Genomic DNA, 144,179 nt, shown 5'->3' with positions numbered 1-144,179 from the left:
ACCCTCCTGGAATTCACAGAGGCAGCAAAGGACACCCCAATGATGGTGCCTACGGGTGTCATATGTTTGGCTAGGCCAGGAGTTTTGAGAAAAAAGTGTTTGAATATTTGCTAATTTTCCTCATATTTTCCACTGAAATCGTCTTTGCTCGAACTATTGAAAAGTTCAATCTTTGGAAAAACACCCTCCTGGAATTCACAGAGGCAACAAAGGACACCCCAATGATGGTGCCTACGGGTGTCATATGTTTGGCTAGGCCAGGAGTTTTGAGAAAAAAGTGTTTGAATATTTGCTAATTTTCCTCATATTTTCCACTGAAATCGTCTTTGCTCGAACTATTGAAAAGTTCAATTTTTGGAAAAACACCCTCCTAGAATTCACAGAGGCAGCAAAGGACACCCCAATGATGGTGCCTACGGGTGTCATATGTTTGGCTAGGCCAGGAGTTTTGAGAAAAAAGTGTTTGAATATTTGCTAATTTTCCTCATATTTTCCATCGAAATCGTCTTTGCTCGAACTATTGAAAAGTTCAATTTTTGGAAAAACACCCTCCTGGAATTCACAGAGGCAGCAAAGGACACCCCAATGATGGTGCCTACGGGTGTCATATGTTTGGCTAGGCCAGGAGTTTTGAGAAAAAAGTGTTTGAATATTTGCTAATTTTCCTCATATTTTCCATCGAAATCGTCTTTGCTCGAACTATTGAAAAGTTCAATTTTTAAAAAAACACCCTCCTGGAATTCACAGAGGCAGCAAAGGACACCCCAATGATGGTGCCTACGGGTGTCATATGTTTGGCTAGGCCAGGAGTTTTGAGAAAAAAGTGTTTGAATATTTGCTAATTTTCCTCATATTTTCCACTGAAATCGTCTTTGCTCGAACTATTGAAAAGTTCAATTTTTGGAAAAACACCCTCCTAGAATTCACAGAGGCAGCAAAGGACACCCCAATGATGGTGCCTACGGGTGTCATATGTTTGGCTAGGCCAGGAGTTTTGAGAAAGAAGTGTTTGAATATTTGCTAATTTTCCTCATATTTTCCACTGAAATCGTCTTTGCTCGAACTATTGAAAAGTTCAATTTTTGGAAAAACACCCTCCTGGAATTCACAGAGGCAACAAAGGACACCCCAATGATGGTGCCTACGGGTGTCATATGTTTGGCTAGGCCAGGAGTTTTGAGAAAAAAGTGTTTGAATATTTGCTAATTTTCCTCATATTTTCCACTGAAATCGTCTTTGCTCGAACTATTGAAAAGTTCAATTTTTGGAAAAACACCCTCCTAGAATTCACAGAGGCAACAAAGGACACCCCAATGATGGTGCCTACGGGTGTCATATGTTTGGCTAGGCCAGGAGTTTTGAGAAAAAAGTGTTTGAATATTTGCTAATTTTCCTCATATTTTCCACTGAAATCGTCTTTGCTCGAACTATTGAAAAGTTCAATTTTTGGAAAAACACCCTCCTGGAATTCACAGAGGCAACAAAGGACACCCCAATGATGGTGCCTACGGGTGTCATATGTTTGGCTAGGCCAGGGGTTTTGAGAAAAAAGTGTTTGAATATTTGCTAATTTTCCTCATATTTTCCACTGAAATCGTCTTTGCTCGAACTATTGAAAAGTTCAATTTTTGGAAAACACCCTGCTAGAATTCACAGAGGCAGCAAAGGACACCCCAATGATGGTGCCTACGGGTGTCATATGTTTGGCTAGGCCAGGAGTTTTGAGAAAAAAGTGTTTGAATATTTGCTAATTTTCCTCATATTTTCCACTGAAATCGTCTTTGCTCGAACTATTGAAAAGTTCAATTTTTGGAAAAACACCCTCCTGGAATTCACAGAGGCAACAAAGGACACCCCAATGATGGTGCCTACGGGTGTCATATGTTTGGCTAGGCCAGGAGTTTTGAGAAAAAAGTGTTTGAATATTTGCTAATTTTCCTCATATTTTCCACTGAAATCGTCTTTGCTCGAACTATTGAAAAGTTCAATTTTTGGAAAAACACCCTCCTGGAATTCACAGAGGCAGCAAAGGACACCCCAATGATGGTGCCTACGGGTGTCATATGTTTGGCTAGGCCAGGAGTTTTGAGAAAAAAGTGTTTGAATATTTGCTAATTTTCCTCATATTTTCCACTGAAATCGTCTTTGCCCGAACCATTGAACTGTCCAACTTTTGGAAAAACACCCTCCTGGAATTCACAGAGGCAACAAAGGACACCCCAATGATGGTGCCTACGGGTGTCATATGTTTGGCTAGGCCAGGAGTTTTGAGAAAAAGTGTTTGAATATTTGCTAATTTTCCTCATATTTTCCACTGAAATCGTCTTTGCTCGAACTATTGAAAAGTTCAATTTTGGAAAAACACCCTCCTGGAATTTACAGAGGCAGCAAAGGACACCCCAATGATGGTGCCTACGGGTGTCATATGTTTGGCTAGGCCAAGAGTTTTGAGGAAAAAGTGTTAGAATTTTTGCTGATTTTCCTCATATTTTCGACGGAAATCGTCTTTGCGCGAACTGTTGGAGAGTTCAATTTTTGGGAGTGCTCTCCCCTGGAATTCACAGAGGCAGCAAAGGACACTCCAATGATGGTGCCTACGGGTGTCATATGTTTGGCTAGGCCAGGGGTTTTGAGAAAAAAGTGTTTGAATATTTGCTAATTTTCCTCATATTTTCCACTGAAATCGTCTTTGCTCGAACTATTGAAAAGTTCAATTTTTGGAAAAACACCCTCCTGGAATTCACAGAGGCAGCAAAGGACACTCCAATGATGGTGCCTACGGGTGTCATATGTTTGGCTAGGCCAGGGGTTTTGAGAAAAAAGTGTTTGAATATTTGCTAATTTTCCTCATATTTTCCACTGAAATCGTCTTTGCTCGAACTATTGAAAAGTTCAATTTTTGGAAAAACACCCTCCTAGAATTCACAGAGGCAGCAAAGGATACCCCAATGATGGTGCCTACGGGTGTCATATGTTTGGCTAGGCCAGGAGTTTTGAGAAAAAAGTGTTTGAATATTTGCTAATTTTCCTCATATTTTCCACTGAAATCGTCTTTGCTCGAACTATTGAAAAGTTCAATTTTTGGAAAAACACCCTCCTAGAATTCACAGAGGCAGCAAAGGATACCCCAATGATGGTGCCTACGGGTGTCATATGTTTGGCTAGGCCAGGAGTTTTGAGAAAAAAGTGTTTGAATATTTGCTAATTTTCCTCATATTTTCCATCGAAATCGTCTTTGCTCGAACTATTGAAAAGTTCAATTTTTGGAAAAACACCCTCCTGGAATTCACAGAGGCAGCAAAGGACACCCCAATGATGGTGCCTACGGGTGTCATATGTTTGGCCAGGCCAGGAGTTTTGAGAAAAAAGTGTTTGAATATTTGCTAATTTTCCTCATATTTTCCACTGAAATCGTCTTCGCTCGAACTATTGAAAAGTTCAATTTTTGGAAAAAACACCCTCCTGGAATTCACAGAGGCAGCAGAGGACACTCCAATGATGGTGTCTACGGGTGTCATATGTTTGGCTAGGCCAGGAGTTTTGAGAAAAAAGTGTTTAAATTTTTGCTAATTTTCCTCATATTTTCCACTGAAATCGTCTTTGCTCGAACTATTGAAAAGTTCAATTTTTGGAAAAACACCCTCCTAGAATTCACAGAGGCAGCAAAGGATACCCCAATGATGGTGCCTACGGGTGTCATATGTTTGGCTAGGCCAGGAGTTTTGAGAAAAAAGTGTTTGAATATTTGCTAATTTTCCTCATATTTTCCATCGAAATCGTCTTTGCTCGAACTATTGAAAAGTTCAATTTTTGGAAAAACACCCTCCTGGAATTCACAGAGGCAGCAAAGGACACCCCAATGATGGTGCCTACGGGTGTCATATGTTTGGCTAGGCCAGGAGTTTTGAGAAAAAAGTGTTTGAATATTTGCTAATTTTCCTCATATTTTCCACTGAAATCGTCTTTGGTCGAACTATTGAAAAGTTCAATTTTTGGAAAAACACCCTCCTGGAATTCACAGAGGCAGCAAAGGACACTCCAATGATGGTGCCTACGGGTGTCATATGTTTGGCTAGGCCAGGGTTTTGAGAAAAAGTGTTTGAATTTTTGCTAATTTTCCTCATCTTTTCCACTGACATCGTCTTTGCTCGGAGTATTGAACAGTCCAATTTATGGAAAAACACCCTCCTGGAATTCACAGAGGCAGCAAAGGACACCCCAATGATGGTGCCTACGGGTGTCATATGTTTGGCTAGGCCAGGAGTTTTGAGAAAAAAGTGTTTGAATATTTGCTAATTTTCCTCATATTTTCCACTGAAATCGTCTTTGCTCGAACTATTGAAAAGTTCAATTTTTGGAAAAACACCCTCCTGGAATTCACAGAGGCAGCAAAGGACACTCCAATGATGGTGCCTACGGGTGTCATATGTTTGGCTAGGCCAGGGGTTTTGAGAAAAAAGTGTTTGAATATTTGCTAATTTTCCTCATATTTTCCACTGAAATCGTCTTTGCTCGAACTATTGAAAAGTTCAAATTTTGGAAAAACACCCTCCTGGAATTCACAGAGGCAGCAAAGGACACCCCAATGATGGTGCCTACGGGTGTCATATGTTTGGCTAGGCCAGGGGTTTTGAGAAAAAAGTGTTTGAATATTTGCTAATTTTCCTCATATTTTCCACTGAAATCGTCTTTGCTCGAACTATTGAAAAGTTCAATTTTTGGAAAAACACCCTCCTGGAATTCACAGAGGCAGCAAAGGACACCCCAATGATGGTGCCTACGGGTGTCGTATGTTTGGCTAGGCCAGGAGATTTGAGAAAAAAGTGTTTGAATATTTGCCAATTTTCCTCATATTTTCCACTGAAATCGTCTTTGCTCGAACTATTGAAAAGTTCAATTTTTGGAAAAACACCCTCCTGGAATTCACAGAGGCAGCAAAGGACACTCCAATGATGGTGCCTACGGGTGTCGTATGTTTGGCTAGGCCAGGAGTTTTGAGAAAAAAGTGTTTAAATTTTTGCTATTTTTCCTCATGATTTCCACTGAAATCGTCTTTGCTCGAACTATTGAAAAGTTCAATTTTTGGAAAAACACCCTCCTGGAATTCACAGAGGCAGCAGAGGACACTCCAATGATGGTGTCTACGGGTGTCATATGTTTGGCTAGGCCAGGGTTTTGAGAAAAAGTGTTTGAATATTTGCTAATTTTCCTCATATTTTCCACTGAAATCGTCTTTGCTCGAACTATTGAAAAGTTCAATTTTTGGAAAAACACCCTCCTGGAATTCACAGAGGCAGCAAAGGACACTCCAATGATGGTGCCTACGGGTGTCATATGTTTGGCTAGGCCAGGGGTTTTGAGAAAAAAGTGTTTGAATATTTGCTAATTTTCCTCATATTTTCCACTGAAATCGTCTTTGCTCGAACTATTGAAAAGTTCAATTTTTGGAAAAACACCCTCCTGGAATTCACAGAGGCAGCAAAGGACACTCCAATGATGGTGCCTACGGGTGTCATATGTTTGGCTAGGCCAGGAGTTTTGAGAAAAAAGTGTTTGAATATTTGCTAATTTTCCTCATATTTTCCACTGAAATCGTCTTGGCTCGAACTATTGGAAAGTTCAATTTTTGGAATTCACAGAGGCAGCAAAGGACACTCCAATGATGGTGCCCACGGGTGTCATATGTTTGGCTAGGCCAGGGGTTTTGAGAAAAAAGTGTTTGAATATTTGCTAATTTTCCTCATATTTTCCACTGAAATCGTCTTTGCTCGAACTATTGAAAAGTTCAATTTTTGGAAAAACACCCTCCTGGAATTCACAGAGGCAGCAAAGGACACTCCAATGATGGTGCCTACGGGTGTCATATGTTTGGCTAGGCCAGGAGTTTTGAGAAAAAAGTGTTTGAATATTTGCTAATTTTCCTCATATTTTCCACTGAAATCGTCTTTGCTCGAACTATTGAAAAGTTCAATTTTTGGAAAAACACCCTCCTGGAATTCACAGAGGCAGCAAAGGACACTCCAATGATGGTGCCTACGGGTGTCATATGTTTGGCTAGGCCAGGGGTTTTGAGAAAAAAGTGTTTGAATATTTGCTAATTTTCCTCATATTTTCCACTGAAATCGTCTTTGCTCGAACTATTGAAAAGTTCAATTTTTGGAAAAACACCCTCCTGGAATTCACAGAGGCAGCAAAGGACACTCCAATGATGGTGCCTACGGGTGTCATATGTTTGGCTAGGCCAGGGTTTTGAGAAAAAGTGTTTGAATATTTGCTAATTTTCCTCATATTTTCCACTGAAATCGTCTTTGCTCGAACTATTGAAAAGTTCAATTTTGGAAAACACCCTTCTGGAATTCACAGAGGCAGCAAAGGACACTCCAATGATGGTGCCTATGGGTGTCATATGTTTGGCTAGGCCAGGAGTTTTGAGAAAAAAGTGTTTGAATATTTGCTAATTTTCCTCATATTTTCCACTGAAATCGTCTTTGCTCGAACTATTGAAAAGTTCAATTTTTGGAAAAACACCCTCCTAGAATTCACAGAGGCAGCAAAGGACACCCCAATGATGGTGCCTACGGGTGTCATATGTTTCGCTAGGCCAGGAGTTTTGAGAAAAAATTGTTTGAATATTTGCTAATTTTCCTCATATTTTCCATCGAAATCGTCTTTGCTCGAACTATTGAAAAGTTCAATTTTTGGAAAAACACCCTCCTGGAATTCACAGAGGCAGCAAAGGACACCCCAATGATGGTGCCTACGGGTGTCATATGTTTGGCTAGGCCAGGAGTTTTGAGAAAAAAGTGTTTGAATATTTGCTAATTTTCCTCATATTTTCCACTGAAATCGTCTTTGCTCGAACTATTGAAAAGTTCAATTTTTGGAAAAACACCCTCCTAGAATTCACAGAGGCAGCAAAGGACACCCCAATGATGGTGCCTACGGGTGTCATATGTTTCGCTAGGCCAGGAGTTTTGAGAAAAAATTGTTTGAATATTTGCTAATTTTCCTCATATTTTCCATCGAAATCGTCTTTGCTCGAACTATTGAAAAGTTCAATTTTTGGAAAAACACCCTCCTGGAATTCACAGAGGCAGCAAAGGACACCCCAATGATGGTGCCTACGGGTGTCATATGTTTGGCTAGGCCAGGAGTTTTGAGAAAAAAGTGTTTGAATATTTGCTAATTTTCCTCATATTTTCCACTGAAATCGTCTTTGCTCGAACTATTGAAAAGTTCAATTTTTGGAAAAACACCCTCCTAGAATTCACAGAGGCAGCAAAGGACACCCCAATGATGGTGCCTACGGGTGTCATATGTTTGGCTAGGCCAGGAGTTTTGAGAAAAAAATTTTTGAATATTTGCTAATTTTCCTCATATTTTCCATCGAAATCGTCTTTGCTCGAACTATTGAAAAGTTCAATTTTTGGAAAAACACCCTCCTGGAATTCACAGAGGCAGCAAAGGACACCCCAATGATGGTGCCTACGGGTGTCATATGTTTGGCTAGGCCAGGAGTTTTGAGAAAAAATTGTTTGAATATTTGCTAATTTTCCTCATATTTTCCACTGAAATCGTCTTTGCTCGAACTATTGAAAAGTTCAATTTTGGAAAAACACCTCCTGGAATTCACAGAGGCAGCAAAGGACACCCCAATGATGGTGCCTACGGGTGTCATATGTTTGGCTAGGCCAGGAGTTTTGAGAAAAAAGTGTTTGAATATTTGCTAATTTCCCTCATATTTTCCACTGAAATCGTCTTTGCTCGAACTATTGAACAGTCCAATTTTGGAAAACACACCCTCCTGGAATTCACAGAGGCAGCAAAGGACACCCCAATGATGGTGCCTACGGGTGTCATATGTTTGGCTAGGCCAGGAGTTTTGAGAAAAAATTGTTTGAATATTTGCTAATTTTCCTCATATTTTCCACTGAAATCGTCTTTGCTCGAACTATTGAAAAGTTCAATTTTTGGAAAAACACCCTCCTGGAATTCACAGAGGCAGCAAAGGACACCCCAATGATGGTGCCTACGGGTGTCATATGTTTGGCTAGGCCAGGAGTTTTGAGAAAAAAGTGTTTGAATATTTGCTAATTTTCCTCATATTTTCCACTGAAATCGTCTTTGCTCGAACTATTGAAAAGTTCAATTTTTGGAAAAACACCCTCCTGGAATTCACAGAGGCAGCAAAGGACACCCCAATGATGGTGCCTACGGGTGTCATATGTTTGGCTAGGCAAGGGGTTTTGAGAAAGAAGTGCTTGAATAGTTGTTTCATTGCTGTATTTTATTCAGCAAATTTCCTGCATTGGTCCATATGAATAATGGGTCCTCTTTCAAAGAAAACAAGGGTTAACTTTTCTAACTTTAACTTTCTTCTTTTCAATTGATTGGTGGTCATATTCGCTAGTTCTAGCGGACAATGAACAATCGGCAATACTAGCGCGACATTAGCATAATGTAAACAGGAATTTTTCACATGCTAATAACCGTTTACATTATGTTTATTTCACAATAATTTTATCGGATAGTGCATTGTCCGATATGATTAGCGAATATGAAAACAAGCCATTGCATTGTTTCATGCTGCTGTTTGTACATATTTTTTGTTGGTGGCTGGATGCTGCCAGCGGTGGGTGGTATAGTTTTCATTCAGCGGCACAATTTGATAGCAAGATGCCCTATCAGCAACTTCGCTTGCTTGGGCTTTCGAGCAATCTTGCTCGATGGATCGAGCAGCAATGGGTCATCAAGCAATCTTGCTCGATGGGTCGAGCAGCCTTGCTCGCGCATTTAATCTGGATAATATGATCTGCATATATGTGAACTGAGAAGAAATGAAATAGGCAATCGACGAATGTGAATGATGTTCGTGTGACTGAATCTATCAAGTGTAAGAATGAGTTTGTGAAGCATAACAGAAAGAGGAAGAGAGATAGCAAGTATTTTGAGCTGGGATGCATTGCAGAAAGAAGATCGTGAGAATTCCTCAGTCTATTGACGAATCTTTGTGCGAGTAGACGCTTGTGTGCAGTGTCTGGTTGAAAAATTGTATGTATACGACAATAGTGTTTGTTGATTATTGCTGCTGATGCTTCCGGAAATTGTTGCTCGAATTGCGCCGCATTCAAGTTTTTTATAAATTGGGCAGAGCATGGAGAACACTTCGCCCCAAATGTTCCGACGTCCATCACATAGGTTTCAGTTGCCCGGATCTCGTCGGAAGAGGAAGCTTTGGAACTTTCTGTCTGCCCTTCTTATACGGAACTGGTGGTACATCTCCTGGATGTCCCCGCCAAACGCCACGCGTCTTTCCCGAAACTTGCTGATTACGGTCTGCAAAGGCACCAGCTGATCAGGGCCGGTTAAGGTCACTCCTGAAGGAATCCAATTTTCAAAGTACTCGCGTTTTCAAGGGCACACCATTCGTTACGGAAGCTACGCACAACTGTCATTTTAATTTTCAGCTTTGCTGCGTCGCAGCATGCGTGAAAAAATAAAAATGACAGTTGTGCGTTGCTTCCGTATCGAATTGGTGTGCCCTTGAAATCGCGAGTACTTTGAAAATTGGATTCCGTCAGGATAGTGACCTTAAGAGCTCCGAGTTTAGTGATATCCCATTGACAGATGCTCTCGCGTCCCACACGAGACGAATCTTCCCTGGTTTTCGAGGGTTGATAACAACGTTCAGAGGAATATACCAGACATTTCCCTTCGCCATATCTGCCAGTTCGTCGACGGTAGCTTTATGCGCATAGCCTTTTATCAGGATCTCAGTTATTAACTGATGAACCTTCGAACCAAGCTCCGGATCTCGCTCCAGCTTTCTCTCTAACGCTTTCAATCGTGAGACAGCCATTGGGTAGCTATCTGGGAATCTCTGCTCATCTCGTCGCCACAGTAATCCGGTTTCGTACCGGTCTCCAATTCGCTTTCTTCTTGTCTGCATGATGTTCCGAGCCCGCGCATCTTCGTTTGATTCTGCTACAGAGGCTACCGAGGGATCGTCCAACAGAAACTGAGAATGCATGACCTCGTGTAGCTCCTGGTTGGTCATTGGTTACAACGAGTGAAAGTTGACTCTTACTCGCCAGGCTCGGCTCGCCAGGTGGTCCAACTCGTGATTCGAGTGGAGCAAACACATTTAGTTTATCCAGTCCAAGGATGATTCTAGGCTCTTCAATCTCGTAGCTCGCTACGAGAATATTGTCGAGATGTGGGTATCGGTCAGCTAATTTTTTATACTGGAGACTCTGTTTTGGGAGTTTTAGTTCGGCAACAGTGCGAACGTCTTTCAACGGCAACTTTTCATCCGATTCACGCGCTGAAATCATAAGGTTGACTCTTTTGGGCGTAGTTTCGAATCTCTTCACATTGCCTGTCCATGTTACTACCAGCGGTTCCGCGCGCCCTCGGGCATCCAACTCTCTAGCTACGGCATCTTCAACCAGAGTAGATGACGAACCTTCATTCAAGAATGCCAGAATATCCAGTGCATGGTCCCCGAAATATAGAGTTACGGGCACCATCCGAAAGATCACTCCGCGGTTCAGTGCGCCGTGCGCGTTGCACGCAATGTCCATAAGCTGCACGGATCCCTCAGCATGATGCAATAGAGGGTGATGACCACCTTAATATCCATTGATATTGCAGCGAATCCTGAAGGTACAACGACTCTTCCCGTGGTTGTTCAAACACAGGGCACAGAGTCGTTCATAAAATTGGTGAATAATCTCAAAGGAGATCCTATCTTGCACCGTTTGAAACGGACCCAGTCCATTTTGTAATTCGACGGTAGTTTCTCCACCAATTCCTTGGCAAGCATTGGGTTATTAAGGTGATCCGCTAGCTTAGCCGCCTCCAAGTGATCGCACAACTGCTTCACTGTTATTCCAAATTGCATGAAGGTTTCCAAGCGGTCGGCCCATGGCGCTTGTGCATTCCGCACTTTCGTGAGAAGGGTCTTCAGCAGTTTCTCTGGTCTGCCAAATATACGACGAAGGTCGTTGATGACATCCGGTATCAACTCCGGAAAGACTAAACGGCTCCGGACAGCTTCGAGAGCATCTCCTTGAAGACAATCTTGGAGTCGTTTCAGATTATCTAAACCGCAGGCCTTAGTGGTATATTCAAAGCAACTTATGAACATTGACCACTTCTCTGCTTCACCCTTGAAGACAGGTAGGTTTTTCGATACGGCTTGGCGAGCTGCCAATTGTTCCTGGGATAATTTCACTGTATGCCGTTGTGGCCGATCTTGCGGTGGTGGTATAATTTCCCCCGGCCCATTCATCCTCCCATTCCGCACGATTCTTCCGAGTAGTTCACGGTCTTCGGAAGTACATCCGAAATCTTCTCCTGCGGGGTTTACCTTGAATTACCTTTTTCCTCAGGTGCATCATCCTTTTCGATTTCGCCGTAGTCTTCACTATCCGTTATCGAGCAGGATAGTTTGGATTTCGCTCCATTTCTACCTTGATCCTGCTGCTTCAGCCAGAACTGGACCTTCTTATCGAACGATAATTCGTTGTCGTTCTTCAGCTTCTCCCCTCCAATAGCACCTTCTGTTTTTTCGGAAATACTCTTCGCAATTGCTTTCTTCGCATCTTGAAAATGCTCGTGCAGCTTCTTACGTTCGCTAGCAAATCTAGCTTCTTCTTTCAACTGCCTTTCCAACATCTCCCGTTCCGTACCTCCTTCAATTGACTATCTTGCTGCATCTGCTTTTCATGAAATTCTTTCTCCTTTCGACAACGTTTTTCTTGAAGGACACGCTCCATATCGAGAAGCTTTTCTCGAATGATCATCTCCTCCTCTAAGGCTTTTTCCATAGCACGTTGTTCGGCTTCTAACTTACGCAGTTCTTCGTTCAGACCTGCTGTTCCCTCAGGGATGGAGGGTTGGATCGATCCTTTTTCACTCTTGGACTTCGAGCTCCCCTTCTTGCTTGAACTCCTCTTTGTTAGCTTTGGGACTTGCAGTTCGTCGCTGCACTTGTCACAGCTCCAATCCGAATTTTTGATTGCTGCCGTAACTCCGATACACGAGAAATGCGCCCATGACTGGCAAGTGTCACACTGCACCATGTCGCAGATTTTGTTTGACTTACGGCACTTCATGCAGTCACCCACAGTCGAGTCCATCCTTTGAGGTTAAATTCTTTGATTTAATGTTCGGAATAATTTTAGGAAATTGTCTTCGGAATCACCGTCTACGTTTACAGCTGATCAAAGCTAAAATGAGTATTTATTACCAATATTTCAAATGTCAATTGAAGATTTGCTACTCACAATTTAGTTTCCTATCCGTTATCCTCTTGCGGACGTGTCTCGCTAGGTCGATACTGGCAATGTGCAAATACCTATTTTACATAATTCGAAATTAATTGTTCATAGGTAATAAGTTATTGAAATTATAAATAGTTTCCACTTATTGTATATAGGCGTAGGAATAAGGATATTTTAAGAGTAACTTACTATGAATTCACTATAGCAATCCTCAGACCAATGCTGTGTACTTTGCATATAGCCTAACCTGAATTTCGAGTCGTACCTATTTTTTCACAATTTAGTTAGTTTTAAGTAGAAATCTTTATCAAATTCAATGCAACTTACTTGTATAGCAACGAATATAATAAATTCTTAATAAAGTAGTATTAAATATCGGATATAATGTAACTTTTCGACGTATTTTAATTTTGCGACATACTTCCACGTTCCTTGAATGCCTATCTATGCTTTGATTTGCTTTGGGTCTGCAAATATATCTTGCCTCTTCTTTGTTTGGAGTTATCAATTTCGCAGTCTCCTGAACCAACGTCAAACACTTCTGCAGGGATGTTGTGGTCAGCCCAGTGATGTTGATCGGAACAAGCCCATTGAATCGATTCAGTAGTTATGATTCTACGAGCCTGAACCCAAGACCCATAATTCATGAAAAGAAATTAGGAACATCTGAAGATGCTATATCGACCGACACATCCAGGGAAGTGTGTATCAAATAAGTGCTCTAATAGTTCTTCGTCAGAAGAAGTGTAGTCCCTATTTGGCTTGCGAATTTCGCCAAGTTGGAAATCCTTGGATCTTTTGGAGAATGTTATTTAACCTACTGGCTTCATTCAAATTTGAAACATTTTCACAAAGGTTTTTCCAGCCGGATCGTTGAGCTACGCCATTGCTCCGGTTAGCGCAGTAAGGGATCAATACTTTGATCCTCAATACTTAGGTGCTTCCCAGGCTCCGTTAGCGGCTAGATTCTTTTTAGACCCCCCCTAACCATTCATTCGAAGGCACATGAAGCCACGTCACACCGAGAATTAGGAGTCACATAAATGGTGGACTTTTACCACTAGAATAGGCAATCCGTAGCCCGGAGCGGACACCACACAGCTATCACAGGTTCACATTGACTGTATGTCAAATCTCAATGTGACCGAAGAGCCTAACCTTACCTTCCGGTACTTGCTTCTTATCCGCCAATCAGCGGCAAATTCTTCCACGTCAAGGAAAGCTTCCGGTGATGTCATGGTGACCAAGGTGGCGAGTGGCGGTACGTGAGTCTGCTGCCCGAGCAGACGAAGTGTCAACCTCGTTTGTGAGATTGAAGCAGGGTGTTGCACTTTCGAATTTAAGGCTCCCCCAGACCTAAGCGATTTCATCGCCGCGACGGCGACAACTAGTCGCCGCGATTCTATAGTTGAGTCGCTGCAAGCAATGTTCTATTTACGCTTCCATATCAACGGCGATAGAATCGCTGTCGCCAAGTGATAGAATCGCGTCGCGACTGTCGCATCGCGTGTGTTTGGTGGAACCTTTATACACAGATCCGTAGACTACGCTATCGCAACTTTGAAATTTCAGTATATTAACTATGATTTTTCTCTTCCACATGCGTCTTCGTATTTCATGACTAACATTATTATCAGCTGTTAGCAGGATCCAAGGTAGACGAATTCCTCGACCACCTCGAAGGTATCCCCGTCTATCGTAACACTGCTTCAATGGCAGGCCCTGTCACGCTCGGTTCCGCCCACAAGCATGTATTTTGTCTTTGACGCATTCACCACCAGTCCATCTTTTGTTGCTTCACGTTTCAGGCGGGTGTACAGTTCTGCCACCTTTGCAAATGTTCGGCCGACAATGTCCATGTCATCCGCGAAACAAATAAATTGACTGGATCTGTTGAAAATCGTACCCCGGCTGTTACACCCGGCTCTCCGCATGACACCTTCAAGCGCAATGTTGAACAACAGGCACGAAAGTCCATCACCTTGTCTTAGTCCCCGGCGCGATTCGAACGAACTGGAGTGTTCGCCCGAAATCTTCACACAGTTTTGCACACCATCCACCGTTGCTTTGAACAGTCTGGTAAGCTTCCCAGGGAAGCTGTTCTCGACCATAGATTTCCATAGCTCTACGCGGTCTGTACTGTCGTATGCCGCCTTGAAATCAACGAACAGATGGTTCGTTGGGACCTGGTATTCACGGCATTTTTGAAGGATTTGCCGTACAGTAAAGTTCTGGTCCGTTGTCGAAAGGCCGTCAACGAAGCCGGCTTGATAACTTCCCACGAACTCATTCACTAATGGTGACAGACGACGGAAGATGATCTAAGATATCACTTTGTAGGTGGCATTAAGGATGGTGATCGCTCGAAAGTTCTCACACTCCAGCTTGTCGCCTTTCTTGTAGATGGGGCATATAACCCCTTCCTTCCACTCCTCCGGTAGCTGTTCGGGTTCCTAGATTCTGACTATCAGTTTGTGCAGGCAGGTGGTCAGCTTTTCCGGGCCCATCTTGATGAGCTCAGCTCCGATACCATCCTTACCAGCTGCTTTATTGGTCTTTAGCTGTTGAATGGCATCCTTAACTTCCCTCAAGGTGGGGGCTGGTTGGCTTCCATCGTCCGCTGAACTGACGTAGTCATCTCCTAAGCTGCCTTGACTTTCACTGCCTGTACTCTCAGCGCCTTTCAAATGTTCCTCGTAGTGCTGCTTCCACCTTTCGACCACCACACGTTCGTCCTTCAAGATGCTCCCATCCTTATCCCGGCACATTTCGGCTCGCGGCACGAAGCCTTTGCGGGATGCGTTCAGCTTCTGATAGAACTTGCGTGTTTCTTGAGAACGACACAGCTGTTCCATCTCCTCGCACCCCGCTTCTTCCAGACGGCGTTTCTTCTCCTGAAAAAGGCGGGTCTGCTGTCTCCGCTTCCGTCTATAACGTTCCACGTTCTGCCGGGTACCTTGCTGCCGTCCTTCTCCTCCAGAATCTGTCTGCACTCTTCGTCGAACCAATCGTTCCGTCGACTTCGTCCCACATACCCGACGTTGTTCTCTGCTGCGTCGTTAATGTCTGCTTTGACTGTATTCCAGCAGTCCTCAAGAGGGGCCCCATCGAGCTCACCCTCTTCCGGAAACGCTGCCTCGAGATGCTGCGCGTACTCAGTGGCGACATCAGGTTGCTTCAGTCGCTCTAGGTCGTACCGCGGCGGTCGTCGGTACCGAACATTGTTGATGACGGATAGTTTTGGGTGCAGTTTAACCATCACCAGATAGTGGTCAGAGTCGATGTTAGCGCCACGATATGTCCTGACGTCGATAATGTCGGAGAAGTGCCGTCCATCAATCAGAACGTGGTCGATTTGTGATTCTGTCTGCAGTGGTGATCTCCAGGTGTACCGATACGAAAGGCTGTGTTGGAAGTAGGTGCTGCGAATGGCCATATTCTTGGAGGCAGCGAAATCAATTAGTCGTAGGCCGTTTTCGTTCGTCAGCCGGTGAGCGCTGAACTTCCCAATAGTCGGTCTAAACTCCTCCTCTTGGCCAACCTGAGCGTTCAAATCTCCTATGATGATTTTGACGTCGTGGCTTGGGCAGCTGTCGTACTCAAGTTCCAGCTGCGCGTAGAATGCGACCTTATCATCATCAGTGCTTCCGTAGTGGACGTTGATTATGCTGAAGTTGAAGAACCGGCATTTGATCCTCAACATGCACATTCTGATAAGAAAATTATTTTGAGCTTTTTAGTGGAATGTTTTCACCTGTCATAAGACGAGTTTAAACAATCCCATTGAATTCCACCACTTAATTGTATCTTGACAGATACGTATTTCGACCTCAACAGTAAGGCCGTCTTCAGTGTCTCGTATTTGATTTGACTTGACTCGACGAACTAAGTCGAGTCAAGTACGAGACACTGAAGACGGCCTTACTGTTGAGGTCGAAATACGTATCTGTCAAGATACAATTAAGTGGTGGAATTCAATGGGATTGTTTAAACTCGTCTTATGACAGATGCACATTTCTTTCATTGATCGGCCACCACCCGATCACGCACCTTTGCATATCGCCCATCACTATGAAAGCTGCTCCCAGCTCGTGTGTGTTGCCGCAGCTCTGGTAGATGGTATGATTACCTCTAAACGTTCGCACCATTGATCCCTTCCAACAAACCTCCTGCAGCGCTACGATGCCAAATCTACAATCCTTGAGCACATCGGCGAGTATGCGTGTGCTCCCGATGAAGTTGAGAGATTTGCAGTTCCACGAACCGAGTTTCCAATCGCTAGTCCCTTTTCGTCGCAGTGGTCTTCGCCGATGGTTCCGGTCCGTACTCTCTTGTTGATTGTTCGTTGCGTATGTTTTTTAAAGGCTGGCTTGCAGGGCCTGACACCAAACCCCCTAAATTTCCGGAAGACCATTCCTCCTTATTCCCGGTGGACCATGGTGCACAGTTTCACTTAGAGTCCCTCGCTGGCACTCGGACGATGATCAGCCGCCCCTAATATGGAGAACAGACGCTGTTGTGAGCCGATCCTGACATGGAGAACAGACGCTCAGTAAGACCCCCCCTTCCCTATCAGCATACAACCATAATTCCCGCCAAGGATGGTTACCCGATCTTCCCTAAGGTTGCTCGTATCCCGGCCAGCACCACGGGGAGGTAGGGATAGGAGTTGCTGGGTAAGAGGCTAAGGACCACGAGATGGGGTCTTTTTTATTCCTACAGGTACGCGAAGTACCAAGGTTGATTTCAAAGCAGGAAGAAAATAAAATACGAGAATGGCAAAAAAATGATATAACAGAACATCACCTTCATCCAGTGCTGCTGAATATTTACAACCCTGGTACACACCCCGCAACTCTCCTGGCTCCTCCTCTAGTCCTGAGCTCCTCCTCGCCGAACAATTATTCCTGGCCCAATCCGTTGCCCGTACAAATGGCCTCTATTCGACATTTGCACAGCACCCTCTGTAGACCAGCTCGTGAAGGTTCTGACGATCCAAAACTCCTCATGAAATCCTGCTGACCAGCCAGTATCCTACCGAACGTTCCAACCAAGGAGCTAGACTTTACTAAGGTGGAGCAGATCAGCGCTGCGTGCCACTAGTTCTCTCTTTTACTCTCCCGCTGATCTTATGCAACGCAAATAGTGACGTCACTATTTGCGTTGCATAAGAACATCGGGAGAGAGAAAGAGACAACTAGTGGAACGCTGCGCTGATCTGCGCCACCTTAGTAAAGACTAGCTCTTTGCGTTCCAACCTCTTGATGAATTCCGTCCGGCGCTACCCAAAACTTACGTGGCTAATCGCGTGTAGTTTAGCATTGCACCCAAGGTCGCGATTAGGAGATCCGGCGTGCAGAGGAACGGGGCTATAATAACCAAGGAACCATTTTTTTTGGTTGTTCATGCAAACCAAGCGACAAAAGAGAACCAACGACAAAGCTTTGTTATTGTCGGATAAATAATGACAAAGATCCGTACATTTTTATCAGCAACAAAACAGAACTTTGTTTTTTTTTTGCTATCGTAGTTACTGCTTTTATGTAAATTTTCGTGAATCTAACTCTGATTACCAAAATAGCATAGTATTCTCAGAAATATCAGAGTATGCAACGCAAATGATTCTGGTCATATTGTGTTCGAGGTTCGTTTGCCAGTAACAAGCTTCGTTGATGACAAACGCATTGTTAGGGCTTTGTGGACGACATCGACAACATTGGAATTGATCACATCACCCAAGACCGACTATTATGGAGCTCTACAATACGCCAGGCATAGGTGTATCGACGCTGTAGATATCCAGGTAAGTTGGTAATCTGCACAAAAAGTACTTCCAAAAAATACCAGAAGACAGATGATACATCTGCGTTTTTATTGCCTTTGAAACTGTATTTCTCGCTTAACTTTTCAAAAGGACCTAAGTAACATTTTTTTCATGAATTAATTTGAATAGCGCAATCAACAGAACAACATGAAAGCTTTTGATTGCAGCACTCAAATTAATTCATGAAAAAAATGTTACTTAGGTCCTTTTGAAAAGTTAAGCGAGATTTGAACTTATTTATCATGGTGTAGAAGCAAATATGGTTTCCTGGAGTTCCTACTCATGTTTATTGTTTATCAATAACATAATAATTGCAAGAGCATGGCAGGAATCATTATTCTTCATTTTAACGTTGGAACCGTTGGAACCACTAAAACGGTGAAAAAGTTTAAGCAATCATTGCTGGATGTATTCATTAGTGCATGCAGGGGAGCATAATGTTAACAACGGACAACCTCTTATCAACGTTATCATCCAGCTTCCGCGAAACAGGGGGTGACAAAACCATGAATCATTTTCAAGATTGTCTGTAAGCGTAAACCGGTTTGAACAGACAAAGACAAACAGATGATCATTCATCAAATCATGTGAATCGTTTTAGCTGCCATCCAATTGATCATCGTTATTTTCAGTGCATAATCATATCTAAGAGAATTTTATGCATACAAATTACGATTTGAACAATATAATTTTGATTTTATTTTGTACAAGCGACCCATCGAACTTAGACTCGCGCAGAATTAATTAATTTTATGTTCACAATTTAGGTTTTGAAATTTGCGTTGCGATTTGATTTCGTTTGGCAGAGCTAACGACAAAACTCTTTTTTTTCTCATGACGAATATAGATAGTGGAATATATAGATGAGCGAAGATAAATCCTCTGTCTCCAAACGAACTGTCAAACGTGTCTCCAAATGAGCATGACGTCACGATTTCAATAAGGCATTTTATGAGACAGATCGAAACAGCTGTTTTTCTCGTGTTTACCTACTTTGACAATTAGTGGGAGCCCGTTTGTTTGGTAATTTCGCGCCGAACATTCCGATGGGTCCCATCATCAATTCTGCCTGATTTTCTTTTCGTCTACCAGGGTTTTAGAACATAGTTCTTCATAAGATTCTTAAAATGTATCGTTAGATAATTCATACCATTGCATTCTAAGCAGGAAATGCTGAAGAAAACACGAATGAAAAGTAAAACGTTACAAACATTATTTTGTGTTCGGACCTAACGGAATGTTCACGCAGAATCATACCAAAACAAAACATTAGAAGTAAATAAACGGGCCACCGCGAAACGTCTCATAAAATGCCTTATGAAAATGTTAAGGGCTGTGACGTCATATGAGCGTGTGCACGGTCAAAAAAACTGACTCAGCCATGCTTTCGCTCATCTATAGATTCTACTATCTATAATGCCGAATAATTTTTTACTCGTAAAGGAGCCCCGTCCCCTACCATTCTAGAGCAAGGAGGGAACTCGGTCAATAACAGAAATATTTCTTGTTTTCAAAAACCTCCACATGACAGATTTGATTCGCTGCAAGCAATGTACTATTTACACGGTTAGAAAAAAGTACCTAATATTAGGTACTTTTCATTCAGATCGGGGGTTCAGTGTGGGAACCCAAAATTAAGTAATTTTTTCTTGGAATTAAATAAAATTCACTTAATATTAAGTAAAATATACTTAATTTTAAATAGAAACTAACCAAAAGTTAGGTAAATTTCACTCAACTTTTGTAAACATGAGATTACTCAACGTTGGGTTCCCACACTTTAATGCCCTTGTTGAGTGGTTTTGCTCTTCATTTTATGAAAACAAAGGGAAGAGGGAGGGAGATGCAAGAGAAAAAAAGTACCTAAAATTAGGTACATTTTTCTAACCGTGTACGCTTCCATATTAAGGGTCTGTTCACAAATTACGTAACGCAAAAATCCGAGTTTTTGACCCCCTCCCTCCCCCTCGTAACAAAAAGTAACATGTTTGGAACCCCTCCCTCCCCCATAAAACGCGTAACTGTGAAAAATTTAAAGGCACATTTTTTTTCTTCTCTAGAGCATATGAAGCATGTGGGTTTTGTAATTTTTTGAACACTGTTAGAAAGACGCCACATAATGAAAAAGCAAGGATAACAAGAATGCAGCTAGTAGAAACGAAAATATAATTTGCGATCATGGCCATTTAAATAGTTTAGCATCGGAACTGTTCTGTCAAGAAATACAATATTCGCTTGGTATTTTAACGCATATCAGTCCCACTATGTGCTTGATTTCGATAATGACTAATATACGTTAACGATATAATTTGTAAATTGAACTGCCTAAGCTAAAACGCAATTGCTTACAATGAAAACCCTCTTGCCTCTATTAACTTAAACTTGGTTTGTTAGATCTAATCATAAAATACGTGAGACAAAACAATTTTTGAGCAAAACTGGCTATCTATCAGAATAAAAAAATACAAATGTCAGTCATACTCCAATCAGTGATTAAAAAAAACAACATTCAAATAAATTTTTATTCGCGTTATGTGTAACATTTGGTAATACCCACCCCTCCCCCACCTTTTAGTGTAACAAAGTATATCGCAAGTTGGACCTCCCCCTCTCCCCAAAAGCGTTACGTAATTTGTGAACAGACCCTAACGGCGACAGAATCGCTGTCGCCAAGCGATAGAATTGCGTCGCGACTGTCGCATTGCGCGTATTTGGGGGAACCTGAATACAGCACCAATTTTATCATTTTTTGTCAACATGCGTGCTCACTGCTGAAAAAGTCACAAAAATAAGAAACAAATTAAATTGCTTTTCATTGCTTTGTTTTTTTATGGGATGAATATCGGAGCCATGAGATGAATTCCAGGAGCAGTTCCCCTAGAAAAAAGAAGAAGATTCGCAAAAATAATTTCCTTGCGAAAGTTTTTTTTTTTTAATTCCATAACAGATGAAGTTTCTTATGAGTTTAATTGTCTACGTATCCATGATTATGTTATCTTTTCGCACATTTTTATCGAAGTTTTGATGAGTTTTTTTTCTTTTTAGATATCCTGATAAGAAATGAGGAAGCGTATAAGAAAAGTGGAATTTTTCCTAAGATAAAGAAATATTTATTCAGAGTAAATAAATATAATTCGAAGTGCATATTGCGTCACATAGTTAATGGCCTCATTGCAGAACATTTTTATTATCTTCAAATAAATTCTGCAAAACGTATCACCTCATATCTCCAGAGTTTGGTCGAATGCTTCATTTGTCGCCAAGTCACTTGTTGGAGATTATGGACCTGTTTTCATCTGCCTATATAAACGTACGGGATCTCGCATCCCATAGCTACTCGTCATCGAAACTTCAGCCTGCAACAAGATGTTGGCGATCGTACTTGGAGTATTCGCTCTTCTGCAGCTATCCACCCAGCAGGAGCTGCCGGGTTTACTTCTGAAAGGAAACCAATCAGCAGGAAAACGTATCGCCGTATCCGACAGTCCCCAAAGCTGTGATGGATCTCAGATTTTCTCAAACTGTGGCAGCTGCGATGCCGTCAATGTATGTTTAGGCGACACGATGGATTGGCGCTACTGTCCGTACATTAATCCAGAAAAACCGTTCTGTAACAACGGAGAATGCTCGGCTACTCCGAGCTATGGTGAAGATTGTCCTCGTAGCCTTTATTGCAATGGCGAAGGGTATTATCCAGGTAAGACCTCGTTGCCAATTATTTCAGATTTTAGTTGCCCAAGTATGATCGGAACTGTTCTTAACAGATGCCAAGGCTTGCGACATTTATCATTTCTGTGAGAGTAAGTACCAGATGTCGTTGGTGTACAAGTGCCCGAACAACTACGTTTTCAATCCGGAAACAAACTTCTGCAAGCGAAAACAAAAGGAGGAAGACTGCATGAAGGTGACATGCAATGTCGACGAAATATTCTCCCGCTACGGAACCAGCAAGCGCTTCTTTGGATATTGTAGATTCTACAATATGGGACCGTATTCCTACGAAGTCGAAATCCACAAGTGCCCTGAAGGAACGTTATTCAACGGAAAGACATGCTCCTTCGAGTGCCCTGCCGAGGGACGGTTCCCGAATGTTGCTGACACCAGAGGCTACTATGAATGTTACTTTTCTGCAAACGATACATTGAGTGCCGTCTACCAGCAATGTCCATCGGGAAAGGTTTATGAGGAGAAACGGGGTTCATGTGTTCAGGATGTGCAAACAACAGTGACTACCCCAATTGGTTTGTTATTCGTGTAATTTTATTGGTTTTGTTATTCATTTCGATGTCATATTTTCAGGTCTTAGCCCAACTCCTGGATATACAACAGCTTGAACATGTTTTATGTCTGTGTGGGGATTAAAAGAGCTGAAATACAGAAATATTTCCTCCGAGGAATACCGATTAATAAAACGAAATATGTATGTGTATTTGGTTTATTTACATTGAGATCACCATGATAAGGTATATGGAGCCCCATACAAAAATTGTGGCTTTATAATATTTCCAACTGAAGCGTGCCCTTTCAGTAAACATGCATATTAAAATATGAATCCACTTAGCGGTGACGATACCTTTCTCGATTCAATCGTGTGGTTTAGTTTGGCCTTATGTAGCGTACACACGCTGAACCACATTGGAGCAACTTTCACTCCGCCCCCCAAGAACATGCTTCGATTCCTGCTTTGTTTGACTGTGTGTGAATTTGTTCGAAAACCATTCGACAGTTGGCGGTTTCGGAGTAAAAATCAAAACGATTTGATTTTGGTTTGAGCTTTCGGGGGCGGAGTCAAGGTTCGCCAAACATGTTTGGGCATTTGTATAGAAGTCGCACAAACCCCCGTATATTTTTGATGGTTGGTGTTTCAGTTGGCGCTGTGGTTGTCATGTTGGTCGAATAAATTAAATGTTCGCACAGCAGTTGGTAGAGCATGGCGGATGCTTGACTAAACGAGAGGTGGAGTCAATGTTAGTCAAACTGCTTGAGTGGTTTGTACGCTGCATAATGTGTCACATATCATAAATAGTTGTCACGGTGCCCTGGTAGACCGTTATTATAAAATAAAAATGTCCATCAAAACCAAGTACAGGGCTCGATTCCTGTGGTAATTCTGCACCTCTGGACCAATTTTTTAAAAAATCCCTAGGAGGAATCTCGAGAAATATTGATTTGAAGTTTTTAATTAAGAAATTTCAAAAAAAATCTATATTTTAATTCAATAATATCCACAAAATACCTTCAAAGCCGTCGAAAGCGGTCCAAGTTGTTTTCAACCAGTTTGCATTTGTTGATTTATTACAATTATAAATTTTTACAACTGATTAAGCTCAACAAACTGACTTAGGTATGTTTTTTGTATGGCTTGAAGCCGTCTATCTTCAAGTAAAGCCTGTCCACGTTAAATTTCGGACACACATCATACAATGCGATTTTTTTTTAATTTTCAGCATATAGAATGAGATCTCGAGAACCAAGGAAAAATGCACAAGAGAAAGAAAAAAAATTACAAGCTTTGTGCATATTCTTTTAGGGTTTTCGGTTACGACGAAGATAAAATATTCAATTTTTGAACTTTTAAAAACACTTTAATAGAGAAACAAAATGAACCTTTGCTTATCTCCGTCACTACACATCTAGTTCGGAATTGTTAATACGATTTTAAAGTTGCTCAAGAAGCGCCATGTTGAGTAAATTTATGGGTGAACCAAGTACAGATGAGGCATCAACAAATTGCATAGAGTTCACAAGAACCCCGATCTTTTGGATTACGTCATTACTCTGCTTAAACATTAACAATTTTCTAATTAATATTTCAATCAGCAAGTTCTGAATGATTTCAAAAAAGTGTACGCAAGATACAGCTCTTTGAAACTCGAGCATGGTTTTGAGGCAGCAATTGATGGCTTTGCTAGCAGCTGGGAAAAGCCGCAGCTTCCATTCACGTCAAAGTACCATATCTTGAATTATCATTTCTCAGAGTTCTGTAGAGGCACAGGAATAGGTTTTGGCTATACATATCAAACATGCTTTTTCTAGTCCGTTGATTAGAACTTTGACGAGATTCGGCATCAAAGATCGGTTAATATGTGCTGTGATCGAGTATAACAGCTTCTAACTACTTACTATCATTCTACACGAACTTTGGTCTTACTTCTCTCCATTATAAACATAAACACTAAATTCACATTGATGTTTACCTTTCATTCTATTAAACATTGACAGCAACACTGAACAGCAATACTGAACTCGAGCAAGTTAGCTATATAAAAACATTCTTAAGTCAGTTTGGTAAGATAGGTCAATTGTAAATATTTATAGTTCTAATAACGGCAACGCGTGCTTAGAACAATCTTTGGCGTTGTGCAAAAGAATGGTGTGTGGCGGCGAAGGATGAAACAAGAGCCCGCCCAGCTCTACGGCGAACACAGTACCCATAAGGTAGCTAAAGCTGGAAGGGTGCGATGGGCAGGGCATATTTCAAGAATGCCGGACAGCTACCCTGCAAAGCTGGTGGTTACTTCCGACCGGCAGGTACAAGAAGAATTGAAGGACATCTACTAGGTGGATTAATCAGGGTTTTTGGTGATATTTTTGGATTCTTATATGGATTCTTTTGAAATTTCTTAACTAAAAACTTCAAATCAAAATTTCTCGAGATTCCTCCTAGGGATTTTTTTAAAAATGGGTCCAGAGATGCAGAATTACCACAGGAATCGAGCCCTGTACTTGGTTTTGATGGACATTTTTATTTTATAATAACGGTCTACCGGGGCACCGTGGTTGTCTCTCTATTGTACACCCAACCCTCTTTTTACGGCAGTTTTTTATACGTTACTTCGTTTTACGGCCTACTTTTTACGGCACGTGACGGTAAAAAGAAATTGAAACATTATTGACATCCAAAAGTAAAGCCTATTAGAAGGCACTCTTAGAACCCCAAAGAACAAAGTAGATGCTTTATATATTCATCATTTGCCTTCAACAATTGTTCCATTCAAGTTCATCCAAGAATTTCCTGGAGTCTACAAACGTAACCTGAGGTCTACAAGCGTAGCGAAAGAGCTGTTATCTCTTGTAAAAAATGGTGTATGCCCTATTTGATATATTAAACAAAATTCCGTTCCAGGTCATACAAGAATTCCCTGGAATACAGGTCTTGAGGTTTACCCGCGTAACCGAAGGGCTGTTATCTCTTTTTTTAATTGGTTCATGCTCTATATGATTTATTAAACCAAACTCAATATGCCTTAAGTAGCCGTTCCTTTCCTGGTGATCCAAGAATTTCCTAGACTCTTCAGCCGCGGTTTCATCCCAAATATGTCCTCCGAGTATTTGTCTTTCACTTGCGTCTCCAAATTGTCCTGGAGTTTGAATCAAATGGTCTACCAAATCAACCAAGGCTTCCATGATGTTTCCAGCCACGGTAACCACCTATTTATGTCCTCCAAGTATTTGTCTTTCGCTCGCGTCTTAAATCCAGGCATATGAGTTGATCTAAGATCTCCAAATCGTCCTGAAGTTTGAATCAAATGTTCTGCCGAATCAACCAAGGCATTCATGATGTCCCCAGCCGCGGTATCAACTCAATTATATCCTCCGAGTATTTGTCTTTCACTTGGGTCTCAAATCCAGACAAATGAGATGTAGTGAAATCTCCAAATCGTCCTGCAGTTTGAATCAAATGGTCTGCCGAATCAACCAAGGCTTGCATGATGTCCATAGCTGCGGTAATAACTCAATTATGTCCTCCGAGTATTTGTCTTTCATTTCGTCTCAAATCCAGACATATGAGATGTAGTAAGATCTCCAAATCGCCCTGGAGTTTGAATCAAATGTTCTGTCGAATCAACCGAGGCTTTCATGATGTTTCCAACCACGGTAACCACCTATTTATGTCCTCCAAGTATTTGTCTTTCGCTCGCGTCTCAAATCCAGGCATATGAAATGTTATAAAATCTCCAAATCGTCCTGGAGTTTGTATCAAATGTTCTGCCGAATCAACCAAGGCTTTAATTATGTCTCCAGCTGCGGTATCAACCCATTTATGTTCTCTGAGTATTTGTCGTTCACTTGCGTCTCAAATGTAGGTATATGAGTTGTTCTAAGATCTCCAAATCATCCTGGAGTTCGAATCAAATGATCTGCCGAATCAACCAAGGCTTTCATGATATCCCCAGCCGCGGTATCAACACAATTATGTCTTCCGAGTATTTGTCTTGCGTATTTCACTTGCGTCTAAAATCCAGACATATGAGATGTAGTACGATTTCCAAATCGATCTGGAGTTTGAATCAAATGGTCTGCCGGCTCAACCAAGGCTTCCATGATATCCCCAGCCGCAGTAATAACCCAATTATGTCCTCCGAGTATTTGTCGTTCGCTGGCTTCCCAAATATACGCATATGAAATATTCTAAGATGTCTAAATCGTCCTGGAGTTTGAATCAAATGTTCTGCCGAATCAACCAAGGCATTCATGTTGTCTCCAGCCGCGGTATCAACCCAATTATGTCCTCCGAGTATTTGTTGTTCACTAGCGTAGCTCAAATGTAGGCATATGAGTTGTTCTAAGATCTCCAAATTGTCCTGGAGTTTGAATCAAATGGTCTACCGAATCAACCAAGGCTTCCATGATGTGCCCAGCCGCGGTATCAACCCAATTATGTCCTTCGAGTCCTTCGAGTATTCACTTGCGTCTCAAATCCAGACATATGAGATGTTGCACATTGTCCTGGAGTTTGAATCAAATGGTCTACCGAATCAACAAAGGCTTCCATGATGTCTCCAGCCGCGGTATCTACCCAATTATGTCCTTCGAGTATTTTTCTTTCACTTGCGTCTTAAATCCAGACATATTAGATGTTTTAGGATCTCTAAATTGTCCAGGAGTTTGAATTAAATGTTCTACCGGATCAACCAAGGCTTCCATGATGTCCCATGCCGTGGTATCAGCTCAATTATGTTTCCAGGGTATTTGTCTTTCACTTGCGTTTCAATTCCAGGCATATGAGTTGTTTTAAGATCTCCAAATTGTCCTGGAGCTTGAATCAAATGGTCTGCCGAATCAACCAAGGCCTTCATTATGTTTCTAGTCGCGGTAACAACTCGAGCAGCATAAGTCAGACAAACATTCCAAGGAACATTTTAAGGTTTATAACGGTCATAAAAACCATTATTTGCTCTGCATGACTACGGAAAAATCAGCATAAATATAAATGAAATAACTGAAATGTTTGTAGGCATGGTTGTAGCAATTTGATTGTGACTAAATTCGGTCAATTCATATGGGCCATGCCCTTTTTGACCCATAGAACCAAAGTGAATACGGCTTAAACTATTGTTCCATTGCAGATCATTCATGAATATCATCCATTCTTGAAATATAAGCTTTACGGTCAACACGCGTAACTAAAAGGCTGTTATCTCTTTAAAAAAAACTTGCTCATACCCGTTTTGATCCATAGGGCTAAATTGGATACCTCTTCAACTATTGTTCCATTCCAGTTAATTTAAGAAAGTCATGGAGTACAGGTCTTTAAGTCTCCAGTATTATTATTCTTAAATATTTATTTTTGAATTTTTAAATTCCAGGACAACTTTGAGATCTTATAACACCTCATATTCCTTGATTTGAGACGAGTGAAAGACAAACACTCGGGGAATGTAATTGAATTGATACCGCGAGTGAAGAAATCATGGAAGCTTTGGTTGATTTGGTAGACAACTTGATTCAAACTCCAGGACAATTTGAAGATCTTACAACATCTTACATGCTAAAATTTGTGACTCAAGTGAAAGACTAATTCTCAGATGACAAAATTCGGGTGACACCGCGGTTAGGGAACCATGGATACCTTGGATGATTCATTAGCCCATTTGAATCAAACTCTCAAAAATCAAAATGTCTTGTTTTAAAACGCAAGTGAAAAAATACTCAGAGAACTTCAATTATGATACCATGGCTTAGGACATCATGAAGGCTTTGATTGATTCGATAGTCCATTTTATTTAAACTCCAAGACAATTTGAGATTTTAGAACATCTCATATACCTGTATTTGAGACGTTAATAAAAGACCAATGTTCAGAAGACAAACTTGGGACACCGCGGCTGGCGACATCGTGAAAGCCTTGTTTGATTTGGTGAACAATTTAATTCAAACTCCAAAACAATTTGTAGATCTTTAAAGTGACACGGGAAGCACAAACAATCATCAAATCGTCATCATTTCATCATTGAATGCTTAATTTTTTTTCTACAACAAATATGGTTTTGAAAAAGTATCACTGGCGCGTGCTTACTCGCAATCTACATGCTGATACATTTACAGTTACATCAAACAACTGAATACCGAAATACACCGCTCCAAAATTACGAGGTGGCAATGCTAGAAAGAGACAAAAGATAGGAAAAATAACACGGTGTTTAGTGCCTCCCCGAGTCACCTTAAACATATCATATGCCTGGATATGAGACGTAAGTGAAAGAAAACTAATCGAATGACACAATTGGGTTGATACCGCGGCTGGGGGCATGATGGAAGCCTCGGTTAATTCATTACACCATTTGATTAAAACTCCAGGACAATTTGGATATCTTACAACACCGCATATGTCTTGTTTTGAGACGCAAGTGAAATACAAATCCTCGGAGGACATAATTGAGTTGATACCACGGCTTGGGACATCATGAAGGCTTTGGTTGATTCGATAGACCATTTGATTTAAACTCCAGGACAATTTGGAGTTCTTACAACATCTGATATGCCTGTATTTGAGACGTAAGTGAAAGACTAATACTCATGAGACAAAATTGGGTTGACACCGCGGCTGGGGACATCGTGGAACCCTTGGTTGATTCGATAGACCATTTGATTCAAACTCCAGGACAATTTGAAGATCTTATAACATCTCATATGCCTGGATTTGGAGAGATCTTCCAATACCTTATGTAAGACGCAAGTGAATGTATTTGAAAGTATCCTAACGATCAATAAATTAAGTGAAATACTAGAAATTTTAGCAAAAATTCTTTTTACGTCACATTCGGTCCCCCCAATAAGTGACGTAAAAAGAGGGTTGAGTGTATACCACATCCCAAGACAACCGTGGGTATGCAGAGATATACACGGTCTCTAGTAGCAACGAAAGTCGAAATAACAATACTCCTTTCCTATTTAACCGTAATGACGTGGCCGGCATTGTTATTGACTTAAAATATGTGAGCTTCTGAAACGTGTACATTGAGAATGGATATCAAATCAAATGGTTCTTTGTGAAATTTCACAAGCTCCAGACAATCACTGAGTTGCAACTACGAATTGTGCGGTCATAATGCTCATGCTCATGCTCATGTCCAATTACATTATACCAGCTCGAATGATGGCGTAGTTGACTGCTCCTATCTGATTATTAGGAACAAGGTTTGCCACGGATTAAATCGGTCTGGTTCACGAGAAGTATTTTGCATAGCACATGCTTGGTGACAAGACATGCTGATAACAATCTAAATATTGTCGATGAATAACCTTAATTTGCACCATGAGAACCACCCTCAAGCCAACGGGTGTTATCATGACATAGCAATACAAGTGATTTGTAGCTAATTCCTTTTCTGTACAAAAAGCATAAGTGGTACATGCGTTTAAAAGAATTATGTTTACCTAAATGCAGAAAATTCTAGAATGATTAATTGGCATTGGTTGTGGCATGTACTTGTAAATTATCCTTGTTGACAGATCATTTTTCCACAATAATATTATCAATGAATTTTTAGTCAAATTGCAACAAATTATCACATCCTGTAATCGTATAAAAAATATCTTCTTTCGTTTGAATATTTTCTGTTATTATTTTTTTACAAACGTATCTTCTGGTTGACATCAAGGAAGGAGCACCCAACAGAGCTCTGGTCCCCACAAGTTCCTATCTCACGCTTCCGGGTCTTAGCTGGTAGTGCAACCTGGGCACTGTTCTCCTTCTGACATCAGCTAGAGTGAGAAGGTACGCCTCGAGTGTCTGTTCACCAGGAGGTGCGACTCAAACAGCGTTTGCCTGGTACCCAGCGGCTGATCAACGAAATGCTGTATCGCGTCAGCTATAGGTGGCAGCCCTCGCCAGCGCGATGTAGGTAACGCGATCCCGGTAAGGTAGCTTACTGAAGCCTCTCAAATACCACGAAAAATGGAGATAGAAGAAAAAGAGAACGTTATTTTTGGTAACCGAACCGGGAACGAAATAAGAACTATGATTGGAAACTCGGTACCTGGAATGTCAGGACCCTAAATGAACCTGGACGAGTGAGCCTTCTGGCTCGCAAACTGCAGAAGGTTGGAGTGAACGTGACCGCTATTCAAGAAGTTCGATGGCCCAGATCCGGAGAACGTGAATTCCGAGCCGTGGACCCCACGACCAACACTGCATTCAAGTATAACATCTATCACAGCGGTAACGGAAAAGCAGAGCATGGAGTTGGTTTCGTAGTGATGGGCAAACAGATGAAGCGAGTGATGCAGTGACGGTGCATCGGTGAACAGAATAAATATTAGCGACGATGGACAAGCTGTGGAGTCACCTACACTAGATGAGGTTAAAAAAGCTGTTAAAGAGCTGAAAAACAATAAGACTGCGGGGGAGGACCAGCTCCAGGCTGAACTTCTCAAACATTGCAGAGAGCAGCTTTATGACGTTCTGCACCATATTATGTCGAAAATATGGGAGGACGAGGAATTGCCTGCTAGCTGGTTGGACAGCCTTATTTGCCCTCTCTTTAAGAAAGGGCACAGAATGGAGTGCGCCAATTACCGAGGAATAACCCTCCTTGATTCGGCGTACAAAATTATGTCCCGTATTCTGTTCAACAGATTGAGACCGCTTGAAGAGTCCTTCGTCGGCGAATACCAAGCAGGTTTCCGTGAGGGCCGATCAACGACGGATCAAATGTTTACCCTGAGACAAATCCTTGATAAATTCCGGGAGTACAACTTGCAGACACATCATCTGTTTATTGATTTCAAGGCGGCTTACGATTCAGTGAAACGGAATGAATTATGGCAAATTATGCTTGATCATGGTTTTCCGGCGAAACTGATACGGCTGATTCGTATAACGTTGGACGGATCGAAATCAAGTGTAAGGGTTGCGGATGAAATATCGACGTCATTTGTTACCTTCTTCTTCTTCTTCTTCTTCTTCTTATTGGCATTTTTTGAAGTTTTCGCAGGAAAATGAGAAACTCTCTGTAATTTTCAATTCTGTTGCCACTGAAAATTCTTCAGAACTCAAAGTGGATCTGCAGGCATCATCGTGAAATCTAAAAATCTAAAAATCCAAAAATCCAAAAATCTTAAAATTTAGAAATTCAAAAATCTAGAGATCTAAAAATTAAAAAATCTCGTGATTGAGCATGAGCATGAGCATGATTGACCGCCCACGGTTGCTACTCCGTTATTGCCAGGTCAGCTGTAATTACACAGAGAACCAACAGATGAAGTTTGACTAACATCATCTTCTATGTGTAAGAACTGGTGACCCAAAAATAAGCAATACCAGCGCCGGCCGTGTCCGAATGCAGGTCAATTAAGGAATGGGTAGGAACATGTTGACATGATACTCGCTTTGATAGAAGCCGACGAGTCATCTGCACTTCCACGAGAAATCACTGGGATGTTGGATATATGGGGTAGGTATTGTGGCAGGGTTCGTTTTGGTAAACGGTATGCCGTGTATAACGTGTAGTTTGATCAATTCAAAACATAATCGAACGAACACTTATTATTTTAATTACCGACCGCACTAAGCAGAACAAAATTGTCGATGACCAGCCGATCTCTCTGCTAACCGCACAAAGCAGAACAACATTTTCGATGACCGGCCGATCGTTCTGCTTACTAACGCGAACTGAATCAACACTTTCTTATTAATTTACTCACCTGCACAAAGCAGAACAACATTTCAATGATCGGGCGATCGTTCTGCTAACCGCACAAAGCAGAACAAATTATGTGATGACCGGCCGATCGTTCTGCCTACTAAATAAATGACGACTGTACGTGACCTCTGAATGCTGAACATTTGTTTTTCAAGCAACAAAAAAACATGGTCTACTTTTTTCACTCATTTCCGACAGAAAATTTGCGATTAATAAGCATTGCAATTAATAAAATTTATTCACCTATCGACCGCACAAGCAGATCAAAAGCTTCTGATTTTCGCGAACAATCTGCATATCATATGAAAACGCACTCTGATCTATTTTCTTACCAACCTAATAGGTACTAGCATTTCTACTACTCTTCAAAGAATCAGCTATGTCTAAAATGCATTTTCTACTAACAAAATGGAAAGCGAGGAAGATAGTTGACAAAAGAGATATATTTGAAATAGGCATTGAGAAGCAAGATTTGAAGATAGTCAAAATATAAGCCAAGCAAAGGCCAGAATAAATATAATTGTGATCTAGGGCTGAAAGTCTTGCTAATAAAGACAAAAAAAATTTTTTATTAGTTGGGTAGGGTAATTGGAAACATAGATCTGGATGCACCATACAAAGTGATGTGACCTATGCAACTACTATTCTACTATTTAGTTCCGACATTTCGAATATTGTTTAAATGTTCATCCTACGCGAGGATAAACAATCAATCGCTTGAAGTAAGCGATTGTGTATTTGAGTTTTGAGTCGAGCGCCCGCAACATAATACATTCAAAGCGAGGAAAGTAGAAAAATAATGGGCATGAAATTGGAAATAAGGAGCAAATCACGGCTGTTTAACCATGTTGATAATTATCGGAAAGTCAATTAGCAACCCTTATTGAATCTCAACCTTAAATAAGGATGCACAAAAATATTTCGACGATTTATGTTTATTTTAATATTTATTTTACTTGTCGTTTATATATTTTTGCGTGTTGGTTATAAGTATGTTTGTATTAAGTTTTTAAACATTTATACCCTTTATGCATTCTATTAATGTATTTGTAAAAACCATGAGCAACATTTATTGCCGTTAATATAAAAGAAGAAGTGTGTTGGAAAAACAAAACAACAGCAACAGATACTAAATTAATGATTTCGTGTGTGTTACTTCTACGTGAAGTTAAACGATTTACAATGATATGGAAATGCCAACATCATCCCCCAAACCCGGACGCACACGTTCATGATAGCATCAGAGGCGAAAGCATAGAACTGACAGCTCCGTCAGGACACGGCAGGCATGAAGAACGCTTCTATAGAAGTCGATTTGAAAGCGAGCGGAGGGCAATATTTGTGATGGCACATATCACACGACCTTCCTTCTGCCAAGCTCCCGTATGAAGGGGAGGAAGAATATCAGTGTGGAAGCTGATATATCTCCACTGGCAAAAGGAAGGTGGTTTGACTTGCTCATATGCTATCGCGTGCGGAAGGATTTGCTATCGACGAGTACGCACGTCCAAGTTCGGAAGATGATACCAGCATTTCCATATCATAGCAACAGATAGTTTCTTATCGCTGAAGTATAGCAAGGACTAAAAGAAGCTCTTTTAGAGGAATGCTCCCATCTTTCGCAAAACGAGTCCAGTACCTCCATTCAACTAGACCGCGCTGCAATCTCCACAGATACGAATCCCGACCACAACGGCAAAGTCGTCCTCAGCGTGTCACTTCCAGTCAAGCACGAGACACCAAAATCAGCCCCATAGCTTAGCCAGAAACATACATCCGTAAAGACTGCAACACTTCCTACCAGGGCTGATTAATAATCAATACGATCTAGAATATCCTTATGAAAAATAAGAGGTCCAATACAAAAACTTTTAATTCAGGATACATATTTTTCTAAATAGCATTGATAGAAAAAATAACAAACTACATAGGTATAATGAAAAAATACTTCCGCGAATTAGGGTTTTGCACTTATTCTCCTTGTTTACTTTTTCAAACACCTTCTATGAAACACAATTTAATTTATAAAGTATGTAATCTTCTGAGCGGCGTAAGCCATCTTCCAGCCGAAACTATGAAAACCGCTGATATAGTTGCATGGGAAAAAAATCGATCCGAGAAAAAAAGACGTCTGTCTTCGCGCACAGCACACTACGATCCTCTCGTGATTTAAAAATCCAACAATCTAAAAATGTAAAAATCTAGAAATCAAAAATTTAAAAATCTGAAATTTAAAAGTCTAAAAATTTAAAAATCAAAAATCTAAAAATCTAGAAGCCTAAAAATTTTAAAGTTTTAAAACCTTAATGTTTAAGAATCGAAGAATCTAAATATCTTCCAATCCAAAAAACAAATCTTAAAATCTAAAAATTTAAAATCCAGAAATCTGAAAATCAAAAAATCCAAATATCTAAAAATACAAAATTTCAAAAATCCATTAATCAAAAAAAATCTGAAAATCTAAAAATTTAGATATCTAAAAATCTTTAAATGTTAAAACTTTAAAGCTTAAAAATTTTAAAAATCTAATAATCTTAAAATTCAAAATTTTTTAAAATCTAAAAATCTAAAAACTATGAAATCTAAAAATCTAGAAACCTAAAAATTTTAAAATTTTAAAACTTTAATATCTAAAAATCAAAGAATCTTAATATCTAAGAATTAAAAAAAAAAAATATCCTAAAATCTAAAAATTCAAAAATCTGAAAAGCTAAAAGTTAAAAAATCTAAAATTTAAAAATCTAGAATCTGAAATCAGAATCTTAAAATCTATTCATTATGAAAATGTCAAAATCCTGAAAACTAAGAAACTGAGCATTCCAAAACACAAGAGTTTCGTTAATTAGATGAAAAATCATTTGTTTGTAATTATATTGTATATTAATTATATAATTTTTTGAAACTAAATAAATTATAGCATTTCTCAAAAATGTTTTTTAGTTTGAAATACCTGTACACTCGTTCACACCTGTGTACACCCCTACCTAGCTACCGAAAGCGAGGTTCCTGGTGGCTGGTTTTTACGTAATTTTTGTCATTACATCAAACATATTACGTCGCAAATTGATTACATCGCTTTATTTTGAGAACTAATTGCCACACATAACAGATGTAATAATACATGTGATTTACGACGGCGATGATGTGCATCGAATCCGATGTAATATTTCTTTTTATTTTTGCTGTGGCTTGAAAATCCTTGCAGCACAACTCGGACATATTTGGTTGCCGGAACATAAATGTAACCAAATTTAATGGCATATAGACAACAGAAACCTCTGTACCACATGTGTGTTGCTCGGGAAAGGTTGGACATGCCTGCATTACACCTTAACGTACGTGAATTGAAAAAAAACTTAGACAGGGTTGTTGTGTCACCTTGACTCAACACCGCCCTTATATCCTTATCATTTCAGTTCATGCATATTAGAACATAATGATTTCCCTTTCACACAACCTTTAGGTTCAATGGTCTGCATGATTTACAACCGATTCATTATCATTAACTGATAACATAAAAATATTTATGATTCGACAATCATTTCACATCGTAAGTGCTCTAGACGATGGAAATTCATATAAATAATTGCCATTCGATTCTGATGAGATGTACTCGTGATTTAACCGTCGAACTACACTATCTTGATGTTGTGCCGCGATAAAATGTCTGCGAAAAATATGGATCATCAAACATCGCACATTATAGGATAATGATGATTCGTGAAAAAATAGTGCAAAAGTTTTGGGATGTTCTCCACTTTCTGTGTTACGATCCAAAACGGCTGGTGAGAATCATCGTGCTCAGCATTTGCAGTGTTGTTGTGATATTTCAGGTTAGTGAAACCGGAAAACTTGAGTAAAATGGGTGTTTCAAAGGAAGTACTTCTCACAGTGTTATTTATTTAAAATTGCCTTAATACCACAAATATAATGTTTCGATAAATACAGCTCACGGAATGCTTCCACAAGTTGATCAATCCACCCATATCGACCCATTCGAAGTTCGACTTGAACGAGTCGATGTCCTATCCGGCGATCACATTCTGCCGGAATCCCCCGTACAAAGCCGATGTGATGAAACAATACAATCTAACGCAGCATCCCAAGTATGCGAATGCCTTCAGCAATTTCGATTTTAGTCAAGCGACGCTTGACGACCTGTTTCGGGACGCAACGTACAATGAGAGTGAATTTTTCATGCAATATGGACTGAACGAATTGAAGGAGAGTGAGTGTTGAAATAGAAGTGAATAATCAGGTTAGGATGAGTGAATTAATTATGTCTGATAATTTTAGATGTCGAAGTGATCAGTAGTATGCACCTAGATATGGGCCAGTGTTTTACATTGAATCCACTAACAACTACGACCCATTCGTGGAAGGACTATGGCTATTCGGTTCTATTGCAGCATGACATCAAGGATGAGACGTACTACTTGGGCGAAGAATTGCCCGGCTGGCACGTGTTCATCCACGACCCGACGGAAGGATTCGCAGGTAGTGTTTTCTTCGTAAGTTATGAATGGTGGAAACGAAAGAGCAAGGGGTCGTACACTAATTATGCCAGCATTTTTTCAGGATTATTCGAGCCCAAGAAAGTTTAAATTGCCAAAGGTTCTCCGTTTGTAATTCCAAAAGATGTCCGTCCTGTTCTTTGGTGTTCCTAACGGATTTATTCCTTCTATGCCTCTTCTCTGAACCAAACTCTTTTGGATTATTATCAATTTTTGCTAATGTAACCACGTACATGTTGATAAGAACATTATTCAGAGCTTTATAATCATTTAAAAGAGTTTTATCTCATTTAATTCCACCATACTTGATGGTAACTTCACAGTAACTTCCAAAATACGTATTTCAATCTTAACAGAAACCTAACTTGTCTTTAAGATCTCGTACTTGACTCGACTAAGTCTTACACCGACTTTTTGACTTTTGAAATCTCGATATTCTACGTTGTCAAAAGTGCATGATTTTTGAATAATTTTGAATAATTCCTGTTCCTTCTAAACTCCATCCAGTTTCCTCAATGGCCGCCAGCTTGCCTGTCTAAAATTGGAAATTATTTTATTGGATATTTGTTGCAATGTTTCATTATTAAAAAATCTATGAAGTTCATTAGTACCATACCACGGAGGCAACTTCAGAATAATTTTCAAAGTTTTATTTTGAATCATTTTTTCTGGTATTGCAGCAACTAGCCCATATTGGAACAGCATATAACATGGCAGGTCTAAAAATTTGTTTTTAAATCAAAAAATTGTTCTTAGGACAAAGTCTTGATTTTCTGTTTATAAGTGGATATAGACACTTAATTTATATTATTTCTTTCATTTGGCGTGAATGCATTCAATGTGATTTTCAAAAGTTAATCATTGATCTAGCAGAAATCCTATATTTCATTGGACCAATTAATTGGAACCCTATCCATAGTGACGAAATATCTGCTAGAAAGTGTCAAATAAGAAGTTCTAGGCTTATCTGGGAAAATTATAAGCTGAGTTTTGGAAGCATTTGGGGAAATTTTCCATTTTTGCAAGTAAGTGGAGAAAATATCCAAACTTTTTTGCAATCAAATTGCTACAAATGACACGAAGGCTTCGCCCTTTGGCTGAGAGGCCCGTGTCATCTACAAACAAAAATTTTTGACATCCAGGTGGTAAATCAGGTGAGTCAGAAGTAAAAATGTTATACAATATGGGCCCCAGTATGCTGCCTTGGGGGAACATCAGCTCTTACAGGTAATCTATCAGATTTAGAATCTAATAAATAATTTTGGATCAGTTTAATAATGTACAGAGGAAAATTAAAATTAATCAATTTTATAATCAAACCTTCATGCAAAACACTGTCAAATGCTTTCTTCATATCAAGAAGAGCAACTTGTTACGATTAGTATTGTTCATCGAAATTATGTTCGTTACGACTAAAGTAAAAAGATCAAAATAAGTAAATCAAAGTAAAAGCACCCTGCACGCCTACACCAGAAAACATCTATACTTACTTGATACTTGATGGGCTACAGCTCTTCGATGAACCTACGTCGAATGGAGTATTTTTCTCCACTGTACTCAATCCTGGGCCAATCGCTTCCAGTTGCCCTGAACATTGAGCGCCCTCAGGTCCTCTTCAATTGCAAAAAGCCATCGTGTACATGGCCTTCCACGAAGCCTGCGGCCTCTTCCGGGTTCTCTACTAAATATTATCTTCGCTTGACGTTCTTCCGGCACACTGGACGGAAGAAAAAAAGTACCCTGCGTTGAGTATTTTTAAACTTAGTTTTGGGTTATTTTTTCTCTACTCTTTCATACACTCTTTCTTCTGTTGTCAAAACTAAAATAGCCAAACAATCCAACGACGCCAGCTCAATACGAGAAGCCAATTTTGAGTTTTATTACCTGAGGTCGAAATTGAGTGAATTAAACTTACATTTGGATAAATAAATTTTCCGTTGGGTACTTTTTTAACATGCACTCAGCGAAGTGGACTATCGAAATTCATAACTGGCGCCTTATGAATCTTCGACTGATTATTTCACCAACAGTGCTTTTATACGCAGTTACCTTCCCAAGTATTCAAGCGTCGATGGGCGTGTGGTCTACATACCGGCCTCCCGACCCCGACGTCCATGGTTCGAACCCAGTCTGCCGCATTTTGCTTCTTTTTTAAATGAAAATCATCATTCATAAGGCAACATATTGAAATTCATACCGATTCCTTGTGGCAAATTTTCATAAGGCGTTTGATTGAAAATCATACGTCCATTTTCCTCAGTGTGGGAGTAAAGGCAAACTACTTCGACCCTACTTACTCAATTTTGGCTCCCCGTACGGATGTTTGAGGTTGGGTGAATTAAACTCACTATTGGGTAGTTTACTTCTTCCGTGTGTAGTCTACCGTGTTGTATAAGTTTAATAATATCCAGCCCTTTATAGACCTGGTACAACTCGTGATTCATGCGATGCCGCCAGATACCGTTCTCCTGTTTGCCGCCGAGTATTGTCCGCAGCACCTTACGTTCAAACACCTGAAAGCTCTCCGATCAGCCTCCTTTAACGTCCATGTTTCACGACCGTGTAAAGCTACCGGAAGAATCAGAGAGTATATACGCAATACGCCTTTTCACCCTGCGGGTAACATTATCGCACGTCGCTAATGCTCCAAGATACACAAATTCTTCTACCACTTCAAACTTTTCACCATACAGCACCGTTTCGCTACCACCACTACTAATGAACCCATATAGATTTCCAGCGACCATGTACTTCATTTTACTGGTATTGCTCGTAATCCAATCCAATCCTCGTTGTTTCCCTCTTAAAAGCCGCAAAAGCCTGTTCCATGGCACGGCGATCAATCCCGATAATATCGATATCGTCCGCGAATCCCAGGAGCATATGCGATCTTCTGATAATGTTACCGCTTCTTTGCACACCAGCTTTCCTTATCGCTCCATCGAGCGCTATATTGAACAGCAGATTCGAGAGTGTATCACCCTGCTTCCATCCATCTAAGGCAGTGGTTCTCAACCTGGGGTACATGTACCCCTGGGGGTACCTTCGCCGGGCCCAGGGGGTACCTCGGACAAAAATGCACAATGGCGGATATATTACAATTTTAATCAAAAATATTGATCAAGTTTTGAAGTATGTATATTTTAGTTATTTCAAGTAGATCCGAAACCTCTTTTCAAGTGGTTCGGAAGCCTCCATTCAAGAAGCCCGAAAACCTCCTCTCAATAGGCCTGGATGCCTTCTTTCAAAAGGCCCGGAAACCTTTTGTCAAGAGGCTTCGGAAACCTTAATTCTAAAAGGTGGGAATCCTCCTTTCAAGAGGTCCGGAAGCCTCCTTTAAAAAGGCCCGGAAGCCCTCTTTCAAGAGGCCCGGAAGACTCCTTTCAAGATGCCCGGAAGCCTCCTTTCAAGAGGCCCGGAAGCCTCCTTTCAAGAGGCCCGGAAGCCTCCTTTCAAGAGGCCCGGAAGCCTCCTTTCAAGAGGCCCGGAAGCCTCCTTTCAAGAGGCCCGGAAGCCTCCTTTCAAGAGGCCCGGAAGCCTCCTTTTAAGAGGCCCGGAAGCCTCCTCTCAAGAGTCCCGGAAGCCTCCTTTCAAGAGGCCCGGAAGCCTCCTTTCAAGAGGCCCGGAAGCCTCCTTTCAAGAGGCCCGGAAGCCTCCTTTCAAGAGGCCCGGAAGCCTCCTTTCAAGAGGCCCGGAAGCCTCCTTTCAAGAGGCCCGGAAGCCTCCTTTCAAGAGGCCCGGAAGCCTCCTTTCAAGTGGCCCAGAAGCCTCCTTTCAAGAGGCCCGGAAGCCTCCTTTCAAGAGGCCCGGAAGCCTCCTTTCAAGAGGCCCGGAAGCCTCCTTTCAAGAGGCCCGGAAGCCTCCTTTCAAGAGGCCCGGAAGCCTCCTTTCAAGAGGCCCGGAAGCCTCCTTTCAAGAGGCCCGGAAGCCTCCTTTCAAGAGGCCCGGAAGCCTCCTTTCAAGAGGCCAGGCCTCCTTTCAAGAGGCCCGGAAGCCTCCGTTCAAGAGGCCCGGAAGCCTTCTTTCAAGAGGCCCAGAAACCTCCTTTCAAGAGGCCCGGAAGCCTCCTTTCAAGAGGCCCGGAAAGCCGCCTTTCAAGAGGCCCGGAAGCCTCCTTTCAAGAGGCCCGGAAGCCTCCTTTCAAGAGGCCCGGAAGCCTCCTTTCAATACGCTCGGAAGCCTTTTTCTCAAGAGGCCCGGAAGTCTCCTTCCAAGAGGCCCGGAAGCCTCTTTTCAAGAGGCCCGGAAGCCTCCTTTCAGGAGGCCCGGAAGCTTCCATTCAAGAGGCCCGGAAGCTTCCATTCAAGAGGCCAGGAAGCCTCCTTTCAAGAGGCTCGGAAGCCTCCTTTCAAGAGGCTCGGAAGCCTCCTTTCAAGAGGCTCGGAAGCCTCCTTTCAAGATGCTCGGAAGCCTCCTTTCAAGAGCCGCGGCGGCCTCCTTTCAAGAGGCCCGGAATCCTCCTTTCAAGAGGCCCGGAAGCCTCCTTTCAAGAGGCCCGGAAGCCTCCTTTCAAGAGGCCCGGAAGCCTCCTATCAAGAGGCCCTGCAGCCTCCTTTCCAGAGGCCCAGAAGCCTCCTTTCAAGAGGCCAGGAAGCCTCCTTTCAAGAGGCCAGAAGCCTCCTTTCAAGCGGCTCGGAAGCCTCCTTTCAAGAGGCCCGGAAGCCTCCTTTCAAGAGGCCCGGAAGCCTCCTTTCAAGAGGCCCAGAGCCTCCTTTCAAGAGGCCCGGAAGCCTCCTTTCAAGAGGCCCGGAAGCCTCCTTTCAAGAGGCCCGGAAGCCTACTTTCAAGAGGCCCAGGCCTCCTTTCAAGAGGCCCGAAGCCTCCTTTCAAGAGGCCCGGAAGCCTCCTTTCAAGAGGCCCGGAAGCCTCCTTTCAAGAGGCCAGGAAGCCTCCTTTCAAGAGGCCCGAAGCCTCCTTTCAAGAGGCCCGGAAGCCTCCTTTCAAGAGGCCAGAAGCCTCCTTTCAAGAGGCCCGGAAGCCTCCTTTCAAGAGGCCCGGAAGCCTCCTTTCAAGAGGCCCGGAAGCCTCCTTTCAAGAGGCCCGGAAGCCTCCTTTCAAGAGGCCCGGAAGCCTCCTTTCAAGAGGCCCGGAAGCCTCCTTTCAAGAGGCCCGGAAGCCTCCTTTCAAGAGGCCCAGAGGCCTCCTTTCAAGAGGCCCGGAAGCCTCCTTTCAAGAGGCCTGGAAGCCTCCTTTCAAGAGGCCCGGAAGCCTCCTTTCAAGAGGCCCGGAAGCCTCCTTTCAAGAGGCTTGGAAGCGTACTTTCAAGACGTTCAGAAACCTCCTTTCAAGAGGCCCGGAAGCCTCCTTTCAAGTGGCCCGGAAGCCGTTTTTCAAAAGGCCCGGAAGCCTCCTTTCAAGAGGCCAGAAGCCTCCTTTCAAGAGGCCCGGAAGCCTCCTTTCAAGAGGCCCGGAAGCCTCCTTTCAAGAGGCCCGGAAGCCTCCTTTCAAGAGGCCCGGAAGCCTCCTTTCAAGAGGCCCGGAAGCCTCCTTTCAAGAGGCCCGGAAGCCTCCTTTCAAGAGGCCCGAAGCCTCCTTTCAAGAGGCCCGGAAGCCTCCTTTCAAGAGGCCCAGGCCTCCTTTCAAGAGGCCAGAAGCCTCCTTTCAAGAGGCCAGAGCCTCCTTTCAAGAGGCCCAGGCCTCCTTTCAAGAGGCCCGAAGCCTCCTTTCAAGAGGCCCGGAAGCCTCCTTTCAAGAGGCCCGGAAGCCTCCTTTCAAGAGGCCCGGAAGCCTCCTTTCAAGAGGCCCGAAGCCTCCTTTCAAGAGGCCCAGGAAGCCTCCTTTCAAGAGGCCCAGGCCTCCTTTCAAGAGGCCCGGAAGCCTCCTTTCAAGAGGCCAGAAGCCTCCTTTCAAGAGGCCCGGAAGCCTCCTTTCAAGAGGCCCGGAAGCCTCCTTTCAAGAGGCCCGAAGCCTCCTTTCAAGAGGCCCGAAGCCTCCTTTCAAGCGGACCGGAAGCCTCCTTTCAAGGGGCCCGGAAGCCACCTTCCAAGAGGCCCGGAAACCGCCTTTCAAGAGGCACGAGAGCCTCCTTTCAAGAGGCCCGGAAGCCTCCTTTCAAGAGGCCCGGAAGCCTCCTTTCAAGAGGCCCGGAAGCCTCCTTTCAAGAGGCCCGGAAGCCTCCTTTCAAGAGGCCCGGAAGCCTCCTTTCAAGAGGCCCGGAAGCCATCTTCCAAGAGGCCCGGAAGCCTCCTTCCAAGAGGCCCGGAAGCCTCCTTCCAAGAGGCCCGGAAGCCATCTTCCAAGAGGCCCGGAAGCCTCCTTTCAAGAGGCCCGGAAGCCTCCTTTCAAGAGGCCCGGAAGCCTCCTTTCAAGAGGCCCGGAAGCCTCCTTTCAAGAGGCCCGGAAGCCTCCTTTCAAGAGGCCCGGAAGCCTCTTTTCAAGAGGCCCGGAAGCCTCCTTTCAAGAGGCCCGGAAGCCTCCTTCCAAGAAGCCCGGAAGCCTCCTTTCAAGAGGCCCGGAAGCCTCCTTTCAAGAGGCCCGGAAGCCTCCTTTCAAGAGGCCCGGAAGCCTCCTTTCAAGAGGCCCGAAGGCTCCTTTCAAGAGGCCGGAAGCCTCCTTTCAAGAGGCCCGGAAGCCTCCTTTCAAGAGGCCCGGAAGCCTCCTTTCAAGAGGCCCGGAAGCCTCCTCTCAAGAGGCCCGGAAGCCTCCTTTCAAGAGGCCCGGAAGCCTCCTTTCAAGAGGCCCGGAAGCCTCCTCTCAAGAGGCCCGGAAGCCTCCTTTCAAGAGGCCCGGAAGCCTCCTTTCAAGAGGCCCGGAAGCCTCCTTTCAAGAGGCCCGGAAGCCTCCTTTCAAGAGGCCCGGAAGCCTCCTTTCAAGAGGCCCGGAAGCCTCCTTTCAAGAGGCCCGGAAGCCTCCTTTCAAGAGGCCCGGAAGCCTCCTTTCAAGAGGTCTGGAAGAATCCTTTTAAGAGGCCTGGAAGCCTCCTTTTAAGAGGCCCAGAAGCCTCCTTTCAAGAGGCCCGGAAGCATCCTTTCAAGAGGCCCGGAAGCCTCTCTTCAAGAGGCCCGGAAGCCTCCTTTCAAGAGGTACCTGGCCGGGGTTCAGCTTCCCAGCCCCACTACCCTTGTTCGGGGTAGTAACCCTTCGCGTTTTGGAGCGGCCCCCAGGGAGCTCATCCCCTGGAGATTGTCTCCCCGTTTTTGTGTCTGCTCCATTGGAGCAGTCACCCCCGACGTGCCCGCAAATACTTGAGCCTCAGTCTGGGTAGACTTTGGCACCACCGTCTTCGCTGGCACGCCCTCGGTCGATTCGACCTTGCCCGAGTCCGCGAATCCTTGGGCCTCAGACTTGGTAGACCTCGACTCCACGGATTTCACGGGTTTACATTAGGCCGTCCCGACCGCCCTCTCCAGCTTGGCGTCCAGCATCGACTTTCGAAGTTTCAGCAAGCTCCTCTTGAGTTCCTTACTGATATTATGCTTCGATGACGCAAAGTCGATGATGGCGTTCAGCTATTCCGTCGCCACCTCGAAGGCCGAAAGCCCATCGTGTTTGCGGTTCATCGCTTTCACAAGCCATGGGCCGTCTATAACCTCTACCGGTGGAGCATGGGAGATGGTTAAGTGACTCACGCTGGCGCTGCGCACTGAGCTGCCGACTATTGCATCTGGCCTCCTAGGCGGAGACCTGAACAACCAAACCTCTAGCGAAGGGGTTGTCGCCTACACTACTACCACTAGTTGAAGAATTGACTTGGTTTTCCATTTTGGTCCCACGAGTTGCTCGGGAAAAGAGGCCCACCACGCCAGAGCCCAGCAGGACGCGGTAAGGGACAATTACTGTGGAGGGTGCCCAGGTACCCCACAGGCTCCGTTAAAGGCCTAGCACATTATTTTACCCCCCCTGGCCATGCATCCCCTCGGCACGGGTCACTTAACGCCTTGGGATTAGGGGTTAGGGACGATGGTCCCCTTGGTCGCACCCACTCACTCTAGCTGATGTCAGAAGGAAAACAGTGCCCAGGCTGCACTACCAGCTAAGTACACAACCCTTAGCTGGCGGTCAATTGTCATCGGAAGACCCGTAGAAGCGTGAGATTGGAACTTGTGAGGACCAGAGCTGTGTAGGTCGCTCCTTCCCAGATGTCAACTCACCATTTCGCAGCCCTGTGTGTATGTATGTGCGCAAAAAGTCTAGCCCACTTTTTAGGCACTTAACCTTACCCGATTTGCTCGCAACAAGTTGTATTCGACGCAGAATTCCGTCCCATTGTTTTCTATCGAAAATTGGCCGGATCGGACTATGGGCTCAGAAGTTTTGATCAAAATACTTTTTTTAGACAACAACAAGTGGAAATGTCTAGCCCACTTTTCAGGCACTTAACCTTAACCGATTTGCTTGCAACAATTTGCATTCGACGCAGAATCTTGTTCCATTATTTCCTATTGAAAATTGACCGGTTCGAAGAAGTTATATTCAAAATAGCCGCGTAGTCGATAGCAGTTCTATTCTGCTGTCAGGTTTTATTTACATGAACATTAAAAAATGTGTGTGAATTCGTAGCTATTGAAGTCAAATGTCATCGACAAATACAGATTGAAAATTGTCTCAAGTCCTGATAAAGCTTGTAGTCGGAATAGGCTCTCAAAATAGCTTTAGTTACATTCTCAATATTTCGAAAATACCGTGATTTCTGAACATGTGTAATATGAATAGTTCACTATTTTTGGTTTTAATTCTTTCGAAAATAGACGCATTCAGGCTTTTGATTGATTATTTGTTTACAATTTAACTTCAAAAAAAAAAAATTCTTTGCAATGAAACTGCCATAGCATCATTTCATGAACGAATATGACTCGATTTTTAGCAAGGATAAATTTTATCTGCCCCTGATTTCATCTTGATATGGTTTCTCCACGATCCAATTTTGACACATATTTGAAAGTCTATATTATAGTAAAAACCATTAATTGCTTTATATTTGTTCTAATTGATCTCTCTATAGAATTTTTCTCGACACATTTTATAATGAGCGAGAAAGGCATCATCACCGCCAGGTGGATAAATCTGTTTTTTTTTTCAAGAATTTTCGTTAATTTCGAAACGGGTTTCGAACTGGGATCCAAGATCCAACTTCGAGACATTGTTCTTGAAGTTGGTATTTCTCAGAATAGCAAAACGGTTTTTAATTTAATTTTGTAAATCTCGCCAAATAACTTTCAACGCGGGATTGCAAGTTTTTTGGTATTGCCTTCGCCTCACATTTTTAAGACGGATCAGAAGCTAAAGATCGTCGTCAATAATAATGGAGTTGAATTTGATTTCACATTTAGGAATTGCAATGTCACTGACTTCGGCAATTAAATTTGTCAAAGATACGAGAGCATTATCAATATCGCTTTTGGTATCGGGAGGAATATCAACATCAAAACTCCTATCGATATACGTTTTATATAAATCCCAATCAGCTTAATGATAATTAAAAGTAAACCTGATTGGATTGTTAATGGCTTCTTGTGAGATTTCAAACGTCATAGGAAGGTGATCAGAGTCAAAGTCAGTAAGAGTTACCAATTGGCAACACAGGACTTGAATCCGTTAAAACTAAATCAATTGTAGAAGGATTTTGACTGGGAGAAAAACAAGTTGGTCCATTGGGATATTGAATAGTATAAAATCCCGCATACTATAAAAGATGTTTGCAATCGCCAAAGGATCCCGGCAAAGCGCGACAGTCATCCTTCTTTGCAATCTGAAATAAAACCTTGATCATCTGAAGGTTACTCAAAATCTGATTCCAAAAACCCGGTAACAGATACCACAATTGGCAAAGTCCTTTGTTTTTTCGCATGAATCGAATCACCCAGGTGAGGTAGATTCTATTTGCCCAATTTCGTCATGAATCAAATCGAATTGATTGCTCAGTTTGATAGAGTTCCAGTTTGAAGAGTTATTTTCAATGTTAGAGTTAGAAGGAACATCTAAAGTTTCATGCTTTCTTCTACTTTTCCGTGCTTTGGCAGGGCGGTCTTGAAGCCTTGTTGCTTTGAAGGCAGTGGAAAATTCAGAGATTCCCCCTTCCTCTTGTTTTTGTTAATACTCATTACTGAGCTTGGAGACGTGACCTTCTAAGAGGTTATTTCCCAGAACGGTGTCCTTGCAGGATTACTAACGCTAGTCGGAATTTTACTTCCGCAAACGAGTTCAAGGTAAAACGAAGGCACGGGTAGTATTAAAAACTTCCTTCAGCAAAAAGAACTGAAAACCGCACAGTACAAGAGCACAATGCGGTCTGATTACTATATTTTCATATTTTCCACTGAAATCGTCTTTGCTCGAACTATTGAAAAGTTCAATTTTTGGAAAAACACCCTCCTGGAATTCACAGAGGCAGCAAAGGACACCCCAATGATGGTGCCTACGGGTGTCATATGTTTGGCTAGGCCAGGAGTTTTGAGAAAAAAGTGTTTGAATATTTGCTAATTTTCCTCATATTTTCCACTGAAATCGTCTTTGCTCGAACTATTGAAAAGTTCAATTTTTGGAAAAACACCCTCCTGGAATTCACAGAGGCAGCAAAGGACACCCCAATGATGGTGCCTACGGGTGTCATATGTTTGGCTAGGCCAGGAGTTTTGAGAAAAAATTGTTTGAATATTTGCTAATTTTCCTCATATTTTCCACTGAAATCGTCTTTGCTCGAACTATTGAAAAGTTCAATTTTTGGAAAAACACCCTCCTGGAATTCACAGAGGCAGCAAAGGACACCCCAATGATGGTGCCTACGGGTGTCATATGTTTGGCTAGGCCAGGAGTTTTGAGAAAAAAGTGTTTGAATATTTGCTAATTTTCCTCATATTTTCCACTGAAATCGTCTTTGCTCGAACTATTGAAAAGTTCAATTTTGGAAAAACACCCTCCTGGAATTCACAGAGGCAGCAAAGGACACCCCAATGATGGTGCCTACGGGTGTCATATGTTTGGCTAGGCAAGGGGTTTTGAGAAAGAAGTGCTTGAATAGTTGTTTCATTGCTGTATTTTATTCAGCAAATTTCCTGCATTGGTCCATATGAATAATGGGTCCTCTTTCAAAGAAAACAAGGGTTAACTTTTCTAACTTTAACTTTCTTCTTTTCAATTGATTGGTGGTCATATTCGCTAGTTCTAGCGGACAATGAACAATCGGCAATACTAGCGCGACATTAGCACAATGTAAACAGGAATTTTCACTTGCTAATAACCGTTTACATTATGTTTATTTCACAATAATTTTATCGGATAGTGCATTGTCCGATATGATTAGCGAATATGAAAACAAGCCATTGCATTGTTTCATGCTGCTGTTTGTACATATTTTTTGTTGGTGGCTGGATGCTGCCAGCGGTGGGTGGTATAGTTTTCATTCAGCGGCACAATTTGATAGCAAGATGCCCTATCAGCAACTTCGCTTGCTTGGGCTTTCGAGCAATCTTGCTCGATGGATCGAGCAGCAATGGGTCATCAAGCAATCTTGCTCGATGGGTCGAGCAGCCTTGCTCGCGCATTTAATCTGGATAATATGATCTGCATATATGTGAACTGAGAAGAAATGAAATAGGCAATCGACGAATGTGAATGATGTTCGTGTGACTGAATCTATCAAGTGTAAGAATGAGTTTGTGAAGCATAACAGAAAGAGGAAGAGAGATAGCAAGTATTTTGAGCTGGGATGCATTGCAGAAAGAAGATCGTGAGAATTCCTCAGTCTATTGACGAATCTTTGTGCGAGTAGACGCTTGTGTGTGCAGTGTCTGGTTGAAAAATTGTATGTATACGACAATAGTGTTTGTTGATTATTGCTGCTGATGCTTCCGGAAATTGTTGCTCGAATTGCGCCGCATTCAAGTTTTTTATAAATTGGGCAGAGCATGGAGAACACTTCGCCCCAAATGTTCCGACGTCCATCACATAGGTTTCAGTTGCCCGGATCTCGTCGGAAGAGGAAGCTTTGGAACTTTCTGTCTGCCCTTCTTATACGGAACTGGTGGTACATCTCCTGGATGTCCCCGCCAAACGCCACGCGTCTTTCCCGAAACTTGCTGATTACGGTCTGCAAAGGCACCAGCTGATCAGGGCCGGTTAAGGTCACTCCTGAAGGAATCCAATTTTCAAAGTACTCGCGTTTTCAAGGGCACACCATTCGTTACGGAAGCTACGCACAACTGTCATTTTAATTTTTCAGCTTTGCTGCGTCGCAGCATGCGTGAAAAAATAAAAATGACAGTTGTGCGTTGCTTCCGTATCGAATTGGTGTGCCCTTGAAATCGCGAGTACTTTGAAAATTGGATTCCGTCAGGATAGTGACCTTAAGAGCTCCGAGTTTAGTGATATCCCATTGACAGATGCTCTCGCGTCCCACACGAGACGAATCTTCCCTGGTTTTCGAGGGTTGATAACAACGTTCAGAGGAATATACCAGACATTTCCCTTCGCCATATCTGCCAGTTCGTCGACGGTAGCTTTATGCGCATAGCCTTTTATCAGGATCTCAGTTATTAACTGATGAACCTTCGAACCAAGCTCCGGATCTCGCTCCAGCTTTCTCTCTAACGCTTTCAATCGTGAGACAGCCATTGGGTAGCTATCTGGGAATCTCTGCTCATCTCGTCGCCACAGTAATCCGGTTTCGTACCGGTCTCCAATTCGCTTTCTTCTTGTCTGCATGATGTTCCGAGCCCGCGCATCTTCGTTTGATTCTGCTACAGAGGCTACCGAGGGATCGTCCAACAAAAACTGAGAATGCATGACCTCGTGTAGCTCCTGGTTGGTCATTGGTTACAACGAGTGAAAGTTGACTCTTACTCGCCAGGCTCGGCTCGCCAGGTGGTCCAACTCGTGATTCGAGTGGAGCAAACACATTTAGTTTATCCAGTCCAAGGATGATTCTAGGCTCTTCAATCTCGTAGCTCGCTACGAGAATATTGTCGAGATGTGGGTATCGGTCAGCTAATTTTTTATACTGGAGACTCTGTTTTGGGAGTTTTAGTTCGGCAACAGTGCGAACGTCTTTCAACGGCAACTTTTCATCCGATTCACGCGCTGAAATCATAAGGTTGACTCTTTTGGGCGTAGTTTCGAATCTCTTCACATTGCCTGTCCATGTTACTACCAGCGGTTCCGCGCGCCCTCGGGCATCCAACTCTCTAGCTACGGCATCTTCAACCAGAGTAGATGACGAACCTTCATTCAAGAATGCCAGAATATCCAGTGCATGGTCCCCGAAATATAGAGTTACGGGCACCATCCGAAAGATCACTCCGCGGTTCAGTGCGCCGTGCGCGTTGCACGCAATGTCCATAAGCTGCACGGATCCCTCAGCATGATGCAATAGAGGGTGATGACCACCTTAATATCCATTGATATTGCAGCGAATCCTGAAGGTACAACGACTCTTCCCGTGGTTGTTCAAACACAGGGCACAGAGTCGTTCATAAAATTGGTGAATAATCTCAAAGGAGATCCTATCTTGCACCGTTTGAAACGGACCCAGTCCATTTTGTAATTCGACGGTAGTTTCTCCACCAATTCCTTGGCAAGCATTGGGTTATTAAGGTGATCCGCTAGCTTAGCCGCCTCCAAGTGATCGCACAACTGCTTCACTGTTATTCCAAATTGCATGAAGGTTTCCAAGCGGTCGGCCCATGGCGCTTGTGCATTCCGCACTTTCGTGAGAAGGGTCTTCAGCAGTTTCTCTGGTCTGCCAAATATACGACGAAGGTCGTTGATGACATCCGGTATCAACTCCGGAAAGACTAAACGGCTCCGGACAGCTTCGAGAGCATCTCCTTGAAGACAATCTTGAGTCGTTTCAGATTATCTAAACCGCAGGCCTTAGTGGTATATTCAAAGCAACTTATGAACATTGACCACTTCTCTGCTTCACCCTTGAAGACAGGTAGGTTTTTCGATACGGCTTGGCGAGCTGCCAATTGTTCCTGGGATAATTTCACTGTATGCCGTTGTGGCCGATCTTGCGGTGGTGGTATAATTTCCCCCGGCCCATTCATCCTCCCATTCCGCACGATTCTTCCGAGTAGTTCACGGTCTTCGGAAGTACATCCGAAATCTTCTCCTGCGGGGTATTTTGAATTACCTTTTTCCTCAGGTGCATCATCCTTTTTGATTTCACCGTAGTCTTCACTATCCGCTATCGAGCAGGATAGTTTGGATTTCGCTCCATTTCTACCTTGATCCTGCTGCTTCAGCCAGAACTGGACCTTCTTATCGAACGATAATTCGTTGTCGTTCTTCAGCTTCTCCCCTCCAATAGCACCTTCTGTTTTTTCGGAAATACTCTTCGCAATTGCTTTCTTCGCATCTTGAAAATGCTCGTGCAGCTTCTTACGTTCGCTAGCAAATCTAGCTTCTTCTTTCAACTGCCTTTCCAACATCTCCCGTTCCGTACCTCCTTCAATTGACTATCTTGCTGCATCTGCTTTTCATGAAATTCTTTCTCCTTTCGACAACGTTTTTCTTGAAGGACACGCTCCATATCGAGAAGCTTTTCTCGAATGATCATCTCCTCCTCTAAGGCTTTTTCCATAGCACGTTGTTCGGCTTCTAACTTACGCAGTTCTTCGTTCAGACCTGCTGTTCCCTCAGGGATGGAGGGTTGGATCGATCCTTTTCACTCTTGGACTTCGAGCTCCCTTCTTGCTTGAACTCCTCTTTGTTAGCTTTGGGACTTGCAGTTCGTCGCTGCACTTGTCACAGCTCCAATCCGAATTTTTGATTGCTGCCGTAACTCCGATACACGAGAAATGCGCCCATGACTGGCAAGTGTCACACTGCACCATGTCGCAGATTTTGTTTGACTTACGGCACTTCATGCAGTCACCACACAGTCGAGTCCATCCTTTGAGGTTAAATTCTTTGATTTAATGTTCGGAATAATTTTAGGAAATTGTCTTCGGAATCACCGTCTACGTTTACAGCTGATCAAAGCTAAAATGAGTATTTATTACCAATATTTCAAATGTCAATTGAAGATTTGCTACTCACAATTTAGTTTCCTATCCGTTATCCTCTTGCGGACGTGTCTCGCTAGGTCGATACTGGCAATGTGCAAATACCTATTTTACATAATTCGAAATTAATTGTTCATAGGTAATAAGTTATTGAAATTATAAATAGTTTCCACTTATTGTATATAGGCGTAGGAATAAGGATATTTTAAGAGTAACTTACTATGAATTCACTATAGCAATCCTCAGACCAATGCTGTGTACTTTGCATATAGCCTAACCTGAATTTCAAGTCGTTCCTATTTTTTCACAATTTAGTTAGTTTTAAGTAGAAATCTTTATCAAATTCAATGCAACTTACTTGTATAGCAACGAATATAATAAATTCTTAATAAAGTAGTATTAAATATCGGATATAATGTAACTTTTCGACGTATTTTAATTTTGCGACATACTTCCACGTTCCTTGAATGCCTATCTATGCTTTGATTTGCTTTGGGTCTGCAAATATATCTTGCCTCTTCTTTGTTTGGAGTTATCAATTTCGCAGTCTCCCGAACCAACGTCAAACACTTCTGCAGGGATGTTGTGGTCAGCCCAGTGATGTTGATCGGAACAAGCCCATTGAATCGATTCAGTAGTTATGATTCTACGAGCCTGAACCCAAGACCCATAATTCATGAAAAGAAATTAGGAACATCTGAAGATGCTATATCGACCGACACATCCAGGGAAGTGTGTATCAAATAAGTGCTCTAATAGTTCTTCGTCAGAAGAAGTGTAGTCCCTATTTGGCTTGCGAATTTCGCCAAGTTGGAAATCCTTGGATCTTTTGGAGAATGTTATTTAACCTACTGGCTTCATTCAAATTTGAAACATTTTCACAAAGGTTTTTCCAGCCGGATCGTTGAGCTACGCCATTGCTCCGGTTAGCGCAGTAAGGGATCAATACTTTGATCCTCAATACTTAGGTGCTTCCCAGGCTCCGTTAGCGGCTAGATTCTTTTTAGACCCCCCCTAACCATTCATTCGAAGGCACATGAAGCCACGTCACACCGAGAATTAGGAGTCACATAAATGGTGGACTTTACCACTAGAATAGGCAATCCGTAGCCCGGAGCGGACACCACACAGCTATCACAGGTTCACATTGACTGTATGTCAAATCTCAATGTGACCGAAGAGCCTAACCTTACCTTCCGGTACTTGCTTCTTATCCGCCAATCAGCGGCAAATTCTTCCACGTCAAGGAAAGCTTCCGGTGATGTCATGGTGACCAAGGTGGCGAGTGGCGGTACGTGAGTCTGCTGCCCGAGCAGACGAAGTGTCAACCTCGTTTGTGAGATTGAAGCAGGGTGTTGCACTTTCGAATTTAAGGCTCCCCCAGACCTAAGCGATTTCATCGCCGCGACGGCGACAACTAGTCGCCGCGATTCTATAGTTGAGTCGCTGCAAGCAATGTTCTATTACGCTTCCATATCAACGGCGATAGAATCGCTGTCGCCAAGTGATAGAATCGCGTCGCGACTGTCGCATCGCGTGTGTTTGGTGGAACCTTTATACACAGATCCGTAGACTACGCTATCGCAACTTTGAAATTTCAGTATATTAACTATGATTTTTCTCTTCCACATGCGTCTTCGTATTTCATGACTAACATTATTATCAGCTGTTAGCAGGATCCAAGGTAGACGAATTCCTCGACCACCTCGAAGGTATCCCCGTCTATCGTAACACTGCTTCAATGGCAGGCCCTGTCACGCTCGGTTCCGCCCACAAGCATGTATTTTGTCTTTGACGCATTCACCACCAGTCCATCTTTTGTTGCTTCACGTTTCAGGCGGGTGTACAGTTCTGCCACCTTTGCAAATGTTCGGCCGACAATGTCCATGTCATCCGCGAAACAAATAAATTGACTGGATCTGTTGAAAATCGTACCCCGGCTGTTACACCCGGCTCTCCGCATGACACCTTCAAGCGCAATGTTGAACAACAGGCACGAAAGTCCATCACCTTGTCTTAGTCCCCGGCGCGATTCGAACGAACTGGAGTGTTCGCCCGAAATCTTCACACAGTTTTGCACACCATCCACCGTTGCTTTGATCAGTCTGGTAAGCTTCCCAGGAAAGCTGTTCTCGACCATAGATTTCCATAGCTCTACGCGGTCTGTACTGTCGTATGCCGCCTTGAAATCAACGAACAGATGGTTCGTTGGGACCTGGTATTCACGGCATTTTTGAAGGATTTGCCGTACAGTAAAGTTCTGGTCCGTTGTCGAAAGGCCGTCAACGAAGCCGGCTTGATAACTTCCCACGAACTCATTCACTAATGGTGACAGACGACGGAAGATGATCTAAGATATCACTTTGTAGGTGGCATTAAGGATGGTGATCGCTCGAAAGTTCTCACACTCCAGCTTGTCGCCTTTCTTGTAGATGGGGCATATAACCCCTTCCTTCCACTCCTCCGGTAGCTGTTCGGGTTCCTAGATTCTGACTATCAGTTTGTGCAGGCAGGTGGTCAGCTTTTCCGGGCCCATCTTGATGAGCTCAGCTCCGATACCATCCTTACCAGCTGCTTTATTGGTCTTTAGCTGTTGAATGGCATCCTTAACTTCCCTCAAGGTGGGGGCTGGTTGGCTTCCATCGTCCGCTGAACTGACGTAGTCATCTCCTAAGCTGCCTTGACTTTCACTGCCTGTACTCTCAGCGCCTTTCAAATGTTCCTCGTAGTGCTGCTTCCACCTTTCGACCACCACACGTTCGTCCTTCAAGATGCTCCCATCCTTATCCCGGCACATTTCGGCTCGCGGCACGAAGCCTTTGCGGGATGCGTTCAGCTTCTGATAGAACTTGCGTGTTTCTTGAGAACGACACAGCTGTTCCATCTCCTCGCACCCCGCTTCTTCCAGACGGCGTTTCTTCTCCTGAAAAAGGCGGGTCTGCTGTCTCCGCTTCCGTCTATAACGTTCCACGTTCTGCCGGGTACCTTGCTGCCGTCCTTCTCCTCCAGAATCTGTCTGCACTCTTCGTCGAACCAATCGTTCCGTCGACTTCGTCCCACATACCCGACGTTGTTCTCTGCTGCGTCGTTAATGTCTGCTTTGACTGTATTCCAGCAGTCCTCAAGAGGGGCCCCATCGAGCTCACCCTCTTCCGGAAACGCTGCCTCGAGATGCTGCGCGTACTCAGTGGCGACATCAGGTTGCTTCAGTCGCTCTAGGTCGTACCGCGGCGGTCGTCGGTACCGAACATTGTTGATGACGGATAGTTTTGGGTGCAGTTTAACCATCACCAGATAGTGGTCAGAGTCGATGTTAGCGCCACGATATGTCCTGACGTCGATAATGTCGGAGAAGTGCCGTCCATCAATCAGAACGTGGTCGATTTGTGATTCTGTCTGCAGTGGTGATCTCCAGGTGTACCGATACGAAAGGCTGTGTTGGAAGTAGGTGCTGCGAATGGCCATATTCTTGGAGGCAGCGAAATCAATTAGTCGTAGGCCGTTTTCGTTCGTCAGCCGGTGAGCGCTGAACTTCCCAATAGTCGGTCTAAACTCCTCCTCTTGGCCAACCTGAGCGTTCAAATCTCCTATGATGATTTTGACGTCGTGGCTTGGGCAGCTGTCGTACTCAAGTTCCAGCTGCGCGTAGAATGCGACCTTATCATCATCAGTGCTTCCGTAGTGGACGTTGATTATGCTGAAGTTGAAGAACCGGCATTTGATCCTCAACATGCACATTCTGATAAGAAAATTATTTTGAGCTTTTTAGTGGAATGTTTTCACCTGTCATAAAGACGAGTTTAAACAATCCCATTGAATTCCACCACTTAATTGTATCTTGACAGATACGTATTTCGACCTCAACAGTAAGGCCGTCTTCAGTGTCTCGTACTTGACTTGACTTGACTCGACGAACTAAGTCGAGTCAAGTACGAGACACTGAAGACGGCCTTACTGTTGAGGTCGAAATACGTATCTGTCAAGATACAATTAAGTGGTGGAATTCAATGGGATTGTTTAAACTCGTCTTATGACAGATGCACATTCTTTCATTGATCGGCCACCACCCGATCACGCACCTTTGCATATCGCCCATCACTATGAAAGCTGCTCCCAGCTCGTGTGTGTTGCCGCAGCTCTGGTAGATGGTATGATTACCTCTAAACGTTCGCACCATTGATCCCTTCCAACAAACCTCCTGCAGCGCTACGATGCCAAATCTACAATCCTTGAGCACATCGGCGAGTATGCGTGTGCTCCCGATGAAGTTGAGAGATTTGCAGTTCCACGAACCGAGTTTCCAATCGCTAGTCCCTTTTCGTCGCAGTGGTCTTCGCCGATGGTTCCGGTCCGTACTCTCTTGTTGATTGTTCGTTGCGTATGTTTTTTAAAAGGCTGGCTTGCAGGGCCTGACACGAAACCCCCTAAATTTCCGGAAGACCATTCCTCCTTATTCCCGGTGGACCATGGTGCACAGTTTCACTTAGAGTCCCTCGCTGGCACTCGGACGATGATCAGCCGCCCCTAACATGGAGAACAGACGCTGTTGTGAGCCGATCTTGACATGGAGAACAGACGCTCAGTAAGATTTGCATCTCCGGAGAGGAGCAACGCCCCCCCCTTCCCTGTCAGCATACGACCATAGTTCCCACCAAGGTTGGTTACCCGATCTTCCCTAAGGTTGCTCGTATCCCGGCCAGCACCACGGGGAGGTAGGGATAGGAGTTGCTGGGTAAGAGGCTAAGGACCGCAAGATGGGGTCTATTTTATTCCTTCAGGTACGCGAAGTACCAAGGTTGATTTCAAAGCAGGAAGAAAATAAAATACGAGAATGGCAAAAAAATGATATAACAGAACATCACCTTCATCCAGTGCTGCCGAATATTTACAACCCTGGTACACACCCCGCAACTCTCCTGGCTCCTCCTCTAGTCCTGAGCTCCTCCTCGCCGAACAATTATTCCTGGCCCAATCCGTTGCCCGTACAAATGGCCTCTATTCGACATTTGCACAGCACCCTCTGTAGACCAGCTCGTGAAGGTTCTGACGATCCAAAACTCCTCATGAAATCCTGCTGACCAGCCAGTATCCTACCGAACGTTCCAACCAAGGAGCTAGACTTTACTAAGGTGGAGCAGATCAGCGCTGCGTGCCACTAGTTCTCTCTTTTACTCTCCCGCTGATCTTATGCAACGCAAATAGTGACGTCACTATTTGCGTTGCATAAGAACATCGGAGAGAGAAAGAGACAACTAGTGGAACGCTGCGCTGATCTGCGCCACCTTAGTAAAGACTAGCTCTTTGCGTTCCAACCTCTTGATGAATTCCGTCCGGCGCTACCCAAAACTTACGTGGCTAATCGCGTGTAGTTTAGCATTGCACCCAAGGTCGCGATTAGGAGATCCGGCGTGCAGAGGAACGGGGCTATAATAACCAAGGAACCATTTTTTTTGGTTGTTCATGCAAACCAAGCGACAAAAGAGAACCAACGACAAAGCTTTGTTATTGTCGGATAAATAATGACAAAGATCCGTACATTTTTATCAGCAACAAAAAAGAACTTTGTTTTTTTTTTTGCTATCGTAGTTACTGCTTTTATGTAAATTTTCGTGAATCTAACTCTGATTACCAAAATAGCATAGTATTCTCAGAAATATCAGAGTATGCAACGCAAATGATTCTGGTCATATTGTGTTCGAGGTTCGTTTGCCAGTAACAAGCTTCGTTGATGACAAACGCATTGTTAGGGCTTTGTGGACGACATCGACAACATTGGAATTGATCACATCACCCAAGACCGACTATTATGGAGCTCTACAATACGCCAGGCATAGGTGTATCGACGCTGTAGATATCCAGGTAAGTTGGTAATCTGCACAAAAAGTACTTCCAAAAAATACCAGAAGACAGATGATACATCTGCGTTTTTATTGCCTTTGAAACTGTATTTCTCGCTTAACTTTTCAAAAGGACCTAAGTAACATTTTTTTCATGAATTAATTTGAATAGCGCAATCAACAGAACAACATGAAAGCTTTTGATTGCAGCACTCAAATTAATTCATGAAAAAAATGTTACTTAGGTCCTTTTGAAAAGTTAAGCGAGATTTGAACTTATTTATCATGGTGTAGAAGCAAATATGGTTTCCTGGAGTTCCTACTCATGTTTATTGTTTATCAATAACATAATAATTGCAAGAGCATGGCAGGAATCATTATTCTTCATTTTAACGTTGGAACCGTTGGAACCACTAAAACGGTGAAAAAGTTTAAGCAATCATTGCTGGATGTATTCATTAGTGCATGCAGGGGAGCATAATGTTAACAACGGACAACCTCTTATCAACGTTATCATCCAGCTTCCGCGAAACAGGGGGTGACAAAACCATGAATCATTTTCAAGATTGTCTGTAAGCGTAAACCGGTTTGAACAGACAAAGACAAACAGATGATCATTCATCAAATCATGTGAATCGTTTTAGCTGCCATCCAATTGATCATCGTTATTTTCAGTGCATAATCATATCTAAGAGAATTTTATGCATACAAATTACGATTTGAACAATATAATTTTGATTTTATTTTGTACAAGCGACCCATCGAACTTAGACTCGCGCAGAATTAATTAATTTTATGTTCACAATTTAGGTTTTGAAATTTGCGTTGCGATTTGATTTCGTTTGGCAGAGCTAACGACAAAACTCTTTTTTTTCTCATGACGAATATAGATAGTGGAATATATAGATGAGCGAAGATAAATCCTCTGTCTCCAAACGAACTGTCAAACGCAGGGATGCCAGATACAATTTTCATAAGTCTGTATCATTCTTAGTAAAATGTCTGTATTTGTCTGTATGGAGCTTACACTGCCAAAAATATCTGTATAAAATATATGTGTCGCCGTTATACATTTTTGCAATAGCTCCACCCTAATATAATCGATATGGAACCACACATAAATTAAATAATTGCTAATTTGAGACCACACATAAAGTTTATTTGGATATATATTTTATATGTAGTTCGTGTGGAGAATGTTTATGTGTGCGCTGATATACATCATAAGTTAAATCTATGGATTTTTGCCAATAAATATGTGTGGATTTTTAGTAGTGTAGAAGATACATAACAGGAATTAGAACAGGAATTATTACATAACAGGGATTAGAAATTATTAAATAATCATGCACTTTCGCCAACGTAGAATATCGAGGTTTCAATAATCCAAAAGTCGGTGTAAGGCTTACTCAAGTCAAGTACGAGATTCTGAAGGCAAGTAAGGTTGCTGTAGAGGTCGAAATACGTATTTTAGAAGTTACTGCAAAGCTACAATTTAGTGGTGAAATTAAAAGGGGTAATACTATTTCGTCTTATGACAAGTGAAGATATTAAACTACACAGCTCTGAATAATGTTCTTGCTTATCAATATGTACCGTTTTGACTCCAATCACGAACGTGACTCATATTCTGAACACTGGCGTTTTAGCGCCCTCAAACTAAAGGATCAAGATTACAAACGAATTCAAGATCCAATGATGAAAAATACACGAATAAAGCCAAAATGGCAATTTGAACGCGAGTGTTTGGAATATGAGTCATGTTTGCAATTTGAGTCAAAACGGGTAGTTACCTTAGCATAAATTGATCATATTCACGCTATTTTCTAACTGAAAATCCGTCAGGAAGCTCAAAAGAGTTTGGTTCCGAGGAGAGGCATGGAAGGAATACCGTTTGAAAACCCAAAGAACTGAACGGACATCTTTTGGATTCACAAACGGAGAACGTTTGGTCTTTCGAACTTCTTTAGGCCTACGAACTATTTTTGCGTTTTTTGAACAAAATTCTTTTGGCATTTTAGGCTTCGGAATCACAAAAGGATATCTCTTGTACAGAGAAAGAAAAAAAAATCCCATTTAGAAGCCCAGCTGGCTCCACTCGGAATTCTAAAAGTATTCCTTTCGAAAGTCTAAAAGGAATCCCTTTGAAAGTAAAATCCAAGATAATTTCGCTCAGGAGCCCAACAAGGTTTCGTTCGGAAATCCAAATTAATTCTGTTTTGGAAGCCCAAAAGAATTTCAATTCCTTTCAGAATTCCAAATAATTTCATTCGGAAAACATGAGAACGGCCTTGTTTTAGGTTTACGAACCGATTTTGTTGGTTTTCTAAACGGAGATCTTTTTAGGTTTCGGAAGGAACTCTTCTAGGTTTTAGAATCGATTTCTTTTGCGCTTCCTAACAAAATTCTTTTATGGCTTCGGTAGTAAATCCCATAGATATTCTAATCGGGATCATTTGTCCAGAAACAGAAAAAGACTCCGTTCAGCCCAGAACGCTTCAATCGAAATTTCAAAAGTATTTCTTTCGAAAGTCCAGAAGGATTCCGTTCGGAAAACTTAAAGTTTTCCGTTCGGAATTTTAGAATGATTTTGTTCAGAATCCAAAAGGATTTTTTTAGAAATGAAAGTGAAATGTAGTCATTAGTTTCAAAAGCCCAACAGAAACTCGAAGGGATTTCGTTAGTAAACCTAGAAGGATTACGTTCGGAAATTCACATAATTTTGTACGGAAATCCGTATGAACGGATATCTTCTATCGGACTTCTGGTATCTTTTTAGGTTTCCGAAAAGAATAAAAGATTCTCTTGAAAGAATTGTTTTAAATTCTAAAAGGATTCTGTTTGGAACTCAAAAGGGATCCCATTAAGAAGCCTAAAAGGCTCCGCTCAAAATTCCAGAATGATACTGTTCGGAAACCTTATAGAATTCCGTACGAAATTTCCACAACGATTTTGTTTGAATTCCCCAAAATGGTTTAATTAGAAAGCTCAACAGGATTCTGTATTGCAGCCCAAAATTTTCAAAAACTAAATGTCTGTAAAAGTCTGTAACTTCAATCGAAAGTCTGTATAATGTCTGTAATCTGTATGATGTCTGTATGCAAGACCAAATGTCTGTATAAATACAGACATGTCTGTATGTCTGGCATCCCTGGTCAAACGTGTCTCCAAATGAGCATGACGTCACGATTTCAATAAGGCATTTTATGAGACAGATCGAAACAGCTGTTTTTCTCGTGTTTACCTACTTTGACAATTAGTGGGAGCCCGTTTGTTTGGTAATTTCGCGCCGAACATTCCGATGGGTCCCATCATCAATTCTGCCTGATTTTCTTTTCGTCTACCAGGGTTTTAGAACATAGTTCTTCATAAGATTCTTAAAATGTATCGTTAGATAATTCATACCATTGCATTCTAAGCAGGAAATGCTGAAGAAAACACGAATGAAAAGTAAAACGTTACAAACATTATTTTGTGTTCGGACCTAACGGAATGTTCACGCAGAATCATACCAAAACAAAACATTAGAAGTAAATAAACGGGCCACCGCGAAACGTCTCATAAAATGCCTTATGAAAATGTTAAGGGCTGTGACGTCATATGAGCGTGTGCACGGTCAAAAAAACTGACTCAGCCATGCTTTCGCTCATCTATAGATTCTACTATCTATAATGCCGAATAATTTTTTACTCGTAAAGGAGCCCCGTCCCCTACCATTCTAGAGCAAGGAGGGAACTCGGTCAATAACAGAAATATTTCTTGTTTTCAAAAACCTCCACATGACAGATTTGATTCGCTGCAAGCAATGTACTATTTACACGGTTAGAAAAAAGTACCTAATATTAGGTACTTTTCATTCAGATCGGGGGTTCAGTGTGGGAACCCAAAATTAAGTAATTTTTTCTTGGAATTAAATAAAATTCACTTAATATTAAGTAAAATATACTTAATTTTAAATAGAAACTAACCAAAAGTTAGGTAAATTTCACTCAACTTTTGTAAACATGAGATTACTCAACGTTGGGTTCCCACACTTTAATGCCCTTGTTGAGTGGTTTTGCTCTTCATTTTATGAAAACAAAGGGAAGAGGGAGGGAGATGCAAGAGAAAAAAAGTACCTAAAATTAGGTACATTTTTCTAACCGTGTACGCTTCCATATTAAGGGTCTGTTCACAAATTACGTAACGCAAAAATCCGAGTTTTTGACCCCCTCCCTCCCCCTCGTAACAAAAAGTAACATGTTTGGAACCCCTCCCTCCCCCATAAAACGCGTAACTGTGAAAAATTTAAAGGCACATTTTTTTTCTTCTCTAGAGCATATGAAGCATGTGGGTTTTGTAATTTTTTGAACACTGTTAGAAAGACGCCACATAATGAAAAAGCAAGGATAACAAGAATGCAGCTAGTAGAAACGAAAATATAATTTGCGATCATGGCCATTTAAATAGTTTAGCATCGGAACTGTTCTGTCAAGAAATACAATATTCGCTTGGTATTTTAACGCATATCAGTCCCACTATGTGCTTGATTTCGATAATGACTAATATACGTTAACGATATAATTTGTAAATTGAACTGCCTAAGCTAAAACGCAATTGCTTACAATGAAAACCCTCTTGCCTCTATTAACTTAAACTTGGTTTGTTAGATCTAATCATAAAATACGTGAGACAAAACAATTTTTGAGCAAAACTGGCTATCTATCAGAATAAAAAAATACAAATGTCAGTCATACTCCAATCAGTGATTAAAAAAAACAACATTCAAATAAATTTTTATTCGCGTTATGTGTAACATTTGGTAATACCCACCCCTCCCCCACCTTTTAGTGTAACAAAGTATATCGCAAGTTGGACCTCCCCCTCTCCCCAAAAGCGTTACGTAATTTGTGAACAGACCCTAACGGCGACAGAATCGCTGTCGCCAAGCGATAGAATTGCGTCGCGACTGTCGCATTGCGCGTATTTGGGGGAACCTGAATACAGCACCAATTTTATCATTTTTTGTCAACATGCGTGCTCACTGCTGAAAAAAGTCACAAAAATAAGAAACAAATTAAATTGCTTTTCATTGCTTTGTTTTTTTATGGGATGAATATCGGAGCCATGAGATGAATTCCAGGAGCAGTTCCCCTAGAAAAAAGAAGAAGATTCGCAAAAATAATTTCCTTGCGAAAGTTTTTTTTTTTTAATTCCATAACAGATGAAGTTTCTTATGAGTTTAATTGTCTACGTATCCATGATTATGTTATCTTTTCGCACATTTTTATCGAAGTTTTGATGAGTTTTTTTTCTTTTTAGATATCCTGATAAGAAATGAGGAAGCGTATAAGAAAAGTGGAATTTTTCCTAAGATAAAGAAATATTTATTCAGAGTAAATAAATATAATTCGAAGTGCATATTGCGTCACATAGTTAATGGCCTCATTGCAGAACATTTTTATTATCTTCAAATAAATTCTGCAAAACGTATCACCTCATATCTCCAGAGTTTGGTCGAATGCTTCATTTGTCGCCAAGTCACTTGTTGGAGATTATGGACCTGTTTTCATCTGCCTATATAAACGTACGGGATCTCGCATCCCATAGCTACTCGTCATCGAAACTTCAGCCTGCAACAAGATGTTGGCGATCGTACTTGGAGTATTCGAGCTGCCGGGTTTACTTCTGAAAGGAAACCAATCAGCAGGAAAACGTATCGCCGTATCCGACAGTCCCCAAAGCTGTGATGGATCTCAGATTTTCTCAAACTGTGGCAGCTGCGATGCCGTCAATGTATGTTTAGGCGACACGATGGATTGGCGCTACTGTCCGTACATTAATCCAGAAAAACCGTTCTGTAACAACGGAGAATGCTCGGCTACTCCGAGCTATGGTGAAGATTGTCCTCGTAGCCTTTATTGCAATGGCGAAGGGTATTATCCAGGTAAGACCTCGTTGCCAATTATTTCAGATTTTAGTTGCCCAAGTATGATCGGAACTGTTCTTAACAGATGCCAAGGCTTGCGACATTTATCATTTCTGTGAGAGTAAGTACCAGATGTCGTTGGTGTACAAGTGCCCGAACAACTACGTTTTCAATCCGGAAACAAACTTCTGCAAGCGAAAACAAAAGGAGGAAGACTGCATGAAGGTGACATGCAATGTCGACGAAATATTCTCCCGCTACGGAACCAGCAAGCGCTTCTTTGGATATTGTAGATTCTACAATATGGGACCGTATTCCTACGAAGTCGAAATCCACAAGTGCCCTGAAGGAACGTTATTCAACGGAAAGACATGCTCCTTCGAGTGCCCTGCCGAGGGACGGTTCCCGAATGTGGCTGACACCAGAGGCTACTATGAATGTTACTTTTCTGCAAACGATACATTGAGTGCCGTCTACCAGCAATGTCCATCGGGAAAGGTTTATGAGGAGAAGCGGGGTTCATGTGTTCAGGATGTGCAAACAACAGTGACTACCCCAATTGGTTTGTTATTCGTGTAATTTTATTGGTTTTGTTATTAATTTGGATGTCATATTTTCAGGTCTTAGCTCAACTCCTGGATATACACCAGCCTGAATATGTGCTATGTCTATGTGGGGATTGAAAGAGCTGAAATACAAAAATATTTCCTCCGAGGAATACCGATTAATAAAACGAAATATGTATGTGTATTTGGTTTATTTACATTGAGATCACCATGATAAGGTATATGGAGCCCCATACAAAAATTGTGGCTTTATAATATTTCCAACTGAAGCGTGCCCTTTCAGTAAACATGCATATTAAAATATGAATCCACTTAGCGGTGACGATACCTTTCTCGATTCAATCGTGTGGTTTAGTTTGGCCTTATGTAGCGTACACACGCTGAACCACATTGGAGCAACTTTCACTCCGCCCCCCAAGAACATGCTTCGATTCCTGCTTTGTTTGACCGTGTGTGAATTTGCTCGAAAAACCATTCGACAGTTGGCGGCTCGGAGTAAAAAATCAAAACGGTTTGATTTTGGTTTTAGCTTTCGGAGGCGGAGTCAAGGTTCGCCAAACATGTTTGAGCATTTGTAGAGAAGTCGCACAAACCCCCGTATATTTTTTGATGGTTGGTGTTTCAGTTGGCGCTGCGGTTGTCATGTTGATCAAATAAATTAAGTGTTCGCACCACAGTTGGTAGAGCATGGTGGATGCTTGACTAAACGAGAGGTGGAGTCAATGTTAGTCAAACTGCTTGAGTGGTGTGTACGCTGCATAATGTGTCACATATCATAAATAGTTGTCACGGTGCCCCGGTAGACCGTTATTATAAAATAAAAATGTCCATCAAAACCAAGTACAGGGCTCGATTCCTGTGGTAATTCTGCACCTCTGGACCAATTTTTTAAAAAATCCCTAGGAGGAATCTCGAGAAATATTGATTTGAAGTTTTTAATTAAGAAATTTCAAAAAAAATCTATATTTTAATTCAATAATATCCACAAAATACCTTCAAAGCCGTCGAAAGCGGTCCAAGTTGTTTTCAACCAGTTTGCATTTGTTGATTTATTACAATTATAAATTTTTACAACTGATTAAGCTCAACAAACTGACTTAGGTATGTTTTTTGTATGGCTTGAAGCCGTCTATCTTCAAGTAAAGCCTGTCCACGTTAAATTTCGGACACACATCATACAATGCGATTTTTTTTTAATTTTCAGCATATAGAATGAGATCTCGAGAACCAAGGAAAAATGCACAAGAGAAAGAAAAAAAATTACAAGCTTTGTGCATATTCTTTTAGGGTTTTCGGTTACGACGAAGATAAAATATTCAATTTTTGAACTTTTAAAAACACTTTAATAGAGAAACAAAATGAACCTTTGCTTATCTCCGTCACTACACATCTAGTTCGGAATTGTTAATACGATTTTAAAGTTGCTCAAGAAGCGCCATGTTGAGTTAATTTATGGGTGAACCATTGAACCAAGTACAGATGAGGTATCAACAAATTGCATAGAGTTCACTAGAATCCCGATTTTTCGGATTACGTCATTACTCTGCTTAAACATTAACAATTTTCTAATTAATATTTCAATCAGCAAGTTCTGAATGATTTCAAAAAAGTGTACGCAAGATACAGCTCTTTGAAACTCGAGCATGGTTTTGAGGCAGCAATTGATGGCTTTGCTAGCAGCTGGGAAAAGCCGCAGCTTCCATTCACGTCAAAGTACCATATCTTGAATTATCATTTCTCAGAGTTCTGTAGAGGCACAGGAATAGGTTTTGGCTATACATATCAAACATGCTTTTTCTAGTCCGTTGATTAGAACTTTGACGAGATTCGGCATCAAAGATCGGTTAATATGTGCTGTGATCGAGTATAACAGCTTCTAACTACTTACTATCATTCTACACGAACTTTGGTCTTACTTCTCTCCATTATAAACATAAACACTAAATTCACATTGATGTTTACCTTTCATTCTATTAAACATTGACAGCAACACTGAACAGCAATACTGAACTCGAGCAAGTTAGCTATATAAAAACATTCTTAAGTCAGTTTGGTAAGATAGGTCAATTGTAAATATTTATAGTTCTAATAACGGCAACGCGTGCTTAGAACAATCTTTGGCGTTGTGCAAAAGAATGGTGTGTGGCGGCGAAGGATGAAACAAGAGCCCGCCCAGCTCTACGGCGAACACAGTACCCATAAGGTAGCTAAAGCTGGAAGGGTGCGATGGGCAGGGCATATTTCAAGAATGCCGGACAGCTACCCTGCAAAGCTGGTGGTTACTTCCGACCGGCAGGTACAAGAAGAATTGAAGGACATCTACTAGGTGGATTAATCAGGGTTTTTGGTGATATTTTTGGATTCTTATATGGATTCTTTTGAAATTTCTTAACTAAAAACTTCAAATCAAAATTTCTCGAGATTCCTCCTAGGGATTTTTTTAAAAATGGGTCCAGAGATGCAGAATTACCACAGGAATCGAGCCCTGTACTTGGTTTTGATGGACATTTTTATTTTATAATAACGGTCTACCGGGGCACCGTGGTTGTCTCTCTATTGTACACCCAACCCTCTTTTTACGGCAGTTTTTTATACGTCACTTCGTTTTACGGCCTACTTTTTAAGGCACGTGACGTAAAAAGAATTTGAAACATTATTGACACCCAAAAGTAAAGCCTATTAGAAGGCACTCTTAGAAACCCAAAGAACAAAGTAGATGCTTTGTATATTCATCATTTGCCTTCAACAATTGTTCCGTTCAAGTTCATCCAAGAATTTCCTGGAGTCTACAAACGTAACCTGAGGTCTACAAGCGTAGCGAAAGAGCTGTTATCTCTCGTAAAAAATGGTTTATGCCCTTTTTCATATATTAAACCAAATTCCGTTCCAGGTCATACAAGAATTCCCTGGAATATAGGTCTTGAAGTTTACCCGCGTAACCGAAGAACTGTTATCTCTTTTTTAAATGGTTCATGCTCTATATGATTTATTAAACCAAACTCAATATGCCTTAAGCAGCCGTTCCTTTCCTGGTAATCTAAGAATTTCCTAGACTCTTCAGCCGCGGTTTCATCCCAAATATGTCCTCCGAGTATTTGTCTTTCACTTGCGTCTCCAAATTGTCCTGGAGTTTGAATCAAATGGTCTACCAAATCAACCAAGGCTTCCATGATGTTTCCAGCCACGGTAACCACCTATTTATGTCCTCCAAGTATTTGTCTTTCGCTCGCGTCTTAAATCCAGGCATATGAGTTGATCTAAGATCTCCAAATCGTCCTGAAGTTTGAATCAAATGTTCTGCCGAATCAACCAAGGCATTCATGATGTCCCCAGCCGCGGTATCAACTCAATTATATCCTCCGAGTATTTGTCTTTCACTTGGGTCTCAAATCCAGACAAATGAGATGTAGTGAAATCTCCAAATCGTCCTGCAGTTTGAATCAAATGGTCTGCCGAATCAACCAAGGCTTGCATGATGTCCATAGCTGCGGTAATAACTCAATTATGTCCTCCGAGTATTTGTCTTTCATTTCGTCTCAAATCCAGACATATGAGATGTAGTAAGATCTCCAAATCGCCCTGGAGTTTGAATCAAATGTTCTGTCGAATCAACCGAGGCTTTCATGATGTTTCCAACCACGGTAACCACCTATTTATGTCCTCCAAGTATTTGTCTTTCGCTCGCGTCTCAAATCCAGGCATATGAAATGTTATAAAATCTCCAAATCGTCCTGGAGTTTGTATCAAATGTTCTGCCGAATCAACCAAGGCTTTAATTATGTCTCCAGCTGCGGTATCAACCCATTTATGTTCTCTGAGTATTTGTCGTTCACTTGCGTCTCAAATGTAGGTATATGAGTTGTTCTAAGATCTCCAAATCATCCTGGAGTTCGAATCAAATGATCTGCCGAATCAACCAAGGCTTTCATGATATCCCCAGCCGCGGTATCAACACAATTATGTCTTCCGAGTATTTGTCTTGCGTATTTCACTTGCGTCTAAAATCCAGACATATGAGATGTAGTACGATTTCCAAATCGATCTGGAGTTTGAATCAAATGGTCTGCCGGCTCAACCAAGGCTTCCATGATATCCCCAGCCGCAGTAATAACCCAATTATGTCCTCCGAGTATTTGTCGTTCGCTGGCTTCCCAAATATACGCATATGAAATATTCTAAGATGTCTAAATCGTCCTGGAGTTTGAATCAAATGTTCTGCCGAATCAACCAAGGCATTCATGTTGTCTCCAGCCGCGGTATCAACCCAATTATGTCCTCCGAGTATTTGTTGTTCACTAGCGTAGCTCAAATGTAGGCATATGAGTTGTTCTAAGATCTCCAAATTGTCCTGGAGTTTGAATCAAATGGTCTACCGAATCAACCAAGGCTTCCATGATGTGCCCAGCCGCGGTATCAACCCAATTATGTCCTTCGAGTCCTTCGAGTATTCACTTGCGTCTCAAATCCAGACATATGAGATGTTGCACATTGTCCTGGAGTTTGAATCAAATGGTCTACCGAATCAACAATGGCTTCCATGATGTCTCCAGCCGCGGTATCTACCCAATTATGTCCTTCGAATATTTTTCTTTCACTTGCGTCTTAAATCCAGACATATTAGATGTTTTAGGATCTCTAAATTGTCCAGGAGTTTGAATTAAATGGTCCACCGGATCAACCAAGGCTTCCATGATGTCCCATGCCGTGGTATCAGCTCAATTATGTTTCCAGGGTATTTGTCTTTCACTTGCGTTTCAATTCCAGGCATATGAGTTGTTTTAAGATCTCCAAATTGCCCTGGAGCTTGAATCAAATGGTTTGCCGAATCAACCAAGGCCTTCATTATGTTTCCAGCCGCGGTAACAACTCGAGCAGCATAAGTCAGACAAACATCCCAAGGAACATTTTTAGGTATATAACGGTCTTGAAAACCATTATTTGCTCTACATGACTACGGAAAAATCAGCATAAAACTAAATTGTTTGTAGGCATGGTTGTAGCAATTTGATTGTGACTAAATTCGGTCGATTTATATGGGCCATGCCCTTTTTGATCCATAGAACCAAAGTGAATACGGCTTAAACTATTGTTCCATTGCAGATCATTCATGAATATCATCCATCCCTGAAATATAAGCTTTACGGTCAACACGCGTAACTAAAAGGCTGTTATCTCTTTAAAAAAAACTTGCTCATACCCGTTTTGATCCATAGGGCTAAATTGGATACCTCTTCAACTATTGTTCCATTCCAGTTAATTTAAGAAAGTCATGGAGTACAGGTCTTTAAGTCTCCAGTATTATTATTCTTAAATATTTATTTTTGAATTTTTAAATTCCAGGACAACTTTGAGATCTTATAACACCTCATATTCCTTGATTTGAGACGAGTGAAAGACAAACACTCGGGGAATGTAATTGAATTGATACCGCGAGTGAAGAAATCATGGAAGCTTTGGTTGATTTGGTAGACAACTTGATTCAAACTCCAGGACAATTTGAAGATCTTACAACATCTTACATGCTAAAATTTGTGACTCAAGTGAAAGACTAATTCTCAGATGACAAAATTCGGGTGACACCGCGGTTAGGGAACCATGGATACCTTGGATGATTCATTAGCCCATTTGAATCAAACTCTCAAAAAATCAAAATGTCTTGTTTTAAAACGCAAGTGAAAAAAAATACTCAGAGAACTTCAATTATGATACCATGGCTTAGGACATCATGAAGGCTTTGATTGATTCGATAGTCCATTTTATTTAAACTCCAAGACAATTTGGAGATTTTAGAACATCTCATATACCTGTATTTGAGACGTTAATAAAAGACCAATGTTCAGAAGACAAACTTGGGTTGACACCGCGGCTGGCGACATCGTGAAAGCCTTGTTTGATTTGGTAGACAATTTAATTCAAACTCCAAAACAATTTGTAGATCTTTAAAGTGACACGGGAAGCACAAACAATCATCAAATCGTCATCATTTCATCATTGAATGCTTAATTTTTTTTCTACAACAAATATGGTTTTGAAAAAGTATCACTGGCGCGTGCTTACTCGCAATCTACATGCTGATACATTTACAGTTACATCAAACAACTGAATACCGAAATACACCGCTCCAAAATTACGAGGTGGCAATGCTAGAAAGAGACAAAAGATAGGAAAAATAACACGGTGTTTAGTGCCTCCTGAGTCACCTTAAACATATCATATGCCTGGATATGAGACGTAAGTGAAAGAAAACTAATCGAATGACACAATTGGGTTGATACCGCGGCTGGGGGCATGATGGAAGCCTCGGTTAATTCATTACACCATTTGATTAAAACTCCAGGACAATTTGGATATCTTACAACACCGCATATGTCTTGTTTTGAGACGCAAGTGAAATACAAATCCTCGGAGGACATAATTGAGTTGATACCACGGCTTGGGACATCATGAAGGCTTTGGTTGATTCGATAGACCATTTGATTTAAACTCCAGGACAATTTGGAGTTCTTACAACATCTGATATGCCTGTATTTGAGACGTAAGTGAAAGACTAATACTCATGAGACAAAATTGGGTTGACACCGCGGCTGGGGACATCGTGGAACCCTTGGTTGATTCGATAGACCATTTGATTCAAACTCCAGGACAATTTGAAGATCTTATAACATCTCATATGCCTGGATTTGGAGAGATCTTCCAATACCTTATGTAAGACGCAAGTGAATGTATTTGAAAGTATCCTAACGATCAATAAATTAAGTGAAATACTAGAAATTTTAGCAACATTTTTTTTACGTCACATTCGGTTTACGTCCCCCCAATAAGTGACGTAAAAAGAGGGTTGAGTGTATACCACATCCCAAGACAACCGTGGGTATGCAGAGATATACACGGTCTCTAGTAGCAACGAAAGTCGAAATAACAATACTCCTTTCCTATTTAACCGTAATGACGTGGCCGGCATTGTTATTGACTTAAAATATGTGAGCTTCTGAAACGTGTACATTGAGAATGGATATCAAATCAAATGGTTCTTTGTGAAATTTCACAAGCTCCAGACAATCACTGAGTTGCAACTACGAATTGTGCGGTCATAATGCTCATGCTCATGCTCATGTCCAATTACATTATACCAGCTCGAATGATGGCGTAGTTGACTGCTCCTATCTGATTATTAGGAACAAGGTTTGCCACGGATTAAATCGGTCTGGTTCACGAGAAGTATTTTGCATAGCACATGCTTGGTGACAAGACATGCTGATAACAATCTAAATATTGTCGATGAATAACCTTAATTTGCACCATGAGAACCACCCTCAAGCCAACGGGTGTTATCATGACATAGCAATACAAGTGATTTGTAGCTAATTCCTTTTCTGTACAAAAAGCATAAGTGGTACATGCGTTTAAAAGAATTATGTTTACCTAAATGCAGAAAATTCTAGAATGATTAATTGGCATTGGTTGTGGCATGTACTTGTAAATTATCCTTGTTGACAGATCATTTTCCACAATAATATTATCAATGAATTTTTAGTCAAATTGCAACAAATTATCACATCCTGTAATCGTATAAAAAATATCTTCTTTCGTTTGAATATTTTCTGTTATTATTTTTTTACAAACGTATCTTCTGGTTGACATCAAGGAAGGAGCACCCAACAGAGCTCTGGTCCCCACAAGTTCCTATCTCACGCTTCCGGGTCTTAGCTGGTAGTGCAACCTGGGCACTGTTCTCCTTCTGACATCAGCTAGAGTGAGAAGGTACGCCTCGAGTGTCTGTTCACCAGGAGGTGCGACTCAAACAGCGTTTGCCTGGTACCCAGCGGCTGATCAACGAAATGCTGTATCGCGTCAGCTATAGGTGGCAGCCCTCGCCAGCGCGATGTAGGTAACGCGATCCCGGTAAGGTAGCTTACTGAAGCCTCTCAAATACCACGAAAAATGGAGATAGAAGAAAAAGAGAACGTTATTTTTGGTAACCGAACCGGGAACGAAATAAGAACTATGATTGGAAACTCGGTACCTGGAATGTCAGGACCCTAAATGAACCTGGACGAGTGAGCCTTCTGGCTCGCAAACTGCAGAAGGTTGGAGTGAACGTGACCGCTATTCAAGAAGTTCGATGGCCCAGATCCGGAGAACGTGAATTCCGAGCCGTGGACCCCACGACCAACACTGCATTCAAGTATAACATCTATCACAGCGGTAACGGAAAAGCAGAGCATGGAGTTGGTTTCGTAGTGATGGGCAAACAGATGAAGCGAGTGATGCAGTGACGGTGCATCGGTGAACAGAATAAATATTAGCGACGATGGACAAGCTGTGGAGTCACCTACACTAGATGAGGTTAAAAAGCTGTTAAAGAGCTGAAAAACAATAAGACTGCGGGGGAGGACCAGCTCCAGGCTGAACTTCTCAAACATTGCAGAGAGCAGCTTTATGACGTTCTGCACCATATTATGTCGAAAATATGGGAGGACGAGGAATTGCCTGCTAGCTGGTTGGACAGCCTTATTTGCCCTCTCTTTAAGAAAGGGCACAGAATGGAGTGCGCCAATTACCGAGGAATAACCCTCCTTGATTCGGCGTACAAAATTATGTCCCGTATTCTGTTCAACAGATTGAGACCGCTTGAAGAGTCCTTCGTCGGCGAATACCAAGCAGGTTTCCGTGAGGGCCGATCAACGACGGATCAAATGTTTACCCTGAGACAAATCCTTGATAAATTCCGGGAGTACAACTTGCAGACACATCATCTGTTTATTGATTTCAAGGCGGCTTACGATTCAGTGAAACGGAATGAATTATGGCAAATTATGCTTGATCATGGTTTTCCGGCGAAACTGATACGGCTGATTCGTATAACGTTGGACGGATCGAAATCAAGTGTAAGGGTTGCGGATGAAATATCGACGTCATTTGTTACCTTCTTCTTCTTCTTCTTCTTCTTCTTATTGGCATTTTTTGAAGTTTTCGCAGGAAAATGAGAAACTCTCTGTAATTTTCAATTCTGTTGCCACTGAAAATTCTTCAGAACTCAAAGTGGATCTGCAGGCATCATCGTGAAATCTAAAATCTAAAATCCAAAATCCAAAATCTTAAAATTTAGAAATTCAAAATCTAGAGATCTAAAAATTAAAAATCTCGTGATTGAGCATGAGCATGAGCATGATTGACCGCCCACGGTTGCTACTCCGTTATTGCCAGGTCAGCTGTAATTACACAGAGAACCAACAGATGAAGTTTGACTAACATCATCTTCTATGTGTAAGAACTGGTGACCCAAAAATAAGCAATACCAGCGCCGGCCGTGTCCGAATGCAGGTCAATTAAGGAATGGGTAGGAACATGTTGACATGATACTCGCTTTGATAGAAGCCGACGAGTCATCTGCACTTCCACGAGAAATCACTGGGATGTTGGATATATGGGGTAGGTATTGTGGCAGGGTTCGTTTTGGTAAACGGTATGCCGTGTATAACGTGTAGTTTGATCAATTCAAAACATAATCGAACGAACACTTATTATTTTAATTACCGACCGCACTAAGCAGAACAAAATTGTCGATGACCAGCCGATCTCTCTGCTAACCGCACAAAGCAGAACAACATTTTCGATGACCGGCCGATCGTTCTGCTTACTAACGCGAACTGAATCAACACTTTCTTATTAATTTACTCACCTGCACAAAGCAGAACAACATTTCAATGATCGGGCGATCGTTCTGCTAACCGCACAAAGCAGAACAAATTATGTGATGACCGGCCGATCGTTCTGCCTACTAAATAAATGACGACTGTACGTGACCTCTGAATGCTGAACATTTGTTTTTCAAGCAACAAAAAAACATGGTCTACTTTTTTCACTCATTTCCGACAGAAAATTTGCGATTAATAAGCATTGCAATTAATAAAATTTATTCACCTATCGACCGCACAAGCAGATCAAAAGCTTCTGATTTTCGCGAACAATCTGCATATCATATGAAAACGCACTCTGATCTATTTTCTTACCAACCCTAATAGGTACTAGCATTTCTACTACTCTTCAAAGAATCAGCTATGTCTAAAATGCATTTTCTACTAACAAAATTGAAAGCGAGGAAGATAGTTGACAAAAGAGATATATTTGAACTAGGCATTGAGAAGCAAGATTTGAAGATAGTCAAAATATAAGCCAAGCAAAGGCCAGAATAAATATAATTGTGATCTAGGGCTGAAAGTCTTGCTAATAAAGACAAAAAATTTTTATTAGTTGGGTAGGGTAATTGGAAACATAGATCTGGATGCACCATACAAAGTGATGTGACCTATGCAACTACTATTCTACTATTTAGTTCCGACATTTCGAATATTGTTTAAATGTTCATCCTACGCGAGGATAAACAATCAATCGCTTGAAGTAAGCGATTGTGTATTTGAGTTTTGAGTCGAGCGCCCGCAACATAATACATTCAAAGCGAGGAAAGTAGAAAAATAATGGGCATGAAATTGGAAATAAGGAGCAAATCACGGCTGTTTAACCATGTTGATAATTATCGGAAAGTCAATTAGCAACCCTTATTGAATCTCAACCTTAAATAAGGATGCACAAAAATATTTCGACGATTTACGTTTATTTTAATTTTTATTTTACTTGTCGTTTATATGTTTTTGCGTGTTGGTTATAAATATGTTTTTATTTAGTTTTTTAAACATTTATACCCTTTATGCAATCTATTAATGTATTTGTAAAAACCATGAGCAACATTTATTGCCGTTAATATAAAAGAAGAAGTGTGTTGGAAAAACAAAACAACAGCAACAGATACTAAATTAATGATTTCGTGTGTGTTACTTCTACGTGAAGTTGAACGACTTACAATGATATGGAAATGCCAACATCATCCTCCAAACCTGGACGCACATGTTCATGATAGCATTAGAGGCGAAAGTATAGAATTGATAGTTCCGTTAGGATACGGCAGGCATGAAGAATGTTTTTATAGAAGTCGATTTGAAAGCGAGCGGAGGGCAATATTTGTGATGGCACATATCACACGACCTTCCTTCTGCCAAGCTCCCGTATGAAGGGGGAGGGAAGAATATCAGTGTGGAAGCTGATATATCTCCACTGGCAAAAGGAAGGTGGTTTGACTTGCTCATATGCTATCGCGTGCGGAAGGATTTGCTATCGACGAGTACGCACGTCCAAGTTCGGAAGATGATACCAGCATTTCCATATCATAGCAACAGATAGTTTCTTATCGCTGAAGTATAGCAAGGACTAAAAGAAGCTCTTTTAGAGGAATGCTCCCATCTTTCGCAAAACGAGTCCAGTACCTCCATTCAACTAGACCGCGCTGCAATCTCCACAGATACGAATCCCGACCACAACGGCAAAGTCGTCCTCAGCGTGTCACTTCCAGTCAAGCACGAGACACCAAAATCAGCCCCATAGCTTAGCCAGAAACATACATCCGTAAAGACTGCAACACTTCCTACCAGGGCTGATTAATAATCAATACGATCTAGAATATCCTTATGAAAAATAAGAGGTCCAATACAAAAACTTTTAATTCAGGATACATATTTTTCTAAATAGCATTGATAGAAAAAATAACAAACTACATAGGTATAATGAAAAAATACTTCCGCGAATTAGGGTTTTGCACTTATTCTCCTTGTTTACTTTTTCAAACACCTTCTATGAAACACAATTTAATTTATAAAGTATGTAATCTTCTGAGCGGCGTAAGCCATCTTCCAGCCGAAACTATGAAAACCGCTGATATAGTTGCATGGGAAAAAAATCGATCCGAGAAAAAAAGACGTCTGTCTTCGCGCACAGCACACTACGATCCTCTCGTGATTTAAAAATCCAACAATCTAAAAATGTAAAAATCTAGAAATCAAAAATTTAAAAATCTGAAATTTAAAAGTCTAAAAATTTAAAAATCAAAAAATCTAAAAATCTAGAAGCCTAAAAATTTTAAAGTTTTAAAACCTTAATGTTTAAGAATCGAAGAATCTAAATATCTTCCAATCCAAAAAAAACAAATCTTAAAATCTAAAAATTTAAAATCCAGAAATCTGAAAATCAAAAAATCCAAATATCTAAAAATACAAAATTTCAAAAATCCATTAATCAAAAAAAATCTGAAAATCTAAAAATTTAGATATCTAAAAATCTTTAAATGTTAAAACTTTAAAGCTTAAAAATTTTAAAAATCTAATAATCTTAAAATTCAAAATTTTTTAAAATCTAAAAATCTAAAAACTATGAAATCTAAAAATCTAGAAACCTAAAAATTTTAAAATTTTAAAACTTTAATATCTAAAAATCAAAGAATCTTAATATCTAAGAATTAAAAAAAAAAAATATCCTAAAATCTCAAAATTCAACAATCTGGAAATTTAAAAGTCTAAAAATCTGAAATCTAAAAATCTAAAATCTGAAATCAGAATCTTAAAATCTATTTATTATGAAAATGTCAAAACTCTGAAAATTAAGCTTAGTTTCCAAAACAAAAGAATTTCGTTAATTAGATGAAAAATCATTTGTTTGTAATTATATAATATATTTATTATATATTGAAACTAAATAAAGTGAAGCATTTTTTTAAAAATGTTTTTTACTTTGAAATACCTGTACACCCCTACCTAGCTACCGAAAGCGAGGTTCCTGCTGGCTAGTTTTTACGTCTTTTTTGTCATTACATCAAACATATTACGTCGCAAATTGATTACATCGCTTTATTTTGAGAACTAATTGCCACACATAACAGATGTAATAATACATGTGATTTACGACGGCGATGATGTGCATCGAATCCGATGTAATATTTCTTTTTATTTTTGCTGTGGCTTGAAAATCCTTGCAGCACAACTCGGACATATTTGGTTGCCGGAACATAAATGTAACCAAATTTAATGGCATATAGACAACAGAAACCTCTGTACCACATGTGTGTTGCTCGGGAAAGGTTGGACATGCCTGCATTACACCTTAACGTACGTGAATTGAAAAAAAACTTAGACAGGGTTGTTGTGTCACCTTGACTCAACACCGCCCTTATATCCTTATCATTTCAGTTCATGCATATTAGAACATAATGATTTCCCTTTCACACAACCTTTAGGTTCAATGGTCTGCATGATTTACAACCGATTCATTATCATTAACTGATAACATAAAAATATTTATGATTCGACAATCATTTCACATCGTAAGTGCTCTAGACGATGGAAATTCATATAAATAATTGCCATTCGATTCTGATGAGATGTACTCGTGATTTAACCGTCGAACTACACTATCTTGATGTTGTGCCGCGATAAAATGTCTGCGAAAAATATGGATCATCAAGCATCGCACATTATAGGATAATGATGATTCGTGAAAAAATAGTGCAAAAGTTTTGGGATGTTCTCCACTTTCTGTGTTACGATCCAAAACGGCTGGTGAGAATCATCGTGCTCAGCATTTGCAGTGTTGTTGTGATATTTCAGGTTAGTGAAACCGGAAAACTTGAGTAAAATGGGTGTTTCAAAGGAAGTACTTCTCACAGTGTTATTTATTTAAAATTGCCTTAATACCACAAATATAATGTTTCGATAAATACAGCTCACGGAATGCTTCCACAAGTTGATCAATCCACCCATATCGACCCATTCGAAGTTCGACTTGAACGAGTCGATGTCCTATCCGGCGATCACATTCTGCCGGAATCCCCCGTACAAAGCCGATGTGATGAAACAATACAATCTAACGCAGCATCCCAAGTATGCGAATGCCTTCAGCAATTTCGATTTTAGTCAAGCGACGCTTGACGACCTGTTCAGGACGCAACGTACAATGAGAGTGAATTTTTCATGCAATATGGACTGAACGAATTGAAGGAGAGTGAGTGTTGAAATAGAAGTGAATAATCAGGTTAGGATGAGTGAATTAATTATGTCTGATAATTTTAGATGTCGAAGTGATCAGTAGTATGCACCTAGATATGGGCCAGTGTTTTACATTGAATCCACTAACAACTACGACCCATTCGTGGAAGGACTATGGCTATTCGGTTCTATTGCAGCATGACATCAAGGATGAGACGTACTACTTGGGCGAAGAATTGCCCGGCTGGCACGTGTTCATCCGACCCGACGGAAGGATTCGCAGGTAGTGTTTTCTTCGTAAGTTATGAATGGTGGAAACGAAAGAGCAAGGGGTCGTACACTAATTATGCCAGCATTTTTTCAGGATTATTCGAGCCCAAGAAAGTTTAAATTGCCAAAGGTTCTCCGTTTGTAATTCCAAAAGATGTCCGTCCTGTTCTTTGGTGTTCCTAACGGATTTATTCCTTCTATGCCTCTTCTCTGAACCAAACTCTTTTGGATTATTATCAATTTTGCTAATGTAACCACGTACATGTTGATAAGAACATTATTCAGAGCTTTATAATCATTTAAAAGAGTTTTATCTCATTTAATTCCACCATACTTGATGGTAACTTCACAGTAACTTCCAAAATACGTATTTCAATCTTAACAGAAACCTAACTTGTCTTTAAGATCTCGTACTTGACTCGACTAAGTCTTACACCGACTTTTTGACTTTTGAAATCTCGATATTCTACGTTGTCAAAAGTGCATGATTTTTGAATAATTTTGAATAATTCCTGTTCCTTCTAAACTCCATCCAGTTTCCTCAATGGCCGCCAGCTTGCCTGTCTAAAATTGGAAATTATTTTATTGGATATTTGTTGCAATGTTTCATTATTAAAAAATCTATGAAGTTCATTAGTACCATACCACGGAGGCAACTTCAGAATAATTTTCAAAGTTTTATTTTGAATCATTTTTTCTGGTATTGCAGCAACTAGCCCATATTGGAACAGCATATAACATGGCAGGTCTAAAAATTTGTTTTTAAATCAAAAAATTGTTCTTAGGACAAAGTCTTGATTTTCTGTTTATAAGTGGATATAGACACTTAATTTATATTATTTCTTTCATTTGGCGTGAATGCATTCAATGTGATTTTCAAAAGTTAATCATTGATCTAGCAGAAATCCTATATTTCATTGGACCAATTAATTGGAACCCTATCCATAGTGACGAAATATCTGCTAGAAAGTGTCAAATAAGAAGTTCTAGGCTTATCTGGGAAAATTATAAGCTGAGTTTTGGAAGCATTTGGGGAAATTTTCCATTTTTGCAAGTAAGTGGAGAAAATATCCAAACTTTTTTGCAATCAAATTGCTACAAATGACACGAAGGCTTCGCCCTTTGGCTGAGAGGCCCGTGTCATCTACAAACAAAAATTTTTGACATCCAGGTGGTAAATCAGGTGAGTCAGAAGTAAAAATGTTATACAATATGGGCCCCAGTATGCTGCCTTGGGGGAACATCAGCTCTTACAGGTAATCTATCAGATTTAGAATCTAATAAATAATTTTGGATCAGTTTAATAATGTACAGAGGAAAATTAAAATTAATCAATTTTATAATCAAACCTTCATGCAAAACACTGTCAAATGCTTTCTTCATATCAAGAAGAGCAACTTGTTACGATTAGTATTGTTCATCGAAATTATGTTCGTTACGACTAAAGTAAAAAGATCAAAATAAGTAAATCAAAGTAAAAGCACCCTGCACGCCTACACCAGAAAACATCTATACTTACTTGATACTTGATGGGCTACAGCTCTTCGATGAACCTACGTCGAATGGAGTATTTTTCTCCACTGTACTCAATCCTGGGCCAATCGCTTCCAGTTGCCCTGAACATTGAGCGCCCTCAGGTCCTCTTCAATTGCAAAAAGCCATCGTGTACATGGCCTTCCACGAAGCCTGCGGCCTCTTCCGGGTTCTCTACTAAATATTATCTTCGCTTGACGTTCTTCCGGCACACTGGACGGAAGAAAAAAAGTACCCTACGTTGAGTTTTTTTAAACTTAGTTTTGGGTTATTTTTTCTCTACTCTTTCATACACTCTTTCTTCTGTTGTCAAAACTAAAATAGCCAAACAATCCAACGACGCCAGCTCAATACGAGAAGCCAATTTTGAGTTTTATTACCTGAGGTCGAAATTGAGTGAATTAAACTTACATTTGGATAAATAAATTTTCCGTTGGGTACTTTTTTAACATGCACTCAGCGAAGTGGACTATCGAAATTCATAACTGGCGCCTTATGAATCTTCGACTGATTATTTCACCAACAGTGCTTTTATACGCAGTTACCTTCCCAAGTATTCAAGCGTCGATGGGCGTGTGGTCTACATACCGGCCTCCCGACCCCGACGTCCATGGTTCGAACCCAGTCTGCCGCATTTTGCTTCTTTTTTAAATGAAAATCATCATTCATAAGGCAACATATTGAAATTCATACCGATTCCTTGTGGCAAATTTTCATAAGGCGTTTGATTGAAAATCATACGTCCATTTTCCTCAGTGTGGGAGTAAAGGCAAACTACTTCGACCCTACTTACTCAATTTTGGCTCCCCGTACGGATGTTTGAGGTTGGGTGAATTAAACTCACTATTGGGTAGTTTACTTCTTCCGTGTGTAGTCTACCGTGTTGTATAAGTTTAATAATATCCAGCCCTTTATAGACCTGGTACAACTCGTGATTCATGCGATGCCGCCAGATACCGTTCTCCTGTTTGCCGCCGAGTATTGTCCGCAGCACCTTACGTTCAAACACTCCGAAAGCTCTCCGATCAGCCTCCTTTAACGTCCATGTTTCACGACCGTGTAAAGCTACCGGAAGAATCAGAGAGTATATACGCAATACGCCTTTTCACCCTGCGGGTAACATTATCGCACGTCGCTAATGCTCCAAGATACACAAATTCTTCTACCACTTCAAACTTTTCACCATACAGCACCGTTTCGCTACCACCACTACTAATGAACCCATATAGATTTCCAGCGACCATGTACTTCATTTTACTGGTATTGCTCGTAATCCAATCCAATCCTCGTTGTTTCCCTCTTAAAAGCCGCAAAAGCCTGTTCCATGGCACGGCGATCAATCCCGATAATATCGATATCGTCCGCGAATCCCAGGAGCATATGCGATCTTCTGATAATGTTACCGCTTCTTTGCACACCAGCTTTCCTTATCGCTCCATCGAGCGCTATATTGAACAGCAGATTCGAGAGTGTATCACCCTGCTTCCATCCATCTAAGGCAGTGGTTCTCAACCTGGGGTACATGTACCCCTGGGGGTACCTTCGCCGGGCCCAGGGGGTACCTCGGACAAAAATGCACAATGGCGGATATATTACAATTTTAATCAAAAATATTGATCAAGTTTTGAAGTATGTATATTTTAGTTATTTCAAGTAGATCCGAAACCTCTTTTCAAGTGGTTCGGAAGCCTCCATTCAAGAAGCCCGAAAACCTCCTCTCAATAGGCCTGGATGCCTTCTTTCAAAAGGCCCGGAAACCTTTTGTCAAGAGGCTTCGGAAACCTTAATTCTAAAAGGTGGGAATCCTCCTTTCAAGAGGTCCGGAAGCCTCCTTTAAAAAGGCCCGGAAGCCCTCTTTCAAGAGGCCCGGAAGACTCCTTTCAAGATGCCCGGAAGCCTCCTTTCAAGAGGCCCGGAAGCCTCCTTTCAAGAGGCCCGGAAGCCTCCTTTCAAGAGGCCCGGAAGCCTCCTTTCAAGAGGCCCGGAAGCCTCCTTTCAAGAGGCCCGGAAGCCTCCTTTCAAGAGGCCCGGAAGCCTCCTTTTAAGAGGCCCGGAAGCCTCCTCTCAAGAGTCCCGGAAGCCTCCTTTCAAGAGGCCCGGAAGCCTCCTTTCAAGAGGCCCGGAAGCCTCCTTTCAAGAGGCCCGGAAGCCTCCTTTCAAGAGGCCCGGAAGCCCCCTTTCAAGAGGCCCGGAAGCCTCCTTTCAAGAGGCCCGGAAGCCTCCTTTCAAGGGGCCCGGCGGCCTCCTTTCAAGTGGCCCGGAAGCCTCCTTTCAAGAGGCCCGGAAGCCTCCTTTCAAGAGGCCCGGAAGCCTCCTTTCAAGAGGCTCGGAAGCCTCCTTTCAAGAGGCTCCGAAGCCTCCTTTCAAGAGGCCAGGAAGCCTCCTTTCAAGAGGCCAGGAAGCCTCCTTTCAAGAGGCCAGGAAGCCTCCTTTCAAGAGGCCAGGAAGCCTCCTTTCAAGAGGCCCGGAAGCCTCCTTTCAAGAGGCCCGGAAGCCTCCTTTCAAGAGGCCCGGAAGCCTCCTTTCAAGAGGCCAGGAAGCCTCCCTTCAAGAGGCCCGGAAGCCTCCTTTCAAGAGGCCCGGAAGCCTCCTTTCAAGAGGCCCGGAAGCCTCCTTTCAAGAGGCCAGGAAGCCTCCTTTCAAGAGGCCCGGAAGCCTCCTTTCAAGAGGCCAGGAAGTCTCCTTTCAAGAGGCCCGGAAGCCTCCTTTCAAGAGGCCCGGAAGCCTTCTTTCAAGAGGCCCGGAAGCCTCCTTTCAGGAGGCCCAGGCTTCCTTTCAAGAGGCCCGGAAGCCTCCTTTAAGAGGCCAGGAAGCCTCCTTCCAAGAGGCCAGGAAGCCTCCTTTCAAGAGGCCAGGAAGCCTCCTTTCAAGAGGCCAGGAAGCTTCCTTTCAAGAGGCCCGGAAGGCTCCTTTCAAGAGGCCAGGAAGCCTCCTTTCCAGAGGCCAGAAGCCTCCTTTCAAGAGGCCCGGAAGCCTCCTTTCAAGAGGCCAGGCCTCCTTTCAAGAGGCCCGGAAGCCTCCTTTCAAGAGGCCCAGGAAGCCTCCTTTCAAGAGGCCAGAAGCCTCCTTTCAAGAGGCCCGGAAGCCTCCTTTCAAGTGGCCAGGAAGGCTCCTTTCAAGAGGCCCGGAAGCCTCCTTTCAAGAGGCCCGGAAGCCTCCTTTCAAGAGGCCCGGAAGCCTCCTTTCAAGAGGCCCGGAAGCCTCCTTTCAAGAGGCCCGGAAGCCTCCTTTCAAGAGGCCCGGAAGCCTCCTTTCAAGAGGCCCGGAAGCCTCCATTCAAGAGGCTTGGAAGCCTCCTTTCTAGAGGCCCGGAAGCCTTCTTTCAAGAGGCCGGAAGCCTCCTTTCAAGAGGCCCGGAAGCCTCCTTTCAAGAGGCCCGGAAGCCTCCTTTCAAGAGGCCCGGAAGCCTCCTTTCAAGAGGCCCGGAAGCCTCCTTTCAAGAGGCCCGGAAGCCTCCTTTCAAGAGGCCCGGAAGCCTCCTTTCAAGAGGCCCGGAAGCCTCCTTTCAAGAGGCCCAAGCCTCCTTTCAAGAGGCCTGAGCCTCCTTTCAAGAGGCCCGGAAGCCTCCTTTCAAGAGGCCAGAAGCCTCCTTTCAAGAGGCCAGGAAGCCTCCTTTCAAGAGGCCTGAAGCCTCCTTTCAAGAGGCCCAGGCCTCCTTTCAAGAGGCCAGGAAGCCTCCTTTCAAGGGGCCCGGAAGCCTCCTTTCAAGGGGCCTGGAAGCCTCCTTTCAAGAGGAAGCCTCCTTTCAAGGGTCCCAGGAAGCCTCCTTTCAAAAGGCCAGGAAGCCTCCTTTCAAGAGGCCAGGAAACCTCCTTTCAAGAGGCCAGGAGCCTCCTTTCAAGAGGCCCGGAAGCCTCCTTTCAAGAGGCCAGGAAGCCTCCTTTCAAGAGGCCCGGAAGCCTCCTTTCAAGAGGCCCAGGAAGCCTCCTTTCAAGAGGCCCGGAAGCCTCCTTTCAAGAGGCCCGGAAGCCTCCTTTCAAGAGGCCCGGAAGCCTCCTTTCAAGAGGCCCAGGAAGCCTCCTTTCAAGAGGCCAGGAAGCCTCCTTTCAAGAGGCCAGAAGCCTCCTTTCAAGAGGCCAGGAAGCCTCCTTTCAAGAGGCCCGGAAGCCTCCTTTCAAGAGGCCCAGAAGCCTCCTTTCAAGAGGCCAGGAAGCCTCCTTTCAAGAGGCCCGGAAGCCTCCTTTCAAGAGGCCCGAAGCCTCCTTTCAAGAGGCCAGGAAGCCTCCTTTCAAGAGGCCCGGAAGCCTCCTTTCAAGAGGCCTGAAGCCTCCTTTCAAGAGGCCAGGAAACCTCCCTTCAAGAGGCCCGGAAACCTCCTTTCAAGAGGCCAGGAAGCCTCCTTTCAAGAGGCCAGGAAGCCTCCTTTCAAGAGGCCCGGAAGCCTCCTTTCAAGAGGCCCGGAAGCCTCCTTTCAAGAGGCCAGGAAGCCTCCTTTCAAGAGGCCAGGAAGCCTCCTTTCAAGAGGCCAGGAAGCCTCCTTTCAAGAGGCCAGGAAGCCTCCTTTCAAGAGGCCAGGAAGCCTCCTTTCAAGAGGCCAGGAAGCCTCCTTTCAAGAGGCCAGGAAGCCTCCTTTCAAGAGGCCAGGAAGCCTTCTTTCAAGAGGCCAGGAAGCCTCCTTTCAAGGGGCCCGGAAGCCTCCTTTCAAGGGGCTCGGAAGCCTCCTTTCAAGGGGCCCGGAAGCCTCCTTTCAAGAGGCTTGGAAGCCTCCTTTCAAGAGGCCAGGAAGCCTTTTTCAAGAGGCCAAGAAGTCAACTTTCAAGAGGCCAGGAAGCCTTCTTTCAAGAGGCCAGGAAGCCTTCTTTCAAAAAGGCCAGGAAGCCTCCTTTCAAAAGGGCCAGGTAGCCTCCTTTCAAAAGGGCCAGGAAGCCTCCTTTCAAGAGGCCAGGAAGCCATCTTCAAGAGGCCAGAAGCCTCCTTCCAAGAGGCAGGAAGCCTCCTTCCAAGAGGCCCGGAAGCCTCCTTTCAAGAGGCCAGGAAGCCTCCTTTCAAGAGGCCCGGAAGCCTCCTTTCAAGAGGCCCGGAAGCCTCCTTTCAAGAGGCCCGGAAGCCTACCTTCAAGAGGCCAGGAAGTCTCCTTCCAAAAACCCAGAAAGCCTCCTTTCAAGAGGCCAGGAAGCCTCCTTCCAAGAACCCAGAAAGCCTCCTTTCAAGAGGCCAGGAAGCCTCCTTCCAAGAACCCAGAAAGCCTCCTTTCAAGCGGCCAGGAAGCCTCCTTTCAAGAGGCCAGGAAGCCTCCTTTCAAGAGGCCTGGAAGCCTCCTTTCAAGAGGCCAGAAGCCTCCTTTGAAGAGGCCAGGAAGCCTCCTTTCACGAGGCCCGGAAGCCTCCTTTCAAGAGGCCTGGAAGCTTCCTTTCAAGAGGCCCGGAAGCCTCCTTTCAAGAGGCCCGGAAGCCTCCTCACAAGAGGCCCGGATGCCTCCTTTCAAGAGGCCCGGAAGCCTCCTTTCAAGAGGCAAGGAAGCCTCCTTTGAAGAGGCCAGGAAGCCTCCTTCAAGAGGCCCGGAAGCCTCCTTTCAAGAGGCCCGGAAGCCTCCTTTCAAGAGGCCAGGAAGCCTCCTTTCAAGAGGCCCAGGAAGCCTCCTTTCAAGAGGTCTGGAAGAATCCTTTTAAGAGGCCTGGAAGCCTCCTTTTAAGAGGCCCAGAAGCCTCCTTTCAAGAGGCCCGGAAGCATCCTTTCAAGAGGCCCGGAAGCCTCTCTTCAAGAGGCCCGGAAGCCTCCTTTCAAGAGGTACCTGGCCGGGGTTCAGCTTCCCAGCCCCACTACCCTTGTTCGGGGTAGTAACCCTTCGCGTTTTGGAGCGGCCCCCAGGGAGCTCATCCCCTGGAGATTGTCTCCCCGTTTTTGTGTCTGCTCCATTGGAGCAGTCACCCCCGACGTGCCCGCAAATACTTGAGCCTCAGTCTGGGTAGACTTTGGCACCACCGTCTTCGCTGGCACGCCCTCGGTCGATTCGACCTTGCCCGAGTCCGCGAATCCTTGGGCCTCAGACTTGGTAGACCTCGACTCCACGGATTTCACGGGTTTACATTAGGCCGTCCCGACCGCCCTCTCCAGCTTGGCGTCCAGCATCGACTTTCGAAGTTTCAGCAAGCTCCTCTTGAGTTCCTTACTGATATTATGCTTCGATGACGCAAAGTCGATGATGGCGTTCAGCTATTCCGTCGCCACCTCGAAGGCCGAAAGCCCATCGTGTTTGCGGTTCATCGCTTTCACAAGCCATGGGCCGTCTATAACCTCTACCGGTGGAGCATGGGAGATGGTTAAGTGACTCACGCTGGCGCTGCGCACTGAGCTGCCGACTATTGCATCTGGCCTCCTAGGCGGAGACCTGAACAACCAAACCTCTAGCGAAGGGGTTGTCGCCTACACTACTACCACTAGTTGAAGAATTGACTTGGTTTTCCATTTTGGTCCCACGAGTTGCTCGGGAAAAGAGGCCCACCACGCCAGAGCCCAGCAGGACGCGGTAAGGGACAATTACTGTGGAGGGTGCCCAGGTACCCCACAGGCTCCGTTAAAGGCCTAGCACATTATTTTACCCCCCCTGGCCATGCATCCCCTCGGCACGGGTCACTTAACGCCTTGGGATTAGGGGTTAGGGACGATGGTCCCCTTGGTCGCACCCACTCACTCTAGCTGATGTCAGAAGGAAAACAGTGCCCAGGCTGCACTACCAGCTAAGTACACAACCCTTAGCTGGCGGTCAATTGTCATCGGAAGACCCGTAGAAGCGTGAGATTGGAACTTGTGAGGACCAGAGCTGTGTAGGTCGCTCCTTCCCAGATGTCAACTCACCATTTCGCAGCCCTGTGTGTATGTATGTGCGCAAAAAGTCTAGCCCACTTTTAGGCACTTAACCTTACCTGATTTGCTCGCAACAAGTTGTATTCGACGCAGAATTCCGTCCCATTGTTTTCTATCGAAAATTGGCCGGATCGGACTATGGGCTCAGAAGTTTTGATCAAAATACTTTTTTAGACAACAACAAGTGGAAATGTCTAGCCCACTTTTCAGGCACTTAACCTTAACCGATTTGCTTGCAACAATTTGCATTCGACGCAGAATCTTGTTCCATTATTTCCTATTGAAAATTGACCGGTTCGAAGAAGTTATATTCAAAATAGCCGCGTAGTCGATAGCAGTTCTATTCTGCTGTCAGGTTTTATTTACATGAACATTAAAAAATGTGTGTGAATTCGTAGCTATTGAAGTCAAATGTCATCGACAAATACAGATTGAAAATTGTCTCAAGTCCTGATAAAGCTTGTAGTCGGAATAGGCTCTCAAAATAGCTTTAGTTACATTCTCAATATTTCGAAGATACCGTGATTTTGGAACATGTGTAATATGAATAGTTCACTATTTTGGTTTTAATTCTTTCGAAAATAGACGCATTCAGGCTTTTGATTGATTATTTGTTTACAATTTAACTTCAAAAAAAAAAAATTCTTTGCAATGAAACTGCCATAGCATCATTTCATGAACGAATATGACTCGATTTTTAGCAAGGATAAATTTTATCTGCCCCTGATTTCATCTTGATATGGTTTCTCCACGATCCAATTTTGACACATATTTGAAAGTCTATATTATAGTAAAAACCATTAATTGCTTTATATTTGTTCTAATTGATCTCTCTATAGAATTTTTCTCGACACATTTTATAATGAGCGAGAAAGGCATCATCACCGCCAGGTGGATAAATCTGTTTTTTTTTTCAAGAATTTTCGTTAATTTCGAAACGGGTTTCGAACTGGGATCCAACTTCGTGACATTATTCTTGAAGTTGGTCTTTCTCAGAATAGCAAAACGGTTTTTAATTTAATTTTGTAAATCTCGCCAAATAACTTTCAACGCGGGATTGCAAGTTTTTTGGTATTGCCTTCGCCTCACATTTTTAAGACGGATCAGAAGCTAAAGATCGTCGTCAATAATAATGGAGTTGAATTTGATTTCACATTTAGGAATTGCAATGTCACTGACTTCGGCAATTAAATTTGTCAAAGATACGAGAGCATTATCAATATCGCTTTTGGTATCGGGAGGAATATCAACATCAAAACTCCTATCGATATACGTTTTATATAAATCCCAATCAGCTTAATGATAATTAAAAGTAAACCTGATTGGATTGTTAATGGCTTCTTGTGAGATTTCAAACGTCATAGGAAGGTGATCAGAGTCAAAGTCAGTAAGAGTTACCAATTGGCAACACAGGACTTGAATCCGTTAAAACTAAATCAATTGTAGAAGGATTTTGACTGGGAGAAAAACAAGTTGGTCCATTGGGATATTGAATAGTATAAAATCCGCATACTATAAAAGATGTTTGCAATCGCCAAAGGATCCCGGCAAAGCGCGACAGTCATCCTTCTTTGCAATCTGAAATAAAACCTTGATCATCTGAAGGTTACTCAAAATCTGATTCCAAAAACCCGGTAACAGATACCACAATTGGCAAAGTCCTTTGTTTTTTCGCATGAATCGAATCACCCAGGTGAGGTAGATTCTATTTGCCCAATTTCGTCATGAATCAAATCGAATTGATTGCTCAGTTTGATAGAGTTCCAGTTTGAAGAGTTATTTTCAATGTTAGAGTTAGAAGGAACATCTAAAGTTTCATGCTTTCTTCTACTTTTCCGTGCTTTGGCAGGGCGGTCTTGAAGCCTTGTTGCTTTGAAGGCAGTGGAAAATTCAGAGATTCCCCCTTCCTCTTGTTTTTGTTAATACTCATTACTGAGCTTGGAGACGTGACCTTCTAAGAGGTTATTTCCCAGAACGGTGTCCTTGCAGGATTACTAACGCTAGTCGGAATTTTACTTCCGCAAACGAGTTCAAGGTAAAACGAAGGCACGGGTAGTATTAAAAACTTCCTTCAGCAAAAAGAACTGAAAACCGCACAGTACAAGAGCACAATGCGGTCTGATTACTATCACTCAAAATAATCCAAACGTCATTATTACGTGAAAACATAGGTGGCTTTTTTCCATCACCTTTTCCACGTAACTGCTATGTGAAACGTAAGTAAACAAATAATGAACTCATGAACACTCACTTCACCAGAGTGGCATGTAACACCTACGTGATTTTTTGGTGACTTACACGATATGATGCGGTAGCTTTTAGATGATGTGTCGATGAATTGTATACATATTTTGATTAAAAAACAAGTTATTTTCTGTTGACTATTATTATTCCAAATATTCTATCGTGTGAAAAAGGAATGAAAACTTCTCAAGTTTTTAAGATAATTTTACTATATTTATTGAAGACAGGTAACATAGATATGGCTTATGCTAGGACTTTTATGTCTTTATTCATAACCCCATTGCAAAAAGTGTTTTGTGAAATAACTTTGCATAGTGGAAAGGTATTCGTGGCGGCAATCTGAGTTGATTACACGATTCCTGCAAATATATAAACAATCTTTTATGTACGATTTGATTATTGTGCAATTTGGAATATAATCACTCACTGGCGTAGTTTTTTTTTTGCTTCACTAGTTCCGGTTACCTCACACTTGAAACATAAAAATTAACTCCCATCTTAGGCTACGACTTATTTACCTCAATTTTTAAAGTTGGTTTTTCACAATAAATAATAATGTTAGCTTAATATACTATACTGTTTAACAACAAATCTTGTCGCTTCAGTACATTTTTTAGAATGAATACAAACATAAGCTGTCAAAATGAACATCAGTCGTGTACATGATTTTCACGTAACAGTGACGAAGCTGTCATAGTAAAAGTGACATTATGTTCGTGTAACGTCTATCTTATGTCCGATAATAGCTACCGTCATCAGATAAAACTGCAAAGATGTTCATTTTCTGCAATCTACGTGATTTTCCACGTAGCATGGATGTGTGGATTATTTTGAGTGTACTTTATATATTTTCGGTAATGTTGTGCATTGAGTTCCACGGAAAATCTGTGAAATAACCTATTTTTGAAGCAAACAAATCTGCTGCTGAGAATTTAGTAAAACTGGCAGGAATCTGTTAAACGATAGTTAGGTGTGTTTATTCAAGGAATGAGTATAGCTTCCAATTCACCCCCAAAATGACCATTGTCTACTACTTGCCTATACTGCAAGCGATTTGGTTTTAACTCACCTCTCTTTTCCTACTTGCACAGAAAATCGTATGCAATCATCCGGCCGCGTTGAATATCTTTTCATGGAGGTTGATGAGGAGATCGAAATCAAGCTCACCACGCAGCATTTTTTCATGCTTCCCAGCGATGAAAATTTGTGCGCCACCGAAATGGAAATGAGCTCTACAAGGGTGCGATGATTCACTTATCACTATAGATGATTTATGTTGTTGTGATTGATACGAGGGTTTTTTTTAACAGTGTGGTGAACTGTGTCACTGGCGCCACGTGATCAGCATCGTTGGCTGTACTGGTCCTTGGATGGCGGCCGATGGAGTAGAACTTTGCGACACGGCCAACGAAACGCAACAGCTAATCAAGCACTACAAACGGCTGGAAGATCTGGACGGTCGCGTTTGTGGCTGCTATCAACCGTGCTCAACTACCATCTTTACGGCTTATGTAATGAACAGGAAGGACTACAGCATCGATGTCCCGTCAGGACAGCTTTGGTTGTATTACACTTCGAAAATGGTGACGGTAAATATGTTTTTGCTTCAAGTGGGAGTTTGAATTTTGAATTCCTAACGTTTCTTCGAATAAAGTGTGTACCTAAATTTTATACATCCCGTTCCAATATTGCGATATAAGTCGATATACATATAACGAAAAATACCCTTCCTCGGAAAGCCATTGATTCACCATGTGCAACAAATGAGCATAAAACAAGAAACATTTTGTTGTTTCCATTCCAGATCATCGAGGAATTCCACAGCTACGATCTGACGCAGTTCGTGGCTGACTTGGGAGGATCGCTAGGCTTCCTGTTGGGTCTTTCGGTGCTCGGGCTGATAGGACTGTTGGAGAAGATCGTTGCGCTGTTGTTCATTCGCAACTTGATTGCTGAAAAAAGAAACCGAACCAACGAGAGAAAGTCCAAGCCGTCAAACGAAAAGGGAATTGAGAATTCCGACGATCCGTGCCAAAATTGTAGCACCACGGAGTGCAGTGACACAACGCTGGCAGTTGCAGATGTCAAGAAATAATCGTCAAATTAAGCGTATCATTTTTGCAACATGTCTAATATTTAGATTAACGTTCGTTTAGAGAATTAAGATGACCCCCTGTCATAAATATATTTACGCAAATGTCCCTGAACAAATCACCCGCAATTATTCGTTTCAATTAAAATTTAAGGCAATGAGAGTGACGCGGTAAGGAGCCACAGACGAAGATCGATGGTAATGCTGTGCAAACAAACATCAGTGTGCAAAAGTATAAATTTTGCGCTTCCAACCATCAAATCCCAAACGAGAGGTGGTCTGTGACGTGTTTCTCGTTCTTGCAGATATTTATAGTCAATTTGCATAGGATTGTTTATTTTGGCCATTCTTTCTCGCTGTGGTTGGAAATGTATATCCTCTACATATATATGCAGATATATGTGGGGTTTGTGGAATTCGATAAATGTTTGAAAAACATTAAGTGGAAAATGTTTAAGGTATTGGTGCATTAGAAAATATTATTATGTTCAATAAGTTCAATTCAGCTTATGGCCCTTTTATAGATAGGGCAAGAGAAACCTTCCTACGGCTATGGCAGCTAATGCATGAAAACGGATTTCCGAATAAACTGATACAGTTGGTCAAGGCGACGATGGATCGGATGATGTGCGTAGTTCGAGTTTCACGGGCATACGCGAGTCCCTTCGAAACGCGCAGAGGGTTACGGCAAGGTTACGGTAGGGATTGACACGAGTGGTACGATTTTCAGGAAGTCCGCTCAGTTATTTGGTTTCGCCGACGTTATTGATATCATAGCCCGTTACTTTGAGAAGCTAGGAGAAACCTAGATCAGACTGAAGATGGAAGCATAGGGGATCGGACTAGTCATCAATACGTAGACTGACCATACTTATCGTATTTAACAGGACAGCACCGGTTATCATTTTCATTTGAGTCAGTTTTTTTACGTGTTGATCAGGATACATTGAACATTGGCCAATTCCATTCGTTGTTTCGGAACCGGACGGAACCTTGATAGATAAGCGTTTCCTTCTGCATGAATCATTCCAAGTACGTATACTACAGAATAATTTCGTATCACATTTAGTTACAGTAGAATCTCATCCACATCTTATTCAATAATTCAAAATCTATTTTCAAATGCCAAAAAATCAAAATACAAAAAAGATATAAAATTCAATAAAATACGAATAATACGCACTCAAAATAATTGTCACTTTAATTCCACTATAAAAAGTCATGTAGACTTTAAAAATCGAAACTTTCATCGGTCTTACTGAAATCAAATAAAACTGACTCAAATCACAAGTGCATCTTAATAAGAAATGTAGTGGAATTCATCAAGAAACATAGAAAATAATATCTATATACTCTTCTAGTGAATTCTACTCAAAATGAATGTATGAAAAATATATGAGTGGGGTTCTCAGAGCGAAATGTATGTTTATTAACAATCGCTAATGAAACATTTTGCAGAAGCATTATGAGAACGATTTGCAAAAAACATGTTTGAGTTTGAATTAATTTTCTACTCCTTTTTTTGCCCTCGTCCGCTTCTAGTGGACGGGATATCAATTACAGGGATATCATAGAAAAAAAATCGAAGTTTCACTTAAAATTTAAGTACATGGCCAATCGAAAATTCACTTAAATTTTATTTTATTTTCTAGTGAATTGAGAATAATGAGTGCCATCACTAATAAATCATTTAACTTTTACACACGAAACTACATGGAAAATATCTGCATATGTTTTCAAGTAGCTTCTAAGTGAAAATTATTTTGAGTGCGGATCAAAATTGATTCAATTTCCGATACCCCGTGGGTATACCCCGTTAGGCATAAAGACGTTAGGCATAATGGACATTAGGCATAACGGACGATAAGCATAATATACGTTAGGCATAATGAACGTTTGGCATAATTTGCCTTCTTTATGTCATCGTCCATTATGCCTAACGTTCATTATACCTAACGTCCATTATGCCTAACGTTTTTATGCCTAACGGGGTATACCCACGGGGTATCGGAAATTGAATCAATTTTGATCCATTGATTTGTTCCCAAACTTATTTCTATGCACTTGCCATGTAGGTAGATAAAATTATTCTTATTTGTATTACTCCAGCTTTCCTCCATGGGAATATCTTCACGGATTTTTTCTCCCAATTGCATTCGCGAAAAGTACAACACCTCCGAAAAAACTCACTTGTCATCCATAAGCGCAGCGAGACTGCGTGATTCAGATCCATGCAAGTTCCGGATGATTATAACAAGCAGGGTTCGAAAACAAAGCACATGATTGGAAGAAGCTCATGAGAGGACAAGTGGAGTGTCAGACTCCACCAATCGAGTGACAGGTTTTTATTTATTTATTTTCAGACGAACACCGAAGTGGCCTGTGCAGTGCATATAAGTCTTCTCCATTCAGCTCGGACCAGCTACACGTCGCTACATTGTCCTCTGTAAGCCCCTGGCTGCTCAATGTGAAAATTAGTTTGAGAATTACTACCGAGGACGGGGTCGCTTATTACTCGTTGCACTGTCAGAGACCCAGGGCAGCAGGGACTATGTCCAAGGGCTTGACGATCCCTCCCCAGGCCATCTGCGAGTTGTGGCGCCTGTCTAGGATGTGGTGGGGTTTGACAGTGGGCCCTGTTAAACCTCTATAAAAAGCTGCATGAATCCGCAAGTATGCTCCGCCAAAGCGACCGTGTGCTTCTCAAAGCGCGCAAGCCCAAGTCCTGGTGTTAGGTGGGACGCTAAACAGCCCTGACACGATGGCCCTCCGACGAGACAGGAGGTTTCGGCAGGCCCAATAAGCCGCCTTTAAAAACAACTATTACGAACGACATAGAAGATAATACGACTCGATACAATCGGCAATGACCTAGGCGACGAATAAAGGATCACGATTGGAAGCTTCACGCAGAAAAACCTATGTTAAAAACAAACATATTCTAGGTAAATCCAAACAATAATTCAGTTTGTTCTGGCATCAAAAATAAATGTGTTTGGATCAAACATATTATTGCATTTGATGCGAACGAAAACTTTCTTTTGAATCAAATGTGCGTTTCAACTTGTTTCAACCAGCTAAATGTTTGAAGCAAACATGGATATTATTGTTTTGGTTAGGCCATTCATAATATTTTCTTATCAACTCTACCAATTTTCATATTCTGGTAGTTTCACTACCAGATTTCACAATTCCAATCGTTCATATTTCATTTACTTACCTTTCTGTACCTGAAAAACATCCTTATCATCAATTTGGAAGCAAGAAAACATATTATTCCTCGCTTGCTCCTGCTCCTCTGTTGACCTCCGATCGGATCCGATCCGAACTCGAGTTTTTGTTTACTTTTGCAAGAGCGAGCGAGGGGCTGCCCACTAGTGTACGTATAAAACAAACAGGGATTTAATTTGGTTTTAAAAATAAATATGCTTGATTCAAACATTTTACCATTTTGGAAGTAAACATGTATATTTTTGAAGCAAATGAATGAAATTTGTATCCGTGTTGGAACATGGAACTGCAAGTCGCTAGGCTTCGCAGGTTGCGACAGGATAATCTACGATGAATTACATCCCCGCAACTTCGATGTCGTAGCGCTGCAGGAAATCTGCTGGACAGGACAGAAAGTGTGGAAAAGCGGGCATCGAGCGGCTACCTTCTACCAAAGCTGTGGCACCACCAACGAGCTGGGAACCGGCTTCATAGTGCTGGGAAAGATGCGCCAACGCGTGATTGGGTGGCAGCCAATCAACGCAAGGATGTGCAAGCTGAGGATAATAGGCCGTTTCTTCAACTATAGCATCATCAACGTGCACTGCCCAAACGAAGAGAGATCCGACGACGAGAAAGAAGCGTTCTATGCGCAGCTGGAGCAGACATACGATGGATGCCCACTGCGGGACGTCAAAATCGTCATCGGTGACATGAACGCTCAGGTAGGAAGGGAGGAAATGTATAGACCGGTCATCGGACCGGATAGTCTGCATACCGTATCGAACGACAATGGCCAACGATGCATAAACTTTGCAGCCTCCCGCGGAATGGTAGTCCGAAGCACCTTCTTTCCCCGCAAGAATATCCACAAGGCCAGATGGAAATCACCTAATCAAGTGACGGAAAACCAAATCGACCACGTTCTAATCGACGGTAAATTCTTCTCCGACATCACGAACGTACGCACTTACCGCAGTGCGAATATTGAATCCGACCACTACCTCGTTGCAGTATGCCTGCGCTCAAAACTCTCGACGGTGATCAACACGCGTCGGAGTCGTCCACCGCGGCTAAACATTGGGCGGCTACAAGACGGTAGACTAGCCCAAGACTACGCACAGCAGCTGGAAGTGGCACTATCAACGGAAGAGCAGCTAGGCGCAGCATCTCTTGAAGATGGCTGGAGAGATATTCGATCCGCCATTGGAAGCACCGCAACCGCTGCACTAGGCACGGTGGCTCCGGATCAGAGGAACGACTGGTATGACGGCGAATGTGAGCAGTTAGTTGAGGAGAAGAATGCAGCATGGGCGAGATTGCTGCAACACCGCACGAGGGGGAACGAGGCACGATACAAACGGGCGCGGAACAGACAAAACTCAATTTTCCGGAGGAAAAAGATGGCTAGATATCTTTTAAAACGTTACACACTCATCGAACGTTCAAACTAGACTCTTTATTAATTCAAATTCTTAACTTAACTTGAGCTCCCATTTGGAGGTACCTGAAGTCATTATATAAATCACACCGTCGGCACTAGCGTGCGACGGGTAGCATGGGAACAGCTTGCCCTGGGAACAACCATAAAGCGATGACTCTGTAAAACGACACTTCCAAAACGAAGTGCATAAGCATTGCAAAAGGCATCGACTTGATGAGTCGCTGGATTATGGAGTCTAGAATTATATACGGCATGCCGCAAGGAATGCGATTTTATGGAATTGAACTAGGGTCGGTGACATACGTGATACGCATGCTACACCACCACCCTTTACTGAAAAATGATTGAAGATCATTTTTAATTTTGACTTCAAATACCTCTCACAAATTACAATGATTATAATCCTGTTCCTTCAGTAAATTTTTCTTTCTTACATTTTAAGCTCATCCCTCCTTTGGAAAAGAATGATTTCACATGGTACAATGGCAATGGCAATATGTTTGTTATGATATTTTGTTGGTGGTTGTTTTCCATAATTCTATCTGATAATGGGTGAATTGCATTCTCAATTTCGTGTGATTCAAAATAAAGGATAAGTTTCATTAGTATTTAAGAATATGCTATCATTTTAATTTTTAAAATATCAATTCGAAAGGTGTGCAATAATAATCTCCACTTTTCAGTGTACATTCCACTAAAAAACTCTATATATATATATTTTTAAATAATTAAATTGCAGTTGAAGTAGTGTTATACAAATAATAATAATGCTTTTGTCCAATATGCTTTGGATTATTTACTGAAGATCGGTAGACATTCATTCAAATACCTTTAGTTTTTCTCTAACGAACCGATAATTTTGTGAAATCTACGTTTTAATATACAAAACCGAGTTTAGGTAAAAGAAATGCTTCTTCATTTGTAACTGCTTCGTACACATGAAGTTGATCAGGCTTCTGTGTTTGAACGTTGCAATGAATAACATTTTCTTGTTTTTAAGAAATGGAACTGGTAATTTAATCAATTTAAGCGAAAAGGTCTCAATATGAATTTTGCTAAAGCAGTTTTTATTTCTTCTGTATAATTCGTTACGTCTTACGAAATATGTAGTAGAAAAATTAATGTTGCATGGAAAAAAAATCATATAATTAAGGACAGATCCAAAATCAATAAAGTATTAAATATATATATTTGAACATTCTGATTTTTGTTCAACGTTGTCGCTATCCATGACAAAATTATTATAGCTGATAAACAATTTTTCCTATATTCTATGACGTCCTTCTGCTCTTCATTGAGGCAGGCATCCGGGTAATAATAAAAAAACGAGCGTGCACAGACTTATCTGGTCGCTTTTCAAATTAATTTAGGCAACAAGCACTAGAGCTTGGCCATTTCTTCTTCCGGGCATCCGGTATCCTTTTAATCCGGGCATCTGGGGCAATATTTTAAAATTCAATAATAAATAAATACGTGGGTGCAGGCCTGCAAACCCTTTTTTCTATCACTTTTAGCACCCAGGCATTCCTTGCTATGGATTTTAAGCCTTTTCGCATAGCTAAAGAGAATATTATGATTTTGTTTCCTAATTCTAACAACCTTCTGGGGATTTTAAGCCTTTTCGCCCAGGGGTTGAGTAAATAAATAATGAAATGTATTGGTTTTTTAACGAAATTCTGGGGATTTTAAGCCTTTTCGCCCAGTAATTACGTAATAAATAATAAAATGAAATAAATATGTTTGAGTTTACTTTGTAATTTGTTGATATTATTATTTATGTGTTTTTTGTAGTTGACATTATAAAGTTTTTAGCCATTTTATTTGTATTTTGTTTAGTTTTATTTTAGAAATATCTAATCATATCATATTTTATATTTCTACATTTTATATTCAAATTTTCATTATTCGAGGGTTGTTATTAATGATTTTTAAATATTTAAGTTATTTATTTGTTACTGTTGACAAATTATAACAGTTTTGTTTTTGAATTGAGTTTTTCAATTGTTAATTTTGCTTTTGTTTATGAGTTCATTATAATATAATTATTGTGTTGAATTTAAATCTTACTTTTTTTTAGTAATATCAGAAATATTTGAAAAAATTTAGTATGTTGCAAATCTTGATTTTGGAATTTTATATTTTCTTTATATATTATTATTTATAAGATATTTTTGTTTTAGGTATATTTTATTAAAAATTAATAACACGGGGAAAAATTCTTAACGTTTTACATCGTAGTAGCAAAACTAAACGTTCAAAATGAAAGTACTGTGAGTTCACCTCTATTTGTGAAAATGTAAAATATAGTCCGAGAAGGAAAACATGTTTTTTTTATTATTGGAAAGAAGAAACAAAAAATAAGGGTATAACTCAGGAAAATCGACACATACTTTATGGCAAAAATCCATGTATTTTGAAATATGTATATCATGCGTCGGCACATACTTAATTGCATACAAATTCACAAAGGGTTACTATGACCCACATGGATAGTATGTGTGAACACTCATGCAATGCATGCGGGGGCATGGAATATATGTGTCGAAAATATGGAATCCATTTCGCTATCCCCATTGCAAAATCCATGTTTGAACTCATGAATATAATGCGGAGATTTTTGTAAGTGTAGGGATAAATTTATAATGAATACCAAATATTGTGTTTGATTGATCATTTTTTTTTGTTATTGATTGGTAATGATCAATGTTTACGAAATTTGCATTGTTTTTAATTTTGAAGGCAAATTTGAGCCAGATAAATATAGCCATTCACTTTTATACGGTGAATAGTAGGATAGAGGAGAAAGAAACTTGTACGATTAGGTTAAAATCAATTAAGTAATACAGAAAGAATGCAAAAAATGTTTTTTTCTTCCTTGGATGATCAAAGTGAAAACTTTTGCTCGAAGAAAAAAGTAAAATGTTATAGTTGAGTGTACCCTTCATGAAAGTATTTATAAATGGGTACCTAATTTGGCGATGCAAAAAACTTAACAAAATGAGATTGCATGAGTGGGAATATTGTGCTTACATTTTAGAAAACACAAAATTACAAAAGCTTTTTTTGTCATTTTATTTTAAGTTTAACCTGAAACTAAGATGCATAGTTCATTTAAATGATTATTTTCAAATGTATAAACAAATTTAGATAGGCTTAAAAACATGTTTTTGAATGGTTACATGAAGTAATGCTAAGGTGAAAAAATAAAATTAGCAGTTTGATGAGTTACCACATTTTGGAAAAACATATATATAGGATGAGAAAATATGTTTTTTTTATAGGTCAGTTTTGGACATTAGTTTTAAGTATGCATTAGAAACGGCTTGAGTTAGTTTGCAAATAATTTAAAATTCCTTTCAAGGACAAATTTCCGTCGTATGATACACGTTGTACGTTTGATATTATTCGAAATTTTGCTAATAGAGTTTGCCATGACATTATTTATAAATAATCTACTCACAAATAAAAAAGATACTACTGAATTATTAACAAAATATATGAATTAAAATTACAAAGAATAAAATTAAATTGTATTTGTGCAATTGTCAAATTTCTGACAGCAGAAAGGTGTAAATGCACAACGGAGTCTTTAACTCAAAAGTGTAGTTTAGGATTAGTACGCTTAATTGCAACAAAGTAGATAAATTTATGACAACTTCGCACAAAAAAAAAGATGTTTGTTTAGAATTGTAAGTAAGTTTTTAGTTACACTGGGATTCTTTTCTAACAAGTTTGATAGCTTTTTTTTCTAAATAAAATCTGTTCTTTTTTTTGTAAATTTGAATAATTTTGTAATATCAATTCTTCAATAATGTGTTCAGCAATAATATTATAAATAGCAATATATAATAATAATAATGATTTTTTTTTTCATAAATTTTTCGCTGAGTTGTTCAAATTTATTAGTCTTTTACTGTTTGATTTAATTATTATGTGCATTTGTGGCAATGATCATATTAATTTAAATAAATAAATAGTAAAACTCTAAACTAAACTGCTAAACGTCACCCATACTCGAGTGATTCTACTGTACTTTTGTATTGCGCAATTCAGTTGCAACATGAATTTTCTTTATCGTAAACATGTATTTAAAGATTTTCTTCGACTGCTTTACGATTTCTTCGATTAAAAACACTTATTTTTATATGCTAAATATTGGATTCACCGTGTTTCTATGCCTTTGTAATTTCATTAAAACGCATAAAAAGATTCACTTCTTCGTAAAATGTAAAAAAAATCAAATTCGTTTTTCGTTGAAGTTTATAAGTGGTTTTTAGTATTATTATTAATTACTTTCTCATTGTGTGCTTTTTTTGGGTTTTAAACGAACAAATATACGCGCGAACAAAACAATACCGCAGTTAAACAATTAGTACGAAAACCTAATATAAGACGTAAAGTTGTAATTTTGAATCATCAATAAAAATCTACATTTACTCCGAGACTTACAAGAAAAGGGAGAAACTAAACTAGAGCTCATCTAGAGAAAAATGTCGCACGACAGTTAGAAGATAGCACTATTCAAAAGATTATAATTTTATGCGTACATACAAACAACATGTTGTTCATTTTACTCACTTTCTTTTGAAATTAGATAAATTCCGCTATTACCTGGTTACTGCTGCATACTTGCTAAATGTTTTCAGCGAATCCATCCGTGTCGAGTCTTTCGGCGGTTCAAAAGACATTGGGGTACATGCGCCAATTGCATGTATTATGTTGCGCGAGTTGTGCTGTACTCGATAATTAAATCCACCTGCAGCTCCACTTTTGGTCTCGTGTTTCCAAGCGTTGACTCACGAGGCATTTTGATTGATAAATCCCGATCTCCTACTGAGGCGATGATCGTAGGTTTTTGTTATTGTTGCTTCTGATTTAATCTTATAGATCACACGTATCGACTTGTACACAAACTTTAGTTCAATTGCTCCGTTCACTCACGTTCAAATTTCCATTAGCTTTGAAAATAAGTTTTGTCCAACATATAACGACATTTTTCCAACATATTATGTAGCGAATACACTTGTGTATTCTGTGTGTCCTGCGTCAGCAAATCTCGACCCGAGAACTAAATTACACACATGGTGTGATAACCGCAATTGGGGACATACCGGGCATCATTTAAATCCATTTTAGCCACTCAACTATGTACATTTTCTTCAGCCGGCAGCATGACGGTTCCTGCCGGCTCACCAGTCTTTATCACTTTATTAATTGCCGGATTCGGCCACTTGTTCACTGGTCGCCATGTAACAGGTTAACTGTTCGGCGGGTGATATCTTTTAAAACGTTACACACTCATCGAACGTTCAAACTAGACTCTTTATTAATTCAAATTCTTAACTTAACTTGAGCTCCCATTTGGAGGTACCTGAAGTCATTATATAAATCACACCGTCGGCACTAGCGTGCGACGGGTAGCATGGGAACAGCTTGCCCTGGGAACAACCATAAAGCGATGACTCTGTAAAACGACACTTCCAAAACGAAGTGCATAAGCATTGCAAAAGGCATCGACTTGATGAGTCGCTGGATTATGGAGTCTAGAATTATATACGGCATGCCGCAAGGAATGCGATTTTATGGAATTGAACTAGGGTCGGTGACATACGTGATACGCATGCTACACACCAGCAGGAAGATCGAGACCGTGAAGAGACGGAGGAACTGTTCCGCGCTAATAACGCACGAAAGTTCTATGAGAAGTTGAACCGTTCACGTAAGGGCCACGTGCCACAGCCCGATATGTGTAAGGACATAAACGGGAACCTTCTTACAAACGAGCGTGAGGTGATCCAAATGTGGCGGCAGCACTATGAAGAGCACCTAAATGGCGATATGGCAGACAACGGTGGCGGTATGGTAATGAACCTATGTAGGAGCACGCGCGCAGGACATGCGACTTCCGGCTCCGAATCTCCAGGAAATCCAGGAGGAGATCGGCCGGCTGAAAAACAAGAAAGCCCCTGGAGTTGACCAACTACCAGGAGAGCTGTTTAAACACGGTGGTGAGGCACTGGCTAGAGCGCTGCACTGGGTGATTACCAAGGTTTGGGAGGATGAGGTTCTGCCGCAAGAGTGGATGGAAGGTGTCGTGTGTCTCATCTACAAAAAGGGCGATAATCTGGATTGTAGCAACTACCGCGCAATCACATTGCTGAACGCCGCCTACAAGGTACTCTCCCAAATTTTATGCCGCCGACTAACACCAATTGCAACAGAGTTCGTGGGGCAGTACCAGGCGGGATTAATGGGTGAACGCTCTACCACAGACCAGGTGTTCGCCATACGTCAGGTATTGCAGAAATGCCGCGAATACAACGTGCCCACACATCATCTATTTATCGACTTCAAAGCCGCATATGATACAATCGATCGGGACCAGCTATAGCAGCTAATGCACGAAAACGGATTTCCGGATAAACTGATACGGTTGATCAAGGCGACGATGGATCGGGTGATGTGCGTAGTTCGAGTTTCAGGGGCATTCTCGAGTCCCTTTGAAACGCGTAGAGGGTTACGGCAAGGTGATGGTCTTTCGTGTCTGCTATTCAACATCGCTTTGAGGGAGTAATACGAAGGGCATGGATTGACACGAGTGGTACGATTTTCACGAAGCCCGTCCAGTTATTTGTTTTCGCCGTCGACATTGATATCATGGTACGTAACTTTGAGAGGATGGAGGAAGCCTACATCAGACTGAAAAGCGAAGCTAAACGGATTGGACTAGCCACCCACCACGAGTTTCTATCGGTGGTGACGAAATCGAGGTGGTTGAAGAATTCGTGTACTTGGGCTCACTGGTGACCGCCGATAATGATACCAGCAGAGAAATTCGGAGGCGCATAGTGGCTGGAAATCGTACGTATTTTGGACTCCGTAAGACGCTCCGATCGAATAGAGTTCGCCGCCGTACTAAACTGACTATCTACAAAACGCTTATAAGACCGGTAGTCCTCTACGGACACGAGACCTGGACGATGCTCGTGGAGGACCAACGCGCACTGGGAGTTTTTGAAAGGAAAGTGTTGCGTACCATCTATGGTGGGGTGCAGATGGCGGACGGTACATGGAGGAGGCGAATGAACCACGAGTTGCATCAGCTGTTGGGAGAACCATCCATCGTTCACACCGCGAAAATCGGATGACTGCGGTGGGCCGGGCACGTAGCCAGAATGTCGGACAGTAACCCGGTGAAAATAGTTCTCGACAACGATCCGACGGGAACAAGAAGGCGAGGTGCACAGCGGGCAAGGTGGATCGATCAGGTGGAGGACGATTTGCGGACCCTCCGAAGACTGCGTGGTTGGCGAAGTGCAGCCATGGACCGTGCTGAATGGAGAAGACTTTTATGTGCAGCACAGGCCACTCCGGCCTTAGTCTGATAATAAATAAAAAAAAACTGTCAGAGACCCTTACAACACTGCTTCGGCACTCACCTGATCAGAAGCTGGATTCTGGACGTCGATTGTCAAACTCAGGTACTCATAACAAGGAGAATCAATCAAGGTGAAAAAGGTTCGATTACAGCGGACCAGCCAGATTAAGGACTGGGTACCACAATTCATTCAACACTTGAAAGGAAAATGATCCAAAAGAGCATATAATGGGAATTGGCACGGCAAATGCTGGGTAAAGCGTACCATTGGTACTTCGCGTACCTGAAGGAATAAAATAGACCCCATATCGCGGTCCTTAGCCTCTTACCCAGCAGCTCCTATCCCTACCTCCCCGTGGCGCTGGCCGGGATACGAGCAACCTTAGGGAAGATCGGGTAACCAACCCCGGTGGGAACTATGGTCGTATGCTAACAGGGAAGGGGGGGTTTGCTCCTCTCCGGAGGTGCAAATCTTACTGAGCGTCTGTTCTCCATGTCAGGATCGGCTCACAACAGCGTCTGTTGTCCATGTTAGGGGCGGCTGATCATCGTCCGAGTGCAAGCGAGGGACTCTAAGTGAAACTGTGCACCATGGTCCACCGGGAATAAGGAGGAATGGTCCTCCGGAAATTTAGGGGGTTTGGTGTCAGACCCTGCAAGCCAGCCATGCTCATTGCTGCGACGGTAGAAGTGATGGTAACGAAGTAGCAGTCAAAACAAGGGCCTCGTTGAAGAACAATTGGATGGCGGTTGTGTGTCTTGTTTTTGTCGTCGATTGCAATTTCATAGAACGTTAATGCACTCTAACTGTTTGATATTATTCAAATTTAAGAGAATTATAGTTCATTGAATAGACAATCGCAGAACACACTAATTATCAACAATATAAAATTGCAGCGAACACAAAATACAACATAGTTCAATGAAAAATACACAGCGAAATTAAAATCAACACTCACGATGCAGTCGGCAACTCAAAAGAGTTGCTGGGTAAGAGGCTAAGGACCGCGAGATGTGGTCTATTTTATTCCTTCAGGTACGCGAAGTACCAATGGTACGCTTTATCCAGCATTTGCCGTGCCTCCTTAAGGTAATAGAGATTTATTCTAGAACTTGTTTGGAAGAATCCCGAGCAGCACAAGTCAGACTAAAGTGGTTGCAGCTTCTTGATTGCGAATTAGTCCGGCACATATGAGCAACATATGTGGAATAGGCTAGATGTATCAGTCGTGGCTATAGCACCAGTTGTCGCACTAGTGCGAAATGGCCAATCAAATCACCACAAATTAAGTTCAGATCGATAAAGCATACTCATATGATACGATAACACCTTTGATCTCCTCCAAAACAAGCAATGCATAATTGTAAAAATTGATTTTGCTTAATTGTTGACGTCCTTTGCACCAGTTGTCCCTATTTGGCCAATCCCATAAGAAAACAATGGGGTTTACCAAATAAGGAACCAAAATTAAGAATAGTGCCACAACTGGTGCATGCGTTCCTATTATGGATTAATCAATTTTGAGGATTATAACAAATTTTATTGTGGTTTTCACAGCTGTTCTAAGGAGCAGGCAGTAAAACCTTTCGATCGATATATAAAGTCAACCCCCATGCCTTTGACTTATTTAAAAAAAACAGTTGTTCTTATGTATGGCGACAATTGGTACGCCCACCCTATGTGTGTTGCTAGGGATATTTTATTTTTCATAGAACTATATAACCCTCAAAAAGCAAAGTTGTTTTCAGTGTATCGTACCTTTGCTTGGAGTAAGATAAAAGAAAATCTGCAGCCAGACACCTGGAAGACATCGCAGATCGTGTGGGGGTTGAGAAACGCCCAGTCAGCAACCGCCGTGCATGTGCCGAGATGACCTTTTTACGACTATACAGAAACCCCCGCAGCTTTTTCGCGCATCGGGGGTTGTCCGAAGTCGTATCTATGCTGCTAATTAGCATGACATTCCAATAGTTTTAGGAAAGTGGACATGTTGATATGATGTGCTCCACCAATTCTACTTTAGACTTCACCTACACTTTCGGCCAAAAGTTTGGGTTCACCCTCGAAAAATATAGGTAAAAGTTTTTGCCGGATTTTTGCCGTTTCACATCCGATTTCGGGTATTCTTAGCTCAGTACATAGATTATGAGTAGATCTTACATCTTTTTTTGTATTTCTTTCTTTATTTGGTAGGTACTCTGTGTTATTTAACCGCTACTGTGCCGAGATCTACTGTGCTATTCTGCTGCTAGAATCCTCACAGAATCTATTTTTAGATTTTCCATTATTCATTGTTGTTGTCTTTGCTGGTCCATCCCACCGTGAGTTCAATGTGTTCATTTGTCCATGTTTTGAATACAATGATCGTTGCGCATTGTTCAGTTGCCATTTTTCCAGGTACGTTGGAGGAATGCCTTCGATAAGAACAGTTTGTCAGTCGTCATCAGGCAGTCGTAACAGTACGGGCGCTCCCCAATACGCCACCGTACTACCGGCCATATTGTTTCCTAAAAATAAATATACATAAGTTTTATTATGTCAATATTGAAGGCAGCCAGTAATGCTGTTAGAATCTATTTATATTAGCATTAGCATTAGCATTAGCATTGAGCATTTCGCACAAAATCGTAGGTGGTATAAGCCAAGACTATTGTACGAGAGTAGCATCACTTTCATCCGTTACCACAGGATATTGATTTGGGACTAATCACTATCTCTTAGATGAAAGCAATGCACTCTCCAATAGTCGAGATCTGTCCTGGCCACGTCTTTGCGAATGCTGAGGAAGGGGAAGGATGGTTAGTTGGACACCTACTTAAGAAAGATGCAGAGAACTCTACGACCTCTCATAGGTGCCACGGGAGGTTTTGGGATTGTGTGGAAGGTTATAACAGTAGGAATCGTTTTGGTAGAACGTGAAACACAGAAAGAACTAAGATAGAAATACAAAGTAGGAAAGGGACGAGCCTGGAATTGAACCCACGACCTCCTGCTTATAAGGCAGAAGCGGTAGCCACTAGACCACCGAGCTCGTCTGCTGTTAGAATCTATTTATATCAGTACAAAATAAGAAAATTTGAGCTATAATAAATACTCACCAAGAGAACTGAAGATGGTCACGTGATTTCTAACGGTAGATCGCGATTAAGATTAATACTTTTGACAATTGAGTTTGCCGAAATTCGGGTAAATTATAGGTTGCCGATAACTATGGCAAACTTGACTGCCGAGTTTCAGTAACTTGTATAAACGTCATATTTATTAACGAGATATCAGTAAAAATTGGCTTTTACGATCATGTTCGTCAATTCGTTTTACCGAGAAAAAAAAATGTCGATTAAGTGTGTATATTGGCTGCATAACATTTTCCATGATATGTAAAAAAGTTTTAGCACATTTTCCAGAAAGAAAAGAAATAAAATCGTAGTTGCGCGATTTTATTGTGCAATTTCCGTCCATTTATAAAGGGGCCAACTTTCGATTTATCCACCGTCAATTACAGAGTGTACGTGTGGACGATCATTAAGGCTTCCCCAGACCTAAGCGATTTCATCGCCGCGACGGCGTCAACTAGTCGCCGCGATTCGATCGTACGTCACGACTGTCGCGTCGCGTGTGTTTGGAGGAACCTTTAATCTGAGGTCTATTTCGAGAAATTGATGAGCTGACGATTATGTTGGGTATATTAACATGTAAATTTGGCTGAGAAACGCCTGAGATATTGTCATGGTAAATTCGAATTAATATGACCCGAACATCTTAAAAGTGACTTTTTTAGAGCACTGTAGGAAGGTTAATCTTCATATATCAATTATTATAAACATTTCAATTCAAGAAAAATACATATTAAGAAAAGTAAGTTTCCAAACAAAAGGTCAAGAACTGTACTTAAACAACTGTACTTTTGGCCGATGCATACCATGCACTTCAGTGAATATTTTAATTTAAAAAAAAACAAAAATTTTCTGTCGAAATTTTATCAATGACTCTCAAAGATGATTAAAATTGTGTTCCATTCCACTTTTTATTTCGTAATTTTGTGGGCTCAATTTCGATATTTTTGAAACTAGTGTGACTTCATAATGCTCCGATTTTGGATCTTAACATATAAAAAGAATGCTTTTGACGAGTACTAAGAAAATCGGAAATATTTTTTTCCGATGTTTGTACTCTTTGAATAGTATCAATTATACGACTATTTTCGTAACGCGACACCATTGCAATGGCATTGTTTTTAAAGTTCACATTTTTTTGAAGCAATACAATTGTATCAACGGTCATGAAAAACTATTCTTTATTATGTATTCACCCATACATTTGCACCCAAACAGGTGTGATGGAGCACATTCTTTAAAATTTGATTAGGAAGCCTTTTTTCTCATACTAAAAGTCTACTACTTGGATTGGCTAACAATGTTACAAAATCATTTTTTAGTGGAAAAAATGTTTTCTTGTAATTCAATGTGTATGTTTTCATGTCCTCCTGCACTGCCGTCATACGCATATTTGTCCCATGTTTGCTGGGATTCCCTATATACATAAGACAATTATGCGTATAATGGCAGTGCAGATGTTGGATCCAAATTTTCAGTTTGAAATTTTGGTCCCTTGGTGTGGAAGTGCGTGGGTTGTGTATACTGGATAAATATGTTACAAATATTCATATTCTTTGCTTCCTCTAAACATTATTTGCTATCATTTTCCAATTGAAATTTAATTTTCATATTGAATATTTGCATTTTGAACTTTTTTTTCCTTTTTATTTTTTTATTCGTCCACCTCATAACTTCCAAGAGCTGTCGGACATAAAACAAATTTAATATTTGTAATAATTTAAAATATGAATTAAAACTAATAATCGGCAGGTATTCCCGGTCGGCCTTTCAATATACCTCTTTAAAACGGCATGAAGCTGAATCGTAAACTTCCGAGACAATACAAAATACTACGCAAGAAGTTATGAGAAAAATTATATCGCAAACGGAGGTTTTCGAGACTATGCCTGGAGGGCGACTCCTGCCGAGAATACCAGCAGATATGCCCTACATCGCTATTCAATATTATTTGCACTGAGGTCACTTCTATGCAGTCATAAATTGGCACGTGTGGACAACAGCCCGAATTAGAAAAATGTGACGAAAAATTCCTGTAGCGTGGGCGTTTAAACACTGGAGCAATACCTCAGCCATACGTGTAAGTCTCTGCGCAACCGGTGCGGTGAGTAATCTTCATAAACTGTGGCGTCCGCCGGTTGGCAGCTCATGTTCATTCGAAGATCAAATTTATCTCGCGGCGGCTTACAGTCGGAAAATCTGCGCGTAGCGAGAAAAAAAACCTGTGAAAATGAAATTGAGTGTGGGACTTAACGTCCACCACCGACAGGCTGGGTTCGAGACATCTCGCACGGTCAGAGCATCGGTAAACTGATCATTATAAATATAAACGATATTGTATACATTATTTCTTGGCAAACGAGACACACACCTATCCAACGCCAACGGACCAACGGCTTAGGAGCACAACATTCCGCGCCGAATATGGTGGTTTGTTAGTATCCCCGTTCGAAATGGACCTGCCATACTGACGTACCGATTCTACACACTCAGTGTTGGGGTGCTAAAAAATGTTCACAGACCAGGCGAAATTTACTCACTGCCCGCACGAGTTTTTTGTTGTTTGTATTTTCCGTTTTGCGTGGAACTCAGCACAAAAGAGGGGAGAATCGCATTAAAAAAAATATGATCCAGTGATCGAACTTAGAAGTGGAATAATGTGTAAAGTTTTATTTCTTCAAAACTGCTATCGAATGCCGAAAAATGTTTTAAAATTTTTAATTTTTTTTAGAAATAAATAATAGAGGTTTCATTCGAAAGACACGACAAAGGTAGGAAATTGTGTTGGAAAATTCCACTGTTTGCTAGTTTAACACAGTTACTCTTAGAAAAGTAGCACTAACTAAAAATAAGTTTAAAATATAACCAATAAACAGTTGGACTTCGCAATAGCTCCAAGCAACAAAATCCATGAAATTTACACTCTGGAAAACGTCGGCCAATCCCAACTGTGCATTCTATGACACTACCCCTTGAAACAAACATAAACGGGATCAACGGCTGAAATTCAAGCAAACTTTTCTCCCACATTTTGCGGTGTTGTTGCTTCTGGCGATTATTTGCTTTATTCGCGTGGTGCAGCGGCGGCAGCACGCTATAAATAACATCCGAATCACATACTTACGCGCGCAGCTGGACAAAGTGTGACTAGGTTTTATTTTATTACCGTACAGTTCTGGGCCAAAGGTAGAGTTTATAGATGCAAACAAAATTTCAAACATCCATTAGGTTATTGATATATTTGGATTTTTTTTTCCAGAAAATGATGTATTTGCATATTTAGTGCTGGTGACGTAATCTCAAAACTTCATTTTGATTATTTTTGTTCATAACCCAGAGAACATTTACTGATCTGAAACGCTTAAAGTAGCTACGATCAGAATATCAAACATAACGTGTTTGCTGGTATTCTTTAATGCAATATCTGTGGAAAACCTACATTTTATTTGATAGGGGAACTGTTCCGTTTTCCATCTCGTTGAACATATGTTTATCTGATCGCAAAATACGGCGTGTTCAGTAGAGTATCATATCAGTATCATAAAAATAATTAGCATTACCAAAATTTCAGTTACGTGAAAATATAGCCTCTTATATTTCATTCCCTGAGTATTTAAGATAATCTACCCAGGGGTCCCGAACAACTTTTTTTCCATAGGAAATCAACATTCTAATCTCTAGCTTAACCAGCAGCAATTCACGAGTCACGCACAAGTTGAGTCTTTCATTCATTTTCAACCATTTTTCATGAATCTAATGCAATCGATGAATATTCTTCATGTTCTTGTATTTTGAACCTTATGCCAAATGATCAAATGCGGAGAAGAATAACGGAGCCGAGATAATTTCATTCAACATTCGGCTAGATAACATGTACCACTTCGCAAGGGTTAAACCCATTTGTATTTTTAATAACAACCTCTCTCTGATAAATTAATTTCATTTTTTGTTTTGGCTTTAAATGTAAATTTGTAAAAATGAATCCAGATATATGAGAATTTACAAATTTATTGTTTGAGTTTGAAAAACGATAGGATTTTGACATTAAAGACATATCGATGTGTGAAAACCTAAAGATTTTTCATCACATTTCCATGGATAACATGCACAGAAAAAAAATGTGAAAAGTAAACAGCGCGTAAAACTTGGGATGCGGAAATCTACGCTATTCTACGCTGAAACGGTTCTCTTCCTAACAAGTTTGCGTACAACTTGTGTATATGTGTATGTATGTGTGTATGTGTACAAAGCATTATCCAATTTGCTCGCAACAAGTTGCAATCGACGCGGATTGCGGTCTAGTTGTTTCCTATTGAAAATTGGTTTGATCGGCCATTGCATTCCAGAGTTAGTGAAAAAACATTGTTTTTTTTTAAGTGTAGTTAGAGTTAGTAAAAACACATTGTTTTTTTTGTCAAGGGGGACCCCCCTTGGAAAAAAATTAAAAATCGATTTTTTTTTCAGGTACCGCTGCAATGCACTCAAATGACCGAAAATAGACATAAATTAAAGGAAAAGGTAAAACCTATCCCCCTAAAGTGCAAATTCAACCTCTCTTATATGTTTTAGTTTTTCTCATTTTTATAATGCGCGAGAAAGGCACCACCAACGCTAGGTGGATTAATTTGGATTTTTTATTCTTCATTATAGAGTTTTTCAGCTTGGCTGGTTCACATCTTACATAAATATATCATGATATTACTATCGAAACATTTTTACTTTTTATTAGATGGCTGAGTTGTATTCCCGGTTCGGTCTAGGATTTTTTATGATTAGACGTTTTCTCCGCATTCTGAAAATAATATAATATTATATAATATAATATATATAATATAATATATATCATAATATAAATATATTAATATATAAATATCTATATACATAAAAATGAATTTCTGTCTGTCTGAACCTTATAGACTCCGAAACTACTGAAACGATCGGCGTGAAAATTCGTATGCATAGGTTTTTGGGGCCGGGGAAGGTTCTTAAGATGGTTCGAGTCCCCTCCCTCTTTTGGAAATGGGATCTCCCATACAAATGAAGCATAAATTCCTTCATAACTCGAGAATTAAGCCGAGAATAAATCAATTTTAGGCGAATCGAAGTTCGTCGGGTCTGCTAGTATCAAATATAAATTATTATTAATAATATGATCGTTGAACGTACATACTTCTCTTTTCGGGCGTGTCATTGAACGAGAATAAGTTTTGTGTACAAACCTATTTGAAGTCGCTAGCGTATAACAGCACAGATTTCATATTAGAGTTGAAAATTCGGAGAGTTTGAAATTCGTTCACTTCGCAAAGTCAGCCCTTGCTTTCTTGGTCCGTGCGCCTATGTCGATCTTGGTAGTGTCGTATGACGCCATTTGGCTACAAATAAGCCTTGGAAGTTTTCAACATTCTCCATTTATTGCCTGGCTACTGTGAAACTGGAAGGGGTCACCGTGGCTAATTCCAACGATTTGGTTTTGTTGACGTTGATGACTAAATCTGCCAAAGAGGAGCACTCGACAAGGTCGTTAAGCTTACTTTGCATATCAGAGCGCCGTTGAGCGAGGAGTGCAACGCCATATCGGTCAATTCGAAGTCGCTTAGGTAATAGGCTGCCATAGGAGCCCGCGGTTTAGTTCATGGTCAATCGCACTTACTAGAATTTCGTCGATTATGATGAGGAACAGTAGCGGTGATAGAATCCATCCTTTTCTCACACCAGCTTCGATCCATACTGTAGGGTCGGTCAAGACTCCATTGTGCAGCACTCCATACGAAAAGGCCTCATACTGTGCCTCAATTAGGCCGATAATTTTCTCAGGAAGTCAATCACGTCTCAGAAGATACCGCACATATTCTCGTGATTGACATGGTCGAAACCCAGCGAAGAACCAGCGTTTAGCTGGTCAGATGGGTCGGTCAATAGCTGATCATTTGCGCCTTTCACATGCATCGTTGCATTCATCTTTGCCCCGCTTAACTGTCGTGAGAGGAAGCAAACGTCCCCAGTTGCTGTGTCTCTCTCTCCTTCGTCGGCTAGAGAGTCCACCCACACTTAACTGTCGTAGAGGAAGCAAACGTCCCCAGTTGCTGTGTCTCTCTCTCCTTCGTCGGCTAGAGAGTCCACCCACACTCGCTTGTTCGGTCCACATGAGCGTTTCACTTTCTTCTCCAAAGCAGAGTGTCGTTGACGGACTAAAACTTTGGCTCCTCTGATTTTGTTCGCTCTATCACGGCTTTGACTTCTCTTCACTCTTCTATCTTCCTCCAGGTCTCACGCTTAAAATCAATAACACAGAGATGTGTTTGCATCACACAAAACGGACCTAATGTGGAACATCCCCTAGATGAGCGACAGTTACACAGGCACAAAAAAGCCTCGTACGGTCGTGATAACGGTCCTTTTCAACATGTAAACGTTTGTACAGATTCCTTGTTTCATGAGGAACCAAATACTGTTGAAAATATTGAAATCCTAGCTTCAATAAAACCACACGAGCTATTTTTGTGGCTGTGTAACTATCGCTCATCTAGGGGATGTTCCACATTAGGTCCGTTTTGTGTGATGCAAACACATCTCTGTGTTATTGATTTTAAGCGTGCTCATCGGTGATAGTTTTCTCCGAGTGAGCAGTTTGCCCAGATTATTCTCGCTGATAGCGATGAGGACGTTGTTGATGGCGGTCCATTAGTCTTCCACACTGCCACATTCGGGAAAATCTGCAGCACGAGTCTCCAGTTCTTCTACGAAGAACCTTTTCACCGTGGCATCTTTCAGTCGGCGTGTGTTAAATCATCGCCCAACTCTCCCCTCCTATCGACGCACTGTGCAGGCGTATTTCGCCGATCAGACGCGATATCAGCACTACGTTTATTCCATATAGGGGAACTGCTCCTTGAATTCATACCATGTACCCAAATCAATACCATTCGAAAACAAAGAATTGGTGCGGAAATTGTTTCATTTCTCATTTTTGTGATTTTTTTCAGCAGTGAGCACGCCGGATAACAACAAAACACGACACAAATTGAGCCTAAATAGCAAAATATAATAATTTACCTAGAAGTCTACAAATAATATCTAATCGTTTAGAATTTAAATCCAACATAAAATCTTTTTTGAAAAGTCAAATAACACAATTATTAATTTGATTTATGTCATAATTCTTTTATGTTATCTGTTTCATGTGTATGTAACCGCCATAGAGAAGAAATTAAATTAAATTTAAAAAAATAGTCACTTTTTTTCTAATAATTATATACGTTTGCTTATTATGCCTACACTTCGTGCTTCTTTAAAAGGATACTCAATCCACTAGAAGTACCTAATTTGTATTTATAGTATTTCATCTCACATTTTTTTTTCTATTAAATTTTTAAATTATTCTCAGCCAATTTTCAAGTTTTTCTTTTTTATTTTTCGTGTTGCTGTGGCTGAGAATTGAGTGTCCACTACCAGAATGGTCATTTTGAGTATTTTGGTGTGGGGGAGAGAGGAGGGTCACTCAAAAATAAAAAAAAAATAAAAATTTCGAATGTTATTGATATAGGAGCATGTTATTAATAATGGAACAGATACCCTATTCCATTTTCGGCTGACGCAGATGTTGCCGATTTGATTTTCTGTAAATCCGTCAAGGGAGACTCATGTGATCTTTTGAACTTTAGAGGTGAGCTAGCCTAGGGCTGAAAAACTCTCAAATGAAGACAAAAAAAAACCTTTTGAACCGGTCGATGAGGGAAGAGTATCCCCCGAACAGCTCTTGTTGTTACCACAAAATTATGTGAAAAGCTATCCGTTTTCAGTCATTTTGTATTCAGACAATGATGTCTTTATCTTCATATCACCCTATTCACCGAATTCTATCTACGACGGCATTGAGTTGGCTGTAGCAACTCTCTTTGTCCTTGCAGATCGACAGCATCGGTTAGCGCATAACATTGTAGTATGTTAAGGTTACGGACCCGTGTTCTAAATCTAGCAACGATTATCCCAACGAGGTTCCCACTTCATACCATTTATGTATGCCTGGGCGCTTAGTAAGAAGCTAAATCCACGATACCGGGGAGCATGGTCTTAAACCAGAGTAGAAGAAATCGGGGCTGGTTGGCCGAGTTTTGCTTTCGAAATGTCTATACTCATTCTGGTTTGACTTTTCCAAAAATGGTTTTCACTGTCATAATTATGCAAGTCTAGGGCACATTTGTGACATATTTCCATTGATGAAAACAAATTGAGGAAAAAGTTATAAATAAATGTGGTGGAAAAATTGTTTTTTTTACATTTTAAGTGAGCTATTTACAACTCTCGCTACTTTCTTTTGCTCTGCCAGGTTAAACTTACATTTGGTTTCATTTTCTCTCGCTTCAATGTGGATTTTATTGGAGAATCGAGCAAAATTTACACAGTATAAAAATGTTACAGCATATATGATGTAACAAAAAGGCTCCGTTCGATTCGACTCATTTATCCATCACTTTTTAAAATTACAGGTCGTCGTTACTATGGAGCTTGCCTTCAATATTGCGTACAAGAAAAATTTGGATGTAAAATTAGAGGCTTTTTAATACAAAAATATGGATTCAAATATTTCCATAGCGTGTAATTTTCAGAATTTTTAACTGTGTATGTTGATTGGCGTTTGCTATATTTTCAACTCGGCCAAAAAGCCCATACAAAATTCGACAACCTACCCTACTGGATGTTTTCGAGAACAATCAAAATTTACAAACACAAAACTGACTTTACCCTGGAAACATTTATACCATTTTGTAGGATTTGAAATACCCTTTCCAGCGTACCACGTTTTTGTAAATTGGATTCGTGTTTCAAATATGACTTTAACAGAACAAAAATTTACTCTCTAGCGCCAAAATGGCAATAAAAATGGTCCTGTGTAGACAGAAACACTCCCCTTTTCTTAACGTAACCTTTCTTTCCACGGTAAAGGCTTGTTATCCGCCAATCAGCGGCTTGTTGTCTTCCACGGTACGGAATGGTTTCGGTGTTGCAATAGCCACCTATCCAAGCTTGTTTGCCATCATGGAGCCTCTCCGAGTAATAATAACGGACTTGATCTTCGGCTTCTACCATCGGAACTATCCCGTGTGGTAAAGGGGGGAGGCTTCCTTCCCGTCAATCAGCGGCTTGAACTTCTCCATCACACACGCCAAAGAAAGTCGCCATAGCTTACATGGTCAGACTGTTATCATCAAAAACCGATTCCGGCTCGAAGAGAATATCGGAAAACGAGTTCCCTGCCCGTTGAGTGCGAAGGCTCTGACACCTATCGTAAGTAGCCGATTCAGTGACTTCTAACCTCCAAACTTACATTCGTGTGCTTCAGGTACGAACTTTGGACGAAGACGGACTGCCAGGAAAAATTGCTGTTTGATCGCAGGGAAAGAGTCCAGATCCCTCCTTACAAGCGAACTATCAAGAAAAGGCCCCAAAGGGTAAGTTTGTTGAAATCTGCGCCAAACTAGATTCTCATTACTGTTGCATCAACAGGGCGTTTTTTACCATCTGGATTACTCCGAACAACGCGTGAAATCCATCGCCGAGCAAAAAAGGCGGAAAGCCAGCGAGTGAACGACTGCCCATGGTTAATAGTGAGTGCAGTCCTCCCGCAAGAACCAGGCAGAGGCGGCCCGGGGAGCACCACCGACTGAACGCGATCTAGGATCGACATAGATTCGTCACTGTTGCAGCGGACGAATAAAGCATCATCAAGGACGAATGCAGCAAAACTCCTTCGGATGGTCCCCATTCAGTTACCCGGTCGCATTGGCCAGAAGGGTCCCCAGCAGAGGATTTGGCGTGCAGAGCGAACAAGTGTCTACTGTAGGCAGGGATTTTGTCGAGAGGCGTGCGGTAACCGACCGCGGAAAGTGTTATCGCTGTAGGGGGACGCCCCGACGGTACCGTGAGTACTAAACTCAATGTCTAGCTATTCAGAAAATTTTAAAGGAGAGGCATCTAGAAAATTAGGGACAGATAGGAAGATGGAAGGTGGATGAATAAGGGCAAATTCCCTGAATATATGTAGGAAATCTAGATTTGTGACTTCTTATTTGATATGTTGGTGCTTTGGCCCTCCAGTCCGTATTCTTTAATTATCGAAATCCCGAACAAATTGATGTTTCGGGAACAGTAGGTTGTTGGCCCAAGGTTCCCTATCCACCGGGATGGGGCTGCCAACGTCAACGTCAACAAAACCAAATCGTTGGATGTAAACACGGTGACCCCTTCCAGTTTTACATTAGCCGGGCAACCAGTGGAGAATGTTGAAAGCTTTCAATATCTTGGTAGCCAAATGACGTCAGACGGCGGTACCAAGATCGACATAGGTGCATGGACGAAAGCAAGGGCTGCCTTTGCGAGTTTAAGAAATATCTATGTCGAGTGATTGATGGATTGCTAGTGACTAGATGCTTCAAGAGCTGTGCATTTAACCACAGAAGTAAAGACTGTAAGGCAGAATCTCTTAAGTGCCCAATATGTAGTGAGAATCATGTAGTGCAAGAGTGCAAATCAAATAAAAAGGAATGCGCAAACTGCAAGAAAATGAACGCTGAGCGGAAACTGCGAATCGAAACAAACCATGCTGCATGGAGTGAAGAATGCCCGGTGTATCAGCGACAACTGGAGAAACGTAGGAGTTTCGTGGACTACTCAAAGTAGCAACCAACGGATTCAGGACACCAGCTCAACCGACTGACTGGTCCAGGTAAAACTTTAAATAGTATATGTCCGCCCGAAGCAGACGACGATACTGCACCGCCCTAAACCGAGCGACCGCATCCCAGAATGATCCCGCGTAAAACGACACAACTGCTTCCGGTGCATCGCTCGCTCAGTTCCGCCAATCTCCACGAAGGATGTCAATCCCCAACGAAGGATACACGATTTCGCATGTTGTTCCATCTCTTCTCGACTCAGGACACCAGCTCAACTGACTGACTGGTCCAGGTAAAACTTTAAACAGTATATGTCCGCCCGAAGCAGACGACGATACTGCACCCGCCCTCACTCGAGTGACCGCCTTCCAGAATGATCCGCGTACAACGACACAACTGCTTCCGGTGCACCGCTTGCTCAGTTCCGCCAATCTCCGCTTCCCGACGAACGCTTGTATGACACAACTGTCTCCGGTGCATCGCTTGCTCAGTTTCGCCAATCTCCACGAAGGATGTCAATCCCCGACGAAGGATACACGATTTCGCATGTTGTTCCATCTCTTCTCGACTCAGGACACCAGCTCAACCGACTGACTGGTCCAGGTAAAGCCTTAAACAGTATATGTCCGCTCGAAGCAGACGAAGATACTGCACCCGCTCTCAATCGAGTGACCGCATTCCAGAAAAATCCCGCGTACAACGACTCAACTGCTTCCGGTGCATCGCCCGCTCAGTTCCGTCAATCTCCGCTTCCCGGCGAAGGATACGCGACTTCGCCTGTTGTTCCATCTCTTCTCGACTCAGGACACCAGCTCAACCGACTGACTGGTCCAGGTAAAGCCTTTAACAGTATATGTCCGCCCGAAGCAGGCGTAGATACTACACCCGCCCTCAATCGAGTGACCGCATTCCAGAACGATCCGCAAACCTCGACGCAGTTCCTGCTACAACTGACGCACCCCAACATCCCAGTACTATGCACTCTCACATCAGTAACGTCAACGGGAGTTTGAGCATCTATTATCAGAATGTTCGCGGACTTCGCACCAAAAATAGATGACTTCTTTTTGGCGGCAAATGAAGGAGATTACGACGTCGTTGTGTTAACCGAAACTTGGCTTGACGACGCCATACACTCAGCACAGCTTTTTGGGTGCCACTACTCGGTATTCAGAACTGATCGCAATCCTATGAATAGCCGTAAAACCCGTGGTGGTGGTGTACTCATCGCAGTCTTGTCAAAATTCAATTGTGTTCGTGAATCTGCTGCCGTCAGTGACACTCTTGAACAGTTATGGGTTCGAGTCATTATGCCTGGATACATTATCAGTATTGGGGTTGTGTACTTGCCACCTGATCGTATGAGCAATCTTGACGATATTCAAAGCCATCTAGAATCTATCGAAACAGTTACTTCTACTCTTGGAGCTAACGACAAGGCCCTGCTGCTCGGTGACTACAATCAATCTGGGATTCGGTGGTTTTCAGCTGATAGTTCTTACCCGTCGGTCGATTTGGAACGCTCTCGCCTCTCAGGCGCCAGCTGCGCATTGTTGGACGGATTCAACTTTCATGGACTTACACAGATTAACTCTATCGTTAACTCAAATGGTCGAACACTTGATCTCGTACTGGCAAACGATTCAGTGCTTCCGAATTGCGCACTACACCATGCTCTTGAACCGTTAATACCTGTTGATATCAACCATCCACCGCTTACATTGGGTTATCGTATGTGCCGCCAATTACCTTCGATTCGGGACACGATTCGAGCAGTTATGACTTCCGAAAAGCGGATTATTCCGCGCTAAATGAACTACTACTTGCAGTTGATTGGGGTTACATGAACTCATTTAATAACGTCGACGATGCCGTGGATTTTTTCACCGATAGTATTGTTCGTGCATGTGCCATTCATGTTCCGACCGTAGGACCTGCACGAAAGCCTGCGTGGTCCAACCACAGATTACGAATACTGAAACGTCGTCGTTCCTCTGCACTTCGTAGATACTGCAATCATCGTTCCATATATAACAAGCAACAGTTCAACAGTGCCAGCAGTGCGTACAGAAGCTATAATCAGTTTTGTATTCCGATACATCAGCCGTACCCAACGAAATCTACGATTAAATCCCAAGCAATTCTGGGCATTTGTGAGGTCCAAACGGAATGAAGATGGTCTTCCTAGGTCAATGCAACTGAATGGTGTCCCTGCTGAGACTCCTGCGGACAAATGCGAACTCTTTGCTACACAGTTCAAGACATTCGATTTCATATCTCCGCCCTATCATGCCATTGAGGCTACTCGTGACACCCCTCGTGATGTTTTGGACCTAGACATCTTTTCCATCAGTGATGAAGATGTGTGCCGAGCTATCCGGAAACTGAAATTTTCGTTCTGTGCTGGACCAGATGGGATACCCGCTGATTTACTGCGCCGGTGTTCGAGTGCTTTTATCAAACCTTTAGCAAGAATCTTCAATCTCTCTCTTCGCACCAGAACGTTCCCCATGCGCTGGAAATCATCATTTCTTTTCCCAATTCATAAGAAAGGAAACAAATGCGATGTGAACAACTATCGTGGAATAACTACTCTCTCTGCTTGTTCGAAAGTTTTTGAAATCATAGTAAACGACACGCTCTTCGCCTGCTGTAGGCAGTACATCTCTACGGATCAGCATGGATTTTTCCCAAAGAGATCGGTAGCGACCAACTTGACTGAATTCACAACAACATGTATAGAGGCTCTTGACACCGGGAGACAAGTGGATGCAGTATATTTAGATCTCAAGGCTGCTTTCGACCGTGTTGATCATAGTATTCTACTCAGCAAACTGGCGAGGTTAGGCGTTTCCACTGCGTGCGTTGATTGGTTTCGAACTTACCTGACGGATAGAACATTACGTGTGAAAGTCGGATCATCTCTCTCGGATCCTTTCATCGCTCCATCTGGCGTACCACAAGGGAGTAATCTTGGACCACTATTGTTTTCGATATTCGTCAACGATGTGACACTGGTGCTACCACCTGGAGTGAGGCTTTTGTATGCTGATGACGCCAAGATCTACATTGTTGTTAATTGTCTTGATGACTGCATTCAGCTACAAATGCTTCTAATCCGTTTTGAGGGTGGTGCGTGCGGAACTGCTTGTCACTCAGTATCCATAAATGTCAGATAATAACGTTCAGCAGAAAACGAAATCCTATTATCTATAACTACATGTTGTCTGGGACAGTTCTTGAGCGAGTGCAGCGTATCAGGGATTTAGGAGTTATACTTGACGACGCACTAACTTTTCGTTTCCATTACGATGAAGTGATTTCCAAGGCAAATCGACAACTTGGCTTTATGATGAAAATTGCCAATGGGTTTCGTGACCCCTATTGCCTACGCTCACTCTACTGTGCCCTTGTACGATCAACTCTGGAGTTTGCTGTTATTGTCTGGAGCCCTTATCAAACCACCTGGATTTCAAGAATCGAATCTGTGCAGAAAACATTCGTGCGCTTTGCTTTGCGCAATCTTCCTTGGCGTGATGGACAAAATTTTACTCCCTATGAAAACCGCTGCCGGCTGCTTGGGCTGGATACTTTAGATGTTCGACGCCGTGTGGCACAGGCCATATTCGTAGCAAAAATTCTCAATGATGCTGTAGACTCTCCAACATTGCTAAACAAAATTAATTTTTATGCTCCTACGCGCACACTAAGGAGGAGAGACTTCATTCAGCTCGATGCTAGAAACAGTCGTTATGGTCAGCATGACCCAGTTCGATATATGTCGTCCAATTTCAACGCAGTGTTCCATCTATTTGATTTCAACCTTTCGCCAGCTGCTCTACAACGACTTTTCGCAGAACACTTTCGTGGTACCAATTGACACATATACTGTAGATTGCTAAGTCTTTATTATATTGATGCATTTAATGTGTATTCTGATTGATGTATTATTTGTATATTTTTATCCATGTTTGTATAATAATTAGGTTTTTGGAACATTTTTACCCTTTATAGTCATTGAGACATTAGATGTCAGATGACGATTATCATTAAATAAATAAATAAATAAATCTGGAAAAACAGGCAGATAAGTGAACGCACCAAAATACGAATTTTCAACTCTAACGTGAAATCTGTGCTGTTATACGCTAGCGAAACATGGTATGTATCAGTGGAGAACACTCAAAGGCTGCAGGTGTTTATCAACAGATGCCTGCGGTATATAATTCGGGCCTGGTGGCCTCACAACTGGATCTCAAACAACGAGCTTCATCGTCGTAGGGACGGAAACGAAATCTGTAAACAAGCATTAAACTGGAATCCAGCGGGACATCGCAGCAGAGGCAGACCCTGAGGTTCATGGCGGCGAAGCCTCAATAAAGAAATAAAAGAAGTCGACCGAAATCTAACCTGGCAACAGGTTAAAGCGATAGCTGGGCAACGCTCGGGATTTTAAAACCCATAAGGCAGCGTTGGCTGCATACTACATAGTGGGCGTGGACAAAATACTTTCATCGCCGTTTTCATCGCCAAACTTCTGTTATCCGAGTACGACGTGCCAGATTTGTTGGCAAAAATTCCATTGTAAGCACCCTCACGATCCCTTCGTCCTCGAGATTTGCTCTTCGAAGAAAGGCATAACACTATGCTGCCAATAGCTGCTTTGTCGCTATGATCCGCCATTTCAACGAGGTGTCGGGCCAATTCGACTTCAACATCAGTTCATCCGCGTTTCGTCAACGGCTAAACAGATATTTTATCAACTGACCTTTAGTTTGAAATTTTCATGTAGACGACACAGTCAGATGAAATAAGCAAAATAAATATAAATATAAATATAAATATATTGCAAAGGTGGCAGAACTGTACACCCGCCTGAAACGTGAAGCAACAAAAATTGGACTGGAGGTGAATGCGTCAAAGACAAAGTACATGCTTGTGGGCGGAACCGAGCGCGACAGGGCCCGCCTGGGAAGCAGTGTTACGATAGACGGGGGTACCTTCGAGGTGGTCGAGGAATTCGTCTACCTCGGATCCTTGCTAACGGCTGACAACAACGTCAGTCGTGAAATACGAAGGCGCATCATCTGTGGAATTTGGACTACTACGGGCTCCAGAAGAAACTGCGGCCAAAAAAGATTCGCCACCGCACCAAATGTGTCATGTACAAGATGCTTATAAGACCGGTTGTCCTCTACGGACATGAAACATGGACAACGCTCGAGGAGGACTTGCAAGCACTCGGAGTATTCGAGAGACGGGTGCTTAGGACCATCTTTGGCGGTGTGCAATAAGACGGTGTGTGGCGGCGAAGAATGAACCATGAGCTCGCCCAACTCTACGGCGAACCCAGTATCCAGAAGGTAGCGGAAGGGTACGATGGGCAGGACATGTTGCAAGAATGCCGGACAGCAACCCTGCAAAGATGGTGTTCGCTTCCGATCCGGCAGGTACGAGACGGCGTGGAGTGCAGCGAGCGAGATGGGCAGACCAGGTGCAAAACGACTTGGTAAGCGTGGGGCGTATCCGAGGATGGAGAGATGCGGCCTCGAACCGTGTATTGTGGCGTCAAATTGTTGATTCAGTGTTATCTGTTTAGATGTTAACTAAATAAATGAAATGAATAAATATAAATAAATACCCTCATACCCTTAAAGAAGAGTTTACACTCAAACACATTAGCGTGCAATGTTGAACAGCTCATTTGAAAGCTCATCCATAACCTTGCACCAATCCTTTCAGCCCTCCAGAACTCGTTTCAGCCTGGTGAAAACTAATATTCAATACCAGATGAAGATGAATAAATGCTTTTCTGTATCCTGATTAAAATAATTCCATCCATGGTTGAGTCATACGAACAACTTGTTTTCATTTGCAAATTAACCGTCTAATTGAAAGAAAATAAATCCCTACACATATCTGATGACGGTGAGCTGTGTTTTTGGCAATCATTCCATTTTACAAAGTTACTGTACTTTATCCAGTTGGTGGGCGATAAAAAATCAAGTTGAAGTCTGAGTAAACATTTGCGCGCACACGAATTCCTGTCTGCCCACATTCTCCCGTAAAGCATAGAAACTTTTATTTTTTGGCACATCAGCATCGCCGCCAAGCAGACCTCGTAGGTTTCCAATCCTATATTCGTACCAGCACAGGACTGACGACGATGACCGCACGTAGGTACGGCTAGAACCGCACGGCAATTCGTTCCCGACGAAGCGCAGAGAGCCGCAACCTCAATAACAACAGAAAATTTCAAATCTGTCAACCATATGTCACCATGTCGGGGTGGAGTAAATTTTGCCAACCATTCACAAGCGTTTTCAATCGAGTGTAGATGGTGACTGGTCGTGCTTACCATACACATTTTCTTAATTTTGTCGTTGGTAGGTTGGCCTCGGAAACAGCATCATGACTGCATGCAATGACATCCATTCAACTATGTATCATAATAATGAAGATATATGACCAGCGGATTCACGTTAATTATCATAATATTATGTATCATGTGAAAGCAACATGTTCAATCCAAAAACAAAGTCTACTACCTGGAGACCCATAACAGTTTAAATTTTATCATACTCTATCAGCAGTTGTTCAGAACAAATTGTCAAGACCAAACTATATGACCTCTTCATTACCGCTCGAACCCAAGTAACATTTTAAGTTTTATAACGGTCATGAAAATCAATATTTGCTCTTCATGACTTCTATAACACCAGGCGGACAAATCTTAAACAGTCTTCAAAGATTTACAAGGCTGATGATTGATGATAAAAGGGCTGTTAAAAAGAGAAATTTACAGTGTTGCATATGTGCTCAACATGTGAAATATTTAATTCAAAACATATATTTCTCAGATGGGATTCGAACACTACGAAGCATTACGAAATTTGTCAATGTGGCAGACAACGATGGTGGAATGGCGATGAACCTTAAAGCCCGCTCGTAGAACATACATTTTCCAGCTCCGGATCTCCAGGAGATCCAGGAGGGGATTGGTCGGATGAAAAACAACATAGTCGCTGGGGTTATCTATGACTACCAAGAGAGCTTCTCAGGTTGTGCTGCAAGATTGGAGTAGGATCTGTAGCAGGATTGATTGAAAGGTGTTGTGTGTGTTATCTACAATAATGGCAATAATCTGTATTATAGCAAACAACGCGCGATACACTCTTAAATATTATGCCGTCGTCTAGCATCAATTGCAAGAAAGTTCATGGGCAAGTACCAAGCGGGATTTGCGAGCAAACGTTCTGCCATGGCTACCGAGTTGTTCGTCAAACGCCAGAAAATGCAGAAATGTTGCAAATACAACACGCCCATGCATTATCTTTTTATCGAGTCCAAAGCTGCATATAATTCAATATACGTACTGTAATTTTATTCCTTCAGGTACGCGAAGTACCAATGGAACGCTTTACCCAGCATTTGCCGTGCCCTAACTAGGGTCATAAACTCGGACATTTCGGACGAGATCATGTCCTTCCTGGATAAGCGCTGTAAATACAGAAAAAAGTAATGACTTCCAGCAGGCTCTTTGTGCCTTAGTCGTGAAGGCAAAGTCGGAGTGGAAGCTGGAGGCCAGTGAGGCGTCAGAACGGAAGTTTTGCCTCCTTACAGAGGAAAAGAAGCTATCAGCCAGGCGACGTAGGCCAGTGTGGAGGCCGAATTGAAACGAGGAAAAGCGGCTGGCGAAGAACCGGAGTCCGGGATGGGAAATGTCAAAAAAATGTCATGGCTTTGCTATTACTAAATTCGTAATAACTTTTTGCAAAAGTCATTTACAGTTCGGATTTTTTGATTAACATGTAGTACTTAAAGGGTCCTAGAACTTTGTCGAACAGATCATTGTTCTAAATACAAAGTGTGAGCCATGAGAGCGAGATTAAAAAAATGTCACGGAATGTCATGACATTAATGTCATCTGACACTAATTCGGCTCTCACGCCGCCAGTATCATATTTAGAGAAATTACCTATTAGAAAAAGTTTTCGGGTCATTTGAGGGCTACATGTTTATATGGAAAACATAATTGTAAATGACTTGTGAGAAAAGATATTAGCAAGTTAGTTCTATGACATCGATATGACATTTCATAAGCGGCGTAATTCCGAAGCTAAGTAAGGTCGTGCCAATGGCGGGCGCGAAGAGAGCTAAGACGAGGCCAGTACCTCAGTAGGAAGGCAGCTGAATCCAGAGTATTAGTGATTAATCATAGATTGAATTATGAATAATGAATAATAATCGTCAATCTAAAGCATTTCTTTTACTTATTCATTAATCTTTGATCATAATCAAATAACTTTTATACGTTTTGATAACCCTCTTTGGTAGCCAAATCATTCAATTTGATTATATATAATCATTAATCATTAATCAAATCGACCATAATCATTAATCATATACCTATATTGTGTCAATATGCGATCAAGATCCGTAATCGTTGATTGTTTTATTCATTAAATATAATCGACAATGATTGGCGAAACATAAATTTATAATTGTCAATTGAGTTTCCGGATAAACTGATACGGTTGATCAAGGTGACGATGGATCGAGTGATATGCGTAGGGTAAGACGGTATAATGCGCCACCTGGCCAAAACGACCCCCTTTGATTTCTAGAAAACTATAACTAACTAAGGGTGAAAATTAGTTGTTACCTTTAAATATTTCTAAAACCATCATACTATGTGAATGTGGAAGTATTTTTGTATTACATAATGAAAATAATAGCAAAATACAAAAAGTGACAGTTTTGATGTAACTTTTATTGTTTGTTTGCTCAACATTCTGGATCGATTCTAGTATATTGTCCGCAAAACTTGCACTGGAACACTCAGTTGGGCAACAAAATAACTTTTTTCAGTGGTTGATGTACCTAATATAAAATTGCTTACATCTTCAAAAATGTAACGATTTTCGAAAATATGTTTCACTGGTCAAAACGCCCCAGTGTAAGCAGGACAATATGCCCTTACCAACTGAACATAAGTGCAGCGAGCTTGCAGCAGTTGCTTCCAAATGATATGGACAATATTGAAATGTAATTCACACCTGCTTAAATGGACTTAGATTAGTTTTTTAATGTCAAGCATATAAGGATTAGTAATCTTTTATTATGGGATACAAAAATAATAATGAAGGGCTATGACTTTTCAAAAAAGCTTTATTACGTTTTCTCAGTAATATTTTTATATAACTACTCACAGGCAATGCATTTGCGACTTTTTGGACTACCAAATAACACAAAGTTTGCCTAAATTGCGTTGAAAAGTAAAAAGTTATCATAGGTGTTGCCTTAGGGGGGCGTACTATACCGTCTTACCCTAGTTCGAGTTTCAAGGACATTCTCGAGTCCCTTCGAAACGCGCAGAGGGTTACGGCAAGGTGATGATTTTTCGTTCCTGATATTCAACATCGCTTTGGAGGGAGTAATACGAAGAGTAAGGACACTAGACGGGCAGCAGGAACTATGTCCAAGGGCTTAACGATCCCTCCCCAGGCCATCTGCAAGTTGTGGGGCCTGCCTAGGATGTGGTGGGGTTTGACAGTGGGCCCTGTTAAACCTCTATAAAAAGCTGCATGTATCCGCAAGTAGGCCCCACCAAAGCGACCGTGTGCCGCTCAAAGCGCACAAGCACTGGTCCTGGTGTTAGGTGGGACGCTAAACAGCCCTGACACGACGGCCCTCCGACGAGACAGGAGGTTTGCGCAGGCCCAATAAGCCGTCTGGAAAACCAATCATTACGAACAATATAAGAGGTAATGCGACTCGATATAATCGGCAAAGACCCAGGCGACGAATACAGGATCACGATTGGAAGCTTGGAACATGGAATTGCAAGTACTTGGTTTCGCAGGTTGCGACAGGATGATCTACGATGAATTACATCCCCGCAACTTCGACGTCGTGGCGCTGCAGGAGATTTGCTGGACAGGACAGAAAGTGTGGAAAAGCGGGCATCGAGCGGCTACCTTCTACCAAAGCTGTGGCACCACCAACGAGCTGGGAACCGGCTTCATAGTGCTGGGTGATTGGGTGGCAGCCAATCAGCGCAAGGATGTGCAAGCTGAGGATAAAAGGCCGTTTCTTCAACTATAGCATCATCAACGTACACTGCCCACACGAAGGGAGACCCGACGACGAGAAAGAAGCGTTCTACGCACAGCTGGAGCAGACATACGATGGATGCCCACTGCGGGACGTCAAAATCGTCATCGGTGACATGAACGCACAGGTAGGAAGGAGGAAATGTATAGACCGGTCATCGGACCGGATAGTCTGCACACCGTATCGAATGACAACGGCCAACGATGCATAAACTTCGCAGTCTCCCGCGGAATGGTAGTCTGAAGCACCTTCTTTCCCCGCAAAAATATCCACAAGGCCACGTGGAGATCACCTAACCAAGAAACGGAAAACCAAATCGACCACGTTCTAATCGACGGTAAATTCTTCTCCGACATCACGAACGTCCGCACTTACCGCAGTGCGAATATTGAATCCGACCACTACCTCGTTGCAGTATGCCTGTGCTCAAAACTCTCGACGGTGTACAACACGCGTCGAAGTCGGACGCCGCGACTTAACATTGGGCGGCTACAAGACGGTAGACTAGCCCAAGAATACGCGCAGCAGCTGGAAGTGGCACTTTCAACGGAAGAGCAGCTAGGCGCAGCGTCTCTTGAAGATGGCTGGAGAGATATTCGATCCGCCATTGGTAGCACCGCAACCGCTGCACTTGGCACGGTGCCTCCGAATCAGAGAAACGACTGGTATGACGGCGAATGTGAGCTGTTAGTGGAAGAGAAGAATGCAGCATGGGCGAGATTGCTGCAACACCGCACGAGGGCGAACGAGGCACGATATAAACAGGCGCGGAACAGACAAAACTCGATTTTCCGGAAGAAAAAGCGCCAGCAGGAAGATCGAGACCGTGAAGAGACAGAGCAACTGTACCGCGCTAATAACACACGAAAGTTCTATGAAAAGTTAAACCATTCACGTAAGGGCCACGTGCCACAGCCTAATATGTGTAAGGACATAAACGGGAACCTTCTTACGATCGAGCGTGAGGTGATCCAAAGGTGGCGGCAGCACTACGAAGAACACCTGAATGGCGATGTGGCAGACGAAGATGGCGGTGTGGCAATGGACCTGGGAGAACGCGCGCAGGACATAATTTTACCGGCTCCGGATCTCCAGGAAATCCAGGAGGAGATTGGCCGGCTGTAGAACAACAAAGCACCAGGGGTTGACCAACTACCAGGAGAGCTATTTAAACACGGTGGTGAGGCACTGGCTAGAGCGCTGCACTGCGTCATTACCAAGATTTGGGAGGAGGAAGTTTTGCCGCAGGAGTGGATGGAAGGTGTCGTGTGTCCCATCTACAAAAAGGGCGATAAGCTGGATTGTAGCAACTACCGCGCAATCACATTGCTGAACGCCGCCTACAAGGTACTCTCTCTCAAATTTTATGCCGTCGACTAGCACCAACTGCAAGAGAGTTCGTTGGGCAGTACCAGGCGGGTTTTATGTGCGAACGCTCCACCACGGACCAGGTGTTCGCCATTCACCAAGTACTGCAGTAATGCCGCGAATACAACGTGCCCACACATCATATATTCATCGACTTCAAAGCCGCATATGATACAATCAATCGGGACTAGCTATGGCAGCTAATGCACGAACACGGATTTCCGGATAAACTGACACGGTTGATCAAAGCGGCGATGGATCGGGTGATGTGCGTAGTTCGAGTTTCAGGGGCATTCTTGAGTCCCTTCGAAACCCGGAGAGGGTTACGGCAAGGTGATGGTCTTTCGTGTCTGCTATTCAACATCGCTTTGGAAGGGGTAATACGAAGAGCAGGGATTAACACGAGTGGTACAATTTTCAATAAGTCCGTCCAGCTATTTGGCTTCGCCGACGACATAGGAAGCTAAGCGGATCGGACTAGTCATCAACATGTCGAAGACGAAGTACATGATAGGAAGAGGTTCAAGAGAAGACAATGTGAGCCACCCACCGCGAGTTTGCATCGGTGGTGACGAAATCGAGGTGGTAGAAGAATTTGTGTACTTGGGCTCACAGGTGACTGCCGAAAATTACACCAGCAGAGAAATTCGGAGACGCATAGTGGCTGGAAATCGTTTGTACTTTGGACTCCGCAAGACACTCCGATCGAATAGAGTTCGCCGCCGTACCAAACTGACAATCTACAAAACGCTCATTAGACCGGTAGTCCTTTACGGACACGAGACCTGGACGATGCTCGTGGAGGACCAACGCGCACTTGGAGTTTTCGAAAGGAAAGTGCTGCGTACCATCTATGGTGGGGTGCAGATGGCGGGCGGTACGTGGAGGAGGCGAATGAACCACGAGTTGCATCAGCTGTTGGGAGAACCATCCATCGTTCACACCGCGAAAATCGGACGACTGCGGTGGGCCGGGCACGTAGCCAGAATGTCAGGCAATAACCCGGTGAAAATGGTTCTCGGCAACGATCCGATGGGCACAAGAAGGCGAGGTGCGCAGCGGGCAAGGTGGATTGATCAGGGGGAAGATGATTTGCGGACCCTCCGTAGACTGCGTGGGTGGCGACGTGTAGCCATGGACCGAGCCGAATGGAGAAGACTCTTATATACCGCACAGGCCATTTCGGCCTTAGTCTGAATAAATAATAATAATAATAATAGGGACACTAGACACTAGAGGTACGATTCGCACGAAGTTTGTTCAGCTATTTGGTTTCGCCGACGATGGCACGTAACTTTGAAAAGATGGAGGAAGATCGGAATGAAAAGGGAAGCTAAACGGATTGGATTGGTCATCATCACGCCAAAGACGAAGTACATGATAGGAAGAGGCTCAGAGGGACAATGCACGATGAGCCACGCCGGAAATTAGGAGGAAAAATTATTTTCACCTTCATGATGATATTTTAGGGAGAAAGTGTCTTTAGCAAAGTCAAAGCATATTATTTAAGCTTTAGTGCGGTAGTGTCTCAGTGCGGTATTCAACTAGCGTTGGGCGGGTTGGTGGAATACCTCCAATGGGATCTTGACTTCCGGTGCGAGTTGTCAATCGCTCGCGTCCCTTGGCTTTCCGGCGAATAATGGAGACCCCAGAACCGGAACAATTTCTGTCCTCACGGCTCGACCAAGTTAATAACGACTCACGGTCCTTCGGATCTGGGAATCATCACACGGAATCCTGTGGAGTATAGTTTCACCTGAGGGCGACGAGGTGAAACCCGCACATAAAACAAAAAGGCCCGCTGTACGGACCTGTTCAAAACACATTAGTATTCAGCCAAATTATTTTATCCCAACCCACGAGTACCACAAACACACTACAACAATTCTACTAATTTACTTAATTTACCTTTTGTTGTATAGTTTTGCCACTAATCACAGAATTGGCTTCACCTATTGGCTTTTATGGACAATAGTCCTATTCACTTTAATAATGGAATAATAGAACAATCAGATTACAAAAGAACCACATTTTCTTAACAAATTCACTAACCATACTAATTACTGTGATCCTAGTTTAAGATTGTAATTTTATAATTTGCCGTTTAGCTTGTAAGTTTTACCTATAATAACACAAAGTTTTAATAATTTACACCAATTGAACAATTTTTACACATAATACTTTTAATTTAGGAACATGACGCGCACTTCTTATTCCTTGTAAAGACTCGGACAGAAAGACGGATATGATTTAGGCCAAGCTCTAAATAATTAAAATAGTGAGATACGGACCCGAAAATAACCGAAATGTGGTTAACGGCCCTCTGTGGGTTACCTTCCTTTGTGATGAACATTGCTCTTGCATTCAAGTTCAAACCGCTACAAATAAATATAAATTGATGGGCGAGTGGCTAACTGACAGCATAAGCATGTGAGTCCCATTTAGGAAGACAGGGTCGAACTCTTGCATGACAAAAGACTCACATAGGACATAAGCAGGGAGAGGGATTTTTGCTAGTAAAGGAGCTACAAGCTTCATCATGGGACCAACGGTTACAAGTATATATCGATGGTGAGAAAATCAAGGTGGTTGATGAATTCGTGTACATACTTGGGCTCAATGGTGACCTCCGATAACAATATCAGCAAAGAGTTCCAGAGACGCATCATGCCAGGAAATCGTACGTACGCTCTGATCGAAAAGAGTTCGCCGCCGTACTAAACTTACTATCTACAAACCGTAAATTCTCACTTAACCTTTCAAAAGGACCTAAGGAACATTTTTTTCATGAATTAATTTGAATACTGCAATCAATAACTTTCATGTTGTTCTGTCGATTGCGCTATTCAAATAAATTCATGAAAAAAAATGTTACTTAGAACCTTTTGAAAAGTTAAGCGAGAATTGCACCCCAGCTTGACCAGAACAAGTTGTACACACGCCAGAGAGCTATTATGTCACATAATATGCTGACACCAGAAGACGTAGAGTACATCAAGCGGGCAGTGCAGAGGAAACTAGGAAAGGAGGAGGCAAGATCGAGCGATACGTCGAGAAGCAGTTCTGTTGGGTTGGATGCATCAACCGCAAGTAACCGTCGCAATTCGATTGCACCCACCGCTCCAGGACTAACAGTGAAACTGCAACGAAAGCAATTGAAGGACGAACTAGCCAATCATATGGGTACAGCAGTTGCACAGTTCCGTGGGACAGACCCCATGTCCCGACACTGGATACCAAAGTTGCAGTACTCCTATCGGTAGACGAGTGCATTAAGCTTCCTTAACCAGGATATTTTGCCACAGTACTTGGAAACCGTGGAGAACCTTGAGGAGCAACAATTTATCGTGTATTCGGCTGCAAAGGCTGTTGCAAGGACGTTGGGATTGCGAACGCGCCCACAAGGTGAGAGTGATGGACGCGCACGTCCAAAGTACACAAACCCGCGTGGATGCGACGTCTGGAGAGCCGCATCGCCACACTGCGGTCAAAGGTTGGTCGTTTAACCCAGTACAAGCAGGGAATCGATCAACGAGGCTAGTTCGAATGTTGCTGAAATTGTGAATCCCACAGAACTCCGCGATCTCACCGAGGCGAACATAACTGAGATCGGTTAAGTGCTCTTGCTAAGCGACTGCGACATTATGGGGAATGTTCGAAGGAAGGAGCAAAATCGAATCCACATCCGAAACGACAAAGCCGACCTTGGCGAGGGCCTTCCGGAGATTGGAGAAGTCACTCCAGTTTTTGTCCAATCTATGGGAGAACCCGTGGATGGGTGTGGATGGCAGAAGAAGAGCGAAATTGTGGTGGAATTGGAGACATGACCGCTGTCAACGTGACCGCCCAAGACATACATGAGGCAACCCTGTATACCAGAAATTGGGCTGTACCAGGACCCGATTTTGTGCATAGTTTCTGGTATAAAAAAACTCACAACGGTCCACGGGCGGATAGCGGAATGCTTCAACGCGGTACTAAATAACCCCGGGTAGCTACCCGAATTCATCACTAGGGGTGTTACTTATCTTCTGCCGATGGATCGGAATATTTTGAACCCAGGGGGGGCATATTCCAAGGCGATACCTTTAGTCCTCTATGGTTTTGCCTTGCCATGAACCCGCTTAGCAGAGCACTCAACCAACACAACTATGGATATCATTTGAAGAGTGGGAAAAGGAGTACAAACATTACTCACACTTTTTTATGTTTGATTTGAAGCTGTTTGCGGAATTTGTGGAGAAGCTGCACCAAATTCGAAACATGGTTGAAGGCGAAACGTACAAACTCCTAGGTTTCCTGCAACTGAAAGGAATTCACCATACGATGATCAAGAAAAGCTGCAGGAAAAGTGCTTGCATCGTGTCAACGGTATTTTGAAGAGCCTCTTGTCGGCCGGCAACAAGGTGAAGGCGTTAAACACGTTTGCCGTGCCCTTGTTGACATACAGTTTCGGGGTGGTGAAGTGGACCAAGAAGAACGAGCAATGCGAGTGGCGTTTACTAAGCATCGTCTGCGCCATCCAAAATCGTCCATTGAGAGAGTCACCCTGCCACGTACAGTAGGAGGAAGAGGCGTCACCGATATACAAACACTATGTGTTTTCCAGATCCAGCAGTTACGAAGATACTTCGTGGAAAGGCAGAACCGCCACGAAATGTATCGCGCTGTGTTTGAAGCTGGCTACGGATTCAGTGCCCTGCATCTGGCGCAGGAGGACTATCAGCTGAATTGCGACATCAAATCTGTCAACGAGATGATCGCATCGTGAAAGCAGAAGGAGTTGCATGGGACGCACCCCATCAACTGGAGCTGGAATATATCGACAAAGCGGCGTCGAATACGTGGCTGGTGCGGGGTGAACTCTTCTCGGAAACAGAAGGATTCATGGTAGCCATCCAGGACCGGGTAATTGCGACGAAGAACTATCGTCACTATATATTGCACGAAAACGTGGAGGACCGCTGCAGGAAGTGCAATTCAGTAGGAGAGACGATCGAACATATCGTGTCCGGGTGTTCAGCCTTAGCTGATTCAGCCTATCTCGGTCGTCATAACGAAGTAGCCAAGATTGTGCACCAACAGCTTGCTTTAATGTGACTGTCCCGGTTCTGGAAAATAGTTTCGAGAAGCTGTACTGGGATCGCGAGATCATAACGGATGCCCTCATTCGTGCCAATCGGCCCGATATTGTGGTCTACGACAAAAGAATGAAGCTGTACATTGCTGTACCGCTAGACCATAATGTTCAAACAGCATTCTCCAACAAGATAACGAAGTACCACGACTTGGTGGAGGAGTTGAAGCAGATGTGGCACCTGGAGGACGTACGTATAATTCCGGTTGTTATCTCAGCAACCAGAATCGTCCCGAAATCTCTTCTGAGATCCTTAGGAGTGCTGGAACAATCTCACAACCTTCATAGCATCCAAAAGACAGTGGTTCTTGGAACTTGCAGTATTGTAAGAATGTTCCTGAACCACCATAACTAATACATCCGGTGCAAACGTTTATTATAGGATTTTAAGTTAAGGTCACTCTGACGGAATCCAAGTTTAAAAGTGCTCGCGTTTCAGGGCACCCACTCAATTCAGAGGCGGCGCACAGCTGTCATTTTGTTGATTTAGCTTTGCTGCGTCGCAGCATGCGTGAAATAACAAAATGACAGTTGTGCGTTGCTGCCGTATCGAGTGGTGTGCCCCTGAAAACGCGAGCACTCTTAAACTTGGATTCCGTCAGGAGTGACCTAACTGGCGAATGAGATCCACAGAGCCTAATCCTCTTTGGCATTCAGATTGCACGGGTAGGTGAAAATTCTCAGCGTGCTGAGGAAGTGCCAAAACTCTATAATAATAATAATAATAATAACAACGATCATTTGTCTAGAGGATCTATACTAAAAAAATACGCGAGAAGAAAACTACTGTGATTCTCGGTAAAACACTATCGCATCGAGTCTCCTCACAACTCACCCTTTAATTATATTTTAATGACGGTTCAACTTTTCCAGTTCAATTTGCAAACAAACTGTGAACCTCAAACTCATTTTTATTTGTACAGAAGATAGAGAAAATGCAGTTACGACTTCAACTCCCTTCAACGACAAAATTCCCTTAAATTTTTGTTTCCAAATTTCACCTAGTGATGCAGTCCCAAAGTCCAGCTACAGGAATTATTTTGATGGATATTGCGTTTGTTAATAACGATTCGATGTGCACCGTGTTTGCATATACCCCTATTTGTGAACACCTGAGAATAAAAACTAGACGCCAGCCAGTGAGTAATCCTATTCGAGTGCTACATAAGAAGGTAGGAAGAAATGACCAAACCACTGGCACTGATGCTATTTTAAAATGCCTCGTAGGATTGTTTGGATCATTAGCTCTAAGCTTTGTTGACTATATTTATAAAAACCTATATTTATGAAAACTGTACCTACTATCTTAGAGAAAATAACAAATTATTGTTGAATTTTTGGGTGCTGGTATTAGACGCCATGATCTCCAAGAAGATAGTTAATCACTGGAATTCAATTACAAAAATAGCTTTGAATCGATCAAGCAGAAACCCTCATCGACTTACAGCCAATGAAGCATGAAAAGTCGAATGGCTTTATCCCAAGATGTTTGCCCATTTCCTTGACGTGCGATGTGCGAAGTGATATGTAAATCGGCAAGGTTCATTTTTAAAACCATCCGTTCGTGCGGCCACTTTCCGTCGTTCGTTGGCTGACTATTTAATTAATTAAAGTGCATATTTTTAGCCGTCCGGCGTGAATTTAAAGGATGGGTAAACAGAGAATTTCGAGCGAACTTGTTGGGAAAAAATGCCCCATCCGAGGAGGCAACCAAGATTACATAACGCTTTTATAACGCCGGGCAATCATTGAGAATCTGGGCTGATTCAGAAGACGTGCTCCTTATTCTGCGAGTACTGGCCCCAAGGGCGAAAATCAAGTTGTGCAATAATGTTCAACATCTGGGTATTGCGAAATCGAGCAAGTTTAATTGAGATTAACACATGTTGTTACAAACTGCTAATTGATCGTACTGTACGTAGTTGTATACAAAACCAAAACAAGCGCATAGATTCTACTCTATTCGTCTAACCAAATCAAAATGCAGATAAAACGACAATGAGCCTTCGAAGCGTGCGGGATTCCAACGATTTGACTGGTCAAAGATTCTGCGGATGTCGTTGTATCTGCCAATTTCATGTGATAGTTCCCCGCGGCGCGATGTAAACAGTACTTAATTAGTTGCGGGTGGAAATGCACCAACCATCTTTCGGCGGAATGACGGTTGGGGCACGTGTTTGCACTCTCCCATCTGCCAAGAATGCCGCGGATAGGTTCATGCACTGTTGTAGTTACTGGCTTTGAATTCGATTCGAGTGGCACTCGATTGTGATACGCACGCAAATAGATTCCGAACGACTAAACCACCACAAGATCAAACGAAGAATTGAAAATGGCACAGTTGTCTGCTCGCAGCAACAAAGTTGCATTGCGACGTGCTTCTTATGCACGATACTGTACTTTTAGTTCGGTTTCGTGAATTTCACAGCTCATTCTAAAGTCATTGAGTAGAACTTGGACTTGGAATTTAAGGCACAATCTATTAACATAATCATATATTACAAAGTTAAAACTGAGAATATGTGTATATTTTTTTTTTTTTTTCTATCATTTATTTGGAAGGCTCATTTGCCGTGAAGCGTTACGGAGCCGGAATCATGTTTTTCAATACAGTATTTTATGATTTTTAAACACTTATGTTAGATTTGGGGAACCGTAAGACTCGCGGTTTTGGTCGAGGTTAGGGATTACAATAATATTGAAGGAAAGGAAGGGAATTTAGGGTGATTAAATTAATTACATATGATGTTGATATTCAGTTGATATCATTGGCGATGTTTCACATCTGTAACGAGATAAACATTTTTGGAAGACAGCAGCGAGAGGAAGACATACGAGTGGGATTTAACGGTAGACAACAAGAGGAAGACATTCTTAAAGGACTACGACAACGAAAGGGATGGGTGGTCGACGATTACAGTCTAACATCAGCCACTTTCAGAAAACGGTGGACAAGGGACAATTATGTGTATATATTTTGTTTAATATCAAACCTAAATATTTAAATCTAATTTTCTCGAAACTGAGTCGACAAAATTCCAAATCATATATGGGAACAATACCTGATATATGCTCTATCAATACGATATCTAACAATGAAGTAAAAAATCTGATTGGTTTTCATCACAGAAGTATTGATAAACGAGTAGCTTCTCCCAACAGTTCAAAATCCGAAATTGGACAAAAAAATGTATAAGTTGCCACCATCCAAGATTTTTTTAATGCCTGTTTTAAAATGTTTTTGCCTTTTTTTCATTTTCTAAACATATCACTGTACTGCCATGAATCGTTTATCTGTCCCATCTTTGCTGGGTTTCCTATTCATATGGGACTATGCGATTCACGGCAGTGTAGGCAACGAATCAATTTTTACCATTTCTAAAGTAAATACAAACTGAAATTTATATTCACGGTATTGTTCCATGATTGCTCCAGAAATTTGCTTATTAGTGTTTTAGGAATTCAGAGTAAAATGTAAAGTTTGAATTTGGTCACAATGTGCATCGTTTCTAGAACTCAATAGGTATCTATCAAATGAGACGTTAAAATTTTCCTATCGAACATAATACTACAATGATGTGAGCAAAAAAACTATGCTTTCTAAAGAGTGACCGGAAGTGCAGGTAGATGATCGAAGGCAGGTAGATAGAAATAGGGATTATGTTAACTGAACAAAAAATGTTCAAGTCAACTGAGCACGTTGGCAAATTTTACTCACCAAAACCGTTTGGCAACTGCAAATGACCACCTGTTTCATTTCTTCAACTAATCTCAACAATTTATTTGGTTTATTCATGCAACTCCACCACAAGATATGCCTTTACCCGGGCTGACGGTCTGCGCCACCCCATTAACAACTGTAGTAACATTTGATTTATGCATCCTGCCTAAAAATGGATGTTTCTGTCGTCGCTTTACATGCTTCACGATCATTAACAGTTTCTGACAAAGTAGTACATTTGTTAACAACGGATGTCCAGCAGTATGATGATTATGTGAAAATGATTACTTTAATTTGAATTTATTTTAGTGCCATCTTTTTTAAATTCTTCTTTTCAATGGCTCTATACCAACTGAAACTTGGTCAGCTTTTCAACTTGGTGCTGGTTTTGAACTGCAGTCAGGAGGAAGGTCATTCTCGATCATTTTAGACCTCGAGGACTATGATTAATGTCCGGTTAGAATGGAAACTGAAGGATGGGCGAAAACACGTTACACACGTGTCCACATGCTCGTTTCGCGTTTCGCGGAATTATCACTCCAGTTCATCACCCGTTGTGAGTTTCTCAATCCATTGGTCATTGGCAACTTCGAGAAGCTGCGAACAAAACCCTCAATCTCGATTCATGAGTATTTACCACTGGTATATGCGCCGGAGTAAGTCCATCTTCGGTTGACACCAATCGCTAATTTCAAGACTCTTACAGTTCCTCTGTTACTTTTGATCTGTTCATGAAGCAGGAGGTTCATGGAATACAGACTTCCTTCATGCGGAGGGCATACCTCCATTATGCAAGCAAATGGTAAGCACACGAGAGAGAAGCTTTTTCACAGACGGGTCAAAATGAATGACCGCACTGTTACGGTGTCTTTGACGTTTTCATAGGTCTACTTTAAGTTGAAGAGCCTGGTTCCGTGTATACCGCTAGCTAGTAGCTGTACACTATTCACTTGAGCATATTGCATCCCTACATTCTGACCAGTTCTTTATTTTCACCGCAGTCTGAGTATGCTGGCTGTTCGGTCGATGAAACTCCAAATCACTCAGGTATCTTCTAACCGGGATACGGAAAGCTTTGAGTGCTCTATCAAAACGGTCATTCATAATCACTATGGTTTGGTTCTTCATTGCTCGATACCGAAATAAGAAAGGGAATCTTTGCCAAGGTTGGCGCTGTGAAGGTGATATTTCGATCGGCAAATCACCTTCGATGATTTTTCTCATTAATTCGTCTGAAACCTTGATTAGCTTGCAGCAGAAATGGACAAATGGGTGTTGGGTAGATGGCGTATTCAATTCGTCGCAGGTGTCAGAAGCGTCCATAGTTCAAGATCAAAATTGAATATAGGACGAGATCGATCCGAGGAAAACAACCGAAGCCTATTAGAGAAATGTTGGCGGGCCTTGATCTCGAACACATGTCCTCGTTCACCAATTTGTGAAAGTTGCTGATGTAAACTGTGATCTAGTCTGCCATACCCTTGGATGTCAAATTCATATCGAATGTCTTCCTTTTGCTGTCCATTTCAATGGTCGTTAACCCTTCGTATGTCTTCCTCTCATTGTTGTCTCCTAAGAAAACGTTTATTTGTCCCGTTACATATATGAGACATCGCCAAGAATGTCAACTATGTTAACGCTCAGCAACGTGATTACTCAACACCAAATTCCTTCCACACGCAAAAAGCGTTCCGAATTCGTGAACCAGCAAAAATACACCTGATTTAATTCATGGATCGGAAACAATCACGTTTTCAGAACGTTCCAGAAAACGTCTGTGTTCCTGAATCCAACTGTTGTTCCCGAAAAATACACCGAGAACTCGTTGGTCACGAATTCATGAACGCTTTTTTTGCGTATATTATTGTATTCCCAACCTCGACCAAACCGCGAGTCTTTCGGTTCCCCCAAACACAACATAATAAATAAGAATTAAGAACAATATAAACGAAAGATTTAAAAAATAGTTATTAAAATCTAAATATCAGTATCCCAGTCCAAAATATTTGCACGGAACTACTATCCTGATATGACAAGCAACTTTATCCAGTGGAAGTTTGAAAAATAGAAACCGTTTTATTTCATTTTTGTTCAGGGGGTCCATTATAGCACCGGGTCCATTATTAGCGCCTCACTCCCTACTTTGTTTTTAATGGAAAACACTTTGAATAATCTTGTGGAGAGAACGATTGTTTTGCAGAGTACCAAATTCCATACAATAGGTATTGCCTGGAATGGGCTCGAAGAGTAGAAGCCGAATCGATATTTGATATCATTTTGGAATTCAAGACGGCTGTCTACCGGTTTGAAAACGATCGGAAACCCTTCAAACTGACGTCCGAAACCATTCCAAGAATTTTTCTCCGGGAGCACAAAAACTAAAAAAGAAAAGTGCTAAGAAATCAAGCTTTAATGAATATAAAATTTCCTTAATTATGCAAAATTTTCATAACGACAAGGAAATTCTTTCCAGAAACCAAAAGTCAGCATTTATTTTTGAATTTTGTTTGACGTGTTTCGTATTTTTGCAGAAATCATCTCCATGTTGCAGTTGTGAGTAGGTCACCATATCGATACATAGATTTCTAGGTGTAGTATTGGAGCAAAATAGGAAAAAATAACAAAGCAAAAGTTCCTTTAAACATACTTGATAATCTTAAAAATAGTTTGGGGACGAACTATAAATCTTCTCACATCTCAAACTCTGAATGTGTGATGCAAACTCTTAGGAAAGCTCTGTGCGTATTGTTGGGAATCAACCGTGAAGTAGGCAATTAAATGTCATCTAATGCAAGTCGATGGCATTAATGGTAAAATATGGCAAAAAGGTACGAAATGATATGCATGAAGCGTTAACTCATCACTAATCGGCCATGACTCATATGTCTAAGTGAATATGAGAAAATGATCGAACAGATTTGAGGACGTGTTTTTGCTCGCGCTTTTTTCAAGTGTTTTTCCGTTCTTTCGCTTTACGTTTTCGCTTGTCGCGTTGGCGTTATTTTCTCCCGACCCGTCATGGGAGACCTGCGGCCGATTCGGTCGCTGGAAAAGTGCCTAAGGGCACTGCTCTTGGAGGCGCGGGTAACCCTCCAAGCAGCTTTTGCAGAGCAACGTGTTCCGCGCGTTGCCGTTGATGACGCCGGAATCCGCCGAAAAGAGGAAGAAGCAGCAACGCATGCGCTGCAGGTGCAACCGGGGAAGGAGATGCCCGCCTGTGTTGTGGTGAAGGCGATCCGGTCACGCCCAAAATTCGCCAGCTGATCGCTAAGGGGCTGAAATACTTTTCGGCTCTGCAGCGAGGGCGCGGAAAGTGATGCCGGCGAACAGGGACCATCATCAATCCGTCGTGGAGTTCCTCGAGGTCCAGTATGAGTACTACACCTGACCACCCCGGCACGAAGCCGCTCAAGGCTTTGCTGCGAGGACTTCACGACATGAAGGAGGAAGAGCTCCAAGCAGAGCTTGAAAGTTGCGGACTGAAGCCAGTAGCCGTCCACAAGATCGCTCGTCACGACAAGGCGAGGAAATATCGCGACCAGCTTTACCTGATCCATCTGGAGCACGGCTCCACTACCTGGAAGGACCTGAAGCTGGCTGGCGTATAAATTACACCGTCGTTGACTGGGAGGATATCGGCCAGTGCACCGCGATGTCACGCAATGCACCAACTGCTTCAATTTCGCGAACTGCCGCATGAAGCCGCGCTGCAACAAGTGTGGCGAACCCCATCCGACTGACGAGTGCGACAAAATGGAGGTGGCTGATCCCAATGCGCCAACTGTGGCGACAAACATCCACCACAAAGGGCTGCCCAAAGCGAGCCGAGTTCCTGGAAATCCGGAAGAAGGCTTCCACCAGGACCATTCCGAAGAAGAACCGTGTTCCTGTAATCAACGAGGTGAACTTTCCAGCTATCCCGGCTCCCCCGTCGGTGATTCCAATTCCCACCGCTACAGCCGCACAGCGACCGGCAGCGGCATGCATCGGTTCAAGCTCCAGCATCGTCGGCACCATCCACCAGCGAATGGCCCCGCTTCCTCTCCTGGGTTCGTCGGCAGTCGGAGAACGAAGCCGTCCCACCGGAAGAATCTCGCCCTGCTGTACACCGGAGCAACTGATGCCGATCTTCGCGCAGCTCGCCACTGACTGCGCGGTGCAAACCCGATTCGACCAGGTCTTCACACTTGGCATGTTCATCATTGAAAGGCGCAGGTGGGCCTGGTCAACTGAACGCTTGCTCGCTCAAAGAGCAAAACAATCGAGCTGAAGGATTTCCTTGAGGAGAAGGAAATAGACGGCGTTCATCACCGAAACGCACCTAAAACCGGAGGTGAACATCAACATCCCGGACTTCCGCATCGTGCGACTCGACCGGCCGACCAGGGGAGGTGGTGTGGCCATCGCTCTTCGCTACAACATCAACCGTCGTCTGCTTCCAAGTTTCCAGCTCAGTGTCATTGAGGCCATCGGTGTCGAAATCACCACTTCGGTCGGCACAATCGCGCCTCGCGGCGTACTGTCCAACGCAAGCCAAAGCCGGCGATGGATCATCGGCGCCCTTCGGAGGACATCGTCAAGCTGACGCGGAGGCAAGGCCAGTATATCATTGCCGGCGACTTGAATGCCAAACATCAAGCTCGGGGCAACAGTCGCGGCAATCGAAACGGCACCATCTGGAGCAACGACATGAGGAAGGCACACACGATCCTGAGCCCGGATTCCCCACTCGTGAGTCGGTCCGGTGCCCACGCAACGCTCGACCTCTACGTAACAAACCTGAGTGACCACGTCTCGCAGCCGGTTGTATACCAGGAGCTCAGTTCGATCTACTCATCCGGTGGTGGCGGAACTGGGCTCCTCGGTCAATCGGCACCAGCAGTTACGGCGGAACTAACCGAGTGAACTGGCAGCGTTTCCAGCAGTGCGTCGATAACACGTCGACTACGAGGTGCGTCCGAGACGCCGGAAAGTATCGACCGCCAGCTGTGCGCTATCGAGGAGGCGATCACGGCGGCCCGAGAGCAACACGTACCGACGGCTCGGCAGGTAAGCAACCCCAAACATCGATACAATCATCAAAGATTTGATTCGATTGCGGAATGTCACTCGCAGGCAGTTTCAGCGTACCTGCCTGAGCTTAAGGCACGCTGCAATCGAATCACAAAATTATCAAGGCCAGAATGGTGGACCTCAAAATAACGACTTCTCGAATAAGATCCGCACTCCCAGATTATGCTAAGCCGTTCTGGAAAATGACCAAAATTCAAAATCCAAGCCTCGGCCCATTCCACCTTTGATCCCACTAGACAATAATGGCTCTAAGGATCGCTTGATAACTCCTGCAGAGAAGGTCGCTGAAATAGGTCGTCACTTCGTCAGCTCACACAATCTTGGCAGAACATCGTCAGTCCACACAGAAGCAGCCGTCAACGAGCATGCTAACAACATCCATTTGATTCTCAACGACTTCGGAGGAGTTGGAGATCTCAGCTGACGAATTGACGGCCATATCAAATCGTCGAAGAACATGAAGGCCCCAGGCTTCGACAGCATCCTGAATCTCGAGCTCAAACACATGATGCGTCTTCTTTGAGCACCTCTCGCTGATCTTTAATCATGTCTCCGGCTTAGCTACTTCCCATCGTCCTGAAGTCAGCGAAAGTCATCCCATCCGGAAGCCTGGGGATCCTTCCTCCCCAAAAGTTATCGACCCATCAGCCTTCTCTCAGGGTTATCCAAGCTATTCGAAAAAGCTATTCATCATCGGTTACTTGAGTCTGCCGAAAATCTCAACATCTTGCTCGAGGAACAGTTTGGTTCGACGCGGTCGGTCAACTGTACACCAACTGACCTGAGTTACCAACGTCCTCAGACGGAACAAGTTTGTCTCGAAAACATCCGCCATGGCCTTACTCGATGTCGAGAAGGCATTTGACAATGGGGCATGATGGCCTGGGTACAAAACTACAACGCCACAATCTTCCCAGTACCATAGGAGTTCCAATGCGTACAACATCGTCGCAGGCTCCCCAGGGCAGTATCCTCGGCCCCTGCTTTTCAATCTGTTCACCTCCGACATGCCAGAACCTCCAGAAGGCGGCATTCTGTCTCTGTTCGCAGATGACACATCCATCGTCTCACGGTAGAGTGATCAGAGCGCCAGTGGCAAAACTCAACGAGGCCTGGATGCCCTGACAGAGTACTCACCAGCTGGAAGATCTGTATCAACGCGGCGAAGACCCAGGTCATCATTTTCCCCACCCAAATCCCCTAAACTTGTTCCGCCTGGGGACTGTAAAATCATCCTCAATGGCACGACGTGGAATGGGCCAATGAGGCCGGCTACCTTGGCTTGACCCTCGACAGCAAGCTTATTTTCAGGCAACAGGTCGACAAAAGGTGACAAAGTGTAAGTCTTGTTGAAACTACTGTACCTTTGATCAACCGCCGGTCGTCATTGTCCCTGAAAATAAGCTTGCTGTCTACAAGCAAATCATCCTCCCTGTGATCGAATATGGCATGCCGGTCTGGAGAGCTGCGCTAAAACCCACCACCTCAAACTTCAACGGGTCCAAAACAAATTCCTGAGGATGATCCTCAACACCCTCCCAGGACAAGAACATCCGAGGTCCACCGTCTGGCCGGAATAAAAACCTTACATGAACGCTTTGGTGAGTGTAAAGAAAAGTTTAGGTCCGTTGCTTGCATTCGGATCAGGCCCAATTAGGGCCTAGTTCCAATCTAGGTTATCAAATTTTTTTATTGTAAATATAGTGTACATAGTAGTTAGGTTATCAAATTTTAAAAACACACCAGCGCCTCCTAAGGCCTCATGATACATTATATTTAAAATTAATAAAGATAATAATAATAATAATAACAATAATTGAAATTGAAGTTGAGTGGCCGCTGTCAGATCACTGTGCTACTATAAAAATGATTGTAGAACAAAACATGTTTTAAAATAAAGAAGAATTTTACTACGTTACTACGAACAGATTTGAATAGTTGGCGTATGTGGAAACGCACCGACCAGGGCTACACTACTTTAACGTAGTGCCCATCCTGGGACCAGGACCACAGGAGTAGGTCCAAGTAGCAGCGGAATTCCGGAGACATTGGTAGACAGAGTAAGGTGGCACCGCCCCTGCTGATCGAAATGTCACTGAGGAAGCAGATTCTCGTGACAATTCGAGAAAGCACTGGTTTGGTACTTGAATTGTCGTTCGAGGTGACAGTATCTGCCCGATGGCGAGTAGCGGTGGCAATCTATTCTGTCAATCGGAACTAAGTTCCGGTCACACTCAGGAAATGAGAATAAATGTTGCAAATTGCAAGAAGACATTTGACATATGAACTTGGCTGAAAAATATTGCCTACAGGAGCTAGATAAAACTG

General features: G+C 42.1%; 3 protein-coding genes and 1 long non-coding RNA gene across 4 annotated transcripts; all 4 read left to right on the top strand.

The window, feature by feature from the left end:
- Positions 1-21,435: 21,435 nt before the first annotated feature.
- LOC134216533 (uncharacterized) lies at positions 21,436-22,540 on the top strand. Its single transcript, XM_062695399.1, has 3 exons — positions 21,436-21,808; positions 21,876-22,352; positions 22,411-22,540. Exons 1-3 carry the CDS (start codon positions 21,478-21,480, stop codon positions 22,443-22,445), a joined length of 843 nt encoding a protein of 280 aa, XP_062551383.1. The 5' UTR covers positions 21,436-21,477; the 3' UTR covers positions 22,446-22,540.
- Positions 22,541-35,682: 13,142 nt separating this feature from the next.
- Positions 35,683-90,736, top strand: LOC134212406 (uncharacterized). Its single transcript, XM_062690237.1, has 6 exons — positions 35,683-35,872; positions 35,988-36,267; positions 36,336-36,536; positions 89,617-89,765; positions 89,836-90,114; positions 90,330-90,736. The coding sequence occupies exons 1-6, from the start codon at positions 35,750-35,752 to the stop codon at positions 90,618-90,620; spliced, it is 1,323 nt and encodes a 440-aa protein (XP_062546221.1). The 5' UTR covers positions 35,683-35,749; the 3' UTR covers positions 90,621-90,736.
- On the top strand, positions 62,940-63,910 carry LOC134212408 (uncharacterized). The gene is made up of 3 exons (XM_062690238.1): positions 62,940-63,258; positions 63,326-63,802; positions 63,861-63,910. Exons 1-3 carry the CDS (start codon positions 62,955-62,957, stop codon positions 63,893-63,895), a joined length of 816 nt encoding a protein of 271 aa, XP_062546222.1. The 5' UTR covers positions 62,940-62,954; the 3' UTR covers positions 63,896-63,910.
- Positions 90,737-114,772: 24,036 nt separating the features above from the next.
- On the top strand, positions 114,773-115,493 carry LOC134216532 (uncharacterized). The gene is made up of 3 exons (XR_009980710.1): positions 114,773-115,048; positions 115,104-115,212; positions 115,268-115,493. It is a non-coding gene; the product is annotated as an uncharacterized LOC134216532 (long non-coding RNA).
- Positions 115,494-144,179: the final 28,686 nt, after the last annotated feature.

The sequence above is a fragment of the Armigeres subalbatus genome, chromosome 2 (genome assembly GCF_024139115.2).
Source record: "Armigeres subalbatus isolate Guangzhou_Male chromosome 2, GZ_Asu_2, whole genome shotgun sequence".
NCBI classification, from domain to species: domain Eukaryota; kingdom Metazoa; phylum Arthropoda; class Insecta; order Diptera; family Culicidae; genus Armigeres; species Armigeres subalbatus.
This window is presented reverse-complemented; position numbering and strand designations above follow the sequence as displayed.

Coding starts and splice junctions, on each gene's coding strand:
- LOC134216533 (XM_062695399.1), top strand. CDS start 21,478: ATGTTGGCGATCGTACTTGGAGTATTCGCTCTTCTGCAGCTATCCACC. Junction 21,809..21,875: donor TGGCGAAGGGTATTATCCAG/GTAAGACCTCGT, acceptor TGTTCTTAACAG/ATGCCAAGGCTTGCGACATT. Junction 22,353..22,410: donor AACAGTGACTACCCCAATTG/GTTTGTTATTCG, acceptor TCATATTTTCAG/GTCTTAGCCCAACTCCTGGA.
- LOC134212406 (XM_062690237.1), top strand. CDS start 35,750: ATGATGATTCGTGAAAAAATAGTGCAAAAGTTTTGGGATGTTCTCCAC. Junction 36,537..89,616: donor CCCGACGGAAGGATTCGCAG/GTAGTGTTTTCT, acceptor CTACTTGCACAG/AAAATCGTATGCAATCATCC. Junction 90,115..90,329: donor ACACTTCGAAAATGGTGACG/GTAAATATGTTT, acceptor TTTCCATTCCAG/ATCATCGAGGAATTCCACAG.
- LOC134212408 (XM_062690238.1), top strand. CDS start 62,955: ATGTTGGCGATCGTACTTGGAGTATTCGAGCTGCCGGGTTTACTTCTG. Junction 63,259..63,325: donor TGGCGAAGGGTATTATCCAG/GTAAGACCTCGT, acceptor TGTTCTTAACAG/ATGCCAAGGCTTGCGACATT. Junction 63,803..63,860: donor AACAGTGACTACCCCAATTG/GTTTGTTATTCG, acceptor TCATATTTTCAG/GTCTTAGCTCAACTCCTGGA.